We start from the raw sequence: 144,179 nt of genomic DNA, 5'->3' as shown, positions 1-144,179 counted from the left end.
CCCCATGAGGTGTTTTCGGAGATGAACTTCCGAAAACACCTCATGGGGGGTTTCGAAAATACACTTCCGAATTATGCAGAAACAGACTTTTTTTTTTTATGTTTTTGTTAACAATTTCGTATTTTTAATTAAAAGAAACCGGTAAAAAAAATAAACGCCATGTAAAGGTGAAGATGCTAATATGATAAAAAAAAGTAATATATACAAGCTCAAGCAAATCCAAATAATAATAATAGTAATGTGCTAAAGATACAATCCAAAAACAAAAAATAAATAAACCCGACCACTACTGGGTGTGCCTAAACCTCTCGCCCTGAGACCTCCTCTGCCGCCTGTATGTCGCCGCACGGCCCGCATCAGTGACGATCATCTCCATCATGGCGACTGCCTCTGGACCGCCCTGCTCCACGATACCTCGATCCAACGCGTCCCGCCCAAGCATCTCTATCCGCTGGCAGATCGGCATGAGATCAATGGCGTGATCATCCTCGGCCTGCTGGTTCTCCAGGATCTCCTCGTGTGCTGGCCTAGGAGCGCCGGGAATGTCGGGTCTCAGAAGAGGATGTGACACCCGGTAGAACCATGTAACGTATCCCTCCTCACTATGCCAGTCCTGGGTGACCCGAGTGAGACGGTACTCCTGCGGTACCACATGATGCTCCCAATGCTCCCATATGGCAGTGAGCTGCACTCGGGTCATAGTGTCGGGAGCAGCCTCAAAGGGTGACCTGGGTATCCGCTGCACGAATCCGAACTGACGCAAGCACCGCTCAGGGAGATATCGAACCATGATGTCGGTCCCGCAAGCCAACCAGCCTGAATAAAGTGCAATGCCGTCAAAGGGGACAATCTGAGCGTAGTCGCTGAACGGCCTCCATGTGACGTCGTCATGCAGAGTGCGGTCCAAGTACAGACAGTATGGTCCCACCGCATCGTTCCCCCTCTGGAGATCGTATCTGGCGGCCCTGGGCATGGGGTCCACGTACGCAGGATCGATGTGGTAGCCGTGGATGCGGGAGAAGTAGGAGATGATCCAGCTCTGAAACAGAAACAAGATAATGTATTAAAATTAAATACGAAACATAAATAAATAAATAAATACGATAATGTATTAAAATAAAACGTACCGTAAGCAGTATGCAGGATCCGACCAACTGCCTCGTCCTCCAGTTGGAGGCCTCATTCAGCTTCTGGTAGAGATATGCCAGAGAAGCTGACCCCCAGTTCCACTGGTGAACGGTATCCAGGTCCATGAAATAGCGGATGTAGGTCACGTCGACGTACCTTGCACTCGTGTCCACAAAGCAAGCAGCGCCTACCACATGCATGTACCAGCACCGGAGAGCGCATGCACGGTGATACTCCCTGAATAGGTCGTTACCCTCCTGCTCGGCCTCGGCCGCCGCGTCCAGGTGGAACTCGAAATAACAGCTCAGTGTGGTGAACCGGATATGAGTCCCAGAAGTCGTGACGCACTCGAAGTGAGCAACCTCGTGCTCCATGCCCAAATAGTGCATCATCCACTCAATGGCCTCGACCCTCTGGATCCTGGAGTGGTGCAACAGCGGCCCCCTGATGGGCAGGTGGAGAAGACACTGGACGTCATGCAAGGTGATCGTCATCTCCCCCACCGGCAAGTGGAAAGAAGACGTCTCCTTGTGCCAGCGCTCCACAAATGCCCCCTGCATGCCGGTGCTGATGGTGGTGTACCCGGTCATGCAGAGCCCGCTAAGCCCTGAACCTCGCACATGGTCGTTAAACCACTGAGCTGCTGGTTTAAACAGACTAAAAATCTTCCTGGCGTGGTTCACCATTTTCAGTGGGTCTCTCTCCTGTTACAAAAAAAACAAATAAAAGCATATGTTAAATATACCGTTAAGAAAATATCGAAGAAACGTCTAAATTATAAACGGTTAAATTATAAAAAATACCTCTCCCTCCCAGATACGCCGAGCGACGTGATCGTGGTAGTGAATCAGCACAGAGGTGTCAAAGGGCCCTCCCGGATAGCCCTCCTCCTGCTCATCCTCCTCCCCGACTGGAGGGTCAACTTTCGGTACCCCCTTCGGCTCGTGGTATGGCACTGGCACCTCCTCTTCCTCATCATCCTCCTCTCGCTGGCGGGAAGAAGATACCCGAGCCAGCCTACTCCTAGAGCCTAAAGCAGATGTACTTTCTCCCACGTCCACAGGAACTCGCACACGGCGTCCCCGGCCCCGCCCCTGTGTTGACGCCAGCTGCGCCGCCGCCCGCTCGCGCCTAGTCGACGCAGTCTGGGACTCTCTTCCCTGTCTGATGCGTGCTGGTTGGTTGCCTGACATGTTCCTGTAAACAATCGAAATCGATTAATATGCGAGGCAAATGAAAAAACAAAAAAAAAATGAACTTCTGGTACAGTTCGGAAGTTCATTTCCGAAAACTGGGATGGAGGTGTTTTCGGAAATGAACTTCCGAAACACCCCAGCGCAGAGCTTCTCTGCAACCTCCAATGGCAGACCCCAAAATCAAACTTTAAAACAACTAAAATTGCTTCTAAACAACCTAAATACTACTAACAACCTACCCATATATTATTTATGCAATTGAAAACCCTAAATAACATGCATTTGATTAATAGATCTAACAAATTCAAAACTTACAAATTGAAGTGATTGAGTAGCTTTTGAATGTAGTAGAGCAAGTAGAATCAGCCTTTGGTGTTGCCTTGAAACTTGGTTTTGCAAAAATTCTCTTTGAGGAAGTGTTATGGTGATTTAGGGTAAATGAATGGGGGAGGGGGAGTGTTTTACTAAATCTGCAAAACGCGCAGCATTTCAGAAATGAACTTCCGAAATGCTGTTTTCGGAAATGAACTTCCGAAATAAGACAATTTTTTCAAAAAAAAAAGGCGCTTTCGGAGATGCATCTCCGAAAACACCTTTTTTAAGAAAAAAAGTACAGTTTTGGAAATGAACTTCCGAAACAAGGGGTATTGTGGTAAATTCACCAGGGATGGGCAAGAAGGTTAGGAGGTGGGTGAAGAAATTTCCTTAAAAAAAATCCAAATCCTCAGCTCCGCCCACCAAATTACCAAAATTACATACTTCACCTCCTTTAAAAGCAAGATTTGTGTTAACAAAAGAAGCATTTTCTTATTGGCCAGAAGAAAGTTTGTGGGCTAATGACTTTGCAAATGTTGTTAGGAATTAATCAAGTGTATGTCCCTCACAAATGTGCTTAGAAAGTTTGTCAAGTATTTAACCTTTATAAACTATTTGCATTTACCTATTTTCCGAGGTCTTTTTACCCTAACAAATCTTTAAGGGTCATGGATACAAAATATATTTCTGAGAACTTAAAGTTGGAAATAAAAATACTTATGTTTGTTAGAAGGAAATAAAAAAAATATTCCTAGAAAAAAACTATACCCAACAAAGAATTTTTCCCATGTTTAATGGCTTTCTAATTCTCTTTCATAAGTGTGAGAATCTTTTATATTTAAAAATAAATTTTTTTAGACTTTTTAAAATACTTCCCAAACACTTTTTATAAAAATTTATTCCTTAGAATATTATGTTTGAGAAAATTATTCCTGAAATTATTTTTTATACCGTGAAACAAGCGGCTGATACAGTGTTTCACTGTTTTGGTTGCTGTCGGATGACCGCGTGTGTTCTCCGTTTCTTCGTGTTTTAGTGAGCTTCGCAAGGCTTCGTTTCCTTATGGTCCGGCAAATAGATTCGATAGAGTTATGTCTACAATTTGGAAAGTGGAAGTACCCCTTAAAGTCAAGGCTTTTGGTTGAAGATGTTTCTTAAATAGGATCCCTTCAAAAGACTCTCTTTTGTTAAGAGGTATCCTTAACTCTTCTTCTAATCTCTCCTGTGTTTTTTGTAATGAAGTAGGTGAATCTTTGTCCCATTCTTTTCTATCTTGTCGTTTTACGGTTGATGTTTGAAAAGAAATGGCGGAATGGATAGGTATGACTTTAAAAGTTGTGCTCGATTTCAAAGAGAGCTTTTGGGATTGGAGTTCTTATTGTCACCATAAGAAAGTCAATCAAAGAAAGGAAGGTGTTGTGTGGTTGGCTATAGTGTGGAGTCTTTGGTTGTGCCGAAACGATGTTATATTCAAAAACTCTAATTGGAACAAGAGAGATGTGGTGTGGAGTTGTAAAGAGCTCGTTTGGAGATGGTCGTACATAGGGAAAATTACTCAACCCAATTGTAATTTTTACGAGTTTAGCAAAAACCCATTGTTTTACTTGAATAAGTTCTATTTGATTGGGTAATTTTCTTTTGTTAGGATGGTTGTTTTCCTTTCTTTTGGGATGGTTTAGCTCTTTGTCCCTTGTAATCGAGTCCTTTAGAACTTTGGTTCTTTATTAATAATACTTGCTTACCAAAAAAAATGAAAATTATCATTACAAGATTTTGGGATGAGGGTTTAGCTTCTTGCTAATCATAGTTATATCTACAAAGATTGTTTTTACATTCTTATCATAAATTTTTAATTGAAAATATTAGATGAATAACAAAAAAAAAAAGGAAATTTCTTCACCCACCTCCTAACCTTCTTGGCCACCTCTGGTGAATTTACCACAATACCCCTATTTTCGGAAGTTCATTTCCGAAACTGTACTTTTTTTCTTAAAAAAGGTGTTTTCGGAAATGTATCTCCGAAAAAGTGTTTTTTTTAATATAAAATATTGATTTCGGAGATGCATCTCCGAAATAAAGTTATTTTTCAGAAAATGTGGTGTTCTCGGAAGTTCATCTCCGAATTCACCCCCTTGGAGGAATTCGGAAATGCACTTCCGAAAAAAGGTCTGGACAGAAGAAAAATAACAAACAAGAACGATTCGCTTTATTAAATCGGATGAAGACGATGGAGGAGACGCTGCAACAGGTTAGAAAGTCCTGATCCTCTAGAAATCCATACCACATTGTAACTTACCAGCATAATAAACAACAACAAAAAACTTATGAGCAAACTATACTTACATCATAGTGGTGTAGATCCTTATTAGCCACTCGCAACTGAAAATGATTAGCACGAACTTGAATTTTCCTTCCCAATTGACCGTAACCAGGTCGGTTAGGGAACCTAACCGCCTTCTGAGACGACAGAGCCGACTCTAGAGTAGCCTTCTGTTTAACTTCGGCAGTCAGGCTCTCGATGGAGATCAGAGCCGAACTCAAGGAAGCAACCGGCGCTGCGACAGATGGAACAAACGGCGCTGAAACAGATGGACGAACAACCGGAGCTGCAACAACAGATGGAGGAGAGGTAACCGGGGCCGGAACATATGACGGAGGAGGTGGATGTCCGGAGTAAGAAGAACCGGAGGTACGTCCACCGCGAGAACATATTACATATTGATCCAAGAATCTAACAAAACAAAAACACGTTATTCTGCCCGACGAGCGTTACAAAATACACATCAAACAAAACAAAAGCATGTTAATCTTCCCGACGAGCGAACTCTTCCGAATGAAGATAATTATACCAATCCTCATCCCACTCAGTATCAGAACCATCAGCGTTGATGACGCCTGAAGACTGAGCCTGCACGTCCGAGCCATGGACCCCCAGGGGACGAGAAGCAGAACCAGTCAAAACCTTCTTCTTCTCCTTCACCTCCTTCTTTGAAGAACCCTTTCTTCCCTTAGCGCCACCCATTCCTGCGTAAAAATGAAGAAAGAAAGTCAGAACGCATGCACACAAACTTCAAAGAAACAGGCACAATAAACAAAGGCGTTAAAAATAAAGTTCTTGCAAATTAAAACGGACACTCCCTACCCTCTCTAGAAGACGCAGCCTTGGTCTCCCTTCCCTCTCTGATGCGTGCTGGTTGGTTGTTTGACATGTTCCTGTAAACAATTGAAATCGATTAATATGCAAGACAAAATAAAAAACAAAAAAAATTGAACTTCTGATACATTTCGGAGGTTCATTTCTGAAAACTGGGATGGAGGTGTTTTCGGAAATGAACTTCTGAAACACCCCTGCGATGGGGTTTTCTGCAACTTCCATGGCAGACCCCTAAACCAAACTTCAAACCAAATCAAAATGCTTCTAAACAACCTAAATACTACTAACAACCTAACCATATATCATTTATGCAATTAAAACCCTAAATAACATGCATTTGAATAATGAATCTAAAAATTTCAAAACTTACAAAGTGTTAGGATTGAGGGCTTTTGAATGTTGTTTAGCAGTGTGATTGGAGCCTTGATGCAGCTTTGGAATTCTGTTTGCACAAATTTTCGCCTTTGCCACTTTTTGTTTTGATTTAGGGTAAATGATTGGGAGAGGGGGAGTGTTTTGATAAATCTGCAGAAATCGCAGTATTTCGGAAGTGCACTTCCGAAATGATGTTTTCGGAAATGAACTTCCGAAATAAGACAATTTTATAAAAAAAGACGCTTTCGGAAATGAACTTCCGAAGCAGGGGTATTTTGGGATTTTCGCTGGGGGTGACCCCCATAGGGAGGTGGCTAAAGAAATTTTCAAAAAAAAAACAGAGAGACCTCTCTCTCTCCCTCTCACGTGAACCACCATATCCATCTCCTCAATTTCTCAGTACTCTTGTTTCCACCACCATATGCAACATTTCCACAAAAATTCAAAATCTCTCCACTACCCTTTCCACTATCTATTACTATTAGTACCTCATAAAAGACAAAACGGACACCTTTCAAAACCCTAAAAGTTTTGTCATTATAAAAGGACTAGTAATGAACATTACAAAAACATCTTCATACTTCCATCACAATCTTCAAACACTATCTTTCAACAACAAATCATCATTCAACATCAACAACCATTAGCAATAGCAATGTCTCTTCAACAATACACCGAGGAAGGTGACCGTGAAATGTTCATGAAAATGATTTACACAACAATGAGGTTATTTAATGTACACATAGCTTTTGTTGTTGTGGAGCTCTTGCCAAATCTTGGCATGATTACCAACTTCGTTGCGAATCACAATGTTTTCATGAGAATGTCACTTATAGTTACAGAATCGCTGTTTCTTCGTTCAAAAAATATATTCCCTAAAACTTACCCAAAACATAACAGAGTGTCTACTCTGATGCCAATTGAAATTCTAATATGCATATATCAAATGTCGAATTAGATGTCAAAAATCTAATATCAAATCAGTCACAACAACAAGAACAACCATGCATGTAAGGTAAACTGCAGAAAGTAAATATCTTATATAATTGTTATCCTAGTTCCTGGCAACATCATCTACTCTTTAGGCATCCAAGTCAAACTTGATGAATGAGAGGCTAAATTTAAGTACCCTAGAAAAACTTGATAAAATTGGTATTTTCTAAACACCACAAGAAGCAGCCAGTTAGAGTAGGTCATACATTTCCTCTAAAAGTCGCCCTTCCATAATGCCAGTCCGCTTATGCATTACAAATAAGTATGAAATCTACTGATGATGATTTTGGTAGTATGAAATCTAGTCAAATTCTTTTTTGAATGAAGCGTTGTTGAATGGTTTTAATTCCTCTTCTCTTTTTCGTTTTCTCGCTGGTTTTAATGAGTATTTTTATGTTGATGAATTTTAATATAGTATAGTATAAAATAATTTTATTTTGAATTCAAAATTTTCAAATGATTGTTTTAAAGTGAGTACACTCATTTCATTAATATATTTTATTAAGATTAAGATATACTTAAATTTAAATTTAGATAAAATAACATTAAAACTAGTTAAAATTATAATTAAAATAAAGGTTGATAAAAAATTCAAAGATAAAAATTTAAATAAAAAACAATAAATCCAAATATAGAGTACAACAGAAAAAGAGAGATACTATTAATTAATTAGATTATTTTAAAAAAACTAGATTCAATTTGACCTAAAAAAAAGGGAGGACGTTCTAAAAGATAGGAAAAACTACACATCAATTCTTCTTAAATACTCATTTGAAAGAGTCTTTCAATATGCAACATAAATTTTCCATTCATCTCTATTATCTTTTTCCCTAAACTCTATAATATCAATCATGCCTCTTAAATGTGAAATGCTTAGTGGATTGTTCTATAACACAACAATACTCTTTTGTGTACTCATGGGTTTTGTTGGTATGGAGATGTTTCCAATTCTTGGTAAGACCAACTTTATAATAAATCACAATGTTTCTAAGAGAGTGTTACTTATCATGATACAATCATTTTTTATCATGTCCATGCTTGACGCAATCTTAGTGGTTTTTGTATAATGTTAGTACTTATGATATCTACTATTGTTGCAATCGTTACTGACTTCTTGTGGAGTATTACTATATTAATTGTTGTCGTCAAAAAAAGAATGACATTCTTAAGCAGACGAGGGAAATAATTTCTTCAAGAGCAAGAGCTTGTGGATACACAAGTTTTCTTAGAGTTGCCAATTTAATCTTTTTACTATGTTTAATGTTACTCTTGTGGATACACAAGTTTTATTAGAGTTGCCAGTTTAATCTTTTTACTACGTTTAATGTTACTCTATGGCTGGATTATGTATTAAATTTTTTTCTTATAATTTCTCACGTTCTTATGAATTTTAACTTTCAATTTCAGATTGCTATTTCTTTATATTTTATTTTTATGTAACAACTAAATATATGTATGAGCTATCGCATGTGTTTGTCGTATACAACGTTTTTAAATGTTAGGAAAAATATAAGATGAATAAATTGATTATGAGTAAATTTACTCCTTCTTTTTTTAGAGATAAAGCTTGAATTACTCCACTCCCTTGTGTGAAAATAAATATTGTATTACTAAAATTAACTTTTGCAAATTTTGAATTGAATTTGATTTTATGTTTTAATATTTGTCTCTTGTTTTTGAATTTTTCACCCTTCTACCACTCATTTCTAACTAAAATACATTTATTTCTAACTAAAATACCATACTGCCACTCTTTCCATCTTTTATATCAAAATAATATAGGAGATGATGCCCCCCCTCAAAATCATTCATCTATCCATCAAAGCCACCAGCAGAGAAAAAGTTACACTTAACAAATTACACTTCATGCCAGGTACATAAAGTACATCTTTGATCATAGCCTTTTCTCTATTTCTCCTTTGAAAAACAATGATTCCAATACCTTATACTTGCAACGAGCTATTATCATCAAGTTTGACCTTGCTCTTCTTCGACTCGTCGAAATCTTCCAACCATTCCTTTCGACCAATCATGTGATTCGAGTACCCTGAGTCGAGGAACCAGATCTTGAATTCATATATTAATAATGAACTGAATTCATTATTACGAAATAATGAAATGACTAGATAGATAAACCTTCAATGGCAACTTTGATGTGCCTATATGTCTTCCTAAGTTTTTTGGTATATGCCATTTCCAGTGTTTCGAGGCGCATTTCCCTTCTTTAAGGCATCTTCTTTGACTAGGTTGGGTGCCGAGTTACCCCACTCTGTATCTCCCCGCCGGTGTATAGTTGGATGGTCAGCTTCTTTGAAATCATAGTTTAAGGATGACTGTTTGGGGTCTTAGGACCTCATGGTTGCCTTTGTTAAATGTCTCAACTTCCTTCTTACTCTAGAGTGAGTATCTACCTCAACTGGTGTACAGACGGTTGACGATTTGCCTGTGGATGATCTGATTTGGCGGTTATATGAAGATGTTGTTCCATGGGAGACGTGGCTCTTTGACCTATGTGGCAGGAGGTTAGATGACCCTACTCTTTTAGTCTTTCCTTTAAGACATCGATGTCGACGAGGAGTCTAGGATTACGGTCAATCGGTCTCCTGGAAATAAAAGTTTGAGCTCATAATTGGCGAGCCGCCTCCATTTTTCTATCCTAACCATGCTTGGGCCCGAAGGGATATGTTGGATAAGAATATGTATTAGAGAAATAGTTTAGAGGGGTGAATAAAGTTTGTGTTGCAGAGAAAGCGATTTGACAAAAATAGAGAATTTATACTTGTATTGGAAATTAATAATACAATTTACTCAGTTTAGAACAATATAAGAAACCATGTCCAAATAATTACAAGCCAAAAGAATTGATAAATTATAAATTACATTAGATGTGTTCTTTATAAATTTAAATGGCTAGAGATTTCTAACAACACGGTGTATAGAATTTAATCAGCACTAAATCACAAATAGATTTAGATTCTAACACAATTTAAACTTATGTAATAAATCTCTACCAATAGCAATTAATGATAAACTACCCTAAATCTCTACCATGCTTGGTTTGGTCTAGATTAGAGTGGATCCTTTATTTGGTCGGGATATCTAACTAATCGGTTATGGGTATCAAATGAATTTTAAAATTGATTGGTTGAAAAATCAAAATAAAATTAATCAACTTTTGATACTCTGATACATATATAGTAATTATGAATAAACCATCAAACCAATTAATTTGAGCATCCATAAACATCCTTAATGAGCTAAAAAATCATTTAAGCTAATTAGTTTAAGTCCACACCACTCTTTTATGCAATAAAGAACACATCTAACCAAAAAGAGCAATGCACCCAGCAACGAAACATTGACCAACGTAGCCTCAAACCATCTATTGCATGAACCAACCAATTTTGTCATTTTCTGCTTCAAGTTTTCAATATTTATATTTGATGTTTCATTCACTCTAAACATGCGAAACCAAGCTTCCTCTCAATGGCTCTTCAACAATACTCTCAAGCCAGTGACTGGGAAATGCTTTTCAAAGTGATTAACACCACATCACGATTAGTTATGGTAAAATTTGTTCAACATTTACAAAAACTAATTAAAAATAAAAAAATATATAACACAAAATAGAGACCTTTAATTTCTCTCTCACGTGAACCACCATCCATCCCCTCAATTTCTCAGTACTCTTGTTTCCACCACCATATGCAACATTTCCACAAAAATTCAAAATCTTTCCACTACCCTTTCCACTATCTATTAGTACCTCATAAAAGACAAAACGGACACCTTTCAAAACCCTAAAAATTTTGTCATTATATAAGGACTAGTAATGAACATTACAAAAACATATACTTCCATCACTATCTTTCAACAACAAATCATCATTCAACATCAACAACCATTAGCAATAGCAATGTCTCTTCAACAATACACCGAGGAAGGTGACCGTGAAATGTTCATGAAAATGATTTACACAACAATAAGGTTATTTAATGTACACATCGCTTTTGTTGCTGTGGAGATCTTGCCAAATCTTGGCATGATTACCAACTTCGTTGCGAATCACAATGTTTTCATGAGAATGTTACTTATAGTTGCAGAATCGCTGTTTCTTCGTTCCATGCTTAGCAACATCCTCTACCTTCCTGCTAGTCGTCGTATTATTCATGTTATGGTGAGTATGGTTCTTGCGTCTGTTATTTGTGTCTTGCTTGTGGTTTTGATATCGCCAATCACTGCAATAATTATCGGCATCTTGTGGTTTATTACACTCTCCATTATCGTCGCGCAAAGATGGTGGAACATTGTAAGTCAGATGAAAGCACTGAGGGCTTCTGTGGTAAACATGTTGAACTGATCGAAGAAACTATTTCTTAAGATGGATGCATGATTTTACTATTGTTGTTTGTAAAGTTAGTGTTTAGTTTTTGTGTCAATTGTTATGAACATTTTCTTTTATGATTTCTATGTAAGATTTGGTGTTTGTTATGATTTTATATTTGAACGGTAATGTGGTTTATCATCTTCGTATGATTTCTTTGGTTTTTCATTTTTGTTTCTGTTGCTCAACATCCTTACTTTATCTCTTAGGTCTTGTTTATTTAATTTAATAGTATTCATTTATCTTTAGTGCTAACACATCTCATATTTGAAATTCTATAAAAAGTTGCATAGTTAAAAAAACCATAAGTTACATAAAAAGATTTTTACATAAGCAAGTGTTTGAGGCTCAATATGTTTTAATAAATAAAAAATTTAAGAGTATAAGGAATATTTTATTCCACTACAAAGTTGAGAAAGGAGTAAACAACAAAATACAACTAAAAGAAATATATCAAGTAAAAAGCATGTCCTTCACAAAATGCTCCTTCGTGTGTCCTCTCCAAAGATGAGAGGTCCACCCATTTGATGCACTTTTCCTTTCAACGCTTGTTATTGGGTCTTGTGAGCTTTGCGGTCGGTCCATGTCATTAACAATTGGTGCGGATAGATTAAATTGTAATTTCTACGAAGGGTGTAAATTTCCGTTGGATTTTCTTTGATGATTTTATTAGCTTACCATTCTATTTGGGTTTGAGTACCCCTAGTACTCATTGTTGAATACAACGTTAATTATCAAAAAAAAAAAAAAAACAATTGTCTTAATTGTGTTTTTACATATTTTCAATTAATAAAATTTTTATTAAATTTTTTTACTATTCAATTATCCGCATATTGATTAAATAATATTTTAATAAATATTTACTATTGAAAACTATCTAATAATGTCTTTAAGACAAGACAATCATTAGTAATTCCTTAAAAAAAAGACATATCTCTATTAATCCTTTTACAACGAGTAACACACAAAAATTAATATAGAGCTTTGCTATCTATACACTATTTTTTGTACACCGTATTTTACACTTTTAATGTTAACAAAGGATAATACTATTGCACAAAGATCAAGACAGGAAAAATTATTTAAAAAGAAGAATGTATGCAATGTGTGTATAGATATATGGTGTAGGTGTACAAAAGAGGTGTAAGCTTATCATTTCCCATTAATATAAAACAAAAAGTTTACAACAGACAAATACCAAAAAGAGAGTGATACATACAATTTTTAAAATACATTCAACAAAAATTGGAAAGAACAACAATTAGTTGTAACGTTTGAATGAATTTTCCAATTCCAGCATAGTCAAATTATTCTTTCTTTCTCTGTATCTGTTTATTTATTTTGGATGATAAATTAGTGTAACAAAAAACATAATACATGCAGGTACAAGCTGCTGCTTCTCTATATTGAGAACATGTCAGAGGAAACTTTTTGTGGTATCATAGTATAATATCCTTAATCAGAAATATCTATGGACTGCAACATTGACCAGAATAGTCTTAGACCATTGCACTCAAATTTGTCCTTTTATGCTTCTTGTTTTCAATATAAAATATCTGAGGTACCGGTTTCATTCATACTATACTCTCTAAACCAAAATCAATCTTCTGGAAAATGTATCTGAGACTGTTTTACACCATAAACCGTTTGATTTGGATACACATGGCATTTCTTGCTGTGGAGATTCTACCGAATCTTGGTATGATTACCAACTTTGTTGTGAATCACAACATTTTCATGAGAATGTCCCTTATCGTTATAGAGTCATTGTTTCTTATATCCATGCTTAAAACCATCCTACAGGACCTACACCCTCCTGCTACTCGCCAAATACTTGAAGCTGTAATGCTTATGGTTCATGCATCTGTAATTAGTGTCTTGTTTGTGGTTTTGATATCGCGAATCACTGCAATAATTATTGGCATCTTGTGGTTGATTACTCTCTCCGTCATTGTTGCGCAAAGATGGAGGAACATTGTAAGTCAGATTAAAGCACTAAGGGCTGCTGTGGTGAACAGGTTGAACTGATCGTAGAAACTATTTGTTTGAGATGGATGCATGAGTTTATTGTTGTTGTTTAGTTAATGTTTAGTTTATTGTAGCGTTTTGTGTTCGTATTGGTAATTTGTTGTATCAGTTGTTATGAACAATTTCTTTTATGATTTATATGTAAGAATTGTTGGTTGTTATGATTTTATATTTGAATGGCAATCTTGCTTATCATGCTAGAATGATTGCTTGATTTTTCATTTTGTGTTTGTCCTATTATTACACTTGTTGAAACATTGCGTTGAAATTGATCTCTGAAGATTACACGTTAAAACACACGAGAAATAACATAATAGTATTAAGTTAGATATGTTTATAACCCCATATCATAATACGTTAAAACGTGTAAACGTGTAATCTTCAATGATCGTTATTTTTCCGTGTTTTAACATGTAATCTTCAAAGATCAATTTCAACACAATGTTTCAACATATATGATAGATCATGTAAAAAAAATACTACAACCTACATATTTCTCACTAACTATATAAGAAGCGACTATGCACGATCCTGATAACAACAAAACGCGACCGGTCTGAAACACGAGTATTCTACTAGTTTCATAAGTGTGAGAATGTGCACAATTAATAAAAAGTCATATAAAATTAACCGAAAATAAGCTGAAAATCAAATCCTAATTTGCATTTGAATTAACAAATCATATCTAAAATAACTCTAACCTCATAAATCCAAAATGCTACAAAGAAAATAAAACTCCTAATGCTTATCACACTATGGATTTAACAATAAAAACTATGATTAAGATCCAAATAATTGCTAGCAATTTCCGGATTCCTTGTGAAAACACTATATCTTCAGAATAGATCACGTCCGAGTGAGTTAAGAGAAGCATAAAAAATAACACGCCCCAACCGATCAACGTAAAGTGCGCAGCTTTCGACAAAACTAGATTCACTTCTATGAATGATACAACACATGTAAGCAGATATATCACTAGGACATCATAAATGCTGTTGTTAAACGCGTGTGCTGCCCCCGTTATGAACATTAATGCTACTTGAAAAGATGTAACAAGAGTGAGGATCAATATGAACATGACATTATCGTTGACACCAATGCTTTCTTTAGTACAATGAAGATGATCAGTAGCAAGCATAACAGCACTGAAGCCGCGATTACATGCAACAATCTCATTCCGTCGCTCCTCGTGCATTCGCTATATTTTCATATATGTGGATGAAATTAAAGAATACATTAGTTTAAGATTTCTTATATTTGAAATCCAAGAAAGTAAAATCTTCAATTTAAGTACCATGGTGGTTGATATGGAGCAGAGTCAGACGGTTGAACTGGTTGTTGTACCATAATGTCCACCATGTTTTTATTAGCAACCCTATAAAAAAAATGTGTATGTGTTAATGAGATATTTAGATGCATATATTTGAGCATAGATTTCTAGAACTATGAGAAATAAAAATAGTAAAAGAATAGACTAGATTAGAGCCACAGTTTTAAAAAACTGTCCGCGACGTGAAAATGGCCGCGACAAAACGGTTTTGGCAGATGCCGATATCACCGTTTTCTATATCGAAGAAGAATTTATCGTTAATTCACACCGCGACGACCACATTCAGCCGATTTCTATATTGAAGAAGAATTTCTCATTAATTAATTAACACCGCGACGACCACATTCAGTGTTGCGGAACCTGTATCTATCAAAATCGCGTACGCTACTTCGACCCTTTTTAAAACCCAGATTAGAGCTATAAAGTACCTTCCGTTGATATTGTTCCGTTCCACTCACTTGTTTTGACTTTTGATTGCTATGCTAGGGTAGTGAGAGTTTAGGGCTTAAATAAAAATAACAAAGGGTAGAGAAAGCCTAGGGTTTAAGTAAATATAGCAGGAGTAGTTTGTTATTAATCGATGCATTTGACTTAGTTTTGGTAATTTGAAAATATTAATGGATGATTTATTTCTTTTGATATTAAATATTTCATTAAAAATCAATTACAATACTAAATGGATTAAATAAACTAAAACTTGATGGTCTTTATTATTATTTTTTTCAGAGGCTTCATGTTTTGAAGAACTTGGGTTCTCTTGTTTAATATATTCCTTGCTTATTGAAAAAAAAAAAAAAAAAAAAAAAGAGGCTTCATGTTTTGAAGTTTTTTTTTTTGTAAGCAATATACTGTATAAAAGAACTAAGGGTTCTCAATTTTATTTTACACAAAAATGGGGTAAATCCGCCAACAAAAAAAGAGAATTACACACCAACTAGCATTACGATATAAATAACAAAGGACCTTTGTTAAATTCGTAAAAATTACAAATGGGATGTGTAATTTCACCGATAAAAGACCATCTCCAAACCAACTCTTTTATACTCCACACCGCATTAATTATTCACATTTCAAATCTCATTACGAAAACATATCCCATTTCGATATAACCAAAGTGATCATAAGATAGCTAACCACACTATTCCTAATTTTTTTTTCTCCTTCACCTTCATTTTACAAAAAGCAAACCAATCCATGAAGCACGCCAAACAATCTTCTTCCAAATCTCCAACCGGCTTTCCGATCCAAATAGCTATCTCCCTCCAAACCACCTCCTTTATATTTAAAGAAAGAATGATCCATACTTTCCGGATCAATACCACAAAAAACGCACTTAGTATTTTCCATAGACAAAGTTATCCGCCTATATACAAGTAAATTCTTAGTCGGGAGTCTATTCACAAAAAGCCTCCACCCGAAAGCTTTGATTATGAATGGAACTTCTAACTTCCAAATCAAAACTAAAGCTCTATCATATTTGTTCAAAGGACCAAACGGGCTACGCTTTTCGGCATAATGCACATAACACGAAGAAACGGAAAAAAAACTCATCCTTTAAAATGGTCCACAAAACATCGTCATTCGTCTCCCTTACTACCTCACATCCGTTGAGCCAATCACGAAAAGAAACACAATCCGCCCCATTGCCCGAGTTGGATGCAAGATTCGGTATAATACCACAACAACCCCACTTCCACACACCGTTCTCCCACCCTCCCATACTCGCTATCGACACCTTTTTCAAAAAAGAAACCACATATAAATTCGGAAACTTCTCTTTCAAAGAAAAATCTCCCTTCCATCCCGCTTCCCAAAAAGGAATTTTGAATCCGTTACCAACCTTGAAACGACAATGGAACACAATAGGATCCTCTACCTCCCTACAATCCACCGAAAACAAGTCTTTCCACCAAAGAGAAGAAGGAGGAGAAGAAAAAGGAGAAGATGAAGAAGAAGAGAGAGAGAGTCGAAAGGAAACATACCTCCACAAAAGCTTTTCATGGATAAATCACCATATCGGTCTTTTAACAAGCTATACCAAATCGAGTCGGAACCTTTAAGAATTCTCCATCTCCATTTGTTAAGAAGAGCTAGCCTATGTTTTTTATGCTGAGCTCTCCTTTATCAAACGGATCCGACTCACCTAATGAATCCTTCTCTTATTATCCTCCACCCTCCCACCCCAAAGGAAGTTACTTTGCATTCTAGTAAATTATTTGGTAACCTTAACCGGCATCTTATAAAAATACATAGTGAAAATAGAAATCGAACTTAGGATGGATTTCAAAAGAGTGATCCTACCACCCAAGCTAAGAAACCTATTCTTCCAACTCTCAACACGCTTCTTCATCTTCGATAAAAGCAGTAACCAAGAGGAATATCTCCTTGGATTGCAACCAATCATAATCCCAAGAAAAGAAAATTTACATTCTCCCACACTACAAGAAAGCACATAAGAGGCGGCTTCCAAGAAATTATTATTCACATTAATCCCAATCAATTTACTCTTGTGATAATTGATTCCAAGACCTGAGACTAACTCGAAGGCTTTCAACACCATTTTAAACGCCTACACTTGTCTCCAAGAACCTTCACCCACTAATAATGTATCATCCGCAAATTGAAGTATGTCAACATTACTACCACCATTAATACCAACCCCTCTAAACTCACCATTCTCATTAGACTTCCGCACTAAACCCGCCAACCCCTCGGCTACCACCATGAAAAGAAAAAGGGATAAAGGATCACCTTGCCTTAAACCTTTATCTACATCAAACTCCTTCGTAGGACTACCGTTAACCATAACGAACATTTTACTCTGAAAAACCAACATTTCCATCCATCTCCTCCACTTCGCCCCAAAACCCATCCTACGCAACAAAAATCTAAGAAATTCCCAAGATACTTTATCATAAGTCTTCTCAAAATCTACTTTGAAAAGAAGACAACCCCTCCTCTTTTTCTTAGCAAAATCCACAATCTCATTAGCCACCAAAACCCCATCAAGAAGTTGTCTACCCGGAACAAAAGTCGTTTGACTCGGGGAGATAATCTTGTGAAGAAACTTTTTCAACCTTCCCGCCAAAATTTTGGAAATAACCTTATACATACATCCCTCCAAATAAATTGGCCTATAATCATACAAAGAAATCGGATTCGAAGACTTAGGAACCAAAGTCAAGAACGAAGAAGTTATAGCCTTTAAATTCCTCCACCAGAAAAGAAATAACTGAGTTATCTCACAAAATCTTCCTCTATGATACTCCAATACTTTTTTATAAAGAAAAAAGTAAAATTATCCAGATCCGGACTTTTTGAACTCCCACAATTCCTAATAGCTTCCTTAATCTCTTCAATTTGAAAAGGACTTTCAAGAACTAAATTATCTTCGGATGAGAGATTCTTAAAAGCGCAATACCTTTTAATCGTAATCTATCTGAGTCCCTCTCTATAAATTTGTTAACAAAGTGCTTTCTTACTTCCCAGCTCCCTAACCTCCTTCACCTTTTCCACATCCCCCCTAGAGTATTTATCGGACCCAAGTGATTAAGCCTTCTTCTTTCCTTTACCACCTTGTGAAAAAACTACTATTAGAATCTCATTCGTTAAGCCATTTAAGTCTAGATTTTTGCACAAGCAGATTTTCCTTAATCCTCAAGTTTAACCAAAACCTCTTATTGGCTTCACTCCTACTATTAAGAGAATCGCCAAAAGAATCCTCCGCCAAATCTTATTTCGCATTCTAGCTAATCTTTTCACTTAAAGATGATTGAAGAACTGATTCATTTTCGCTGTCAAAATAATTCGTTATTAATTGTTAGGTGGACTATCATTCATTTGCACTTATTTGTAATGTTGAAAATTCCATTGAAATACTTCGTGAAGTGACACGAAACACAATTAGTGAGATCAACAAAAGAAATCAAACATAAATATTACTCACAGTGTGCATTTGAGTACAATTCCATTATACAAAGAGTCAATAAACCCGTGCGAACACATAGGTATTTAACTAGAAGGTTTATTATTATAGTTGTTTAATTGTTCTACTTTATAAAGTTATGAAATTGATAGATCAATGTTAAGTTTATATTTTTGTGATTGATAATAAGATCATTATTGTTATTGTTGTTTGAGTTTGAAATTGATATTGAGATTGTGTTTTTGTGATTCTTTGGGAAGCTCTTATCGCATTCCATGTAACATGTCAAGAAGACATTATTGTGACAGAAAGTACAATTGAGTTTATTATATGTAATGCTGATTGTTTGTTTCACTAACGCCTCTTTAAACATATAATCTTTTAGATTGACTTGAAAATAATAATATAAAAAATTATGTTATATTTGAAACACGTCTTTAGCCTAATTAATGTTTTTATATCATTTTATAACTCATTATTCATTTCATGTTATTTTATGGTTAAAATCTCCTTTGTTCAACTTTCTTCCATACTTGTTATTTTGTAAAGCATTAAATTTTGTGATTTCAAATATAAATTAATAAAAAAAAAAGTGTTGAATAAAGATCTTGAAACATTGAAAAGATTCTAACCATTAAAAAATATGAGATAAAACAAAAACACAAGTCCAAATTATTTGGATAACTCAAAATGTAAAACCTAACCAACATATGCTCTAGAAAACCTCAATCGACCAAATTATACATCATCCCTTTGAAATCAAACACTCTCACCATGTTCTCTTAACAAAATCAACATTTTTATTAGTGTTACACTGTCTACTAAATGTTTACCTGTAAAGGAAGCCATCAAGGAGGGCAATGTTAATGTGAATACTTACATACATTGACATCTTAATATTAGTTTAATAAATTTACAATAATCAACAAATTTTTAAAACAACTCTTAGAAATGCAATTTAATTAATTAACATTATTCAAACATTTTGAATTAACTGGATCCATTACCCATACACAACATTACTACTAAATTATAAAATCATCTCAAGAACTAATTGTTAAATCAAAAAGAAAAAGAATAGTGAAAAAATTGAAAGTAAAAATTCATAGCAATTAAGAAAGGAAATTACAAAAACAGTAAAATTAAACTTAGTAAGGAATAATTAAACTTGGCAACTATGATGAAACTTGTGTGTGTATCTACAAGGTCTTGTTTTTGAAGAAATCGTTTCAACGATCATGCAAAATATGTTAGCCACATCAGTCATTATAGTTCTCATATGTAAAATAATGTCATTCCTTCTTTTGACGACAATGAGGGATATAGTAATAATCCACAATAGGCAAGTAATTATTGCAGCGATGGTAGATATTTTAAGCACAAGTTTGACACATGTTTCACATACAATAACCATAATCACCAGCAAAGCTTCCAATATATAACAACCACTAACAGGAGGTTGTAGTAAGATGGTGTCAAGCATGGACATCAGAAACAATGATTGTGTAACGATAAGGAACATTCTCATGGAAAATGTGTGACTCACAACAAAGTTTGCAATATCAGTATTTGATATGAATTCTACACAAACAAAAGCTATAACTGCCAAAAGTAGTTGGAGCATGGTGGGGAGGACTTCGTCAAGCATTTTCAGGTCCCTGACATGGATGTTTTGTTGAAGAGACATTGTTGTTCCTGAGGGAGCTTGATTTTGCTTCATAGAGTTGAGAAAAAAAGTTACTAAAGATGGCTGGAATTTATGTTGGTTATTGAAAACCCTATCAGATGATTATTGAGTAAGACTTGGTGTGGAGTTTACTTTGCAGATTTTTCCTCTCTTTTAGAAGGTCCTCCCTTTTTATAGGTGAAATTGAATCTTTCTTTCTTTTTTTTCTTTTTCAATTGAACTAATTAATAGTAACTCTCTCTTTTTTGCTTTTTGCTTCTCTAAAAAAAAAATTCTCTCTCTCCCTTCCTCCTTATGATGATGTCTAAAAAAAATAATTCAAATCTATTAATAATAAAATAAAGAACACTCATAAATATTTATTTCCATAAAAATTAGTCTCAATTTTAGAACGTCCTATCTCAAGGATATAGATACGATGTTTAAAGAATTTTAAGGAAATCCCCGCAGAAGATGGATGAAGAGACATCCAAGCAAGACATTTTCCAATGAAAATTAAACTCAGTTAGGGGTTTATCCTACCCAGAGATGGATGAAGAAGCTAAAAAAAAAGTCTTCCCATGAAAAAAAAAATTCATTGGGAAATACAAGGATATAGGTCTTTTTGCCTAAAGTTGACGCTTTAATGGAGGGAGCAAAGACATCACTTGGGGGATAAGTCTGACCAAATATGTGGTTTCCTACGTATCAAGAGAATACAAATGTGCATGTATAGAGAAAATATGAATGGATGAATGAATGTTATGCATATGCTAACAAAAACAGACACGTAAATTAATATACGTGACAACACCATGTATGATACAATAACACCAGAGTACATCCAATCACTTATCCAATCATCAGAAGAATCTTCTGTAAAGGTCTAAACCTTATTGAGGGAGAGAGCACTCTGAAATCAATCTTCAATATCAATTGAATTCATTCTGAGAAGAAAACTCGTTGAAAAGGTACATTGCAAGAAGAAAACTCGTACTTAGCCAGAGAAGCTCGTATTAGGACTTAGCTTCTCCACAGGTGATACCACTCATCAATGCTTGGTTTCAAGTTTCAAGGTTTAACTCTCCTTGGGATAAAAGTCAACATTTCCTCTTATATTCATGAATCTAAGAAAACATCTTGTCATTTTTTATTTTGAAAGTATGATATTAACTTTGTTTCAGACATTAATTTAAAAGTAATCTTGCAGGATAGAATAATGAGATAAGAATTCCAACAATTGAATAAGGCTCAAATTTTATAGATAGAATGGTAGTTCGCGAATGGTGTGACTCCATGGAGTATTATAAAGTCATAAAATGGTAACTTAAAAGGGAAATGTTACATTAAGATACAATGATCACTTTTCTCCCTAACAACTTTTAATATCGGATGCATACTATCGTTGGTTGAAAGTCTTCGGAAGGCATTTCTTCAAGATGATTAGGTCATACCAGATTTGGTTTGCTTTCCATAATCCCCAACTTTTGCATAGAATGCCTTTGCTGGTTTTCAATCTATTAGGATGATAACTTTCTTTTCATGTCTCAATTTTTTTTTGAACCGCCCTTTCAGGTTTTCAATCCATCGAGATGCTCATTTTTTTACTTAGTCTCCCTTTCGGGTTTTCAAATTTTTGAGCTTTTCTTTTTATTTTAGGCGAAGTATTTCTTGACCATCCATAGTTATAAGAGTCATAGCACCACCAGAGAAGGCTCTCTTAACAACATACGAGCCTTCGTAATGGGGAGTCCATATGTCCCTGGGATCTAGTTGGAAAGATAGTATCTTTTAGAGCACGAGATCACCTTCTTCGAATCTTAGAGGTCTAACCTTTTTGTCAAAACGCTCTTTTCATTCTTTCTTGGTATAGCTGACCATGACACAAAGCGGTCATTCTCTTTTCTTCTATTAGATTCGGATGGTCATATCTGGTCTAACACCATTCAACCTCTAATAAATTGGCTTCTATTAAAATTCTCAGGGAGGGAATCTCAACCTCTAAAGGGAGCACAACTTCCATGCCATATATCAAGGAGAAGGAAGTTTCCCAGGTTGAAGTGCGAACTGAAGTACGGTACCTATGCAAATAAAATGGGAGCATTTCGTGTCAGTCCTTATAAGTCACAACCATCTTCTGAACAATCTTCTTGATATTACGCGCGTTTGAATGACGAGAAACGCCGATTCATCTGGCGCGACCGTGCATAATTTTGTGAGCACCGCTCAAAGAATTCGTTAAAACTCCATCTTCGGCTCAAAATCTGAACAAGCATGTGTGACAAAGAATCGAAGCTAACGAAATTTCCGAGAAAATGCCACTGGAATGGACTTTATACGATAAAAATTGAAGAAGTTATGAATTTTTAATCATGATTCAACTGGGGAGAAGACATTCCACCGGGGAATAAGGCTTCTGAAACACGGAAATGGCATTAAGATGCGCTCTGGTGAGAAGATGAGGATCTTGGGACGAAGAAAATCTCATCTGGATGTACTCAGCTGGGGAATGAGAATCTCTCACTTGGCTAGATCCGCCAATACGCTGATATGATGCACTTGAAAGGATGTACCTGCAAAGTAAACCGATGAAAATGCCCCAAGACATAGCATAACATCTCTGCTTGCCATCGTAGTTACACAAAACTTCGAAGTAAATTCAAAGGTTTTATCATTTCTAATGATGTATTGTAAAAGCAATGCAGTTTTTATATGCAAAGTTTAAAACAAACTCACGACGTTTTATGCAAACAAAATAGTAAAAGAAAACAACTTTTTAAGATGAAAAGATCTTTATTAATTGATATGAAAATGCCCGAAGAAAGGCGAACACATTTAAGAAGAAATTCCTAGTAAAAGGTAACTGCACGTTGTTGAATACAAGATAAATGGCAATGTGAAACGGATATCCATTGGTTTCGATCCCGCTATCACTTTTATAACCTTGACGCTCTCATCCCCTTGCTTTGGAAGACCGTACTTATTAGGATTGATCACTGCCCGATTTGATGACTAGTTGATGTAACATCACGGAACTTGTGGACCCGACAGGGATTTGTGAGTGCTTTAGGGATTTGAGTTACCAGTAACGCAAACTCAAGAACACAGAGTCTTGCTTATCCCTCGGTATACTAGAAAACAAACCTTTTACCGAAAGATTACGACGATCTTCAAAATGCTGGGAATTTTCAGTGCATAATTGGTCGATGGTCCGAACATATGAAATCTTGGTAATAATGGCACGGAGCTCCAGTTAAATTTTTGAGCGAATCTGACTAGCGGATTATGAGATATGAATTTTCTGAGATCCGAAACCCTATATTCAGTACCTTTTTTCTCTATAAAAATCCAAGTAATTTGCCAATTCGACCACTTTCCTCAAATAACTGGCTTCCGAGCCGAACACGAAAGTTATAGATATTGTCGAAACAGTCGGGCCACGCGAGAATTCAGCTCATATGACTTTCCAAATAGGACTTGCAAATTTTCTCGTATTCCCATTGTTTAAACCATTCTTCACGTCACACTTCCTTAGAACCACAAGAACTCTTTATTGTTTTTTCTTCAATTTTTGAATGACGAAATAAACGTCGTTAATAACTTATAGCTCAAATAAAGAAGGCAAATTTTGGGGTGCAACAGTACCATCTCAATGGACTTGGCTAAAAGTAGTATGTTAAATGAGGAGTTGAGGTGTAAGTCACAAGGTTCTACTTTCCATTCCGAGGTGTTAGTTACTGAATTAAAGGGAAGACATCAAAGTAGAGGTTCAAGCAAACGCGGTACTTCACGTGGTAAATAACAAGGAGGCTCTAATAAATTCTCTCATATTGAGTGTCATCATTGTGGAGAAAAGGGACACATAAAGAGGTATTGTTGTAAGTTGAAAAGGAAAAACAAGAAGAAGAACTACAACAACGAAAAAAAAGGAGGGTAAAAATAATAAAGATGTTGCTATTGTTGATTAATTCTTTATTATTTGTGATAGTTGTGTAAAGAATGTCAATCTATCATGTGATGAGATGGATTGGGTTGTTGATAGTGGTGCTTCTACTCATGCAGCCTCAACACGTGATCTTTTTTCAACTTACGAGATCAGTGACTTTGGGGTTGTTTGTAATGGAAAAAATGGGCAAGCTAATGTCATCAGAAGGGAGATATTTGTGTCAAAACTAGCAATGGGACTACTCTAGTTCTCAAAGGTGTGAAACACATTCCGGAACTTTGATTCAATCTTTTGTCCGTTGGAAAGTTGGATAATGAAGGATATGATAATTATTTTTCGGGCAATGAATGAAAGTTAAAGAAAGGCTCAATGCTGGTTGCTACAGGAAAAAAGGAATTCGAACTTGTATGTCGTCCAACTTGGGGTTTTGAAGTGTTACATCAACACTTGTGACAATGATAGCTCATTTGAATTATGGCATAAGCGTTTGGATCATATGAGTGAAAAAGGTTTAAGTATTTTGGCTAAGAAGAATGTGTTGTATGGTGTTTCCAATGTAAAGTTGATAAAGTGTTCACATTTCTTGACGGGTAAGCAAAAGTGAGTTTCATTTATGTCATCCAAACCAAAGAGGAAATCGAAAGTGTTGGACTTATTACATTCTGATGTGTGTGGTCCAATAAAGACACGATCACTTGGTGATGCATATTACTATTTGACTTTCATTGATGACTATTCTCGGAAAACATGGGCTTATACCTTGAAGGAGAAAGATCAAGTGTTGGATACCTTCAATTCCTTTCAAGCATCGGTTGAAAGAGAAACAAGGAAAAAGCTCAACTGTATTCGAACCGATAATGGTGGAGAGTATATAGGAAATTTTGACAAGTATTGTCAATATGAAGGTATACGTCATCAGAAGTTTCATCCAAAGACACAACAATTGAATGGGTTAGCCGAAAGAATGAATAGAACTTTGGTGGAAAGGGTGAGATGTTTATTTTCTCAATCAAAGTTGCCAAAATACTTTCGGGGAGAAGTATTGAGCGCGATTGTACATCTTTTAAACCTCACTCCATGTGTCTCGTTGAAGTTTGATATTCCAAATCATGTTTGGAGTGGTAAAGATGTTACTTGCGACCATCTTTAGGTGTTTGAGTGCATGGCTTATGTGCATATTACAAAGGATGAGATGTCGAAATTGGATGAGAAGTTAAAGAAATGTGTGTTTGTTGGGTATGGACTTGATGAGTTTGGGTATCGGTCCTTTGATCAGGTTTAAAAGCTTATTTGTAGTCGTGATGTCGTATTTATGGAGGATTATACTATTCAGGACATCGACAAAGTTGAGAATAAAGATCTTATTTTTGAAGACGAAGAAATGGTTGATACGAACTCAACTACTATTGCTCCTACCCCTATCACTTTCGAAGATGTTCCAATTGAAAATCAAGGTATGGATTTGAATGTTGATAATGTTTTAAATCCTAATGATATTGTTGATGTAGGTGCTACGAAAGACGTTGTTGAAAATGAGGTTGATCAATCGGTTGAAAGTGTTTAGCAACCAATGGGTTTATTGGATTAAGCAAGATGAGTGTACATCTCAAAGAAGATACAAGGCTCCTTTGGTGGTAAAAGGTTTTAAACAAGGGGAAGGTGTTGATTTTGGCAAAAATTTTGCTCTAGTTGTGAAAATGCAATCTATTCGAGTGATTCTTGTGCTAGCCGCTAGTCTTGATTTAGAAGTAGAGCAAATGGACGTGAAGACGAATTTCCTTCACGGTGATCTACATGAAGAAATTTACATGGAGCAACCAGATGGATTCCTAGAGAAGGGCAAAGAAGACTATGTTTGCAAATTTGTAAAAAAAGTCTTTATGGTTTGAAACAAGCACCTCACCAATGGTATCAAAAGTTCAACTCAGTGATGATTGAACATGGGTACAAGATGACCAAGGTAGATCATTGTGGGTTTTTCCAAAATTTCTCTGAAGGTGATTTCATTATTATCTTACTTTATGTTGATGATATGCTAATGGTTGGAAAAGATATTTTAAGAATTAAAGAGTTGAAGAATACTTTGAGTGAATTTTTTGCTATGAAGGATTTAGGAGAGGCTTGGAAAATTCTTGGTATTAAAACTGTCCGAGATCGAAATGAGAAGAAGTTGTACTTGTCATAATAAAAATATGGGAGAAATTCCTTCGAAGTTATAGTATGGATAAGGCTAAAGCGGTGAGCATTCGACTTGCTTCTCAATTCAAGCTTAGTCATAAACTATGTCCATCTACGGATGAAGAAAAGTTGAGTATGAAGAATATTCTGTATTCATCGTTCGTTGGGATTTTGATGTATGCTATGGTTTTCACAAGACCCGATATTGCTCATGATGTGGGAATGGTGAGTCGTTATCTCTCAAATCCGGGAAAAGATAATTGGGAGGTCGTGAAGTGGGCGATGAGATATTTGCGTGGCACTTCGAATTTGAGACTAACTTTGGGATGCAAGAAGCCTATGTTGGTTGGATATACAGATTTGGATTTGGCCAGAAGCTTGGATGATCGAAAATATACTTCGGGATATACGTTGATTTTTGCTAGGGAGTCGTGCTTGTCAATCAAAATTGCAAAAACGTGTTGCACTCTCTACTACCAAAGCCGAGTTTATAGTCGTCGTGTAAGCGTCAAAAAAGTTGTTATGATTGAGGAAATTTATAATGGAACTTGGCGTGAAACAATAAAAGTATGTCTTGTTTTGTGATAATCAAAATGTAATTTCACTTATCGAAGAATTCCTCCTTTCACTCGAGGTCGAAGCATATTGATGTTCATTATTATTGGATTCATAATGCATTAGATTCCAAGTTCATGGAGCTTGAGAAATATTCACACCGATGACAATGGTTTGAATATACTGACGAAGGTGCCTAGGGGAAGTTTGAGTTTTGTTGCACGGTAGTCGGATTGGTGTTGCCCTCCAACTAGTCAGTCAGGGGAGTTTGTTAGGCTTTCTCTCCTATTTGGAGAGACCTAATTAGATGTGGGTTAGTGGCTCATGTGTGTGTAAGCCTTTGTTATCACCCAACAAAGAAAATAAGGTTATTCATTCATAGTATGAAAGAAACAACAAGAAAACTTAGAGAAGAGTGAAATTCCGCAGCCCCAATTCTGCACAAATTAGTCCCAGAAATTTGAAGCTTATGCAAAATCCAACGGTCGGTCAGTCATGAAATTTTGACACAACATTCATGACTTATAAGAGCACATTCTGAACGATGGTGATTGGATTCGGAGCTTTCTAAGTCGGTCTGTCGAGTCCATCTTTGAGGTCAAAATATCTAGGTGTTTTTGAGTTGTTTTGTCTCTTTTGATTCTTGTTGTATTCCAAGATTGATTGCAAATCTTGATGATGTTGATATATACCTCTAACTAGTATTAGAGATAACTTTGTTTGTACCCATTGTGATTATAGTGGAGACTTTAAGTGGCTACGGGTTCCGTGGTTTTTTACTCCTAGTTTCCTATCCAATGTGGGACTATTTCCCCACTTACTCACACTTGCATTATTATTCTAACAATTTCAACGGGACACCTCAAGTGTGAGTCCACAATGCTTCTCCTCACACTTGTACCGTCGTTGACACCTTGCAACGGGACACCATTTCCTGGGCTTTTCGATACAAGTGAGTCGGTCCCATTATTATTCTAACAATTTCAACGGGACACCTCGAGTGTGAGTCCACAATGTTTCTCCTCACATTTGTACCGTCGTTGGCACCTTCCAACGGGACATCACTTGTACCGCCGTTGACACCTTGCAATGGAACACCACTTCCTGAGCTTTTTTTCAATACAAGTTAGCTGGTCCCTTTCTCGAACCAAATGCTCATGATACCACTGTTAGAGGCAACAATCGGGGGTCAACGATGGAGCATTTTATATTTGAGACACACGCCACTTGTCCACCTAAAACCTTTAGGTGATAGGTGAGTGAATTCTCGCACTTATAAATGTTCAAGTCTCTAACACTTGCATTATTATTCTAACCGTTTAATGTTTTTTTCGTTGATTGTCTCTAAGTTACATGTGATATTTGAGATTTGGAAGCGTTTGTCTTGTTGAATTTTTTCGTTGAATTTGTGATTTTCTCCAAACATATGTTTCATCCTATATATAATTGTTTATTTGAGAATATCAATGTGGTTGTTGGCCCATCAATATTACACGTTAAATTATCTAATATTTGAGTTTTGAACTTGGAGTGAGCCGTTCATCTCAAGGTACAAGCAAAGAAGCTATTATACCACAAGGATGTAACACTTAAGACAATATCGCCTCTTGGTCTTGGTCTTGGTCTTGGTCTTGAGCAGCTGCGGGTATTTCCTACATGATTTTTTTTTCAAGTTCCTCCGCAACCATGAATGGAAAAACACTCCACATTTTTTAGCATTAACAATTGTTGTAATTTTATGAAAATCATTTTTTTTCCTCATCTGCATATAATCATCGAATAATTGATGAGGTTAAGTTTATAAGACTTGGAAACAGGAATTTGCAAGATTAATGTCTCTTAAATGGAATAAGAGGCACTGTCACCTCTTAAAGATTGACAAAGTTGGAGTTATTTTTTTTCTTACAAGAGGCCTATCATAATTCTTTTCATAAGAAATAAGTTTGTTTCCCAACAGAGATATTGCCTAATCTTACCGGTAAAAAATTGAGCCAAAGTCTTCTAGTGATCTTATATTAGTTTACAAGAAGTTCTTAATTTCAAAGAGTGTGTCATTTGAATGATCTCATTTTTATTAAAATAAGGAGTTAAAAGGTAGTGCACTAGAGAGTGTAAAATAACTTTACACTGTCATCTAATAAAAAATCATTAATATCTCATATCATTAAAAAAATTTAAATAAAAAAACATTTTAATTGAATATATGGTGGTAATTATTTGACAGTATAAAAATATTTTATGCTATCATGATCCATTTTCTCTCAAATAAGATATGCATAGCATGTTAATGTTATAATTTAAAGAAAGATGATCATGGAATAAGTGTAGGAACAGAAAAAAACAAATTCCCTATGTTAAAAGGATGTAGTCAATTATCTATGTTAAAAGTATTGTGATAAATAATTTTTCTAAAAAATAAGTTGATCTTGAAAGTTGAAACACTTGCTTTTCAATAAGTAACTTTTTTTGGGTGAAAAAAAACATCAACCTGGTCAAAAAAACTCTTGCAAAAAAATAAAAGAAAGAAACATCAACATCATTTAATAATTATAATTATATTATCTCATATTATATGATTGCAATTGAAAGTCAACACTCCCACAAATCATTACTTTTTTAATATTTTAAATTTATTTAAATCGTTACATCTCTTTTTCCCTGGTTTGTATAAATAATAAGATATTATATTTTTCAAAATTATTTATTTATTTATAAAAAAATTAAAACAATTAATTTTACAAAAAAAATTATAAATATTAATAATTTTGAAATTATTTTCTACTTAATATTTTGTTATTATTTTCAATTTAATTTTTTTCAGTAAAAACAATGTATTATATAGGAAAATAGCTGTATTTTATCTTTTATATGTTTTTTATTTAATTTCTTGTGAATATTTACCTCTACTTTTTTTTGGAACAAAGAGACTAATAAGTAATTAAAATAAAAAATATACTCTCTTCTTCACAAATTATCACAAATTATTCGAAAGTTGAGTCATGTCACACCAATTAAAATATAACGTAATTTTTTTATAAATAACAATAATTATATAATTTTATTGTATTGTTCTATGGAAGAGAAATTAAGAGAATTGAGGAAAAAAATTTAATAAATAATAGAAATTTAAAGAAAAATATTAATATTGTATTAGAATTTAGGATTGGTAGAGTACATTTTTTTAACTTTGGCTATTCATTTATTAAAAGGTGGTATTGACCAAAAGAAAAGCAAAAGAACATGTGAAATTGTAAATATAATTACCGACATAATAATATATTTCTTCTTTTAAAAAATATAATTATATTTCCTTCATATCCAAATATCCATGTATTTATTTAGTATTAATTTATATTTAATGAATATACTTTTCCTTCTTCATTATTTTATGAAATGATATACATACCTTCTTATTTCTATTTACAAATAAATTTGACCATTGTACTTTATTTAACAATTAATATAGATTAGATATATCATCAATTTGAAAAAACAATTTGAATTATAGTAATTTACAAAATTATACTTTTTTCTAGAAACAACAATTATTTTTTATTATATAAATAAGTATTTATGAGTTTGGATTCAGTTTTTGTTCTTCCAATTTGACCATTTTATTTTATTTAACAATTAATATAGATTAGATACATCATGAATTAAAAAAAAATTATTTATAGTAATTTACAAAATTATACTTTTTTTAGAAACAAAAATTAATTTATTATATAAATAAGTATTTATGAGTTTAACAAACAATGGGCTGATTCAGTTTTTATTCTTCCAATTTTTATTAATTAACTAATTATGGTTTTTTTGAGATCATAAATAAACATTTAGTTAATTAAAAAAAGGTAGATTAATTAACTGATTATTAAAAATTAATGGACTAAAATTAAAATACACCTCACGGGGAAGTTATAATCCAACAAATCATTTTCTGTATACAACTTGTTAATAGAGCTGTTTCTCCATCTTTATCCCTAAAACCCAATTAACTAACATTGACCCTTTCTTTATAATCTTGCTTTCTCTTAATCTAATCATTAGTTAATTTCAAATTGAAATTAACACTCATTCAACAAAAGGACAAAATCTTCTCTTTGAATTCTCCATCATTTTCATATCCTCTAGTTGTTAACACAACACAATCAAAGAAGAAAAAAAAAATTATAAAGCCTAAAACGGTGTCGCATAGAACGCAAAAAACGGTGTCGTATAGAGGAACATAGAAGAGAAATGAGGTGTAAGAAACACTTGCCGGATATTTCCAGCACCGTCGGCGTTTGCGCCTCTTGCCTCCGTGAGCGCCTCCTGAAAATCGTCGAGAGTCAGGCGCAACCGTCGCGTGTCTCTGTCTCGGAACCAAAACTTCCGTCGTTGGAGCCGATTTTTCCAAGGTCGGTTTCTCCGTACGTTGCACACCGGAAATCAGATGATCGCCGGCGGGAGGTTTTGTTTCGTAGTACACCGCAAGGTGATCGTGGATTATCCGCCGCGTGCGACGGAGCAACGACGCAATCTTCGAAGAGGAGGATAAGGAAATTCTGGATTCTGTCAGATTTGTACCGTCCGAGATCTAGTAAGACGGAGAATTCCTCTGGAGAATCGTGTGAACCGTCGTCTTCAGTTTCTCCTCGTTCGTTGACGTGGCTATCGGCGATTCTCCCTGTCCGACGGCAGAACAACCGCGTCAGCGATCAACGGAGGTGCCGTGAAATGAATCGGGGAGCAACACCGGTTGATAAGGAAAATTTCGAAGGACGGGATCAATCGGAATTAGGAACCTCGTTGGAATCTTCGCCGTATAGAAATAAGACGACGGCGGTTACCACACGGCGGTCACGGCTAGGTTACGCCGGAAAAAGCTTAGCGAGCATGGCGTTGTGTTTGAGTCCGATGGTTCGGGCGAGTCCGAACCGGAACTGGAGCAACCATAACCATAAGGGGTTTTCGCAGGAATTGGGTGTGGGTGGGGTGCAGCATATATCCACTGCAGCCTCAATGTGTGCCAATCGATCAAAGAAGCTTGTTGATCTGGGAAAAGTTGCTCATAATCACAAACGTTGATTTTATTTACCTTTGATGGAATTTTACCGTGGTAATTATTTTTTTATTTGCTTGTATGAGTTATTTCAATGTATTGTAATGTACATTCTAAACACAAAAAATTTGAATTTGTATTATAGTAGCATTAACATTGAGGTCCAAATTAATTGTATTAGTATGATTAATGGATAATAATAATAATAATATAAAAAAGTGTTATTGTTACAAATTAATTTCTTGGCTAATAGAGTAGCCTTCCAGAGATAAGTATTTGTGATTATTGATTCGAGATCAAATCGTTTAGATTACACATTTGATTTATCTTATCTCGATTATTGATTTAATTCAATGAGAGCTGTAATAGTGTGTTTCAATGAGATCGGCATGATTGTGATTTCATTAGAATCCTTGAGATGTATGACACTTTTACCTATTAGATTTGAATTCAACTTTATGGTGTTAATCTATGAAATACGAATACTAAAAACATGATGCCGATCCTGAAAACACGATGTCTATACAGACATATCAATATCGATAATAATTTTTAAAAAAAATTCATGATGATGATAATAGGTGTTGATTCATTTACTTTGCTGATTGTTATGGTTTGTTGCAAACATGCAAAAATATGTTTGATAATGTCTTTAAGTTTGTTATCTAATTTTGTTCATTGTTGGAACAGAGAATCAACAATGTGGAATGTTATTGAAAGCTTAATATCACTGTCATGATTTTGCAGCTCTGTGTATTTTTTTCAGATTCTGAAATTGTAACAGGTAATAGTTTGGAGCAAATTACTTGTAACAATATTGTTCATATTGTATCCAGTGGAAAAAGCCTCAATTTTATAAATGTGACGAGTAAATAAACAACATAGTGGAGTAATTAACGGTGCAATTAATTTATCTTAATATATGAATATAAATAAATATTTTTGCTATTAGTGATATATAATTTCATTCAATTGTTTCATTTTAAATTTTATTAAAAAATGATTGTTGTCATTTCATACATGTTTGGATAGAAACAACTTTCATCTTATAAAAAATCGTGTGAGTACTATATTATATATTATAAGATTAAGAGTAAGTGCAGTCTAAATATTAATTCTTAATTTTTTTTATTAATTTAATGATTTTAATTAATTTTTTAAATAAAAAAATATTTTTAAAAATAATTAAATTAAATAATTAATTAAAGTCGTTAAATTAATAAAAATTAATAATTAAAATTTGAAATAACTCTTCTTTATTTATTATTGGAAAAAGAATATCTCTCTTCATATTATAAAACTATTTTCTTTAATTTATATTTTTATGAAATATTTTCATATCATTGAGTATAACTATCAAGTTTTATAATGACTTGAATTTGGAAACCATTACAATTTAAAGCGAATCCAATGTGAACCTCTAAAAATGATCTAAAGATAGAAATTTATCATTTATAATAACTTTTTAATTAAAATTTAATAAAATAGTCATTTCTGTTTGTTGATCTTATCCATATTAGATTATATATACTTTGATTTTTCTTAAGGTAGAAAAAAATATATGTAATTAGTTTTTGCAAAAAAAAAAAACATTTAAAATCAGATAAAAAATTTCCTATAAATATGTTTTGATTTAAATATAAATATATTTTGACTTAAATAATACGTGTTATTAACAAAAACTTGCCATAACATCTATTTCAACGTGCTAAAAGAAGTCTATGAACCATTTTAACGAGATCCAGATACTCTAACATTCACGCAGGAACGTTAGAGTGGCTTTCACTCGTTTTCTATGATGGGATAAATCGCTTCGTTAAAATATAGTAACGTGACCAATTTTATCAACAAAGAAATTAGAAACAGAAACGTAACGACAAAAACACAACTCAAAAATTCTTTAACCATCATCAACTTGTCACTATGGTCAACTTGCCTCTGCCTATTAAACTGAAGAGGAAGATGAAGAAGTGTTTTTCGAAAGAAAGATAAAGGTGAAGCAAAGAAGAAAAAGAAGTAGAAATAGAGAAAATGTTTGTTTGTTGCTTCTTCTTCTTCTTTGAAAATTCCATTGATTTTGTTTTCAATTGTGTTCGGTATAAAATTGAAATTTTCTTATTTTGTATTCCGCTCAAAATTAGGTTTTATTTCCATTCTTATTTGATATTTTATAGTAAATTAGGTTATGCTTTTATTTTGTCTTGATGAATGTTGACAGTAGCAGCAACGACGATCAATAGTGACAACACGACGACGAAGGGGGACAACGAGGCAGAATAAAAAAAAAAAGAAACAAGCTTGTACATAAAACTTGAATGGATTTTGTTCTTTTCTTGGGCTTTAATTTTCTTGATTTGAAAAATTGACTACGGGGCAGTATTCTAACGGTCTGATTTATCACACGGTGGAAATGGATGAAAGTCATTCTAACATTTCAGCGTGAACGTTAGATAATCCAGATCTATTTCAATGATGGAACCACCTTAAATACACTTGTTGTTCACTACTTTTTTAACTGACTCCAAACATTTCTGTTTTAGCTCACACCGTACAACGTCCTGGAGACGGCCAAATCACTCAATGCTTCCCCGACTTATTCAGTGCCTGAAAAAGCTTTGGGACAACTGTTTTGGGTCGGCTAAAGGCACAAATAACTAAGCCTCAAATTCACTCCATTTAATCCAAGATATAAAAGTCAAGATATTCAAGGAAGAATCACTACTACGGAAAACCCAGTTAACAACGGTTCAAAAAGATCTATAACAACGCGGACCCAGGCGTTGTTATGTAAAGTATCGTTGAATATATGATACTTACAATCACATCCCAGTAGCCGTTGTAATAAATTGGAAAGTGTGCCCCGTATCACAACAGTTTTCCAAAACACCGTTGTGATAAATTTAATGGTCCTGGGTTCGATTCTAAGCTATGTTGTTTTGATATTTATATTTTCTGAAAAACGCGCGAGATATTATAATGGTTATGACAACTGTTGTTAAATTATTTGCATAATTAACAAATATTATCATGCTTTTATAATTAATCCTATTTTTTAACTTGTATTATTATTCACCATATCACAACAAAAAATAAAACTCACATTTATGATAAAGTTATCTGAATAATATTAATTGTATCATATCCATAATATCACATAATTGTATCATATTCAATTGTATCATAAGAAACATCCTTCAATTTATAAGAACAAATAATCTATATTTTACACATTACATAACATCACATAATTGTAACTTAGTGTTTTGGTGTCTTGTCTCTTGGTGTCTTGACTCTAGAGACCTATAATTTCAAATAATTATACTTGTTAGTAAAAATACTTGGAAACTATAACATGCATGAATATATTATGAATAAAGAATAAATTGGGTACTTGTTAATTTTCCAAAATGCTTTCTTCATGATCGATTTGAATAGCATGGACAACATCTCCATCGACTTCATCATAATTGTCAGCATCGTTCGATGATCAATTCACCCCAAATCATCTGTATGCAAGCTCCATAGTTGTTTTCTAAGCTAATCTAACTAAAAAATAAGGGTTTGATGATTTGGGACAAAAAATATTCAACCCATAACCTAAAAAATGCTTTTTTTGCCCTTAAAATGTGTTTCTGCCCAGACAGATTCACCCAGCGAATTACACCATAAGCGAGCCTGGCAGCAAACATCAAAATCCAGCACTATTTCGGCCATAACTTGAGAACCGTAACTCCAATTTGTGCACGGTTCAAAGTGTTGGAAAGCTTATTCAATGCTATTTCTAACAATGACAATATCATTTCTTGAATACCTACAAAAATTAGATAAACACAAATAAACTCAATGATATTTACACGATAATGCAATATATATGCTATAACGTAAGCTATACTAAATATACACTAAAGTTGAGGTTTATTGACGAAAAGCAAATGAATTAAGCCGATGAGTGCTAATTATTCACACTTAAATTTACAAAAATTTAGCACTCATCAGATATGGTGTTTACTAAAGATGAAATTGGTGTTCCTCGTAGTCTGTTGAATTTTAGTTATAAACCGTGTATTAGGAAACATGTCCCATACATGGTTCTTCACAATACTACATATTTTAAAGAGCCTGATTTGGATGATGGTGAAGATGTTCTTGAAGTCGCACCCATGCATGGGCTTGTTAAAAGACATCTCATTAAAGTTCTTATCTCGAAATTTAAGGCCTTACATGAAATAGTTGCTACTTCCATTACAATAAAGTGTGTAATTCAAATGTTGAATCCAAAGGCTGCATGTACGTCTTCTTCTCAAGCTATTGTACAAGATGCCGAGAAATATGTTGTGACGTTAGGTGTGTATGAAGACCTGGCAAGTAGTGATAAAGGGATATTTCTGGGTTGTTCCATAAATAGCAGGACATCTAAAGTGTTTAACAAACTCACAAAATCCTTGATGGAATCCATAAAAGTTTTGGTTAATGACGTTCAAACTGAAGTAACTTTCCATGAATCTGAAGATTTTGAATCTCACTGGTCATTATGTTGATCAAGCTGGTAATGAGAACATAGGGAATAATGTACAATTAGTTAAAGTAAACAAAGTTACCCTAAAAAGTGTGGTTATAAGAGAATATGCACCAAGAAGAAATAAGGCTCCTGTAGTAGAATATGTGGATGAAGATGTTAACAATAACTTGAATAATGTAGAGGTGCCCCTGAATAAGAAAAGTAATGAGATTGTTACTAGAAACAAGGCACAATTTATAGCTGAAGACTATGATCAAATCGAAGGGGTTAACTTTAATGAAGCTTTTGCTCCTATTACTTGTCTTAATGTTATCATATTGTTAGTAGGATTATTTTGTCTCATTTCTTTCAAATCTCCCTCTACTTCAAAAATCTCTATAAAAATTGTTTTTGGCCTTTACCTAGTTAATTAAAGACGTGTTCTAACAAATTATAAATGCAAATATCGCTTTCTAATCAATTAGAGCTTGCATATAATCAATTTAGGAGCGAGCTCACCTCAAAATTGGACATGAATCCTATTAATCGATTAGAATACTCTCCTATCTTAAGTATTTACTTTTTTTAGGTCTAATCAAATAGAGCGGCCAAGGCTCATAAATTGTTTCTTTTTTTAATCAATTTTTACCTGTATTAAGGAATCTTGTGCTCACTTAAAATCAAGAATTTTATGATTCAATACTCTTATTTTTCATTTACTCTTTTACCAGAAACAATTTTCATTCTATATATAATGTTTTAGTGTTGAGAGTGTGAATAGATTATATTACGAGTTATGTAATTTTGTTGTGTTACTGAAATTGTAATTCAAGAGCATATTTATCTTGTACCTTTATAATTTACTTTGATTTTGCAAGCTAAACTTGGTAAAACTTAGTGAAAGGAAAATTATTGGATTGATCTTGTTTTAAAAGGTCGGGTTTTTTTAGTGAAAATCTCAAGAGAAAACTCTTAGAAAGTACGTTGTTTAAGGTCAAACCAATATAAGTCCTAGTGTTATCTTCTATCTCTATAATTTATTTTCTCGGATTTTATTTTTCGCTGATTAATCTCTTCTTTTTCTCATTTCTTAAAATCAATATTTTTGCAAAAACATTTCAAAAACCAACAAACACAATTCACCCCTCCCATTTCTATGTTTGAAGTCAACTAGTCAACAAAATATTGTGGTTACTTTTAATTGATTAATGCACGAGTTTGAATATTTAATCTTGGGTTAAATTATGAATTAGTTTGGATCCTCTATTTCCAAGTTGAATCAAGTTAGGATCATAATCAAGAACATATTTATTCTTGTAATGAATTTGCAATTGATATTATCATTCATCATGAATGTCGCAGTCGTTCTATCCACTTATCATCTTATTCCACCTTTTATGTTTTCTTTCTATTTCTAGTTGGTTAATTTCCTCAAGTTTTTCTCAAATTTTCCTTCATTTCTTTCTGTATTGAATACAATTACACTAAGGTCAATGGTCCTTGTACAATGAATCCTCTTAGATTCACATCAAGGTTCTTTGACCTTAGTTCTGAGTAATTCCATGTCACGTGGAAGACCTCTTTAGATTGAGGAAAATGGTGAGAAAATCGAACATGTACCAAGGTCCAGAAGACATATGAAACATCACAATGATGATGAAAGAAGGCGCAATGATAATAGAAGATAAAAAAATTACATCAAAATCGAACATGTACCAAGGTCTAGAAGACATAGGAAACATCACAATGATGATGAAAGAAGGCGCAATGATAACAGAGGATTACATCAAAAATTAAAAACATTGAAACAAGATAAAAAAAATGTAGAAGATTATTACAAATTTACAAAAACTTTAAAACGTTGAGGATTAAATTCAATACAAGGGAAGGGGAGAATGCTACACTAACTAGGTTCTTAAATGGAATAAACTATGAAATTATTCATATGCAGTGGAGTTACAAATTACCAACTTACCACATTATTTTTTACATGTGACCTAATCTACATCATGAGGTATGCGCATGGTTGTCAAGATTTCGGTCTAGATTTTAAAATCTTAACATTTTACGATCTTACTCACCCCCGACGATCTCGATCTTAAGTAGAATCGCATGTTGTAGTCAAATTATAAAAAAAATATCCCTAATGTCTAATAATTGGCTAAATATGTCCCTAATGTCTAACAAATTGTCCATGTGGTAGCAATAACGTAAAAAAACTCAATCATACATGTCTAAAGAATTTGAAAAAAAGTCATTTTCACACTAATACACTTGACTAGTAACATATACTATGTAAAAATACTTAAAATATATACTATTATTTTTTTCATTTTAGTAGGATCTTATGATTTCGGTTGCGATCTTATGTTTTATAGTCATGTTATTCCCTCTCGATCTTACAAAAATAATTGGGTAGGATCTTCTGATCTTAGCTACGATTTTATATTTTACGATCTTGGTATTCTCTCTTGATTTTATGTAAGATCTCAATCTTGACAACCTTGGATATGCATGGTTTTGGATGTCTTATCCAACATGTGTGATTTGAAACCCTTTCCACCTTATCTACTTCTCTATATGCTTTTATTTTAGTCTTCATGTGATTGATTTTTTATAAGAAACATCATCTTGTACGAATAACGGTTAGGGAAAAGATATCTATACACCAATTTTAACAACTACACCGTATAAATATTCATAAAATATACAATTTTCATTTTTTTATTAATTTATATTGTCTAGGTTTTCGTGCAAAACAACACTTTGTTGGGTTAGGCTTAATTATATACATTGAAAATATATGGATTTAATCTATATAAACAAAATATTCAATAAATTTACAAAATAAAATCTTTACTTACATATGAGACCGAAGAGAACTAAAGATTATAGGTTTCCAATTGTAACTGCATTTCACAAAAGATAGATTGTCACCACTTACCACTGTCCACAATTCTCAGTGCAACTAATATATTTGATGTGAGCTACAACAGTGATCCATTCTAGTGTATCAAAACTATCACATCTCAAATATTTCAAGATTAATTAAGAGACATATACAAGAAATCATTTATATTCCAAATGATTAAAATATATTGCAATTAATTAATCAATAGTGAGTTGTGAAGTGCATGATACACTAGAAAGGATCACAATTGCAAAACACATGAATGAATAAAAGAAAAGAGAAACAAAACACTATTATCATTGTTGGATGAAGAATAGAAGAATGGTGTGAGTGAGTGTTGATTTGGTTGGTTATATAGATAGAGGAATGATAGTACATGTTGAATATATACCAGTTGTTTAATTTATTAAACTCGTTGAACATGCAAATTCATTTTCAACCGTTGGATTGCAAGTAGTACATGAGGATGAGATGTGAGGATTAGATAAGAATTTTGAGGTGCAGGGTTCCCGTGCTCAAACTTGTTTCGATATTTTTTAATAATAATGTGAAATTATTTTTGGTTTATAAAAAATATCGAAAAATTTTATTTCAACTTTTTCAATTTGTTTTTCTATATTTGAAAATTTAATATTAAGTTTTTCATATGCTAAAAGAAATTTAATATCAAATTTTTCGATAAGTTTACAAAATAAATTTTTGATAATTTTATTGCAAAATTTGTTATTTTTTTTGTTTTGTTTATGAGATAAAGACCTATCACATGTAAACACTTTAGAACCACACATTAACTTAATACATGAAAAATAGGTGATATATCCTAAGAATGTATCATACGAGAATATGAAGTTAAGAAGGTATCACAAAGTAAATATTAAATTGACTTAGTTTATTATGGAAGGTTTCCGAGACTTCAATAAATGTCTCTAGTGTTCGAAGATGGAATGTCTCTAGTATCGGGTAAGGAGTTGAAAGTAAATCGTAAATTGATGATGTCCACTATAGAGGCATCTGACACTGCGATAGATGTCTCTAGTGGTCGGAGAAGGAATGTCTCTAATGTCTAGTGTGTCGACAAAAATGGGCAAACAAACGCTAGTCTTCCAAAATTATTAAACTTCTGGTTATTCACAGGATCAACTAGATTGATCATAGGACATGTGCTTTATGTTTGATATATTCCGTTTATGATAAATAACACTTTGACACAAACTATGTTCATAGTTTGTTTGATTTACATGAATCCTTAAAGCAACGTAATGACTTGTAAAAAGTAAAGTAAAGTAAAATAGAGGCAATTGTAAAATAAACTGCAAGAACGTAAATGAAAAGAACTTAAAGATTCTTGAAAAAAGGAAATTAAAGTTTGCATAAAATTGTTAAAAAAAATAAAAATGGTGTGTTTATTTTGTACAAAATCTCATTAAATTCACTCAAAGTACCTGTGTGTGAGAAACGAGTCATTTTGAGAATGTGTTGTTTACCGTAAAAATTAGTAAACAAGCGCTGGTCTTTCAAAAATATTAAACTTCTAGTTACTCACGAAATCGACTAGATTGATCCTCGGACATGTGCTTTATGTTTGACATATTTCATTTATGATAAAGAACACTTCGACACAAAGTATATTCATAGTTTGTTTGATTTAAATGAATCCTTAAAGTAACGTAATGAGTTGTAAAAAGTGAAGTAAAGTAAAATAAAGGCAATTGCAAAATAAACTGCAAGAACGTAAATGACAAGAACTTAAAGATTTTGGAAGAAAGGAAATTAAAGTTTGTATAAAACTGTAAACATAATAAAGATGATGTATTTGTGCGTACATTCTCAAAATGACTTGTTTCTCACATAGGTACTTTGAGTGAATTTAATGAGATTTTGTACAAAATGAATACCCCGAATCTATATAGTAAGATCCCTATATATACTAATTCGATGTAACCATTTCTAACGGTCTTTCGACCAGAGCACGCCACGTTGAGTTATGCATGTTTCTCCCTCGTCTTGAAGCTTCGCATGTCTTTAAGTACAACAGATCAGGACAAATAACAGTTATACTTTCGCTCCAACTTAACTTCTCCGTCAAAGTAATCTCTTTCGTTAAACTAAATAGTTATCTTAGAAAATATTTCTAAGTCCATGTCTACCATCTTTCCTTACAAAGGCGACTTCGACAAATACTGAAGAGACATGTTAAACTGTGTCGAAGGTTTACGACTTTCTCAACCTCTTTTCATTAATAACAACGTGGTGTCGAATTTACCAGTTAACAGGAGACGAGGTCGTTCTTTGATTCAATGTGGACTTCTAGGGAGTACACTCTTATTCACCAACTTAAAAAGATACGGTCGTTGGATTGTGCCTCTGAGTTGGGTTGGTCTTACCAGAACTTTTGACTAACTTAAAAAAATTGCCTCCAAGTGTTTGTTATCAAACATGAAGTTAAGATTTATGTCATGGAAGTGCTAAGACTAGTTGAAAGGGATTTCCATTGTAAGAACACCTTTGTTGGGAAAGTTTTAAAGAGAGAATGTGTCCCTTAAAGGGTTGAGTGGAAGTGGTCTCGATAACACGCATATTAAATGATTGTCTTATCATTGAGGGAATGCACTAATAGTCTATATATAGACTTATATGATTAAAAAAAATTAAAATTTTGGCATCCGACACCATCCACTTGCAGGAATCCTAAATTCACCTTGAAAAGAGTACACTCTCAAGATCTAAGTCTCAACCACTAAATCAACTCATGAAATTACTAATATGATAAAATGATAATAGTTTTAAAACTACATACTTATAATACATTTTATTTTTGAAGACTATCTTAGAGAAAGATTTATAATTCAATGATCAAATTAATTATTTTCGTTTCAAATAATTTGGTTGCAGCATCAATGATCAAATTACTCGAAGAAAAAAGTGTAAAAAATTATGATTAAAATTTATTTTCAGACTAATGAGAATGATATTATAGTAAATTAGCGTTCAGACGAACATGCCTATGTTTGTTTTTTTTTTTTTAATTTATCTCTAATTTCTAATCCAAATTTTACCTCTTAAAAACAAATATATGTTTATATATTTCACATATTTTTATACAACTATAAACTGATTTAATGAATATTTATTTTTAACAGGACTTTGATAATAAATATTCAATATTAAATCACTTTGTAAGAAATAAATGATATATTAATCCCAGCAATCCGACAAAACAAGAAAAAGTTTGCTATCAACCCAGAAACAACAAAACAGGAAACCCAACACACATCCATTCTACAATCAAAATTTAAATCATAAAACAACTTTCCACCAAAAACAAAATAGTCAGATGCATTATTATAAAAGTTAAAACATAAAAAAACGACATCACACCAACATCACACCAGTGGCGGAGTCAGAAATTTTAAGGAGCCTGGGCAAAAATTTTACACATTGTTTTTACTAATTTTACACCTTGTTTCTACTAATTTTACCCTTAATTTTGTCTAAAAATTTTGCCCTTGATTTTGTCCAAAAATTTTACAATATATTTTTGCTAATTTTACCTTTAATTTTGTCTAAAAATTACTAATTTTGCCCCCTGATGTTGTCTAAAAATTAACCATTAAGTGGAAAATATACAACGAAAAGAGGAGTTGAGCCGGGCACGTGCCCGGGCTCGCTGGGCTTTAGCTCCGCCCCTGCATCACACCTTACCTTAAACTTTTTTGTCAACTCACTTTCACATACAGAAAAATAATTGTATTGTTACACTATCAGTTAGTGTTAATAAAACCACAATAGTAAGTTAGTGTTAATAAAGCTACAATAGTAAGAATAAGATGAAGAACATGAACACAGAGAATATTATTTAGGCAGTTCGAATCAAAGTTCGAATCAAACTAATGACTTTGGTAGTGAGTGAGAAATATTGTGTATTTAATCTAGAAAGTGCTCTGAGAAACGTGGATTATTGACTTTAGATGATTTTATTATGTTTAGGTTGGTGGTTTTTGATTTGTTTATTTAGGTGATGAAAAAGTATGTGTTATTATTGGAATGAGTTAAATTAAAATTGCTATGGATAAAGATGGCATGTGAATATTGAATTGAATGATGTCATATATATTTACAAAATTGAGGAAAAAATTGATTTTCCAAGTACTTATAGGCAAATATTTCTCCTATAAGTTTGATAGAGATATAGACATTATCAAAGTCGATAACGGTGCATAGATAGATATGAGAGAAAAAAGGGTTACATATGACATATACAAAGTAATATTAGAGATAACATATACAAACGGTTACATATGACATATACAAAGTAATATTAGAGATAACATATACAAACTATAGGGGAGTAATTTGTCTTAGTCATTTTAGTGAATGCATGATGACAAACTTCATAAAGGGGTCTATTCAAATGTGTTAGCAATTATAAAATGGGTTAGTACAAGTGTATATTTAATACTTAGGAAACAATGCCATGTTTGGCTTAAGACTAGAAAACAAGAGAAATGAAATCCATTTTAATATGTGGTCTTGGTAGAGGTGTTAGCTTCAAGGTATATTTTGGAAGCTCTCAATCATTTAGAGATAAATTGTTGTTGTTGAGTTGGGAAAAGAAAGGAGGAGCAGGCGGAAAGGGAGAGGTACTTGGAGGAGGAGAGGGAGAGATTGTTGTAGACGGTGCAAGAGAAGTTTTTGGAGGAGGAGAGGGAGAAGTTGTTGCAGACGATGTAGGAGAAGTTCTTGGAGGAGGAGAGGGAGAAGTTGTTGAAAATGGTGCGGGAGAGTGTCCAGAAGGAGTAAGAGGAGCAAGAGAGAGGATGAATGAGGAGAAGATGTCCAGAAGTGTACCCGCAATGTTCTTGAGGCATAAGTTGTATGTGTTGTTATTATTGTCTGCGTATTTCAATTTTGGATTGTATTTATGTTGTTTTTATGATGCAGAAATTGAGTTTGTTGGGTATATTCAGCCACACAAATTCAAATCAGTTGAAAATTCGAGAGAATGTGTTTGAGAAAGTTACGGGTGGTACAAATGCGGCACATAGTTTTTCTGCCAACCAGGGCAGTGTTGAACCCTCACTACCAAATCAAAATAACATTCAGAAACTATAGACGATGATGGCGAGTATTAATGAAGACTTAATCTTGGGTATTCCATTAAGCCATGATCCATAGTAGATATGTGTACTTTCTAAGGTCTCTGTACATGAATTTTTGAAGGGGGTGAGTGGCTAGACAATTCCGTATTACAATTGTGGTGCTCGTAAGTACAATTTTTACGTTGATTTTTATTTATATTCATACTTTCTTGTACTTTAACATAAAGATTTGTCCTTGCAGGCACATCCATGAGTTTTGTGCTTAAAGGAAGCTTCTAAACAAGTATTGTATCTTGGATGTTGCGAAGATTGCTCTTACTCACGATTCTCCATGACACGAAATAAAAAATTACTTGCAATACAGGTTGATGGAGAAAAGAAACACCAAAGATTGTTATTTGGCCTCGTTTTACCATGAGTAAGTATATATTAATTTATGTTTTCATTTATAAATCAATCTTATCCATATTATTAATGATTATGAATGTTTATGCAGACGACGTTGACAACTACTAGTCATATGCCCAAAGAAAAATACTATAGTTGTGTTATACTCGTTGCACTCTAGACTGCCCGAAGTTGTGATTAACGCTTTGAATGAGTAAGTGGTAGTATTTTCAATACTCATATTTAACTTTAGACTTAAATAGTTTTTATTCATGTTTAGTTATAACCGACATGTGTAGAGCGATGGAGGAATTTAATGCACACAAAAGGAATCTTATTGATCAAAAGGCTATATTACACCAAAAGTAAGTATATTACTTGTTGTTTTTTAAATTATATTATTTGTGTGTATTAGTGTGACATAAATAAATAAAAATTATTTGTAGTGGCGAAAACAATCCGATAGTTATTCTTGCGGATACTATGTTATGAGATTTATGCTCCATATTGTCTCCGGATGCATTACAAATGGATGAATGAAGAATAATGTATTAGCTTAATCCATATATATATATATATATATATATATATATATATATATATATATATATATATATATATATATATATATATATATATATATATATATTTTGTCTTGATAATGATAACTTGTAAATTTGTACATTTTGTTTAAAATGATATGATATATTCCAATTCTGTTACATATTTTGTAGTTTATGTGTAAAAAATTATTCATGCAGGTTAATAGATTTATAATGACAAGATACAGGCCAGTGAAAAATAATCAGACAACAAAAATACACGCCGATGAAATTGGTACAAATACGGAAAAAGAAATGAGATTAAACCCATCGGTTATCACATAAAACCGACGTAAAACAATAACTTATTACCTCAGATTTTAAATAAAAGTGAAAGGTTTATGACGCATGCAACAAAATTTAGAAAATAAAAATATGCACTTCTTTTGGATCGAACTCATGACCTTTTAACACTTTAACCTCGGTGTTTAAAACATCGAGGTTTTAAGTGTTAGCTTTTCATGGCGCCCTTCGTTACCTCACCTAGGTAGCCGAGGTTAAACGCATTTTGCGATCGATGTTACAAGCGTTATTTGTAGTAGTGCAACTTGTTTTAGGAGAATGATTTCTATCATTTCTCTAACAAGTATGATACAAATTGGTATTGACCGGCCTCATAGATGATACTTCCATATAAGTACATATACAATTGCTTAACATTGCGCTAAATTATCCAAAAACGGATTATTTATCATCATTACTATAATAACACTATTATTGTGCCAACTTTCCTTTTATGCACTTTACTGCACTTTAAATTCTTGCTCTTTATTTAATGCAATTTATCTTTGAGCATTACATTTTATATTATTGCTTATTGTTTATGTTTATGTTTATATTTATGCTTCTTTTTCCTTTGTCCACTTAGACATTTTCTTTTGCTTTTAAGACATTAATAAAGGAAAAACCCTAAAAAAAACTTGGTTCTCTAATCTTGGACTATGGTTATTATCCCTTCTTTTGAATGTGGACTTTTGATCATTGGACTTTGGTTACCTTTTTCCCTAAGAAATGAATTTCATCTGCAACCTTGAAATTCATGTAATACATTTGTGTTCTTAAGTTTCATCTGAAGCTATGATTCATTTGAGACACCTTGGTTCATCTGATACATGTGGCTTATCTTGATATTTTGAACTTATATGATGCTTGAAGATTCATCTGATGTTTGGATTTTATTTGAAACTTTGAATGTTCATCTGATGCTTTCAGTTTATATGAAACTCTAGACTTTCATCTGTTTATGGTTTGGTTTGATCTGATGCTTTACTTGTGGCTTAATCCAAAAGAAAGGGAATGCTCATTTTGACTTATTGTCGAATGCTTGCTTCTTATGTGGTTAGATATTTTTATTACTTATCTTTAACTTTATGCTTCAGGATAGTCCCTTCATCCCCTTCCCTTCTTTAATTTTCAAAATCTTCTTCCTTTTTTAAAACCTTCTTATTTTCAACTTTAAATCTTTCATAATAAACCTTGACTCTGTCAAGTGATCATCAAATTTTTTCTTAAATAAATGCTAAAACATCCTAAGCATATCAAAACTCTTTGAAAAACATAAAAGATACAAACATCACCAAACTTCTTTTTTGTACATTTGTGCACTTTTTCCTTTAATACCTTTTCTCAAAAGATTATTAGTCTTGTCTTAGAAGTGTTTGCAAACCTTCTTACTTCCACAAATATGGCAAAGTGATTGACATTTTCTACTTATATGTTGAGATATGTTTGTTGTTGTTATCCAAGCTGTAAATTCTCCATATTAAAGATGATGCAAATTCTCACTTTCCCATAATTGTAGAGAGTACGTCGTGTTTTCCACTTAGATATGATGACATATCTCTTCATTTAAATCAATCAACAAATTTTCGTTATTTCTTTTTAAGCGGAACTACAAATGCTCTAACTTCCCAATTGCACATAAGGGGTATGTAGGCACAAGATGTGACGTCTTGCCGAGCATAATAAAAATAAACATTTCTTTTCTCATCCCATCAATATTTTTGAAAACTTTAACCGCTTAGCCTAAAAACACAAATTTGCAAGAGGTTCCCATGGAGTACCATGGATGTGAGGAGTGTTAACACCTTCCCCTTGCATAACCAACTCATGTACTCTTATTTCTTTGTTTTATTAGTTTTGTTTTAAAACTATTGTGAGTTTTATTCGTTCATTTCTCATTCCTATGAAAATAATAAAGATCGGTGGCAACTCTTACTTATTTGCGAGTTAAGTTAGTCAATAGCTTAATCCCAAATTTCCTGTCGCGACAGCATTAACATATCACCACAGTTGTTACTACGAACCATAGTGATATGACTTTTTAGTAGTGAACACACAATCTTGAAAGATTTCCTAACTAATTAAAAAATCTTAAATATTTTTCTATCTTGATATCCATATGAGAAAATTGTGTTTGCGAATTTGGGACGGCAGCTTATGAGTTATCTTATGAAAAAATATAATAAATGAATGCTTTTATAAATAAAACAGAATAATATTTTCTCTTGATTGGTATACTAACCGAAGAAATATATGACTAAATATTTAGATATAAAATAAAATTAAAATAATGATATTACTATAAAAGAAATTAAAATATACATAGTAGTTATTGTGATTCGAAGCGTAGTTCTTACTTAGTTTTTTGACAAAATATATATTTTAGTCCCTTAATTATAATTTTGGGTTTAAATTGATCCCTTAATTTTTTTTTCGTGTCACCTTGGTTCATTAACTTTCAAAATGTTGCATTTTAGTTCTTTTTATCTAACTAACAACGAAAAAACTTTGAAATCATTCGCTAAAATATATTGATTTTGTTTAAATATATAATGATAAATTATATCCTAAACCATGAATGAAAAATAATAATCAGAGTGTACCATCTACTTTAACATATTGAGCATGTTAACAATTGAAAGTGCTATAGCAGAAAGTTGAAAAACATTTTTGTTTCTCTTAGTCAATGGTGAAATCACATCATTCCTTTGCTTGAATCCATCTTCACAAGTAGTTGATGCATCAATGATTGAGCTAAGCTTGAAATTACAATCTTCATAACGCTTTGCCTTATAATCTCTAATGGCTTCTCTAAAAGTTGTGATGGCATCAGAATATACTTCAAGACAATCCTCCAAGCATTCTTTAATAAATGGATCACTACTTTTCTTCTTCAAAAGCCTTTTGATGTAATCACTAGTATTTGTCACATTGTGCCTTGATATTTTGATAGCTATGAGGCCTAATTCTTCAAGGTTTTGGGCACATTGACTCCTATGATCTGATTGAAATGATGTTGTGCAAAACTTGTAGCTTATGTTGGGATCATTTTTTGAACAATTCTTGCATGTTTGTTGGATGAGATTGTTGGCATCAACAAATGGATTGAAAGAACACAAGAAAATTGTGAGGGAGAGGAATAAGAAAGAGGAAGGACTCATTTTTCTTTGTTTTGGTAATTTGTGTATAGGACTTTTCTTATACTAATCAAAGTAGCACTTTATAGATCTAAAAAATGGGGGTGTAGTGATAGGAAAGATTGTACTTTTTCTCAATTTTTATGGAGTGGAGAAGCAATGCAAGTTGCCGTCTAATTAAACAAAAAGGAATTAGAAGCTAAGTTAATTTGGCAATCATTAAAGGTGGAAGAATTATGGCCAAAAGATAGAAAGAATTGAGTAGGGTAATAATTTGGTTACGTGAAGATTGAAGAAATTGGAAGGATAGGGTCTAGCACAAAAGAGTGGGAGAGAAGAGAGATATGGGAAATGATAGTTACTACTTCAATAAGCTTTATTAAATTAACTTGCCTTTTAAACTATTAGTAACAATGATTAAAGGATAAATCACATTTCATATATATTTATCTACAACAATTTGTTAAATGTATTAATTTTTTTGAAAATTTTTTTTAATACGATTTTTTTCGTTTTAAGGGAATACTAATCCCTACAGCCATGCGCAGAAAATATTTTATTTATACATAAAATTTAAAATATAAATTTAAAAGAGTTTTTTTTTTAGTGATGGTATATACATATTCAATTTTTATATGTTTTTACAATTTTAATCATGTTAAAAAAATCTAATAAAATCAATGTATTCCTATACGTAAGTACTTTGGTTAGTGGTGAGTCATAGTGACAAACTTGATTTGATTGTTCATCAAGTTTAATGAGACAGGAATATTAATTGCAATTAAAACCAAATGGAAAAGATAATTTATTAGGAAAATACCTTGTCTTTTAACATAACCGATCACGTAGAGTTACAATTATTTCTTTGACTAGATTGCTAAAATATGGCCATTCCTTGCATGTGCCTAACCGTCATGGTCATTTATGCTTGGAGTACTAATTTAGTATTGCTTTCTTTTGAACCATTTAGAGTTGGTTTGTGTTAGGGTGGGTGAGAGTCATGATAAAATCCTAAAAAAATAAAAGAATATGAAATTTAAAATCAATTATGAAACAATATAAACATTGTAGTTTTATACAAAGTTTGTTATTATGTCATAACAAATTTGGTTGAAATAGTGGAGGTGATAGGATTTAAAGATGAAAAAATTATTTCCATCTCACACCAAATCTCTTTTCCATTTTGGTTGAAACAAATATTCCATTGGTTTTTAAGAGTAGTTTTGTAGAGGTTAGACTTCATGGTTTAATAATGTAGGGCAAGACAACAAAACAACCATGGCGAAATGATATTTCACTGTTGTCTACCAAGTATTTGTTAAAATTCTTCAACAATACATCTTTTGTATTGAATAGGAGAGAAGCACAATTTTATATTGGTCAATAGTTTCTCCTCAAATATGAGGTTTACATTGTCCATTTCGAGGACTCCATTGTTGTCCTAAAAGTTATTAACAATGGAACAAGACTAAGGAAAGATGAAGTTGATGAACAGTGCCAAAATATCTCACAATCACTCTAAAGATACGAGGTGTTAGTCAAGAGTTTTAGATGAATGTGAATGAAAAACACGAACACAAGGTTCTCTGCAAGTTTCTAGAAGAATGGGTCTTGGTTTTGATTGTTATCAAAATATTGATTAATCATGAACAACACATCAACATTAATCAATTCCCCCATCTAATTCACTCAAACACAACAACAAATTTGTACAAGAACAAGACGTAACAAAAAAAGGAATAATGAATTTGACATTAACTCATAATCAAGATGTTGTTTTAGTGAAAAAGATAAAGAATCATGGTGATAGGTATAGAATCACTAAGAATAGGAGACAAAATCACCCTTTGTCTCTATGGGTTGCTCCATAGGTTTTACTCGTCTATTTCTTTCATCAAAGAAGAATTATTTTTAAAAAAAGGATGAAAAATGAGTCTTGATGCTTTGATTTAAATCAAGTAAAAACTGTGATTCAAAAAAATGTTAGTAGAGTCAAAATAAAGCTTTGGGATTATAATTAATTCAAATCAATTTTTGTACTTGATTCGGATCACAAGATGTCGTGATTCGAATCATTTTCAATTTGTGATTCGAATCATTTTCAATTTGTGATTCGAATCAAATGCTCTAGAGCCAAATCTCATTTTTCACACAACTTCAGATTCGAATCATGAATTAAACTTGCCTTAATTCAAATCAAATGACTGAAAATTCGTATTTAAGAGCTTTAACTTGCGATTCAAGTTACGCGTGATGGAACAACAAAGTAGTAAATATCTAGGGTAAAAAATACATACACCCATGGATCAAACATTCTTATTAATTGAGTAAGGAGGGTTCTTAGTGCTTAAACAATACACTAGCCGAAGCGATTACAAATGAAGTATAAAACGAATAAGCGATAATATGCAAGTACTAAGTATCTATATCAAATTGAAGAAAAAAACATCAAAACACATAAGCGATATCATGACTATTACTTGCAAAGAGAATAACCCGAATGTAAAAAGCAATCCTTTGTCAGGACTCGATGGCCTGACCATCAATGCGATTGATGAAGACTTAAGCCATCTCGTGATACGAGAGGCAGAAGAAGTGAAAACTCCTTTAGCAACATTCCTTGCAAGATTGGTGGAATCATGCTTGATCAAAGAGAAACACGATTGTGCTGAGTGTACTACCCATCAGGGAGAATATGAGATTTTAAGGAGGAATATCCAGAAATTGATGAATCGGGGTATTTTGCAAATTAGTCGTGCTAAAGGTGACAAAGATACCTCAACTTTTGGGTAGGGAAAGATCAATGAAACATGAATTAAGCATGAGAAGTTACCTCCTAAAGTCATTGGATCAGACATGAAAGCTTATCCTCGATGCTGGTAATATTTTTCGTTATTTTCATTTCTTTGTTTGTTAAGTGTTATTTGCTTTTAAACTTGTCGCTTTTTGAATAGTAATATTAATAAAATGAACATGGACTTTTTGAATTAATCATGTCGTGTTACTCGTTTTTTCTTTCTATTTTATCGCATGAAAAAAAGAGAGAGAAAAGAAAATATAATATTAATATTTCTACACCTCACTTTCCTTTATATTTTTTTGTTTAAGCAAAGATTCAGTGGATGGTGATGTAAAACAAATGTTCAGAATTGCTAATAGTATGTTTTTTAATAAAATTTTGTTGATGTTGTAAGACATTGATTTAATTCTTAAACACTAAGAAGGTTTAATCCCTAATCAATTCTTTTTTTCCTAAACTAAAAACCTCTTAATCTTAACCACGAGCAAGCAAATTTTTCAATTAATTTGAATATGCATTCAAATTTAAAATAAAAAAAATAAAATTCATTTAAGGTTCAACCTCATCTTCTCACCCGCACTCATCAAAAATGTCGAAGAAGTCGTAAAAAACCAAAAACTTATAATGGTTATTCCTAGGGCTATTATCGGTCCGATCCGGTCCGGGTATTTGCTATCTCGAGAGCCGAACCGAAATAATATCGGATAAATTCGGACCGGACCGAAACAGTGATGGACTAATTTTTTGGACCGAAACCAACCAGTTACTTCGGATATCCAACAATAGTATCCAATAAATATCCATTTTTAGTATCGGATAAAAAAATTATCCATTCTCAGACCGAGTAATTGGTCGGTCTATTGGTCCGGTTCCACCGATCCGATTTCCGGTCCGGTTCTCGAATCCAGATGTCCAATAACAGTCTTAATTGTTCCTCAATAACTAATATTATTAAAATTTGAATTTGACAATAATAAATTAATTATCACATGTATTACAATTTCTATTGTGTATATGTTAATGGTTATTATCGATGTATAAAAAAAAACTGAGTTTATTATTCTCTTTTTTTTTCTTAAATAGAACAAAGTAAATTTTTTAGCCGTTAAATATATAAAAAAAAAAAAATGAAAAGGGATGAAAACTAACAAAATTCACTCCAAAAAAAAGTTACGAACATTTTTGTTTATGGATAAGCAACAGAGAAGTTAAACCCCAACATAACAGATAAAACAAAAACCCTTTCACTCCATCGTTGTTCCTCTTGTTGCTGTGTCTCTCACACATCAATGGCTAAGCTTCGAACAGCCATTGATTCATCATTCTGGGATTTGAACATTTCGTCTCCTCAAACCTTTGACGGTTGGGCCAAACATGTTCCTGGTAGCCCAATTCCTCTTGATGCTTCTGTCTCCAGCAGACTCTTTCGCCATCAACAATTGTCGGAACTCAACTATCGTGTTCCTCTTGTTATTTTGCCTTCATTGGCTCCTTCAACTCGGAAGGAACTTGGGTCCTTTTCACTTCAGTCTCTTCTGCTTGACCTTGCTGGCAATAATTGGTAAGTTTCTCACTGCCCATTTTGTTGTTGATTTTTGTATTGAATTTGAATGTATTTGAAAATGATGGTAATTGGAATTTCATTCATGGGTATGTCTTTAAATTATCTGTTTTCTCATGCTTCTTTGAAAATTGGGTTATTGAATGACTTAAGGAGGGAACATGGTTTTAAATTGCGGTTGCGTGTGTTGGGATTGCCGTCATTGTGATTGTTGTGATGTGCATTGCGGTTGCGGGTGTTGGGACTGCAGTTGTTGAAGTGTGGTTTTTAATTGGGAGGTTATTGAAATACACCGTTTAAAAACACTTTATATTAATGTTTTTCATTACATATGAAGTAGACTGGGTTTTGGGGTCTAAAATTTTGAGTGTTGCTGAAGATACTTGTAGAAATGGATGAAATTGTCTGATGCAGTTTCTAATGGAAGCTAGACACATAATTTTAATTCACATTGCAATTGTGGTTGTGGGCTGCAATTTAGGGAGGGACAACAGAGGTTTCAATTTCTAATGGGATATTTTTGAAGCATTTGAGAAAGATGTTTGTTTTTGCTTTATCTTAAAACATTGTTTGTTATTGAATGGGAGAAAACATTGTTTGATTTGCTCTTGATGACCTATTTAATATGTTTATAATTGAATGGGTGAAAATGAACCATAAACCAAAAAGAGGATACAAAATTTTGTACATTTTTCTAGCTATAATGTCAATAGCATGCTATAGCACCGTTGTAGCAGAATAGCATAGTGATTGTAGGTTTGGGCGCGGTGCTACTCTCCGCACTTAGAGATTTATGGAGAAATTCCTGAAGGGTATAAATTTTATTATGAATCCGTTGAAGAGGAATGTTATGTTCTTGTTCACAAATAATCGTTCTGTTCTTCTTCCGACTTTTAGTTCAGTGCTATTGTATTCTTCTTCTGGTTTTAAGTCTTTGCAATAGCGGTTGTCCTGCTATCAGCTATACTGCTATAGCAATCCGAGATTAACAATGCAATCCGAGATTAACAACATAGATTTCTAACACTTTTGCTCAATTCTATACTTAAGTTGTTGTGTTACTGTCATTCGGTATGAATTGATTATGTTTATATATAACATCATGATGAATGTCAATTCTTCACTGTTCTCATTCGACTTTATTATGATCGATATAGGTGGCTTGCAGCGACTGGACAATTCCGTCCAAGGAAACTGATAGTTGATATAAAAAATGAGATTTCTAATGCTGTTGAATTCAATCTCTCCACGGTTAAGAGTGTTGCAAAGCATTTCATTGACAAGTCTCTTTATTCATATGGGTTAAACTCTCAGTTAGCCATTTCTCCTTCAACGTCAGTGCTATTTGCTTTAGAAGGCCATGGTGAGAAAGAACGGCGCCGCAAAAAAGTCACGGTTTTTCACGAGGCACGAACTTAAACTCTTAAAATGTTAAGTATGATTTGTATGTTATTTTTTATTTATGAATTGTTTTCATTGTTTCTGAAATTGAAAACTATATTGCAACCGAAATTATGTTCCATGCAGTTTTCGGATCACGATCTTACAGTGGAGGCGGCATGGCCTCAATTATTTGTTGACCACAAAGGAAGATATTGGGATGTTCCTGAGTCTGTGTCTGTTGATTTATCGTCCCTTGGGTCTAGTTCTGGATTGCGATACCACTTTGGGATACATAAGAACGGCGGAAATCCCCAGGCGTTTAACGCAACTGATAGCGACCCGCCACTGTCTCTACTGCCAGGGTTATGTGCCAAAGCTTCCGCTACTTATGATAAAATCAAGTACTTATGGAAGAAAACAGATCTCGAGTTTGATAAGGACTACGACAAAGATTTAACTCCTCCATATGATGTGCAACTTACGAAACCTCATGCAGCAATATCTGGAATTATCGGTAAACTCTCTTGATTAATGTTGTTATGTTATCGTCGCATATTTTTCATCGTTGCTAACTATTAAGACATTATATGATTATTTTTGTTATGTTTCATAATATACTTAGGTAGCTCCTGTGCTTCTTGGCTTTGGAACGGGAAGAAATTTTCTAGTATCGGTTCGGGAGATGATCAAGCAGTGACAAAGAGAAAGAAGAGATCTCGATTTAATGCCGATTTGTTTGGTTCAGTTTGCTTTACTTTTCAGCATGGAAGATTCATGAAGGAATACCGGGATTTTACCAGGGTAGATGCTCGTCTCGATATATCTTCAGCTTCAGGACTTGCAAAGAAGATTTTCAGTGGTGTCAAGAGTTCTAGTGATGACATTAACGATGAACCGTCAGCGTCGCCCCGGCTTAACTTAATATTTCAACAGCAGGTACATGTTTTCATTGATAAGAGCAGAACAAGTCTTAAGTAACGGTAAAGAATTTTAACCTTTTTTTTTAATTGTCGAATTGTAGATTGCGGGGCCGATTGTGTTTCGAGCAGACTCGCGAATTGCACTGGAGTCTTTCACAAGGAAACACGGTGTGTTCGTTGAAGATTTCATTTGCAGCTTGAATTACTCCTTGCCGTCTCTAGAGTCGGGAAAGATTGTTGCTTGGTATTCACCGAAAAGGAAAGAAGGGATGGTTGAATTGCGGTTGTACGAGTTTTAACTGTCGGAAATCTTCGCCATTTTTGTAACTTTCATGCATGACACTTAGAAGGCCACACATGTTTTGTTGTTAAAATTGCATTTGTTTATCCTTTGCATTATTGCATTTTAGTGTGCCAAAAAAGATTAGTTAGTTGCTTCTTGTTGTATCAATTTAAGAGTTGTTCAAATATTCAATGGCAACTATACTATTGTTATTCTTTACTGTCATACAAATTCAAAACGAATCAAAATTTTGAAATGTTAATTTGCAAACAAAAACCATATTTTGGTTATTTTGCAGTACACCAAATTGAATGTCTATGTTAAGCACCAATTTCAATCTTCCCTGACTACAGAAAATGTTTCAGCATTACAGAATGTGTATAATTTTTAGACCAATATTGCCAATAAAATGAGTTAAAAATGAATTGGTTAGGATGACTCAAATTTAAATTCTGTTGGAAATGATAATTTTACTGAATCTGCTAAATCATAATTTATTTTATTATTCCAAGGTCCTTCTCCTTTTAACAAGTTGTCGGCGACGAGGAATTGAGACACCGTTGCCATAGTAGAATGTGTAAATTAGATATAACTTATCTCTACAAAACCAATTTATATATATATATATATATATATATATATATATATATATATATATATATATATATATATATATATATATATATGATGATGATAAGTGCATAATAAAGATGAAGTTGTTGTGAAGATTGATCATTGGAAATCAAGAGAAAAATTAGAATGGTTAGCAAATTTAAATGTACACATTATAAATTATTCAATATTACTTTGATTGTTCAAAAATATTTCTCAAACTTCATCAATAAACTTCATAAAACAGAATACATGAAAATTAGTAAAGCTAAGCTGGAAATTGTTGAATTTTTTGAGAAAACTGCTGTGGTAATCGGTTCTAGGGTTGTGGTAATCAATTACTTAGAAAATTCAAAAATTTTAAACATTGAATATGTGGCAATCAATTATACCCTTATGGTAATCGATTATACCCTTATGGTAATCGATTACCACATGCATTTTTTCATCAAACAACATCATTATTTTGAATGGTAAAATTTTATGGAACATTTTCAAACATATGCATCCACTCATAGAGATTTCTAAGAGTGTATGTAAAGCACTATACATCAGAAAACGAATTTATCTCTTTCAATTTTCATGCAATTCAAACATTCTTTTAAAGTGTTTACTCATAATTCAAAACTTTCGAAATTTTGCATCTTTCAAATCTTAAAAGTTTCAATAAAAATTTGAACACTCAAGATATATAAAGTTTGAATTGTAATACAAGAAAGTGAAGTCCAATATTATAAGTGTTAATTTGAAAAATTAAAAATAACAAAATAAAATACAACATAATGAATAAGATTTGAGTCACATAAACCAATCCTAAGGAAAGAGAAGAAGGCAATAAAAAATAACACTGTCAAATAAAAAGGAAAATAAGTTAGACTTCAACCTCTAAGAAACACCATCAACAAAAAACAAACGCTTCCGACACCAAGATCACTCCACTAAAAGAGTTGGTTGAAGACTCTCAAACTGTTATTATCTCGAAAAGAGAATATGATTCTTTAGTCAATCAGAGAGAGCATGAGAGATAGTCACATGCCTACTTAGGTACCATTTACAAATAGGAAGATGTTCTTATCTTCCACCTCATCGACATAAATACACATATCTATAATGACATATGTGATTTTCATAGCAAACACGCTACTTTACTTGAGGTCAAATCATTAAGAAGTCACCTCTAACCCTTGAAACATCACTCAAGAAAATGTCAAGCTTAAGAGACATCTTTAGACAGAACCAACAACCATCCTAACCATTTTAAGATCTTATGCCACAAGAAGACGATAGATCTTTAGGCAGAACCAACAACCACCCTAACCATTTAAAAATCTTATAGCACAAGAAGACTGCCAACTCACAAGTTACAAGTAGATGCAAAACCTTCTCATTCGCCACCTATACACATATACACAAGACACCCTACACCCTTGAACACTTAAATGTCAGCCCTATTGAAAATGTATCATGCAGGAATTGTCAAGAGAACACAACAATTTTAGGAGTTTGGCTCCCTTAAATGAGTGTAAAATCAAATTCACTCCACTAGAAGAGGAGGTAGAGGGAGGATCCACTCTACAAAAAAGTTTGCCTTATCTAACCATGTAACTAACCATATGCTTAGCATCTTCAGCCTAACTTGCTGAGAGAACATGTCAGGTTGGCCAGTCGCATGTGTTTTAGAATTAAATCATTTTCTGTTCACCGCTTTTTGCCAACCAAAGAAACAGCAATGACAGCATGATGAATCTTCATATATTTTTGGTGGAAGTAAAATAGCATTTGCAGTATTGGAAGATGATTGTTGAATCATAAATGTAGGAATGACATTTCCCCCTTTTTAGAATTAATATGTTCTCTTAGAAGATGTGAATGTTTCCATATATCTTTCTTTTTGTGCTTATAAGTCTATCATCATATTCAATTGAGAAATTCCACATAGTTTGATTCCTTGGACATCAAGCAATGAATACCAAACTGAAATAATGACATGAAGAGAAAAATTTAACACCAATGATTGAAAATAGTTCACTCTACTCCTAATACATTCGCCATTAATATATCATATCAAAAAGATCATTCTTCTGTTTCATTCGCGTGGCCAGCCCTACTCAACCACGGCCAACAAGTCACTTGATTTACAGAAGCAGTGCTTCGCCTCAGTTCCCAAATCCACCTGAAAAAACAGTTACACCAAAACTTATTCATTAATGATGAAAACCGCGATTGACTTATAATGCCATTAGAATGCTATCAATTTTCCTTTCTCAAGAAAACAATATTTCCTCCAAAAATTGTTCTTTCAATGTAAATATTTCTTTAGCAAATTGATTAATTCATTTAAAAATTGCATCCAAACTTAATGCTACAACTTAATATACACCAACTTAATATACACCCAGATATAAAACACCTATACATGAGCAAATATTTTAAAGTAACTTACCTCATAAGCACTTACGTCATTGAATAGTACCTGCAAAAGAATGATTATAATTTTAGTTTAAATTTGAAATGAAATACAGCAAATTCCTATGAAGCGCAGACACGCCATTTAGAAGGCGTGTCGCCGTGTCGGACACAGATACTCGAACGACATGCGTACGACACGTATCTGACATGTTTTTGCAGTGTCCAACGAAAAAAATATAATTTAATTGCAGCGGACACGGATACGACACTTTGTTTCAAATAAAGGACACACCCAACTAAAAAAAATTTAAATTTTTTTCGAAAAAAAAAAGGCCCAACTCTATAATTATCAGATTTTTATTTATAAAAATAATAGTTTTTATCTTTCATATTTTACTTCTCCACTATAAAAATAACACAATTAGGATTCCTTATTTTTTTCTTATTCCACAGTTTAGAAGTTGATTTTATCAATATGGAGTGACTATGATATGATTTGTATTATTTTATTTTGATGGATTTATGTCTTCTTTTTTTATTGGAAGTACTAAGTTTAAATATATATAAATTCTGCTTCACGTTTAAAACTTTTTATAAATTATGCTCATACATTACATTATTATATTAATCAAAAAATATATATAGTCGTGTCCGTGTCCTATGTTTTCTATATTAGCGGGGTCCTCGTGCCCGTGTCGTGTCCCGTGTCCAGACTTCATAGGAAAATTCAATTGATTAAAAAAACCAATAAACTTCGTTTTCCTTTATTTTGATATTTGAACCAAAAGTAATACTGAGTTACCCTGCACATTACTACTCTCGTGGCAAGAAAAGTGAATCTCTAACTCCCTCCATTTTATCAAATTAAGACACATTCAACAAAACCAGAATAGACTTCAATGTCATTTGACTAATGAACAAACATGATATAAGTGTAAACACAATGTGGTTTTTAGAAATTCTACTTCTTTTGTTTTAGTCCCTGGGAGTTTTTGTCTACACATATTGGTCCCCTAAGGGATGAGCTTATGAGCAAGTTCATTGCTTGGGATTATGAAGCTCGGACACCGGAAACACGACACAAACACTAACACGTCGACACCAGTAATAACTTGAAAAAATGAATAAATGAAACGTAATCACAGGTGTTGGTGTTGGTTTCGAACACCGACACGGACACGGACACACCTTCAGAAGTGTCGGTGCTATTGGGAAAGGTGAACTCATGACTCATGAACAAGTTAACAACTACAGGAACCAGATAACCAGATAGATACCGTACGAATATTATAACCAAACATAAGCTCAAATTAGCACAAATTTAAAACAAATATGGAAAACCGGAAATCTGAAGACATTTTATCAAACTTTCAGGAACTATCTTATATCAATGAGATTTGTGTATTTTTGTGTTATATTTTAAGTCACAAAATTAGGTGGCTTGCCATGGTAGATTAAGTGTCCCTTGAGAATCTGAGACACCTATACAAAGTATACTATGATACTATTACTCTTTTGATCTTTTCCATTTCTACTTCACCTTTTTTCACAGTAACTAAATAACATACCTTGGCACCGGCCTTTACATTTTCAGCCTCGGCACCAACACTTAGGACCTGAAACGATTATGAAAAATTATCAAATAGTAAAAATACACAATAACTTGTTTCAAATTAACGAATCTTCGGATCTAAAACACCATAAGGCATACTATTTAATATGTATACTTACTTCGCCGGTGAGATATCGCTCAAATTTAACAGCTGACTTTGGCAACAAAATTCCACCAGCGGTTGTCTGCCCCAAAAAAATTACATTCGCAAATCAGCTATGCAATCATGCACTATCAAATTTATAATTGTCAATTGCACAATTTCTTATTCTGACGTTATAACAAATCCAAACTAAACACAACAAAACAAAATGAGGCCACCATCAAGTTAAATCACCAGTAAAGCATATATAACAATAAGTCGTCTGTATATCTGTAAGAAGTTCAAAACCAAGATTTCTAGTCTATAGCCTATACCTTCTTACAAATGTGTAATTCAAGAAACATATCATGATGCGGTTAAATCGCAATTATCTCGCTAACAATGGAACAAGGGTGTTTCTGTTTTCATTGACAAATCAGAAAACCAAGTAGGCAGCACTGAATGAGGATATATCAGATTTCATGTTTTATAACTTGCTTCACCGCAAACCAGGGACCCCAAACACATCAAATCACATTATGGCACATATTCAAACAACAAGTTCGATAAACAAAGAAGCCCCACAAACAAATCCAACATTCAGCCAATAGTTTGAACTTATCCTAGTAATAATCATTTCAAGACTGCAAGCACCAAACACTGGAACAACAACAACAACAATATCAAATGAAACAATAATTTTCTATAGTCTACTCTTCATAGTTCAAGCACACTAAAAATAAACAATATCCCAAATTATTATAAAAAAATTGGATAAGTTTGTAGCATACTTGTGATAGTTCCTCGAGACGAATAAGAACCCTATCAGCCTGAGGCACAACCTGAAATCCAAAAATCATCAAAATTCAGATGCAAACAAAAAAATTAAACTTCCAAAAAACACAAAAATTGAAAAATTAAAGAAGAATTAAAATAAAAAACCTTAGTTGGTTCCCATTGCTTGGAAATTGCGTTAATCTTCAAAGAGTTCCTCTTCAAAACTGAAAGATACCCAGATGAGAAAAGGTTAAAACTTTGTGTAAAATGAAGAAAAGGGTGAACAAAAATATGAAAATAAGTATGAATAGAAGAACAATACGTGAGAGTTTTGAGTTGGAGAAAGAAGCGGCGGTTGATTTGTGAAGGAAAGGAGTTGGTAAGGTGAGAAATGTGGAAGCCATGGAAATGGATAAGAGAGGTAAGCACAGAGAAGAATGGATTGAAGAGTTAAACCCTTGTTAGGTTTATTATCCACAAACTCACACAAGTTAGTACAAAATGTCAAAGAGTGAAGACAAAGAGAAAGAGGCTACTAGTAACTTCTTTTTTTATTGTATATTTTGTTGTAATATGATAACAATATTTTGACAATTATAATTTTTTTAAAATATAAGTTTTTTTATTATAATTAAACTATAACTATTATCATCTATCTTACAATAATACTAGAGTGTGAAAATAAGATTTTTAATAATGTCAATTTAGAAAATAATTTTACATATATAAAGAGTTTGATATTAAAAAAATATATCAAATTTAACTAATTGAATAATCATAAGTTTTAGTAAATAATTATATTTTCAGAGTTATGAAAGAGAGGAAGTCTGAACACTCACCTGGTTGTGTGTGTATGACAAATGTCAGGTAAAGAAACAGGGTTATTTCTAGAAATACTATGGCAAAACAGGCACGCTAAAAATTCTTGAGAAGCCACTCATACTTTATTCAAACCTCTTGAAAATGTTTTTGAGGCCTATTCAAACTGATTAGGGGAGTGTCTGATTGATTGAAAGACTTTTTCCAACTGGATGATTAGACCTAGTGACCTAATGATTATTTTTACTAAGTTGAGTCTAAAATCTATTGGGACAATCTCTTAATGATTGGTAACAATTAAATATCAAAACCTTCCATATTTAGCTTGAGCAATTAATTAATGGAGGTCAATAATCAACTAACATAATTGATTATGACATTGATTTGGTCTATGGATTATTTCTAAATTTATTCCAGAACTTGCCCTATAAATAAAGAGATTTTCTATCACTTTTTACATCCAAAATACGAGCTTTGATCTCACTTTTATTTTTGTCATCATTTTTTATTAAACCTCTCGTTTTTCTCACATATTTATCCATAGTGTTTTGAGATTATTCTTCAGTCTAAGTGAGGATTTTTGTTCTGGTGAGAGCTTAATTATAATTTATCAAGAGTATATTGTCTCTCGAGTAAATATTTCTTCTATAAAAAGTTATTTTGGTTGAGACCTAAACTAGTTAAAAGTTCTTGTTTGATTTGAGGATTGTCTTATGAAGTCTCTATTTAGTTTGTGAGTTTCACCAAGAACAAAAAGCCCTCTTTTGGATCTAAAGATAAACCACTAAAATCTCTACACAGGTTCTTAAGCTCAACCTAGTTAAAAGCTCTACCAGTTCAAGATTAGTCTGGTTAAAATCTTATTTGGTTCTTCAGTTCAACTTAGAAAAAACTCAATTGGTTCGATATCATTCCGTGGAAAATCTCAACTCAGTTTGTGGTTAGCCTATGCAAAACTCTGATTTAAGTTAGAGAATAGCCAACTCAAAACTCCATCTTGGTTCAATATTAGCCCATAGAAAATCTATGTTTGGTTTAGAGAATAACTACTACAAGCATTTTTTGTTGTTTGATTAGAATTTAGCCTTAAAACTTCATTTCTTTGTATGTAGAGGTTCGTGGGCATATCTTTTAAAAAGATCTCAAGTTTATTAGATAGTGTCGTGGCACAAAAATACCCTAGCGTACGAAACGTGAAGGTGAAAAAAACACAAGAATGAGGGGTTGAATTGTGTTAGTTTTTTCTTCCTCTCTTATTAGATTCTGAACCAATAGTATAGAAATTGATACAAAAGTGATTGTTTGCACCGTATATGATAAGATCAGAGTTAGAGAGTCAAGGAAAGAAAGACACAACGATATATCCTTGTTCCTCCTACAAATTAGGAGTAGTCCAGTCCCCTTGCACTTCCAAGAGATTTTACTATAATCAAATTTGATTACAAATGCTTAAGGACACAAGTAAAAGTCTTCCAATGCTCAAATCCTCGAGTAAGTGACTTCTAATGCTCAATCATACAGGCAAGAGATTTCCAAATGCTCAAGCACACATGCAAAAGACTTTAGATGCTCAAGCATGCAAACAAGAGGCTTCTTAAAATCTAACTTAGATGCGAGAGATTATTTAAGAGGTGTAAACAAGATACAACATAAAAGACTCTCAAGACTTAAGAATTTCTAAGAGTGTACAATTGTTATGAAATTTTAAGTTGAACTTGTGCTTTTGATTTGATAGAGTAACAACTTTTTGTTTTGTCAATAGTTCATTGTATACTTCTTCCTGTCTTCAGCTCCTTATATAGAGAAACATAAAAGAGACGTTGGAGAAGACTTCTTGCACATGTGAGTCTTGAAGAAGCTTTGATCAGAGATGTTGGGATGTTTCTTCAAATGGTTAATGTATGGCAAAATACTTTAGAAAATCCTTAGCTTTAAAAGGAATTATTTGTTCCATCCCTGTTGTCTCTGCAAATTTTTTGCTTTTGTTTTACACGAGATCAGAAGAAGACAAAAAAACCTCCGAGTCTGATAGTGACCTTTCAGAGTCTTCTTGATCATTATGTTTGACCAGCTTCAAAGCCTGAGTCTTCGGAGTCTGGATCTTCAGAGGTTGATCTTCTTTAGAGTCTGGATCTTCAAATATTGATCTTCTTCAGAGTCTGAATCTTTAGAAATTGACCTCTTTCAGAGTCTGATGCTTAGGTTCTGATCCTTCATATTCAGATCTTCAAGCTTCTCTTAAAATGTTCAACTTCAATGTCAGAACTTAACTTGTATCACAAATTTTTAGTATATGGTCCTGCAGACTTGAACATAAGTTAGTATACTCAATTGTTCTTTAAATACTTTGTTATCATTAAAACCTTAGGGACATGGTACAAATTAATTTTATTCCAACAATCCCCTTTTTTTATGATGACAAAAACAAGTATTTAAGAACAATGATTGTTGATTTAATTAACAAGTTGACTCTAGAGTCTAAGGTTTGTAAGCTCCCCCTGAATCTGATAATTCTAAGGGTGAGGTTTGTAAACCCCCCTAAGTTCTATCATGTTAATTAAATTGAACTTTAAAGCACAATACATATAAATATTCAGAATTTAAGCAATATTATAACTATCAGATCAGAGCTGAAATATTTATTATCTTACTCTTCATTTTGTCATCAACAAAAATATAAAGAAGGATATAAGAAAAGAGACTGAAGAGAAATATCATAACCTCGAAAGATTATTATCAGAAGCATAAAAATCTTATAAACAAATCTAAATGTTTGGGATTTTATCACATTTGAATAATAATGAATGAAAATCATATTCATTGATTTTCTCTTATCATAAAAAAGAAATTATAAATCTTTTGAAAAATGATTTTATCAAAACATTTGGAAAATTGTACTTGGCTAGAATGGTTGGGAATAACTTCCAATTCTTGAGATGGTCCAGTCTCGTTCTAATAACTGAGCACTTAAGAGAATCACAAGCAGTCAAAACTGGGGAGATGTGCTTGAAGACTAAGGATATACCTCTCTCTTATGTCTATTGGTGCACACTAACCAAAGCTAATTTTTCTATTTGGACTAACATGGTTAAGTTGGATATGATGGACTACTTTTTCACTAGTAATATTAAGGAGTGGAAGGATACTAATTTACGTTTGAATTTTGGTATTAGTGGAGATCCTTCATGAATGGAACTTTGGGCAACCTCTTGCCATAAATTTTAGATGCGGAGGAATAAGGAACACCGTGATGAGATTTTTTTAGACCTATAATTCTGTGGCGACATGTTACTATAGTTTGCTTATGAATATTTTTTTGGCAACAGAGTTGCATGGTAGTAAGATGAAGTTGGCTCGAGAGGTTAAGCAAATAAAGTGGACTCTTTCTCCTTCAAGTTGGTGAGATTGAACATAGATGAAGCCAGTAAAGATGACTTGATAGTTGGATGTGAAAGTTGTCCGAGTGAATGGCTGGAGCTTCACAAGATATTTAGATTCTTGTATGCATATATTGATGAACTTTTAGCGTGTGCTAGAAGCATTATTATTAATAAAAGAGTTTGGCTTTAAAAAATATTTTAAATTCTAAAGATCGTAGATCGTAGTATAGTTGAATACACTTGCCAACACGATGTATGACTTAGGTCTTAATTTGATTTTTTTTTTAGTGAATTTTGACTCGAAATTTTCTTCTTTTATGAGTTGATTGTATTAAAATCTCTACTCTTTAGAAGAAAAATAGACCCATCATTTTAAAACAATAATGTATCAGTTATATTTAAAACAAACAGAATATAGTAATATTAATCATCTACTCCTATAAAGTTGTTACAGTCACGCATAGATATTAATTAGTATTCTCAGATACCGAGGTTTGAAAAAAAACTTGAAATTTAGCTAGCCGAAAATCTTTGCCTCCAATCAATCTTCACAATATTCCATGAAAACAGGTCCCGTTCATTTGTATTAATTAACTTAATCAAAAAAGTCATTTTTGTTAAGCCATTCTAAAAAGTACTTTTTGTTAAAAAAACAAAAATATTACTAGAATATGAAAGACAGAGATGATAACGGCTACATAGGGACCACATTGGTCGGTCCCATGCTTTTTGTACTGTAAGTGTAAACACATCACATCCCCATATTCACTACACTCATCAAAACCCTTTTTCTTCTTCATCTTTGTCTTTGTTGAAACAAAAACTCATTCTTCTTAACATCATGAAAAACAACTTCACCTTCATTGTGCTTCACTTTCTCTTTTCTCTCTTGTTGCCACCTCTTGTCTTCTCCCATACACATGGTAAAGTTACCTTCTTTTTTCCTTTCTATTTTTTTCTTCTTGCTCCTTTGTTATATTATTATATACATTATATATATACTTGTGTTGAATATTTTCTGAATTCTGATAGTGTTGAGTTAATATTCTTGAAAGGGCTTTGAAAGTTTTTTTTTTTTTTTTTGGATCTCTACATTTTTAGTATGTTACTTTCTTTCTACTATTTGGTGGTATGCAGAAAAAATAAAGAGCTTTAAGAGTGAAGCTTAAAATTAGATCCCCAAAACTTTAGAGCATTCTCAATATATTGTAGCTTTTGGAAATTGGAAGTTTTATGTTTGTGCTATCTATTGAAGTTTTAGAGCATTAGTCTACATTATGTTTAAGAGATATTTATGAAAACAACTTATGACAAATCAATAAGTTTATTTATATTTATGCAATAATATTTTGTTGATATTTCAACAATTTAAAAAAAAAGGTATATTTTCGGCTTAAATTGTATAGGTCTTCTATAGTTAGTTGTTAAAGACTCTTACATTAGACAAAACAAATGTTAATAAGTGAGAGCAATCATAATTTTATAAATCGGTTTTGTAAAGTTGAGTTAGGAACCATCCACGATTTATATCTACGCTTTAGATGGCCAGTACTGAGCGTTAGAACTTATTTGATAAACACTAAATAGTAGGACAATATATATTTTTAATTCCTTGATCAAGTCTAAAAGCAACAATTTTATATGTACAATTTTGTTCTAAGATACTTTGTAACTTACAAGGAAGGAATATAGTATGATGAACCAATTTTTAGCCCTTTGTTGTTTCATTTGTTTAAGCAAGATATCTTAAAACTTGCTATAACAAAATTTGTTCATTCACTTCCAACAGAACTTAACTTTTTTGGTTGAAAACTGTGCCTAACTAACCCTGTAACATTAGTTTGAGAGAATTTGACAGGCTATGAACTCCGAAAACTCCAATTGGTCCTCAATTCTGTCGTTGAAATAGTGATCGAATTTCATTCATGTATATATCTCTGATACCAGCTGGTTCTGTGTTTTTCTATCCTACAGGAAACCCTGCAAGTGAAATCGTCGACATTATAAACAAGAATAGAACAGATCAAAAGCTTCCTAACTTGAATGACACTCCTGGTTTAGGGTGCATGGCTTTACGATATATCGAATTATGCAAAGGAAACTGCACCGACAACAACGTCGTAAACTGCAAACCTCCCGAAGACGATTTCACCGAAGTCTTTGCTCCTAATTGCGGCGTAGAGTTACCTACTTTCGGTACCATAACCGGACACATTGTTGGCTGTCAAAAAAAGTACCTTGAACCATCACTAGTATTTTCTCAAATTCTCATTAAAGATAAGAAATCTCTGTCTCTTCTGAGAAACAAATCACATTCTGAGGTAGGAGTTGGTCTTGTTGGAGTTCATAAAGGACCTTTCTTTTGGTGTGTTTTGTTTGGTAATGGAACAGCTAACTCTACATTTGTGCTTGAAAATCGCGGGTGCCGGGATTAAACAGAAAAAAGGGTGTTATAGTGGAAGCAATACTCCATGCAGTGAAGGGAAGAAACATGATGTTCCTGCATTTTTCAACTTTTTGTTTATGTTTTATGTGTTTACTCTGCTATTTAAACTTTTGTGATCAATTTATACTAATTCAAAATCTTCACTTGACAATTCATGAATTGTATTATTTTGTTTATTTTTGGTGTTATTCCTCAACCTATTAAATGAAAAATATATTAATATTGATACAAGATTATTTGCATATTTTTCTACTTGGTATATCATTCCAAAATTTCCCTTTTACCGTTCTTATTCACATACGAAGATACATATTCGGACACACTTTTTACACATATAAAGATGCATCTGTAGATTAAATTTTAACGTAAAAGGGGTGTCTCTTCAATTTGGTATGAGAAATAGTTAAAATAGATGCGTGCGGGAATACATCTCGAAACACTAGAGACATGATATATTTTAATGAGATTTTGTCCCACATATACTCCTACTTGTGATGGTTTGCACATTCATGATAAGGATATTTTAACTCAAACATCTACAACCACACACATAATAAGGAAAATTCATTATCTTCATCAATATGTAAGATAGAAATGTCGTATTCAATAAGGATGAATGATAGAAACAACTAATCATCAGAAGGTTTCATCTTCTAGTTCCAGAAAAGATAGAGAAAATGGGAACCACTGATACAACCAAGCCTAACCTTGATTCAACGTTGAATGAGCGCAAAGCATTTGAAGAAACAAAAGCTGGTGTCAAAGGACTTGTTGATGCAGGTATTAATAACATCCCAAGCTTATTCCATCATCAACCTGACAAATATCAGAAATCCAACACCACAAACCATGCTATTCCTGTCATAGACCTTTCAGATATTCACCAAGGGACTGTTGACAGAATCAAGGAAGCATGTGAAACTTGGGGTTTTTTTCAGGTTGTTAATCATGGAATTCCTTTGACTGTTCTTGAAGAATTGAAAGATGGTGTTAAGAGGTTTCATGAGATGGATGCACAAGTCAAAAAAGATTTGTATTCAAGAGATCAAGATAGATCGTTTATTTATAATAGCAATTATGCTATTTATAGCTCACCAGCACTCAATTGGATTGATACTTTTAAGTGTTACTTAGCTCCTGAAACTCCAAAACCACAAGATTTTCCTATAGTATGCAGGTATGTTGTATGCATTTCTATAAAAAATTTGTGTTACTTAATCCTCATTTTATCATTCTAATCGGCTACTTATTGATGCGTTGTAGGGATATACTGCTAGAATATGGGAAACACATGATGAACCTTGGGACTTTATTGTTTGAATTGTTGTCACAAGCTTTAGGACTGAATCCAAACCATCTAGAAGATATGGATTGTGCTGAAGGACTAATTGCACTTTGTCACTACTATCCTCCATGTCCTCAACCAGAATTGGCTATGGGATTAACCAAGCATTCTGACAATGATTTTCTCACAGTGCTTCTACAGGATCATATCGGTGGCCTTCAAGTTCTTCATCAAGATAAATGGATTGATATAAAACCTGTCCCCGGGGCTCTCATAGTTAATGTCGGAGATCTTTTGCAGGCATGTTTTATGCTCTCTTTTGTGTTTATTTTTGAACGAGGCATACTCGAAACTAATTATATGTTTGTTTGAATTGTAGCTTATAACAAATGACAGATTCAAGAGTGTTGAACATAGAGTACTTGCCAATCGTGTCGGTCCAAGAATATCTGTTGCATGCTTTTTCTCCACAGGGCAGAGGTCATCCTCAAAGCTGTATGGACCTATGAAGGAGCTTTTATCAGAAGAGAATCCTCCCAAATATAGAGAAACCACAGTTGCTGAATATGTAGCCTACTTTGAAGCAAAGGGACTTGATGGTACTTCTGCTCTTACACATTACAGAATTTGAGTTTTGAGCTAGGCAATGTGAAAAAATATTAGTACTCATAGAAATAATTGAATAAAAGAGTTGATGATGGTGTAGTTTTCAACATTAATTAATCATATGCATAGTGATTATTTAGATCTTATAGTATAGTATATATAATGTGTTAATTTTCAATAAAAAGGTGTGATCTAAGTGCTACTTTCATGGATCAAATTCCATTCATATTTAAATATGATGAGTATTTCATTTGATGACAGTTATTGTTTGCTATTTCATGGACAATCCAAAAGAGATAAAAGAAGAAACATGTGTTGGTTTTACAAGTCAGCCTAAAGAATCATATCATCCTAGTATCTCAGACACGAAAATACTATGATTATTGGATTTGAGCCATTTTAGAAAAGAGGAAAAACATAAGAATTGATATAGTTAATAGTTGATCACATTATTATTTTTTGAACTTTAATAACAATAAATTTGAGTACAAAGCACAGAGACACTATATTACATTTTTTTAAATAAGAAACCATTTATTGATTAGGAAAAATATCCATTTGAGACACTATAAAATTTCAGTATGTTTCCGGTAGTATAAAAAAAATTATATATTTTTTTTGGTAAATGCCCTACTAGGTTTTAAAAAGATTCCGGTAATGTTTTCAAAAATTTTGGAAAAATTAGGTATTTTCTTGAAATTTCCGGTAAATACGAAAAACATTGGGATCTCTCAGTATACGTGTGGAGGTGGTAGGTTAATTTCTCGTATAAGGGATATTGTTGACCCAAATCATATTGGGTTTACTAATGGCTAGTTGGGCCAAGGCATGGACCATTTGATTATTCACTTTATGGGGTAAAGGCAATTTTTGTACACTCAAAGACTTTAGGATTTTTTTTTCCAATGGGGATTGCTCTTCTGACTCTATGCGTTCATCATCCACTAGAGTGAAAATTCAATAAAATTCTTAAATTTCAGATTTTATTTTCTAGACACACCTAAAATGCAAAAAACACACTGAATTGAGATGTAAAGGCTAAAAAAATTCAAATATTGGAATCTGGACCCCCCACCACACTCATATGATAGAGCCAAACCAAAACAACGCAAAAATAATCTAGATTTTAGTCTTTACTTATGCTGCATTCAAGCCCAAGACACCACAAACCTCTATTGCGCTCCATTTAATCGTGTTTTCTCATTTTTTAAGCTTTCTCACAATTTGGTAAAATTTTCATTTTCTTACTTTTTATTTGTGATGCATGTATTGCCTAATTAGGTTGTTTATGGTACATTAGATTGTAGTTAAAAGCATAATAGATTGATTTGTGATGTATGCATTTATGTATTTTTTTTTCAAGTTTAGAGGTTAGGGCATACCATGTTTTGTTTATGCGTTTTCTACTTATTTGTTTCTCTAGTTTAGTCCAGTCTAGTGATTAAAATTCAGACCTTGTGTCTGCATAACAAAATTCAAATTTACTTGTTTTGCTTAGTTTGTTTTATTTTGCCTGTTATGTCCTCTGGGTTTTACTTCTTTGATTATGATATGATTTTTCTAGTGTAATTATAGATAAAATGTTTGACAACTAAGAAAGATTGAGGCATGGTAGAGTGACCAAACATGCTTCCGTCCAGATGAAAGCTTGTGATCGCTGAGATGTCCATCACACTTGATGATGTGTCTTCCCTTCTATATCTTCTGATCACGGGGAGATAAACTACTCCAAAACTGTTAGACTTGAGGCATTTGACATGATGGTGACCTATTTGGGACCTGACCCAGGGGATGCCCAAAAGAGATAGATGACACTAGAGAATGTCATGTCAAATTTTCATTTCTAGAGATGCTCTATAGAGACCATTTGGCCGTGATAGCTGAGGTTGGTTGTGATGAGGCACAAGTTATGTATCATAAATGATGTGCATTAAGGGTAAAACTCATGGTTTTGATTTGCATGTCCATATTTTTGGATAAAAGTGAAACCTATGTTGATGTCATCTATCTTAGGTACTTCATTGACTTGGATAAGAGGCATGATAGCTGAGACACGACATGCCTTGTTGTACAAGAGGCAAAGGAGGAATCAGGGGGTCAAATATACCTAATAGTTGACTTTTTCTTTGTATTTTGGTAATAGCATTTTAATAATTTGTATTATGATTTGTATTTTGTGAGCAGTGATGTTTGATTATTTGATAACAAATGATGAATGGTGGTAACATCGTTACCACCATTTTGACTTAACATATGGTATTTTATTTGAATGACAAATGTGTATGGTTTAATTAAATAACATTTATGAATACTTTGTATATAAGATTTATTAGAAAATGTCAAATTTTGAAAAAAATGATTTCCAAATAACTTATTGTCCTAAAGGTTAGTATGAACTTTAAAATCCAGATTCATCTATGAGTTATGAAATAAACACACTTGTATGAGTTAAAAACTATTTAGAGGTGGGTCTGGATTTTGTAATCCAAACTCACAGTTGGATTTATTTGGAGATTAATATTTGGATGAATTTTGGGAAGAATGGGGTGCCTCTCTTATGAAGTGATTTTTGTTTTTAAATAGGTGCGTTTGAATTCTAATCTCTAGACGTTGTGAAGGGCATTTTGAGATTTCTTAAGGGTGGGTGATAACCCGATAGGATTGGAAGAGCAAACTCTTTCTCAATTATACAAATCGTACAACCATTGCATGTTCTATCAGGAAACTTGGTACTCAAGCTACTAACCACCTATTTGCAGTCAATTTCAATTCAACTTTTCTCATCTTTAACATGATCGCTCTGTCTAGGGCCTCTGATATAGCTGGGCATTCTGCCACCATTGGGTTGTTGAAACCTTTTTGTTTTCATGTTGGTGCAACAATGATCTCTCCTTCCTCATTTATGTTGGACAATTGACTTCAAACACAAGAGGGTGAGTGAATTATGGTATTCAAAATTCGCGATTACTTTTGTGGTTTTCTCAAATGTACTTAGAATTGTGTTAGTAGTTTATTAAAGATAGAGTTTAACAGCGGGAAGTAAATAACAATAAGTAAATAGCATAAATTAAAGAGGATAATAAGGGTTATAGAGATTGCACCAGAGATTTATTCAGGTTCGGCCAAACGTTGGCCTACTCCTATCCCTAAGAGATCTTCTCAATATTTTGACTATAAATTTTGTGCTTTTACAGGTCACTTTCACGAACTTAAATACAATCTGATCTTGAGATTTTACAAGTTTATCCCCAACCAAAAATAGTATTTACCACATGCACTAAGCTAACAAACTATTTTAGAGATTTTTAGGCTTATCTCAATAACCAAACAGAGCTTTTTTCTTTAAAATCAATGTCATCAAAGATGTGTCTGCAATATAATGATAGTAGACACCAAGCGTTTGGACTCGAGTGGCAAACGAGTCTCTGCAAAAGGTGATATTTGGGAAATACCAAGTTTGATTCCTGACAGAAACAACGTTTGGCCAGTGCATGTGCTTCCGTAGCACGAGCCGAATTAATCGATCTATTATGTAAGTCGGAAACAGGTGCGAAAGCCTAAAAAAACATATAATGATAATAGAAAATATAATATTTTTTTAACAAATTCCTCATATTATGTACTGGTGTAGCTACATTTACCATTAATGCAAATTAGAATATATCCACAGCTATTATGCAACAAATTTTGTTGACCAATGAATCAATCATTTTAATAGAGAGTAATAAAAAATAAAAAAATATATATAATTTTTTAATAAAATAATATTTTAAGTTTTAAAATGTCTTCCCTCCAAATTAGTTTCACGCATGAAAACAATGTTAGCCCGGCGCTGTTCAGTGGTAAATTATGGAACACTTCATTAAGAAAATGTCAAAAGAAAAATTATACAATAATAAATATTTTGTATCCTAGCCAATACTATTACTTTTTGTTTTTTTGTATCTGTAAAACATTCATTCTTTAATATTAAAACAGTTGTCCACTTCAAAATTTCAGTACCATACAAATAGTGTTAACTAAATTCTGGCCATATAGTCATAGTGGTTCATACTCTGAACCAGAAAATTCATAGTTTATAGAGCATGCCAAGATTATGAAGAAAGCAAAATGAAGCACGCTCTCATGATGTATATAGTACAGAAAAGAATGTGAATAATACTATATTCTAAAAAGTACTCACAAACATTACATGAAATCGAAGCTAGCATCATCCAATTAATAATTGAACAACTAGATAATGTCACATTAAGGTTACATTATAGAACTATTATGGAATGTATTTGTTGCCTTGTTTCTTGGGTTTGCACGTTTCCAAACACCTGTACCATTCTGTTTTAATTCTATTAGCATATAAATAATTATATAATATACTAATAATTATTCATATTTAATTCAAAAGTTCTATATGATGAATACATATTTTAGAAAAATACTGACTATATGAAACATTATAATGATTGGGATTATCTTGAAGTAATTGCATAATTGCACGATCTGAGGATGATGTTGCCTTAAACTTTTTTCAAACCTGTTAATTTGACTTTTATTCTTTAAAGAAATTCCTCCCTTGTTAGTTAATTAAGGGTACCCTAAAAGCTGTCCCCATCCATTTCATTTGTTTCTGAAGTTAATTAAGCAAAGATTAACGAGTCAAAGTTCTTATGTAAATATATAATCATATATTAATATATATCCTCACTCACAATCATAGTTGAATGTGGCACTGTTGCATATTGATCAAAGATTCATAGTAAATTATGAGTGTTGAATTATATTGATCAAAGATTCATAGTAAATTATTCTACCGATAGTAATTTACTAAAGAGTTAAAAGGTAGTGCACTGACAGTGTAAAATAATTTTACACTGTCATCCAATAGAAAATCATAAATGTGCCATGTCATTAAGTTTTTTTTTTAATAAAAAAATAGTTTAATTGGATACATGGGTGGTGATTGGTTGACAGTGTAAAAATATTTTACACTGTCAGTGCATCACCCATTTTCTCTTTACTAAATCTAGTTTATAAAAATCATATGATTTTTTTTATGATAACGCTAACTTGTTTAAGAAATTTATTTATAGAAGTTTAGTTTTGAAAAAAGCAATAAAAGAATTAATTTTATATTTTCATTAAAATTAGTGTATAATTTTCAAGATATTTTTTCTTCAATTAGTTTTTAACTTGTGTCCTAGGGACACAAGTTAGCATTACCCTTTTTTTAAGTATGAGGTAACTGCTAGGGTATACATTCTACATATTGTAGAATGTTCTATCTTAGCAGATAAGTTTCATGTATATATCAATGCGAAGTACATGTGACTGTCTAACAGCCTTGAGCATTGCAGCTGGGTATGAGAGTGTGTTGCATTGACAGTTTCATATGTTGTCCCGACAGAGGTGATTGTTTTTTAGACCAGACAATTTGTTGATTATATGAGTTTATTTCAAGTATAACTAAGTTATTATGTCTTATTATGTTAGTTCTATTTATGATATTATTTCTGGTTATCCGAGTCTTTGTTATTGTGCAGTGCTTGATATATGAGCATTTCCAGTCCATTTGTGAGGGGCAAGCTATTGCTACCACTGATGGGTTCCCACAAACCAAGAGATGGAGGGGCATGCACACTCGAGGGTGTTATGGAGTACATGAGGAGGATTGATGTGCTGACTGTAGGCATCTGGACACCCTACACATGCTATAGAGTGGATGAGGAGTTCAATGACACTACACTTTTTCTGGTTATCTACGATGGGAGGAATCATTGGCTAAACACAGTTGGGTGAGAATATGGTGTAAGAAAACAGTCTAGAGGGGGGGGGGGGGGGGGGGGGGGGGGGTTGAATAGACTTTTCAAATTAAATCAACCAATTTTTCGGAAACAAAATAATGGAAGTTTTTCAAAGTATGCGCACAAAAGTTTTAGAGCGAAATATAGTGAATTATACCTAAATAGAAATTGCAAGAAAACTCGTATTCAATGTACAACAAATAAAAATTGAATCAATGATGATACACTAGATATTCAATCGATACCACAATATAATTCATGAGAGATGATTATACAATAATGCAATTCGCGAATTCTAAACTCAACAAGTTTCTCAAGTTTTAATCAACACTAAAGCTCAATTAGGTCCTAATTCCAACAAAATTTAATCTTAAGCAATAAATCGCTATCAATGCAATAAACGATAAACTCCTCTATGAATGAAAAACCACGGATATCCATTTGACAGATACCCACATAAATATGACCAGATACGAATATCGTATTTACTATAAGGTAGGCATTGCTATAAAGAAACTGAAAAGTACTGGTGTCAATCCACTAACACCCTGGACCAATCGATTAGTTCTATTAAAATTGGTGAAAAAGGATGAACATAAGCAAAATGTCAATCGATTGGTCCTTAACAATAATAAATTGGTTCTTATGTATTTTGCGCAAAACCATTTGTTTGATTATTCTAAACAATCTTAGGAGTTCTATCACTTATAACATAGTGTGTATGCATTGAATTACCAATAATTGATCAAATTCTATGAGAATGATTAAGTTTTAACCTAGAATATTGTGATCAAGTTTTCGGAGTACTAAATAGAGTAGGGGACTAGTACCCGTACCCATGGTAAACATTGCTATATCTACATGTGCGTAGTCTGATTGTACATTCATAGGACCATCTCAAAGAAAAAAACAAATATTTGTCATTGATTACTATAAACAAAATTTGTCAAAGAAATTATTTATCAATTAATTATGTTATTTATTATTAAAAACACGGATAAGTATTTGTCAATGATACATTAAAAAGTGTGGAAAACATATTTCTTACTAATTAAATATATTAGGAAAGCTATATTTCTAAAATCAAATTATAATGTACATAATTATTTCAAATAAATTGCATTAGAAATGTCTAACTATTGTGTAAATAAAATATTAGTATTAGTTTTCTTATCAAAAAATATATTCATTAATTATGTTGTTTAATTTCAATTATAATAAAATCTTATATTTATAATTCTATAATTAAATATATTAGGAAGACTATATTTCTAAAATCAACCGGATTAATTAATACTTATACCGAAAAAAGACTATTATTCAGTAAAAGCACATAAAATAAAAGTTAAATCATTAAATGAAAAGATAAAAAATTATATATAATTAATATATAATTAATTTGTGTACGTATGACAATGACACATTGTCATGTTATTCAATTTGACCTTAAATTGAAAAGAGAGTTAAAATTTCGAAAAAAATGAAATAGAGGGAGTTGAAAAATCAGATTTAAAATAAAGGATCAAAATTAAAATTAATTTTTATAAATAAATTACTTGACAAAATTTGTCAAGAAAAATATTCATCAATTAATTGTATTTAAGAACACGGATAAATATTTGTTAATAATACATAAAAAAAACTGTGGAAAAAAGATTTGTTACTAATTGATATAAAAAATATTAACAAATTTTTTCCAATTATACACACATATTATTGCTTGTAACTTAAAAAAAAATATAACCAATATTATGTATTAATTAATATAAAAAAGTGTGATAAATTTTTTATTAATAATTATATAAAAACATATTATAAATATTTGTTAAAGATCTATTTTAAGAGTCCGTTTGAAGTGTAGGATATGATATACACATGATAGAATATAAAACAGGATAAATATTAGATATCATATATATACAAAATGTTCTGGACTGGGCCGAGCAGGCCCAGCTCTTCCTTCTAGCCGAGCAGGCCCAAAGCAATTGGGCCCATTTACTTGGTAGCCCGTTACGGATTGTCCAAGTGCGAAGACCACGCGTCACGCTTCAGCGAAGGATCCGGTCAACCTCTTCCGAATCCTACGCCACGCTCATCCAGGACGTGGGTCACCTGCTGACTCAACCCTAGCACAGGGGTGTTCTGGCAGTTTCCTAGCACGTGGGCCTCCAACTGGATTTGGCCCAATTAGGAAACCTTGACCCAGCGGGGGGCTATAAATACCCTCTTTCACTAGAGGGTCAGGTATCATATTCTTCACTCTCTAAACCTTCATTCTCTGATAGCTACTGACTTTAGCATCGGAGGACCTTGCAGGTACCCCATCTTACTCTTCAAGCCAGATTCTGCCGCCTTGACGATTCTTCTGATCAGATACGATCACAAAATAATAATAAAATTTATTCTATCATGTCTTTCGTCCATAAATTATACAAAATATAATAGCATTATATATATATATATATACAAAATATATGTCTTTCGACCATTAAATTTTGATTTTGTTGATTTTAATGGACTTGATTGGTTTCTCTTTCTATGTTGATTTAAAATAAATATTAAGTATCCTTGAGTCGTCCCCTATATATATATATATATATATATATATATATATATATATATATATATATATATATATATATATATATATATATATATATATATATATATATATATATATATATATATATATATATACCCTTCTAAAACAATACATTTTTCCTAAATTATTTTGTAAAATTTTTTAAAATTCATAAATTGATAAAAAAAATATTATATAATTAAAAAAAACCATTGACACGACAAAATAAACAACTTCAGTTTTTTTTTTTTTTTGAAAAAATCAGATATTCTATTATAGGTTAGATTCTATTATATATGTTAAATAAACAAAATAAAATCATATATATATATATATATATATATATATATATATATATATATATATATATATATATATATATATATATATATATATATATATATATATAATAAGTAAATGACAAAACTATCTTTGCAAAATTTTTTAATTTAATAAAAAATTAAATTAATATTCAACTTTTTAAAAATTTAATAATTAATTTTAAAATTCTCCATTTTATTAGGTTTTAATTTTTTATATTATATAAAGTTCACAATTTTCCTTATGTCAATATCTTATATATTTTTAAAAATTATTTATTAATATTTTGTAATTTAGTATCAAATTAATTTTTATTTATAATTTTTTCTATTTAATTTTTCATTTTAAATTATATTTTATAGAAAAAGATTAATAAATTATACTTTTATCCAAAATATGATAAATTACAAAATTAATTTATTGTGTCATCAACATTTAATTAAGATTGAATATGACACAAGTATCTTATTATGTGTCTTATTTATGCACCAAACAATATTTCTAAAATGAACATGGCCTAATTATGATTAATGAAACAAAAATTAAAATTAGAAAATAGTTATACCGATTAAATTGTGATATCATCCAACAAAGGAATTAAGTGATACTTATACCGAGAAAATGAGTATGATTATGGATAAAGTAAAAGCAAAATTGAACCAATCGTTAGTTGGTCCAGTGGTGATTGGCGCTGGACTTGGTAGGAAGAACCACGGTTCGATCCCCACAGCTGCGATCGGGAGGGGGCTTGACCCACTTGATGCCAGAGCTGATCCCCCGAACCGGACTATACCGGTGGTGATAAACCAAAAAAAAAAAAAAAAAAAAAAAAAGCAAAATTGTCAAAAATAACGCAGAGAAAGACCTGAACGCATTTACTTCAATCAAATCGTTTCCATTTCCCAACTCAATCCATTCATCACTGCCACCATTAACATTCAATTCATTCATTAACCTTGCACCAGTTTCGCTCTCACGTGCCACTCACGTGTCCTCTCTATCTTCGCACCTTCTCTAAATAAAACACAACTATTTTCATATATAACGCAAAAATTCACACACACTTGACACTCCTCCACTCTTAACGTCGTCGTTTCAAACATTATGGATACAGTTACACCACCGTCAGTTACACCTCCGTCACTTCACCGTTCTTCTCCGTTACAGAATATCAGTCCCAGCATTCTCATTATCGTTACGATTCTCGCCATCACAGTTATCGTTTCCGTTGCTATCTTTTTCCTTCTCCGCCACCTCAACTGCAACCGTCTCCGCCGTGTCGCCTCCGATCGATATCCTACCACATACACTGTATCGCATCCAAGCCACTGGATCTCTCCGGAGCTACGTCCTTCAGTCATTGACGCCTTGCCGCTGTTCCCGTACTCCTCAGTATCTCGCCGATCTTCCACTGTCACCGCCGCTGACTGCGCCGTATGCTTATCGAAGTTCCGAAACAGCGACCTCCTCCGTTCTCTACCTCTCTGTTTGCACGCATTCCATGCTGAATGTATAGACACGTGGCTCAGTTCGAATCTATCCTGTCCGCTCTGTCGCTCTTCCATTTTTACTTCCGATTCCGACCTCAACAAGATTCTCCGATCAACTTCCTCCGATAGTTTTCCTATTGAAATAGGAAATATAAGCCGGCGAAGACCGGAATCCGTCTCCGTCTCCGTCATCGAAATAGATACAAATGCGGAATCCGTCGGCGACGGAAGATCGTACTCCATTGGATCATTTGAGTATTATGTAGAGGAGCCATCGGAAGTTCTTTTCACTCAAGATCACCGGAGAAGTATCTCCGATCAGAAAGATATTCACATTCCAGTACTCCCTGCGAATCCTCCAATATCACATGAAACGTTAGAGACCGTCACTGGAAATACCGGAAGTGGATACTGGCTGAAGGAGTACATGGACAGGCTTTCGGCTTCTATATCATCGCGAACGGCGTCGTTTCGTAGCTCCGGTAGGTTCTTCGGTGGTGGCGGAAGTAGTCGGAGAATTGAGCCGGTGGATTATGACGTGGAAGGTAACAGAATTGGTGAAGAGATTACCGAAATGTTTAGTTGGCTTTCGTCAGGGGTATGATTGTTAATTCACATTAATATTTAGGTTTTATTTTCATTTTTATAGTTTTTACTTTATATATTTTCCCTTTCATTTTCCTTCGATGCTTTAGAGCAAATTTAGATTAATATAGTGGATGGATGATTATATATGGTTATCTCTTTTCAACGAGTAAAGGTTTTCTGATTTTGATTGGTATTTACTGTGATTGGAAACTTATTAAAATAGACACGTGTCCAAAGCTTATTTGTCTGGATATTTTTGTTAACTTGTTAATTTTTTACACACACAAAAAAGTAGGAACAAAAATCAGAGTTCCTTTTAAACTTGTTAGAATATTGTTACACCAGTTGAGTAAAAGGATATTTTTGGAATTTAAAAGAAACGTGTGTTCGACATACTACGAATGAACATATACTTACCTTATTATAGTGGCATGCCTTGTTCGGTGATTGATGCTGCGTTTCGATGAGGATATAAATAAGAGTAAAGTATAGGGGTCTTATGTAGGTGAGTGAATAAGCCATGGAATTGAATTAATGGTAGGTCATTTAATGTATAATACCAACCATTTTAATGGGAAAGGACCTACTTCTGAATCAATTTTAAGTCTTTTGTGACGATTATTAATGTTTATAGTAAATGAAAGGGAACAAGTTATTAATGATCACGTATAACCTGATGTTGAGAGTTTTTTTGCAATGGTACTACTACTTATCTATAGAAATTAAATATAAACTTGTTTTGAAAATTGTATATAAAATTTTCTTGAAATTTAAAATATTTTTTCGAGTACAAATTTTCTAGTTTTGATTTTCTTAGCATGGACCCTTGCACCAAATCTATCAACCTAAATATAATAAATGTACTATGTAATTTGTTTTTTTTCCTTACACTGCATGTTATTTATTCAATACATTACATTTTATTAGAATTTTTTAAAGATGTATACATAAGTTATACCAGAAATGCTATTGTTACACCACACTTACACCGTAGTATACTTTGTACAAGTCATTTTTTTTCCTTATTTTTATTAGTTTTGTGTGCATTGGAATTTGAGCCTCATTATAAATCATGTTTACGGCTACTATGTAGAATGGATACGGTGTCAAAATCTAAAATCTTGTGTAACAATAGCAAGCCTCGTAAAGAAAATACACATGTTAAAATTGAATACAAGAGATATTTCAGCCTAATTACAAGAGCTAAAACACAACTTGAACTTAACTTGATATCAATTTCAGGATAAGCGCTTAATACACTTTGCAATGCAACTTGAAACCAATCTCAGAATAAGCGCTTATTATTTTATAAGCAAATTGAATTATAATGAATAAGAGATATTTTACCCTAATTACAAAGAAACAAAAAAAAGCAAATTCACATATATGAAATATATGAAGAAAGCCATTTCGATCAACCAAGGAGCAGATGACATGCCAACAAAGAGAGTCTTTTTTGGAGGTAACCGGAGGATCAGACGAGAGAATCTTCAACTTCAAATCTTCATTTACTTGAAAAATAAGAAATCAAGGCAAATTGAATTTTCGTCTTTTAGGATGCACCAGTGCCACTTGCTCGGCAATGCCAAATTGAATCTTCCGCTATCCTTCAATTCTAACCCATTATCTTTATTCGAATTGCAAATAGTCAGCCATCTATTCAATTAACTTTACACTTGTTCTTGAAGCCTCTCCATAAAAATATCAATGTATCTTCGTAATCTCCTTCAACACCACTATTGGAGCCTGGTAGAACGAGAAATAGTACATATGCATACTAATCAAAAACAACATTGATCAAAACGATTCTTCCACCCATAGACAAATTAAAATTAAAATTAAATAGAATTATTACAAGAAAAATTAAAATAAAATATTAAATTCTCTTCTTCATGCTATTAATTGGTCCTCATCATTTTCTCATTTTAAGAAGTCTTACTTCAAGCTTCCAAGTATGATCAATGTGATGTTTCGATAAATTCACTAAAAAAAGACATAATTTAAATCTCTTTCTAGATAATCAGAAAACATCATATAATAAAGTTAGTTTAAGTTATTAACCTAAAAACAATATTAACATTTTTAGTGTAACAATATGTCATACTAAAAAGAAATCCAATGCAAATATTGTTGTAAGCTTTGACCATTTTGAGCTTTATTGTTTTAGCAAAATGAAAGATTTAAAGTGGTCAATCTAATGACTTGAGCAACCTTAAATCTATTAACATTAGACATGGCAATAGAACTCGTACCCGCGGGTGTCCATCTGAACCCGTCCTAAAGTTGATGGGAAAAACTCACTTTAACTGAGTTTGAGTTTTTTCCGATTACAACATATAGAGATGAGTCGGGTAATGGGGACACTAGTACCCATTAAATATGTATTTATTATTTAAAACATTTGAAATGTATGTATGAAATTGAAAATTAAATATTTTGATTAAAAAATTAATTTCACTAAATAGATGGTGGCGGAGCGGGGATACCCGAATCCATTTGGGACGGGTCTGAGTTTTAATACTCCATCCCCGTTTGGATTTAGGGCGGGAAACAGAGATTGTTTTGGGATTTGGGGGAGGTAAAAACCGTCTCCGCTCCGCCCCGTTACCATGTTTAATTAAACACTAAAGGAACCTATAAAACATGAGTACTAGAGATCAAAAGTTAAATTGTGATGGAGATATGTTTGGTGGCCCGAACATAAAATATGATACTGATTGTTCAAATCATAGGATTGAAGATATAAATATTTTTTCGTAATTTATTCTACGAAAGGAGAAATTTCTTCTCATAGTAACAACAAAGGTATAATTGCCAGTTCATGAACTATTAGTAAAAGCGATAAACCTACTGTGGATTTTTATTAGAATAGCAAGTTTATAATATGATTTACTAGTATCGAGTAAATTGTGTGATAAAGGTAATATAGTATCTTGTAATTTTTTTATAAGCACGGTCTTTAAATTAAAATTTATCCCTTGTTATACATTTTTTTCCTCAAAAAGATCATGACTATAGAAGAATTCATACACGTCATCTTTGTTGAACTTGCCTCATATGTGTGGTAAAGTAGACGCAGTTGATTGTGCATGTATCTTGGAGAAAACATTTTCAGAAGCGAAAGATAAAAATAAATACCAAGAGATATATCAAAATAAAGATCAAGGTAAAGACCAATATCAAGTAAAAAAATAAATATTTTATTTTAATTTGGCTTATAATAATTTATTTTTTTAATTTGGAATATTAATAACTTTAATATAGAATTAGTTAATGTGTGTTATCTTACATCATATTTTTTCCAAAATAAATGTAAAGTGGCAAACATCAACTAATTCTAAATTAAAACTAGTATAATTTCAAATTAAAACATTATTCCCACCAAGAATTGAATTCGGTATTTTCTGAGTGTTATCTTTTGTAAGAACTCCTTTACCACTGGAGCACAAGTGCTTGATTTAGAAAGAAATAACTTGAATCTTCTTTTAGATAATCAAAGAGCATCATATAATAAAACTAATTTAGATTAATAACCTAAAAACAATTCTAAAATTTCTAGTAACATATATCATTCTAAAAGAAATTCAATCACACTGTTTATAAATGTAAATATTATTGTAAACTAGACCATTTTGAAAATTTTTTTTATCAATTTTTTTTTATCAAAATGAAAGATTTAAAGAGATTAAACAAATTGAAATCTAATGACTTGAAAAACCTTAAGGACTCTAAAATAATTGGGTACTATATAGAGATAAAAAAAAAAGTTAAATTGTGGTGGAGATATGCTTGACGGATCAAACGCTTTCTTGAACGATTACAACCAAAAAGAAATTTATTTATGTTAATCAACCTCTCAGTTTTATAAATCCTTCTTTTCTTAATCATGTATTCAAACTCAAAAATGTTCTATGCGATCTAAAACAAGCTCCTATAATCAAGTATGAATGTTTGAGCAAGTTTTTATTTAAAAATAGTTTTTAAAGAGAGAAGGTTGATATAACTCCGTTTTTATTAAGAAAACCGAGCATGCTATTTTTGTTGCCCATATGTTTTTGGATTCAATGCTACTAATGAATCCTTGAACATGGACTTTTTTGAAATGATACATATTAAAATCGAAAGATCTATGATGCGAGAGTTTTTGTTCTCCTGTGTTACAAATTCATCATTCGACTACTTTAAATAGATTGACCTAAGAAACAAGAAATTCAAAAAGAAATCTAAACTCTACTTTAACAAAGATGAAGAAGGATAAATTTTTTTTTCTTAAGAAGAAATGATTTCACGTTTGAAGAATCATTTTTGAAAATGAATCTCAACAAGAAAGAAATAGATTCTATAATTGTCTCTCTATGAAGAAAACAAGTTTATGAAGAAAACAGTGATCTAGCATAAGAAAATCACCTTTGTTTTTAATAAGTGAATGTTCATATGCTTTGTAATTCATCCATGGCATGAAATAGATACCACATCATTTTTCTAATTCATGTCACAATCATGTGGAATTCATGACTAACTACACCATCATAATAAACTGACCAAGTTTATTCAATTATTTGTATGAGCTAATCTCTTTTCTTCCATAGTGCCTAGTTCAAATTCTGTAATGTGTAAGAGCAGAAGTACCATCTAATCCTTTTGCATTAAAGTAGGCTACATAATCAGCAATTGTAGTTTCTCTGTACTTGGGAGGATTCTCTTCTGATAAAAGCTCCTTCATAGGTCCATACAGCTTTGAGGATGACCTAACACCTGTGGAGAAAAAGCATGCAACCGATATTCTTGGACCGACACGGTTGGCAAGTACTCTATGTTCTACACTCTTGAATCTGTCATTTGTTATAAGCTACATTTCAAACAAACATATAATTAGTTTTGAGTATGCCTCGTTAGAAAATAAACATAAAAGAGAGCATAAAACATGCCTGCAAAAGATCTCCAACATTAACTATGAGAGCCCCAGGGACAGGTTTAACATCAATCCATTTTTCTTCATGAAGAACTTGAAGACCACCAATATGATCTTGAAAAGCACAGTGAGAAAATCATTGTCGGAATGCTTGGTTGTTCCCATAGTCAATTCCGGTTCAGGGCACCGTGGATAATAATGGCAAAGAGCAAGTAGTCCTTCAGCACAACCCATGTCTTTTAAATGGTTTGGATTCAGTCCTAAAGCTTGTGACAATAATTCAAACAGTAAAGTCCCTAAATTCACCATCCGTTTCCCATATTCTAGCAATATATCTCTGCAAGAATAAGTAGGTAATTAGAAGAAAACTGAATATGACCACATGTTTTGGTGGCTATGTCGACATTCGACAACACTAGACACACATTCGATCTAAAGTGTCAGTGCTAAAAAACCGATAAAAAATTAACCAAAATTTAAGAAGCACATAAATTTCATAGACATCCATACAACATACCTGCATGCTATAGGAAAATCTTGTGGATTGGGAGTATCTGGAGCCAAGTAACACATAAAAGTATCTCTCCAATTGAGTGCTGGTGAGCTATAAATATCAAAATTGCTATTATAAATAAATGATCTATCTTGATCTCTTGTATATAAACCTTTTTTGACTTCTGCATCCATCTCATAAAACCTCTTAACTCCATCTTTCAACTCCTCAAGAACACTCAATGGAATTCCATGATTAACAATCTGAAAAAAACCCCAAGTTTCACATGCTTCCTTGAGTCTGTCAACAGTCCCTTGGTGAATATCTACAAGGTCTATGACAGGAATAGCATGGTTTGTGTTGTTGGATTTCTGATATTTGTCAGGTTGGTGATGGAATAAGCTTGGGATGTTGTTAATACCTCCATCAACAAGACCTTTGACACCAGCTTTTGTTTCATCAAATGCTTTGCGCTCATTCAACGTTGAATCAAGGTTAGGCTTGGTTGTATCAATGGTTCCCATTTTCTCTATCTTTTCTGTAGCTAGAAGAGATAACTAGAAGATACAACAAGTCAAAATATGGAGTGGAAGACAGACACGACACGTCTTTATCTTTTGAAGTGATTGTAGATTTTTGAGCAAAAATTCCTTATCGTGAATATGCAAGCATCACATGTAGTAGGAGTATTTGTAGGACAAAAACTCATTAATAGTTAAATTTAGAAAACTTTACTCCATGCCCCATTCATATAATTTTTAAAATATTTTTATTTTATCTTTTAATCTACTAAATAATTTACTATTTAATTCTTATCATTTCATTTTACTTTTCCCTTTAATAGATAACTTGCTCCTTTGTGGAGTGATCATCCATCGGTATGTCGTCATCCCTATGAACTCGACTTCTATATCAAAATATGTCTCTTCAAAAGATGTTTTAAAAGATGCTGAAATGCGACGATACCGGATCGAGGAAATGTGGATGTATATTCAAGTTACTTGAGTACTATGTATCTTCAAATGTTTGAAGTTTTACCGTTGATGAGTGGACTACTCAATCTTGACTTGGATTGAAAGTTAAAAATCCTACTAATGGTGATCAATTAACTTTTGAAGAGAAAAAAGTTGTTGTTAATGAGGAGAAATCCCAAATGAAAATCCAAATGCTCAGTATTAATATGATAAAGTATGTTGAAAAGTCCTAAGATTAATGTTAACTCAGGTAGTTCAACTCAAAATATAGTAAATACATGGAATTCACTTTTTGTAACTGGAATGGAATTATACTAACATGCTAAGAAAAAGAAAACTTCTGTGAGTATTATAAAAAGTTACAGAACATTCCGCAATTCGTTTTTTACAAGCTGCACATTCTGTGATTCAAATCTTGTAATGTGTAAGAGCAGAAACACCATCTAGTCCTTTTGTATCATAGTATGCTGCATAGTCAGCAACTGTGGTCTCTCTGTATTTGGGAGGATTGTCTTCTGATAAAAGCTCCTTAATAGGTCCATAGACTTTTGAGGATGACCTATAACCTGTTTGGAAAAAACATGCAACAGATACTCTTGGACCAACACGATTCGCAAGTACTCTATGTTCAACACTCTTGAATCTGTCATTTGTTATAAGCTACAATTCAAACAAATGCATAGTTAGTATTGAGTATACCTCATTTGGAGATAAACACAAAAGTATGTAGAAAACTTGCCTGCATAAGATCTCCAATATTAACTATGAGAGCTCCGGGCACAGGTTTAACATCAATCCAGTTATCTTGATAAAGAACTTGCAGGCCACCAATATGGTCTTGTAGCAGCACTGTGAAAAAATCATTATCAGAATGTTTTGGTGTTCCAATAGTTAATTCTGGTTGAGGACATGGAGGATAGTAATGGCAAAGAGCAATTATTCCTTTAGCACATTCCATATCATTCAGATGGCTTGGATTTAAGCCTAAACCCTCTGATAATAGTTCAAACAGTAGAGTCCCTAAATTCATCATGTGCTTCCCATATTCAAGTAGTATATCTCTGCAATGCAAGAATAAGTACGCAATTAGAAGAAAATAATTCGTGCCTTTAAATACGCGTCTTTAAATACGCGACAAAATATTGTAAGTAGTAGATTAACTTCACACTGCAGGAAAGTGTGGCATACAAACATACCTGCAGACTACAGGCAAATCTTGTGGATTGGGAGTATCAGGAGCCAAGTAACACTTAAAAGTATCTCTCCAATTGAGTGCTGGTGAACTATAGATATCAAAGTTGCTATTATAAATAAATGATTTATTCTGATCTCTTGTATAGAAACCTTTTTTGACTTCAATATCTTGCTCATGAAACCTCTTAACACCATCTTTCATTTCTTCAAGAACAGTCAAAGGAATTCCATGATTAACAACCTGGAAAAAACCACTAGTTTCACATGCTTCTTTGATTCTGTCAACAATACCTTGGTGAATAGTTGGATCTTTATCAACATCTGCAAGGTCTATGACAGGAATAACATGGTTTTTGTTGTTGGATTTCTCATATTTGTCAGGTTTGTGATGGAATAGGCTTGGGATCTTGTTAATACCTGTATCAACAAGTCCTTTGACACCAGCTTTGGTTTCATCAAATGATTTGCGATCATTCAATGAATCAAGGTTAGGCTTGGTTGTAAAAGTGGTTCCCATTTTTGTGTCTGTTGTGGTTTCTGGAGCTAGAAGAGTTGGTAGAAAAAGCAAGAATTAATGAGCAGCCATTAAAGTCATAGTGAATGAAATGAGTATTGGCACGGATCTCAAGGTGGCAAAAATGTATTTACTAGAGAACCAACCGACCATATTTTATCTATAAAATTGATATTTTCGGATGACTCTTATATGGATAATTGAGGAAATATGTGAACAATTTTTCTTTTTCAATGTCATTTTATATATATAACTTGGTTACATATTTTTGAATGGTTGGAGTTTGTAGGTATGTTCCTGGATTAATCCATTTCCACTACTTTTGGCAGGTCTTTTAAAGCATAAGAGGTTTCACTAATCTAATCTAGATATCAATCGATTATCTTGGAACTTCTAATATAGTTGATTCTCTTTAATATAGAAGATTTTAAGAGAAAAAAAAAAAAAAAAAGAGAATGAATACGATCAAATTTTGTTAACGCAATTCGGTCAGTGATATCTATCTTTGCGATTATAGAGCATTTATAATTCTCTTTTAGTTATGTTAAAATTAGAATTACATTGTTACGAGAAAATATAAACTGTTATACAAAAGTGGCGGTAGCTATCTAATAAAATAAAGATTTTTTCATTTGATTTTTGACAATTCTAAATTTCTCATTGAGAATACATATATAGAGGTAGTAATGAATAATAGAGTAAAAGACCCAAACATCTAAATAATCCAACTAAACAATAATAACCTAACTAATTAAGATAAATTCAACTTCTATCTTAAATATTTAAATTGCCTCATTTTAGACCATCTTGAATTGATGATAACTTCACCACCACCTCAATTATTTGTATTATGAGTTGAATAGTTCTTGTATTGAGAGTTATATGGATTATAGTACCTTTTGTATTCCATTAATAAAAAATTTGTTTATCAAAAAAATAAACATGAAGGCTTGCAACTTTGCTTCCATTATTTTACCAACCCAATTGAAATATATACAGTGCATTAACAGAATCAAAATAATATACCCAACCCCACCAAGTTCATTCTATTATTTGCATTATATGAACTATAACATTTTTATCTTACACATTATTTAGTTCAAATCTTGTAATGTGTAAGAGCTGAAGTACCATCTAATCCTTTTGCTGCAAAGTAGGCTATATAATCAGCAATTGTAGTTTCTCTATACTTGGGAGGATTCTCTTCTGATAAAAGTTCCTTCATAGGTCCATACAGTTTTGATGATGACCTATAATCTGAGCAGAAAAAACATGCAACAGATATTCTTGGACCGACACGGTTGGCAAGTACTCTATGTTCAACACTCTTGAATCTGTCATTTGTTATAAGCTACATTTCAAACAAACATATAATTAGTGCCGAGTATGCATCATTTGGAAATAAACACATAAAAGAATACAGAAAACATGCCTGCAAAAGATCTCCGACATTAACTATGAGAGCCCCGGGGACAGGTTTGACATCAATCCATTTTTCTTGATGAAGAACTTGAAGACCACCAATATGATCTTGTAGAAGTACTGTGAGAAAATCATTGTCGGAATGTTTGGTTGTTCCCAAAGTCAACTCTGGTTGAGGACATGGAGGATAGTAGTGACAAAGTGCAATTAGTCCTTCAGCACACTCCATGTCTCTTAGATGGTTTGGATTTAGTCCTAATGCTTGTGACAACAATTCAAACAGTAAAGTCCCAAGATTCATCATGTGTTTCCCATATTCTAGCAATATATCCCTATAACTCAACAATAAGTAGCCAATTAGAATGGTAAAATGAAGATCAAGTAACACGAAAATCTTATACACATAAATACATATATACCTGCATACTATAGGAAAATCTTGTGGCTTGGGAGTTTCAGGAGCCAAGTAACATGAAAAAGTATCTCTCCAATTGAGTGCTGGTGAGCTATAAATATCAAAATTGCTATTATAAATAAATGATCTATCTTGATCTCTTGTATACAAACCTTTTTTGACTTCTGCATCCATCTCATAAAACCTCTTAACACCTTCTTTCAACTCCTCAAGAACAGTCAAAGGAATTCCATGATTAACAACCTGAAAAAAACCCCAAGTTTCACATGCTTCCTTGATTCTGTCAACAGTCCCTTGGTGAATAGTTGGATCTTCTTTGTTATCAATAATATCTAAAAGATCTATGACAGGAATAGCATGGCTAGTGTTGTTGGCTTTCTGATATTTGTCAGGTTGATGATGGAATAAGCTTGGGATCTTGTTAATACCTGCATCAACAAGTCCTTTGACACCAGCTTTTGTTTCATCAAATTTTTTGCGTTCATTCAATATTGAATTAAGGTTAGGCTTGGATGTATCAGTTGTTCCCATTTTCTTTGTGTTTGTAGTGGTCGGTAACTAGAAGAGTTAGTAGAAGAATAAAGAATTTATATTGTGTGACACATAAGAGTTACGTATATAAAAAGTTAACTGGACCCAAAATAACTAGTGTGATATTCAATCATATGATTGTATTTGTTCTGGTATGTGTCAAGGTCCAACCAAACCATATGATTTCAACTGTACATGACTTGGAATTATATTACTTAAAACGAAATTGCTTAAGACATCCTAAGTATTGCTTCCCCAACCTAGTGAAAAATCAAAATTATCTTTAAAATTCGAAAAGAATCTCCGAACGCACCTTAATCACATTCGTTTTTGAGCCAGATTCTAAGGCTAAGTAAAAAAAAATTACGGAAATACATCTCCGTGTAACTTACGGATATGTATCTCTAGACGCTATTTTAATCAAATGCGCACGAGAGTCTCTTCTCCTTCCTCACTTCTCAAAATATTCTGAAACTCTCCAAGCCCTCAAAACCTCTCAACTCTCAAACTCTCTCATCACACAAACCCTCAAACTCATTCAACACACTTTCAAGTTTCCTCCATCAACATCCAATCGATCAAAGAGCTCAACATCAATCTCACATTTGATAAGTTTTTATTTCTTTATAGTTTTTTTATTTCAATATACATTTGTAGAAATTGAACATTAGATTAAGTTATAGGTTGTTTAGATATGCTAATTTGATGAATAATGTGTTTGATAGATAGTTTAAAGGGTATATACATTACTTTTTATGTTTGATTGGACTGCACTGCTACCAGTTTTCATTCTTTTGAGTTGCAGAACAATCCGGATGCATCTTCGTATTTTTTTAACGTTTTGATTTCCAGAATTCGGAGATGCATTTCTGGATTTTTTTCTCTCTGCATTGTTTGACTCCATTCAATTATGTTTCACCTGTATAATTCTTGTGTGATTTAACTATAGGTATTATGGCTGATAACCAAGATAGATTGAGACACGACAAAGTTGCGTATCATGCATCGCTTAGGAGGGAAAGAGTCTGATTATCGCAGGCACCAGTCGGTTCTACTTTGGTTGATTGGGAGGTGTCAACTTTTGAGGCTCATGCATCTCCTCCTTTGTCTTCCCGTAAAAGACATGTGTCATCTCTTGATGCCCAGAAGCTCCACCAATACATGTTTAGGCACGCCAAGCACGCCAAGCACCCTAGGGATTTAGAGGAGGCCCGTCTGACTTATTGCTACTGCCTTTATATCCATAACGTGCTGCTAGGCATGTGTGGAAAGAGAGGTAAATATTTGAAAGTCCCAATTATATTCATTATTTGAAACACATTTGTTATGATATTTGAAATTTCTAATGATGATTTATTATGTTTAAGACTATGATGCTTTAAAAATACAATCATACATATAGATGACATATGTCTTGTAACACCCTAATCCCAAAAACACATTAAAAGGTCTTGCAAATTAATTCACACCATCCTCGTAAAAACATCCTTTTCAATTATGATTAAGCAGCGGAAACCAAAACTTCATCAATGCAACATAAAAATATCATACTTTTATAAAATAACATAGTCCCCACTATAAAGAAATAAATTCAACAATCTTTTAGAAATCATCCACCAAACGAAAAACTCATCCCAATGTTACACTGTCATAGAGGAATACGTAAATACTAAGTAAAACCCAAAAACGATAAAATGAAGTCGCATCTACGCCAATCCTTCCACACAGCAGCTACTAATGGTCCTCTACGTGGGTATATGTACCATCAGCACAACGAGCCACACAAGCAAACAAAAAGGGGTGAGAAATATTTTCATAATGTTAATGGTGTATGTAAGCATATCATTACACCCTAAGAATAGCGCTTAGCCAGATCATAACTCACACTGATCACACCCCTCGAAAACTTATACCTAAGCATATCATTCAGCCATAGAGCCTCTCACCTCACGTGAGCAGGACTCCCAAAACCAACGTAAAACACCATCATACAGGGCTTCTCGCCGCCGTGGACAAGCCCTAACCACCATACAACGAAATATACCTACTAAGGCGTCTGAGTTCCCCTATCCTTACAGAAGGAACACGCACACCTGTATTTTTTGACCAGTACAATTTTCAAGAAAGTTTGTACAGACTTCCTAAAACGGAAAACTTTCATTATTAGTATAAATTTTTCCCTAAACTAGAGGTTTGCAATCTTATTAACTATATACAACTCTTTCAATTATGTAAAGATGATAAACAAGCTTTGTTGTGTGTGTTTGTGTTAATCAGAAATTTCAAATCCTGAAATATGGCAAAGGAGAAGTTCCATCAAGGCCTCTTGCCATGGAGAAGACAACATAATCATGAACTGTAGTTTCCTTGTACTTTGGAGGATTAACTTCTGATACTAATTCCTTTATAGGACCATAAAGCTTTGTTGATGGTTGAAAACTTGTGCTAAAAAAGCTTGCAACTGATACTCTTGGACCGACATGGTTTGCCAATACTCTATGCTCAACACTCTTGAATTTGTCATTTGTTATAAGCTGTCATAACAATGTAAATTAGTATAAGTATAACACTAACAGTGCATCAAAATTATGAAAGCTACCTGTAGAAGATCGCCAATATTGATGACGAGAGCACCTGGCATAGGTGATACATCAACCCAACAACTTTCATGAAGAACTTGTAGGCCACCAATATGATCTTGTAGAAGCACAGTGATAAAGTCGTTATCAGTATGTTTGGTTGTTCCCAAAGTCAATTCTGGTTGCGGACAAGAAGGATAGTAATGGCAAACGTTTGCAAGTCCCTCATTGCATCTCATGTCATTTAAATAATTTGGATTCAGTCCAAGTGCTTCTGATAATAACTCAAACAATACATTTCCTAGTTTCATAACTTGCTTTGAATATTCCAACAGTATATCTCTGCAACCACATATGCACAAAAATGCTTTAATCTCAACTATTATCAAATTCAAACACTAAGATTTTCACTAAGGAGATCGATAGCCATGATAAACGGACATCTAGGTGTGTCATAGTGTCTGACACGCGTCGTGTTTCAGTGTCTGTGAGAGAGTCCGTGCTTCTTAGATCCATAGTGCGAGGGCATCATAATTTAAAGGCTAATGGTTTAGTTAAGATTATATCTAATATATACCTGCAAACTGATGGCAAATCTTCTGGTTTAGGTGAATGAGGAGCCATTAAACAGTAAAAGGTATCCCTCCAATTAGCTGCTGGTGAAGTGTAAAGATCAAAGTTACTATTATAAATCAAAGGCTTAACAGCATCACGTGAGTAGAATTCTCTTTTCACCTCAGGATCTTGCTCAAAGAATCTCACAACTCCGTTCTTCATCTCGTCCAAAACACTTACTTCAATTCCATGATTAACAACTTGAAAGAAACCCCATGTCTCAGATGCTTCTCTAATTTTCTCAACAACTGTTTTTCTTCTTGTTGGATCTAGATGAATATCAACAAGATCAACAGAAGGAACAACAAGTTTGGTGGTTCTACTTGAAGATGCAGCTGAGTCTATATCAAATTCATGATGGAACATGCGAGGGATGTTTGTGATAGAAGCATCAGCAAGTCCTTTAACACCATCTTTTGTTTCATCAAAAGCTTTCAGCTCACTTGCTCTATCATACTCAAGTTTTGTTTCAACCGAAACTTCACTCGTTTTAGAGATTTCCATTTTTGTCTGTCAAATTTTTTGGATGTAGTTTTTCTATACAACAAGTAGGAGTCTTGAAGAGATAAAACTGTATTAATTGGGCTGTGGCTAAAATGGTCCACACATAGTAGACAACAACTTTGACCAAAAAATATCTTTTTTTATACACATAAATGATAATTATTACAAAATAAAAGTCTTTTTCTTTTTTTCAATACCAACAATAAATAACCAGAATGTTATCTTTATTTACAGATTCCATGAGCTGAACTATTGGCATAAATATCTGTATTTATATTTTACCTTTCTTTTATCTCTTTCACTCTTTGTTTCAATCTTGAATATACTATTTTCTCTATCACACAAAAATTCTCCATGGAGAAATCAATTCATATTGCAGTTGTTCCTGGTGTTGGATATAGCCATTTATTCCCACTTCTTCAATTCTCCAAACTACTTGTTCACCTTCATCCATATTTTCATGTCACATGTTTAGTTCCCTCGCTAGGATCACCTCCATCTGATTCTAAATCAATCCTTCAAACTCTTCCGTCGAACATCAACTGTACTTTTCTTCCATCTGTGGACTCCAAAGATCTTCCACAAGGAATTCCCTTAGAAATTCAACTTCAACTCACACTGGCTCATTCATTGCCATCAATCCACGAGGCCTTGAAGTCCTTATCTTTAAGGACACCCCTTGTGGCCTTACTGGTTGATTCATTTGCAGTTAAAGCATTGGATTTGGCTAAGGAATTCAACATGTTGTCTTATGTTTACTTTCCTTCTGCAGCTACCACTTTGTCTTCGTACTATCATTTGCTTAAATTGGATAAGGTAACATCATGTGAGTATAGAGATCTTCCAGAGGCTATTCAATTACCAGGGTTTGTACCGATTCACGGCCGTGATCTTGTTGATCAAGCTCAAGATAGATCAAGTCAAACTTATAAACTCTTACTCGAGCGAGTTGAGAGAATCCGTCTTGTTGATGGGATTCTTATTAATAGCTTCCTTGAAATTGAAAGAGGATCTATAGAAGCACTGACAGAAGAAGGAAGTGGTAACCCTCCTGTGTATGTTGTTGGACCTATTATCCAAAAGGGAACAAAATCTGATGATGATGTTAAGAGGTTGGAGTGTCTGTCATGGTTGGATAAACAACCACCGTGTTCGGTTTTGTATGTTTCGTTTGGGAGTGGTGGCACACTTTCACAAGAACAAATTGATGAGTTGGCTTTTGGTTTGGAATTGAGTGATCAGAAGTTCTTATGGGTGTTAAGAGCACCGAGTAGTTCAGCGAATTCAGCATATCTTTCACAAAATGATGTTGATCCTTTGGAGTTTTTACCATCGGGGTTTTTGGAGAGAACTAAGGAAAAAGGTTTGGTTATTCCATCATGGGCACCCCAGATTCAAATCTTGAGTCACAGTTCAGTTGGAGGGTTCTTGACTCATTGTGGTTGGAATTCAACTCTTGAGAGTATGGTCCATGGTGTGCCACTGATCACATGGCCTTTGTTTGCGGAGCAGAGAACGAATGCGGTTATGCTGAGTGAGGGCTTAAAAGTTGGACTGAGGCCAAGACTTAATGAGAATGGAATTGTCGAAAGAGTACAAATTGCTGAGTTGATCAAGCGTCTCTTGGAAGGAGAAGAAGGTGAGAAACTGCGTAATAATATGAAGGAGTTGAAAGAAGCTGCTAATGGTGCAGTTAAAGAAGATGGTTCTTCTACAAAGACTCTTTCTCAATTGGCACTCAAACAGTGGCGGATCCAGAAATTTTTGTTGGTGGGGGCAAAAAGTAGTGTAACTATTTTGACTAAAAAAATATTACAAATTTTAAAATAATTATAATAACATATAAATTCAAATTATATAAAAATTTATATAAATTATATTTATTTCTTATGAATTTCTTTGTTCCAAAAAATTTTAATGACTCTTTACTATTAATATTATCAAATCTGACGCTATAAATATGACACTTTATTATACATAAAATTGTATAACCGTTCAATCGCTTATCCTTCATATATGAGTGCATATTTTATTCTCTTTAAAATTTATGGTCGAAAAAAATTTTATTTTTTAACAAAACTAACTACACATCTGCGTTCAAAAAAACTACACATCTAACACTTTTTAAATAAAATGTCAAATTAAAGACAAACTATTTTTATAAAGAGTGGAAGAATTTATAATAAGAATTTAAAAAACAACAATTAAAATAGTTGAAGTTAAAAGATAAAATTATGACGTGTAATTAAGTATAAATTAATGTGATGTGACTACTTAAAATTTATGGGGGCTCTAAATAATATATAAGTTAATGGCATTAAAAAAAAATTGTTCTTGTGGGGGCTTAAGCCCCCAATACCATGAACCTGCATCCGCCCCTGCACTCAAATGGAGAAATTTGGTATAGAAAACCAAGCTTTTTGGAAAAAATATGCACTCTTAAGATCTCATTATTTGACATTATTTTTCACTGTTTACTTTAGTTTATCTTATCTTCAATAAGTGTTGTACACCCAATATTGGATGTTGCGTAATTCTCAGTACTTTCTATGCACATTGGATGGTTAGAAGCAATTGACTAGTTTCTAGATCTAGTGGTCCCTGCATGTTGAAGTTTAAACTTACATTATCTTGAAGAGACAAACATGGTATGGTGTATATTATATACATACATAGCTTAAATCCTTTATTAAGTTGATAGACACAGTTTTATCTCTATTTTTTCCTTAGTCCTGCATATACACACTGGCACAAGATTTAAGTTGTTTGAAGGCGTTTGGTTGTCATTTTATGCATCCGATTTTCTCACTGATAGGCACAAGTTTGATCCTAGAGCAAGAAAAGGCACTTTCTTACTATACAAACAAGAAATGAAATGTTATGTAGTTCTTGAAATCAATAGCAGAGAAACTGTAGTATCTATAGATGTCCATTTTATGATCTGGAATTTTTTGTCTTACAACATTTCTATGCCTCAACCTATATCTCACACTTCCATCACTGGAGCCAATATAACAGACAATACTAACCTAGAAGACTAGAATTAACCAATTCAATGCCTTGTTCGTCACTTAGCTACTAGTCTGCTCGCGTAGGTAGATTATATCATTCTGCTGCGACTTTCCTTGACGCAGCTGCTTGCTGATGACTTGTTGGCCGTCTTCGTTATTTGACAACTACCCGGCCTAAAATCGGGTATGCATCACAACAACTTGGTCAGTATATGGCATGTCCTACTGAAACTCATTACAAGGCTGGTCTCCAAGGAAATGGATAGCATCATGGCCAATAATAACATTATTAATTGGTATTATATTTCACAGTTATCTTCAATATGTGTTGTTGGATATTGCATTACTTCTTAGTACTTTCTATTGGTAAGTGGTGACTATATCTCTAAGTACTGTCATGATTTAGCAGATCAAAATCTCTTAGTACTTTATTACAAATGTTGAAAATTTGGAAAGAATGTAAATACAATTTACTTTGACAGTAAAAACAAAAAAAAAGAGCTGTTGTATTTTTCTCCAGCTTCAATCCTTTTCAAGTACACCAGACCTATGCTGCTGTCCCAACCTAACCTCCAACAAACCTTTCATAAATGCTGTCCAAAACAGTCCAAAGATTACACAAAAATGGCATAACAAAAAACTGCATCAAAAAGCAATGAGACAGTATACCAAACCTATTCAATTGCTGTCCAAAATCCACCTCAATACCTCTATAAAAAAAAACTCTGTTTCTAGATAACAGAACACGTTAACTCTGTTTTTTTCTTCTTCTTATTTTACTATATATATTCTTCTTCTCTCACTCTACTCTTGTCTTACATCTCTATTTTAAACTTTTTTACTCTACACTGTTTTTTTTTTTTTTCCACTTAATTTCTGTTTTATTTATAGATAGATAATGGGAATGACATCAAAACATTATAGAAAAACTCTTAAACAAATTCAAATAAGTTTGAATTTTAAGATGTGATATTTTGGATTTGTGTAAGAGTTTTTCTATGATGTTTTGAATCTTTATTAAGCATTGATATTTGGCATTTGATTTTATAAATCTTTTAGGAGTGTTAGTGTTATTAGTTTTGTTGTATAGACCCAAATTCCATGTATAAATTGTAAAAACGAAATGAATGAAGTAGAGGTCCATCTTGTCTCAACAAGAGGAAGGACCGACTTACTTTCCTTGGAGTTATTGATTCAATTTTTTTTTATCACTTCGAGTTACTGGAAATTACACCTTTTAAAATTTGATATACAACAACCCTGTTCTATTTGTCCAAACTAAATTGATTTAGTCAATCAAACTTTTAGACAGTGGGCAAATGAAATTTTGTAAAAGGAAGATTTTACTTAATGATTGTTTGATGGGTGTTTCATGAGTGGTTGAAATGTGTCAAGTGCTGAGAACTTGGTAAGTTCCACCATGAGGTCAAATTTACTGTGAGATTTTGCCTCATGTTAGATCTTACTCAAGTATTCAGCATTTGACACATTTCACCACTTGGCAGATTTCATCACCCGTAAGTAAAAGTCTCATTTTATAAAAAAATCTTTTCACTCCAGTCTAAAAATATTTGAACGGCTAAATCAACCATGGTAAGGAACAAGTCGGTTCTAGCTTGGACTATTACATCATGTTCAATTGGTGGAAATTGAGCATTGTTGTCGTAATATATTATTCCAGGAACCATGTGGTCTTCATTCAAATCAAATTTCAAAAAAATCTGGATCAATAAATAGTCTCCAAGGAAACTCAGTAGTTCCTTTCTCCTGTTGACCCCATGATGTACCTTTACTTCATTCATCTTACTTGTTTACCGTTTTCACAACTTAGTACACTAAGTTCATAGTGTTTGTAAAGAAGCAACGTCAGACGTGTCAGCAACGGCGAAGTCACACGTGCATCAGTGAATTAGGCACTCTCCTATTTCCTATTCTTTAATCTTTAGTGCTTGATCTTGTCTTAGTTCTTCTTCTTTTTTCTTCTGTTAGGTTTAGGAAATTTAGGGTTTTATGTTCGTTGTGAGGTGTTGAGAGATGAAGCTCAGTGAAATTGGTGATGTGGTTTGAAGATTAAGTGTTAGGGTTTAGAGGTCGATTAAGGCTACTAAGGGAGGCAGGTTCAAAATCACGGGGGGAAGCTTTGATTGTAGGTGAAAATGGATGAGTGGTTGGAAGAGTTTTGTGCAGAAGGTGGATACTAGAAGTCTTAAGGGAAATTGATGAAGGGGAGAGTTGAAGTTTATATAGATTAAGGAGGGAAAAGTTAGTTAAAAATAAAGGATGGAGATTCGTTGCTTTGGTGATCCGTGTGCATTGGTTAAGGGTGGGATTGAATTGTTAATTAGTTAGGATTTGTGTTCCTCTAATGTGAGTTTGAAAAGTTTTTGTATTAGTTCGAAGCTGTTAGAGGTTGTTATAGCAGTTAGAGTGTGATTGGAGGGATTTGGGAGTGATTTAGAGCCCTTGGGTTATTAAGTTGCTATCAGTAAGTTAGTTAACTGTACTAGGTTCGTTAGACGTGAATGAATCGGGGCCATTAGATAGTGATCCGTGTGAGGAGTTTTAAGAGTAACTGAGATGAATCGAAATTGCATTTGTGTTTTCTCTAACTGGGAATTTGTTGTGTATTTGTGTTTGTTTGACATCCTCATTTGGGTTGAATTTAACTGGTAGGATGCAGTTAGGAGATTCAGTTAGTTGTAAGTTGGTTTGGAAGTTAAGTTAGTTAGAATATCTTACCTTGAATGTTGCACTAATTTTTTTGAATGAATGATATTGATTTTGATTGAATATTTGTAATATTGGTTTATTGCATTTTCATTGTTTCAGCATGAATGAATGTGTGGCTGTAGGATTTATTTGGATTTAGCTTTATACATTGGGATTGTTCTAAATTCTTCCCTTGTGCATTTTGATGGCATTGAATGTATGCATTTGATTGAAGTGGTTGCCTAGTTTAGCACTTAATAACTTTGATTGGGCATAATGCATAGTGGAAGGTTTGATTCATAGTGTATAGTTTGAAGCAAAGCAGAGTTATTTTATTTGGTTTTTGAAGTATAATGCTAGGAAGCAAGGAATTAGATATGCCCAACTACAATGGTTGAAGCTTGGAGTGCTAAGTAGATCAAGAGATTTGAAGAATAAGGAAGCACAAGACTTTTGATCAACAATGTTGACCAAAAAGTCAACTTGTCTGTTTTTGTATTTTTTCATGTAATTGAATTATAACATAATGTGTAATCTTATTATTAAATGCAACAAATATTCAAGAGTAATGCTATTCTTACACCCAATATTTACACCAAACATTGTTCACCGTATTTATACGGTGAACAGTGTTTTTTTAAAATCAAATAATAATATTTATTTTGTATTTTTACTTAATTACGGACGACAACATTGTTCATGTACGGACGTGCATTAACCAACTTCATTACTGCATTAACCAAGTTTTTACACTGCATAATCAAATTTGGTGACTGCTAAAAATTATTTTTAATACCTGGATGTTGCATAACCAAGTTTTTACACTGTATTAACCAAATTTGAGTAATGATATTCTTACACCCATGAACAGTACTTTACAGTAGTCATCAAATTTGGTTAATGCAATGTAAAAACTTGGTTAATGCAGTAAAAAAGTTGGTTAGTGCAATATCCAGGTATTAAAAATAATTTTTAGCAGTTATCAAACTTGGTTAATGCAGTAATGAAGTTGGTTAATGCATGTCCGTACATGAACAGTGTCGTCCTTAATTTTAAAAATAAAAATAAATATTATTATTTTATTTAAAAAAATATTGTTCACCGTATAAATACGGTAATTAGTGTTTAGCGTAAGTATTAATGTAAATGTTGGGGGTAAGAATAACATTACTCAATATTCAATACCATTAATTAAAAAAAATCAGTGCAAGCAATTTCAAGTCTATGGTAGTTGTAACATTCTGACTGCCAATATTCAAGATACATAATTTTGAATGTACAGAGTTGAAAAAAATTTCGTTATCCTAAATGAATAATTCGAAAATTTAGATCTCAATTCTCATTTATTTTATTAAAAAATTTTTTTTTTCTACTACATCCAATAATATATAGTAAACATATCCCCTCTCTAATATTACTATATAATGGTTGCATTCATTTTAGTATATTTGTCTAATAGTCCATCAATTTTTTATGTAAATTGTTGGAGATTATTTATTAAATTCAAAGAGGAATTTTAATTTTAATTTTAATTTTAGACCTCTTTTCACATGTTTTTAAATCACTAGTCACCGTCACTGTATTCATGGGTCAGGAATGTCTGCCATTGTGGATATGCTTACCATCTTGTTAGTCTGCATCACCGAAAAAAAAGCCATAATACTAACAACCCAACAAGCACGGCTACTAATCAATCACAATAATCGTGTTTTTGTTACTATTAATTAATTGTCACAACTCACAAGTCACAACACTAAATTAAGTGTGAAATGATGAATAATGTCGCAATACAATTACGGCTAATTGATTATAATTATTAATAAAGAAAATTATTGATTCCATCCACCAGCCAAATTGCTTATTTAGTTGTGTTATTTCAACACACAATTTTTGACATTGTAACTTTAACCTTGTATATTATTGAGGGATATTGGTTGTTAGGAATAGGTTGGTCTGAGCTAACCTTTCTCAAGTCCGAGTCTGATCTTCTAAAGTATCAAAGTCTAAGTATAGTTTTTGGCTTATCATGAATAGTCTGATCTTTTTGAATGTCTGGTTGGACTGTTAGTCTACTTAAAAGTCTATTTTATTTTAACATATATAAATAAGCAATTCAATTAATATTTTTTAGACCAAAAACTAAAATATCAATGGTATTAAAGTTTGTTTGCATTGACTTATATGAACTTACCTATTAACGTAAGTATTCTGAGACTATCTGTCTAAGAAAACTTATGAAAATAATTTATGACAAAGTTTATAAGATGTTTTCAGTCTATTCTAATAAGTTCTTCAAGATAATCGATTTTTTTTCTGTATTTTAATTCAAAGTACAAAGTAAAATATCATTATAATAATGAAATTATTCATATTTATTTATATAAGCCTGACTACTAGGTTTAAAAGGCTTTCTTGGTGGCCTGAGACCTAACATTTTTAACTAAATAGACTTATTGAAAAAACCTAGTCTTTTTCTATTTAATAAAAAGCCTGATCTGATCTGAACCTGAATACGTTAGGCTGTAGGTTCATGTTAGTTGGACTGGTCTATTCCTACCCCTAATTAGGAGAGAGAAAAATTAAAACTCGAAACTTAAAAAAAAAAACTTGCAGATTAATTTGTGTAAACTAACATTACTAAAAAAAATTTATAGATTAATTGGTGTAAAAGAACCTAAAAACACCACTAAGCACTAAAGCCCGTGTAACATGTAATTCTTCATTATCCAAAAACGCAAATTTCTCCCTCCAAACACGCACCACCGTTTAAATAGATCTAACGACTATTGGCACAACGTGCCTCGTTTCATGCGAACAATTTTAAAAAGAAAAATGTGTCATTTCAAATATTCAAATCTAATCTCACCATCGCATTACTTTTCATTTTCTCATTGAGTTAAACATTAATGATGTTAATCTTGAAGGTCAACTCTCTCTTTATCATAACAAAAACTTACTCTATTAAATAAAAATCTCATTCCACCATTCTATTATTCTGGTTCTATAACATTACAATCTTCGATACACTCCACCCTATGACATTCACAAATGATTCAAACATCCACAATTATTTTGCATATTTAAATCATTTTATATTGTGTGAAATCTCTATCATAAATTTCATAACATGGGCCCGCCCCTAATAAAGTGAGCCCCATATATTTAAATTTTAAATCTTTGAAATCATTCTTGAAACAAGACAAGCTATATACATATCTTTTCCAAAACAAAGGTGATTGGTCTAGTTAAAGCTGGAAGGCATCTTTGTGTTGGGTACAGTACAGTATCCATATTTAGTATTAAATATATACTAACTCATTTGTTTTCATATTAAGGCATATAGTTCTCACAAGTTTTCTTTGGATGGAAAATGTATGGGAAACGTGGCTTTCTTCTTTGGTAATGAGACACACGCATGAGTTTCATTATTCAATTCTCTACTATATTCATATATCATTAATTTCTACATATAATATGATTTTTTTTCTCTTTCTTTTACATGTTATAGGAAATGGATGATCGCTCATTGGATGAAGACAAGTTTGCTATAGAGAATGTGCAACAACCAAGTTTCTCTTTTGAGGATTTTAATAATGCCAAGTCTTCAATTCATGACAACTTGATCAAGAATAGTAATAGCTCAAATTCTCTCATTTCTTCACAACAAACACCATCTCAATACCTTCTCTCTTTTGAAAACTCATCTTTGGAACCTTCTCCTAATAACATCATGGACCCTAAAACAATAACATTGAATAACAATGAGAGTGGTGAGTTACCAAAAGTAATTAAGAAAACAAACAAGAATCGTAGAAGTTCATCTGGGAGACAAGATCATATCATGGCTGAGAGAAAAAGAAGACAAGTTATTGGTGAGAGGTTCATAGCACTTTCTGCCACCATTCCTGGATTGAAGAAGGTTAGTTTATTTCTTATACCACCTACAATATCATTGGTAAATCATATATTCATAATTAATCAAGTGTTCAGAAATTTATTTCTTATATATAATTAATTAGTTATGTTATTCTAAAATTTTAATTCCTTTGAATTAATATTACAAATTTTATTTTTGACTTGTATTTGTGAAATACAATGAGAAGGATAACAATGTTTATGTGATCACAAGAGAGTGCATATGATCTGATTAAGTGGAATTAGTGAATGATTCTTCTCAACCCTAAATGTTAGAATATATATACATATATAGATGGTTTTTTGAGCTAGATAAGTGGAAAGAAACTATTTTCTCTACTTTTCGAATGAATGCAAGGGAGTAGGGGAATGACCAAATCTTCCTCCTAATTTGGAGGGGGTATTTTCCTCCTTTCACCGAAAGATTCAAAATCAACTTCTCCTAAACACCTCATCTGCCTCTTATTGACATGATGAGTTAGAAAATATACATGATTCTAAATCAGGCGGCCTATGTTACACTTCGACGACTCAAGATCACACTAGCCTAATCATTTCAATGGTCTTTTCACAACTTCTTTAAATTGCTTCATGATTTTTAAATCTGAAAAATAAAAAATATATATCTTTTAGTAGAGACTTCATAAGTTTATTTAACCCTTTAATTTTTTATAAATATATTAGACAAAGACTAACCTTTATGATTAATCACTGCATACGATTTTAAATATTCATAAATTTCAACAAAATTGAACTACAAAAAATGCAAAATAATAAATTAAGAGTTTAATGGTAGTGCACTGGTAGGGTCACCATTGATGTAAGAACTTCTTAATAGATAATCTATAAATCCTTATGTAAGCGGCTTGTTGAACCTATTTTTTTTTTTTTAAATCCAACTTATCTTACACTAATTTTTATCTTAAATAAATAACTCATAAAATATCCACAAATATAATTAATATTAATAAACAGAACATTTTCATAATACTTCATAAAACAACTCACTCATCATGTGAAATTTAATCTATTTCTTTTAAAGGGCACGTGACATTTACTTGTCTCTTAATATTACACCCTCTACAAATTTATAGTTATATCTAGTAATTTTTAAAAAATATATTTCTTATTAATATTATTATACTTTGGAATATATAAAATCAGAACTAAATGTATTTATATATAAAAGATAATTTAATAAGATTCGCACAAGTTATACTACTACTTTTCTTGATATCTATAAAAATATAGATTAAAGGGTCTTATAAATAATTAGAAAGAGGGAGCATACATTGTTTTATATGCAAAGCTTAAGAATTAGATAAAGGAATTGAAAAATAGTTTTAAAAGTAATGTTATAGTGTCAAAAAAAGATATAAAAAGTGAAACTCGATTTTAATAAAGATACATTTTCATGCACAAAGACACAAAAAATAAAAACACCTCATGTTCTGAAAAGGTCGACAGTATCTACTTTCCCTTGCACATTGTTATCATTCTGCTAAATTGCAAAATTGCCATGTGCACATTTCCTTTTTGAATTTTATATAGTATGCTTTAAAAATTGAATGATTGATGTAATGATAGCAATCTTCTTTAAAATGGGTCTTAAAAATTATTTGTTTAGAATGTAGTATTTATTAATAAAATAATATATATTTAAATTTTAAGTTTATATTAATTTTTAATAGAATAAATAATTTTTTATGCAACTTTAGCTATATTAATTTGGTTAATATATTTTTTTTAATGTTGTAAATTTACAAGTATCAACAATTAATTTATATTAATAAATTATAAGTGTATATAAAATAGTATTGTTAAAAATCAAACCATGAATAATATAATATATATTTAAATTTTAAGTTTATATTAATTTTTTTATAGAATAAATAATTTTTTATGCAACTTTAGCTATATTAATTCGATTACTTTTTTTTTAAAGTTGTAAATTTACAAGTATCAACAATTTATTTATATTGATATATTATTATTATATATAAAATAATATTGTTAATAATCGAACCATGAATAAACAAATCTTATCCATTAAGTTCAACTAACAAATATCAACTGAGTATCATCCACTATTTATTAACATTGTTGTATCTTCAAAGTAAAATTGTATAAATTTATGTTGGAATTAGACTCTCAAACCTTTGAGTAATTCCTTATCGTTAAAGATGACAATGAAGAAAATAGGAACAAAACTAGGATTAGGGTTTGCGGAAATTAAAAGAGAAGAAGGAAGTATTTTCTGCAGAGTTTCTCTCTGCCCACAAACTGTGGAAATTCTGTTATTCACTTGCAACTGCAACTTCTGTGAATACAAGATTAATGACTTGATTACAAATAATGAGGGTTACTCCCTATTTATAGATTTAGGTTAGTCTTCTCCCTAAGCCAAAGCCCAAAACTATAAAAGCCCAAAATACCTATTTTGGAGCTAAATCAAATCTAATCTATTTTAAATCTAAATCAAATCTATCTAGATTTAAAACAAACTTATGTGTAACAAACTGTTACACACTTCGATACACCTTGTGTTCGAGTAACAACCTGCCTCGACACAAGGAATTACAAATTAACACACCACCTAATTCATTGTGTCTAAGCTATCAACATTCATCATAGCTCTTAGTCTTCTGAATATTTCGACCAGCACTCCCTTCGTCATGATATCTGCAATCTGATTCTCAGTTCTGCAGTGTTCCAAATTCATCTTCCCTTTAGCTACCTGCTCTCGAAGATAATGGAACCTCATTTCGATGTGCTTGCTTCGACCATGTGCTATCGGGTTCTTCGCAAGATTGATAGTTGACATGCTGTCAATCTTCATGGTAATTGCTCCATGATCTTTACCTGTTATCTCTTCGACCAAGTTCACCATCCATGTTGCTTGACATGCACAAAGAGAAGCAGCTATGTACTCTGCTTCGCATGATGATAGTGCCACTACTGGTTCCTTTCTCGAACTCCAAGCAACTGGTGCACCACCTAGCATAAACACATATCCTGCTGTGGATTTTCGATCCTCAGCATCACTACACCAACTCGAGTCGGTGTAACCCACTAATTTGCATTCTTTTCCCTTATCAGCTGCAGGAAACAGAATGCCATAGTCGAGAGTTCCTTTCAGATACCTCAGTATCCTCTTCGCCGCTGCTAGGTGTGATACCTTTGGCTTCTGCATGAATCTACTTATCATACCTACACTGTATGCTAAGTCAGGCCTTGTGTGACAAAGGTATCTCAATGACCCAATAAGTCTTCTGTATTGGGTTGGGTCAACATCCTCTTCATCTGGGTTCTTCGACAGTTGCAATCTTGTTTCAGCAGGTGTCGAAGTCGAATTGCATTCTTCCATCTCAAATCTCTTGAGAATTTCACTTGCATATCTTCTTTGATGCATCATCAAGCCTCTACTACCCTTGTAGAATTCGATACCAAGGAAGTATGAAATTTCGCCCAAATCTGACATTTCAAATTCCTTGCTGAGATCACCTTTAAAGCCTTCGATCTCTTTCTTGCAGCTACCTGTTATCAACAAGTCATCGACATAGAGACATAGTATAAGCAATTCACTCTTGCTTCTTCTTACATATACCCCATGTTCAGTTGTGCACTTCACAAATTCTTTCTCCCTTAGGAAACTGTCGATCTTCTTATTCCAAGCTCTTGGAGCTTGCTTCAGTCCATACAGGGCTTTATGCAGTCTGTACACTTTTCTCTCTTCGCCGTGTTTCACAAACCCAACTGGTTGTGTAACATAGACTTCTTCGTCCAAGGGTCCATTCAGGAATGCACATTTAACGTCCATCTGACACATGTGCCAATTGTTCATGTTCGCTAGACCAACAACCAACCTGATCGTTTCGATCCTGGCAACAGGTGCAAAGACCTCATCGAAGTCAATTCCTTCCTTCTGAAGAAATCCTTTTGCCACAAGCCTCGCCTTGTATCGAGTCACTTCACCTTTTGGATTACACTTCACCTTGTATACCCACTTCACATCAATTGCCTTCTTGCCTTGAGGCAATTCGACAAGTGACCAAGTATTGTTGTCTTCGATGGACTTCAATTCTTCATTCATAGCTTTCACCCACTTCGAATCCTTCAATGCCTCAGTTGCATTGACAGGTTCGACATCTGCGTAGAAAGCGTAATGTACCAGCTCACCTTCATCATTGACTACATCATCTGATGTAATCACACATTCTTGCAACCTTGCAGGCATGTGTCTTGTTCTCTGAGGTCTGCCTGAGCCTGCATCACCTCTGACTTCTTCTTGTCGAACTTCTTCTCTTTCGACTTCAGTAGCTGGTTCGTCATAAAGAATTCTCACTGAATCCTTCTTGACATTTTCAGTCCAATCCCATTCTTTAAGCTCATCTATGATCACGTCCCTGCTGATCACTACTTGCTTGTTCACTGGGTCGAACAACTTGTATCCTCCAGTCGAATGATATCCTATAAGTATCATTTGACTCGACTTGTCATCAAGTTTTCTTCTCAACTGATCTGGCACATGTCTATGTGCTATAGATCCAAATACCTTCAGATGGCTCAAGCTAGGCTTCACACCAGACCAACATTCTTCTGGAGTAATTCCTTCTAGCTTCTTTGTCGGACATCTGTTTAGAATGTATGTTGCAGTCGACACTGCTTCTCCCCAAAATTCCTTAGGTAAATGCTTTCCTTTCAACATACTTCTCACCATATTCATGATGGTTCTATTCTTCCTTTCTGCAGTTCCATTTTGCTGTGGAGTGTAGGGTGGCACCACCTCATGCATAATCCCTTCTTTCTCACATAACATGTCGAAGTCTTTCGACACATATTCTCCACCACCATCAGTTCTCAAAACCTTGAGCTTTCGACCACTTTGTCTTTCGACCATAGATTTGAACTTGACAAATACCTCGATCACTTCACTTTTCTTCTTGATCAGGTAAGTCCATAGTTTTCGACTGAAATCATCTATGAATGTAACAAAGTATTTGTTACCTCCATTCGAATCCACCTGGATTGGTCCACATACATCAGAGTATATGATTTCGAGAATAGCCTTCGACTTACTTCCTGCATCCTTGCTGAAGCTATTCTTGTGCTGCTTCGCCTGCACACATTCCTCACATACCTCGTTTGGAATGTCGATTTCTGGCAGTCCTGAAACCATATTCTTTCTTTTCAAGTCTCTGATGTCATTGAAGTTGAGATGCCCTAGTCGATAGTGCCATATCCATTCATCTCTGCTAGCTGCAGTTGCAAGGCACTCGTGCTCCATCACATTGAGTTCGATCTTGAAGGTTCTATTCTGTGACATAGGAGCCTTCAAGATTAACCTCCCACTTGCATCGACAACTCTCATCATCTTGTCTTCGATCGAAACTTTGTAATTCTTTTCGACCAACTGCCCAATGCTGAGTAAGTTGCTCTTCATGCCTGGTATGTACAACACATTGGAAATTACTGACCTCTTTCCATCTTTCCTCGTAATCATTACATCACCAATACCTTCAGCTGCTAGAGTATTGTCATTTGCAAATTTCACCATATTTTTCATCGAGGGTCTTATGTTGACAAACCAATCTTTTCTTCCAGACATGTGTGATGAGCATCCTGAATCCAAGTACCATTGGTCCTTGAATTTATGTTCATCTTTTGTTGTGACCATCAACAACATCTCTTCTTCTTCTTGTTTTGCAAACTTTGCATCACTTTCTTGACTTTTATTCTTTTCTGGACAAACTGTCGAATAGTGACCATACTTCTGACAGTTGAAACATTGAATGTGACTCTTGTCAGGCTTTCGACCACCACCTCTTCCTCTACCTGCAGCACCACCTCTTTGGTATCCTTGGTAAGAAGGTTTTCTCTGATTCGACCAATTTCCTTCTTGCTGATTTCGACCAGTCGAATTGTTGTAGCCACCTCTACCTTTATTTCCAGTCCAGCTTCCTTTGCCTTTCTTTTCGTTTGCTGACTGAGCCTGCAGAGCCACTTCGCTCTTCGACTTGCCTGCAGCTCTTTCAGCCATTCTTTGTTCATGAGATTCAAGTGTCCCTTGAAGCTCTTCTTTTGTCAATTTCGACAAGTCCTTCGACTCTTCTATGGCTACCACGATGTGGTCGAACTTAGGAGCCAAAGATCTCAAAATCTTTGAGACAACAGCTCTTGTTGTTAATACTTCTCCACATATCTTGATTTGATTCACTAGTTTCGTAATCCTAGTGAAGAAATCAGTTATGCTTTCGCTATCTTCCATCTGAAGCAATTCATATGTTCTCTTGTGAGTTTGTAACCTCACCTCTTTCACCTTTTCTGCACCTCCAAAAGATTTTTCAAGAATCTCCCAAGCTTCTTTTGAAGATTCTATATCACTAACCTTTTCAAAATTATCTGGACTCAGACATTGATGGATTATAAAGAGAGCTTTATAATCTTTCTTCTTCAATTCTTTATAAGCAGCCTTTTCTTCCTCCTTCGCACCTTCTGCAAGCGGTTCTACCCCTTCTTTTACAAGATCCCAAAGATCTTGACAACAGAATACAACCTTCATCTGCTTGCACCAATTCTCATAGTTATCTCCTTTCAGAATTGGTAGTGTTGCTGGAAAATGCCCATTCGGATGATTCATTGCCATCGCCATTCTTCTTGCCTTGAATCGATTAACCGGAGCTCTAGATACCAGATGTTGGAATTAGACTCTCAAACCTTTGAGTAATTCCTTATCGTTAAAGATGACAATGAAGAAAATAGGAACAAAACTAGGATTAGGGTTTGCGGAAATTAAAAGAGAAGAAGGAAGTATTTTCTGCAGAGTTTCTCTCTGCCCACAAACTGTGGAAATTCTGTTATTCACTTGCAACTGCAACTTCTGTGAATACAAGATTAATGACTTGATTACAAATAATGAGGGTTACTCCCTATTTATAGATTTAGGTTAGTCTTCTCCCTAAGCCAAAGCCCAAAACTATAAAAGCCCAAAATACCTATTTTGGAGCTAAATCAAATCTAATCTATTTTAAATCTAAATCAAATCTATCTAGATTTAAAACAAACTTATGTGTAACAAACTGTTACACACTTCGATACACCTTGTGTTCGAGTAACAACCTGCCTCGACACAAGGAATTACAAATTAACAATTTATACAATATAAAAGGTATTTGAATCACTTTTTTATTAGTTTTATTATTTCAATTTAAATACATGAACTTCAATAAACAAATGCATCACAAAAAATTAAATTCAAGTCAAATTAATTACGGAGGCAAAATTAATTTTATTTTAAAAAAAAATCAAACACAAAAAATTAATTACACATGTCAAGAATCATTTTTGTTTTCCAAAATGAAATTAAAAATACACTACATTTTAAATTCCTACCACTTACAATTATTAAAAATATTATCAACTTTTAAAAATTTAATTTTTATAATATTAAACCACATAAAAAATATGAAATCCATTTACAATATTTATTGATTTTTTAGTAAATAAATTAATCAATATAGTTTATAATAAAAAAATCTAATATATGTAATTTTTATAAAATTATTATCATGAATTAAAATATGAGGCAGAGTAAATATTAAGATATTCGTACTTATATTTGTCTATTTAAGTGGATATTTATTTGTGTCTATTTGACATTTTTTACCATATTTTTGGGATTAGTATGAGTTTGATTGTCGTGTGGTATTGTTTCTTTATATATAATTTAAATAATATATGTTTTTTCTTCTTATAGACAGATAAAATGTACATACTTGAACAAGCTATCAATTATGTGAAGCAACTTCAAGAGAAAGTAAAAGAGCTGGATAATGAAAACAAAATGAAAAACAAATATTCAGAAATATTGATAAAAGAATCTCAAGCTTGCAAAAAAAAGGATGATATTGATGAGGATAAATATTACTCCAATAAAGAACTACCTAAAGTTAAAGCAAGAGTGATAGATAAGGAAATTATGATTGGAATCCATTGTGAGAAACAAGAGAATATTGTGGTGAAAATAATGGGTTTGCTTCAAAATCTTCATCTATCACTTGCTAGTAGTAGCATATTACCATTTGGAAATTCCACTCTTAAAGTTACAATCATTGCTAAGGTAATTATTATTTTACTTTTTCAATTCAATCAAATTATATTTTGAGAGTGAGTAACAAAATGTTAAAGAAAAACATTAATTTTAAAAGTGGTTTCAAATTATTTTGCAGATGAATGATAAGTACTGCATGAACGTGACTGATCTAGTTGAAAACCTGAGGCATTATCTCTCAGAATTACCAGACAATCAGAATAACATTTGTTGAAAGTTGTGTTTGGTTTTATTTTCCGCACTGTATTTTGTTATTATGAACATACTTGATGTACGAGTATGAGAAACTTTTTACTCATGTAATCTCGTATACTATTTTATTATGTTTCAGTACCAGTATTAACAGTTTAAACGTGATAATTCTAGACATATCCCGTTTAGATTGTTACAATTACTGTCATCAAATAAGAGACATTGACAATACTCCAGAGAGGACATAAGCCTTCACCACTATCGTCAATCTTCAAACATTTTACCTTTATATTTTTTTTGGATCGCACAGCCGTTTGGATTTCATCCTAAGTAATAGTACATTCCTTCCCATAAAGAAGAACATTCTTAACGACTTTCTGATTTTCAGCAATTTCAAAATATATTTTCTTTTCTCATTATCGCTTAACGTGTTAAAACACACTTCAACCATTTTGTTAGGATTTATGTAAAGGGACTAACAAGATCTTTGCATGAATATCAACTACATGCAAGTTCTATCAATTATTTAAACATATCAAACAAGCTTTGTTGTGTGTGACTGAATTAATCAGAAATTTCAAGTCTTGAAATATGGCAAATGAGATGTTCCATAAGAGTTTCTTGTCATGCAGAATTCAACATAATCACGAACCGTAGTTTCCCTATACTTTGGAGGATTGTCTTCTGATACTAATTCTTTTATAGGACCATAAAGTTTTGTTGCTGGTTGAAGACTTGTGCTAAAAAGGCTTGCAACTGATATTCTTGGACCAACATAGTTTGACACTACTCTATGCTCAACACTCTTGAATTTGTCATTTGTTATAAGCTGTTTCCAACAAATTTGTGAATTAACAAAAGCAAAACCAATATGGTGTAAATTAGTTTAACACTAGCATGCATCAAAATTAATCTCAATGAAAAACTACCTGTAGAAGATCGCCAATGCTGATGATTAAAGCACCGGGTATAGGTGATACATCAACCCAATTATTTTCACGAAGAAGTTGTAATCCACCAATATGATCTTGTAGAAGCACGGTGAGAAAGTCGTTGTCAGTATGTTTGATTGCTCCCAAAGTTAATTCCGGTTGTGGACAGGAAGGATAGTAATGGTAAACAACTGCAAGTCCCTCGTTGCATCCAATATCATTTAAATAGTTTGGATTCAGTCCGAGAGCTTCTGATAATAACTCAAACAATACACTTCCTAGTTTCATAACTTGCTTCGAATATTCCAACATTATATCTCTGCAACCATATGCACAAAAATGCTTTAATCTCAACTATCATCAAATTCAAATGCTAAGATTATCACTAAGGAGATCAATAGCTACGATGCACGGACGCCTCTAGGAGATCAATAGTTTGTCACAGTGTCTCATACGCATCATATTTCAGTGTCTATGTCGAAGTATGTGCTTCATAGATAGATCTATAGTGCAAGAGCATCAAAATTTAAGATTATATGTAACATATACCTGCAAACTGATGGCAAATCTTCTGGTTTAGGAGAATGAGGAGCCATGAAACAGTGAAAGGTATCCCTCCAACTAGCAGCTGGTGAACTATAAAGATCAATGTTACTATTATAAACCAAAGGTTTCGTAACATCGCGTGAGTATAGTTCTCTTTTCACCTCAGAATCTTGCTCAAAGAATCTAATAACTCCGTTCTTCATCTCATCCAAAACACTAACTTCTATTCCATGATTAACAACTTGAAAGAAACCCCATGTCTCAGATGCTTCCCTAATTTTCTCAACTACTGCTTTTCTTTTTGTTGGATCTAGATGAATATCAACAAGATCAATGGATGGAACAACAAGTTTGGTGGTACTTGAAGATGAATAAGTTGAGTCTTTATCAAAGTCATGATGGAATATGCGCGGGATCGTTGTGATAGAAGCATCAACAAGTCCTTTAACGCCATCTTTTGTTTCATCAAAAGCTTTCAGCTCACTTGCTCTATCATACTCAAGTTCTGTTGCCATTGAAATTTCACTGGTTTTAGAGATTTTTATTTTTGTCTGTAGTTTTTCAAGACATGTCTTTATATATATGCAACAAGTGGGTGTCTTGAAGAGACAAAATTGCATTAATTAAGAAGTTGGAATCAAGCATTTGGGAATCTACAGCTTGGAATTTTGTCATTTTGGATGTAGTTTTTCACATTAATTATTTTCCTAATTCAGAATATACTTAATTGCTGCTGTTTTGGTTCTGTTTAATATTGCAGTGATTATGTCATAGTGTTATTTGTTTTTCTGTGCAGATTCCATGAACTGGATATAAAGATCCATGTGGTTTGTGTTTTGTCCTAATGCAGCTGTTGCTTCATTATTGGCATAACTATATTTATATTTTACCCTAATATTCTATACTTAAGAAGATAAGAACTAACTAATAAAATTAAACATCATTTCATTCATGATAATTCTAATGTCTCAATGAGACTACATTACATAAAGTCCTTAATGGATAATAAATTTAAAAGTCCAAATACTTATAAGTTATAAGAGCCTAACTAAATAACCATACAAATAAAACTTTTAAATAAACTTAAATATATAAATCGACTAAATAACCATACAAATAAAAAATTTAAATAAACTTAAATATATACATCTATAGGAAAATGTAATTCTTGAATGTGCTCCGAAATACTGGATCTCCACGTTGATTTCAGACTCAACCACAGGTAAGTTTTTGACATAGCCAAATAATAGTATTGATTATGATAATACATACATATAAGTTCAATTGTTGAAATTATAACTCAGTTCCTTGATCATCTATGCAAGCAGAAGTTCACAATGCATGAATATAAAATACTCTATCTATAGCTACCTCTCTAGAGTGATTTTTTGAGAGAAAGAAGCTACTATCTCGGCTGCATTATTCTCCTCCTTCCCAAGAGCAATCACGGCTTTCTTCAAGATGGATTCTGTTGGTTGGTGAGAGTTCTCTAGTGCCTTTGAGATGGCTTGCCATTTCTCGCCGTGTTTTGGTCCAGCAGCAACACATCTCTTCAATACATCCTTCTGGTTCTCCTCACTTCCATGCTGCAATTCAAATTTGTAGCGAAGAGCCCAAAAATCACCAATGTCAGGAGCAAGTGTGACAGCCCTATTCAGCAAATTCCTGGCTGTGTCCAGCTTGTTATCAATCCAGAATAATTTTCCCACCACGGCTATAACATGGGGATCACGGTTACAAAACTTTAGGGCATCCATACCCTTGCTTTTTTTTTTGCTTGCGACGAGGAGCCATCTCAATTGATGATGCCCATAGAATGCCAGAATAGGGACACTCCTGCAATGCTTTTGCCATCAAAATATCAGCTTCTTTCTTATACCCATGCTTTAGTTCTGCTCTAACAGCGGCTAGCCAGAGTTGATGGTTTTGAGGATTCTCATCTCGAGCCATTGTAAGAACTGCTCGAGCTTTACCAATCCCGCTCATCTCCTCTTCAAGATTCGAAAGAGAAAGCCAGAGCGGTACCGAATTAGGACAAGCTTTCAGTCCACAATCATACACCTTGTAAGCTTCCATTTTATGAGCATGCTGCTTCTCAGGCTGTTGCTGCTGCTTTGCAGTCTCGGCAAGGCATTCCTCGAGCTGGCCAAGCATTAACCACAATTTATAAAATGAAGGGAATTGGTTCAGTCCTTCATGTAACAGTTTCCTTTCCTCTTCAACGTTCCCGAGTTGTCTCTCTAGGATAGCTGATTTCATCCAGACTCTCGCTGTACCCACTATTTCTCGCGCTTTAGCCAACAACATTCTAGCTCTTTCGTGTTGGTGATTTTCAAATTCTAGCTAGGTTAAATGCTGCGAGCCATATTTCCTCCGAATCGGTTAATATTTCTCTTGCCTTAATGAGAATCTTGTTAGCATTGTCATAAGTTTCCCTCCTAGCAAGCTGAAGCCAGTACTCGACATGCAATGGACAATATTCCACAGCTCTATATAGCAAAGTTACAGCATCTTGTTGATCATTTGCAAGGTTCACAAGAGCTGACCAGAGCGTAACTGAATCGGGATTATGTTCGAGACCCCGAGTAATCACAGCCTTTGCATTAAGGGGATCTGCCAGCCTACAAGCCTCGAGCCAAATACGTTCATTGTTGGGACATTCTTGACACCCCTTCTGTATCAACTGCCTAGCAGCCAGAAGGTTGCCTGCCGACTCCTCCCACCTCGCAGCAGCAGCCCAAGAAGGAGCATCTTTCGGATTTGTCTGAAGAGTTATCATCAGCTCCTGCACCAACCTATCCTTGACAAGAAGGAGGCGAGCCGGCGGTTCAGTGCCACCATAAAAGGGAACATGTAGGGTTAGGGTTGAGTAATTTCCAACGCCTAGGTTAGAGATCAAGACAGAATCATTATCACCAATAGTTAAAACTTCTTCACACTCTTTCTTATGGAACCATCCAATTCTACATGCAATTTTCACCGATATCATTAAAAGCATTATACCTCCTAGTGATACTTCATCACTATTTTTATGATGGATAAGTTTCATCAACATGGACAGTTTATTTCCTATTTGCGGAGTTTCACCAATGACGAGTGCATGATCAATCTCTCGAGAGAGGAAGAAGCATAAGTTAAAAAATTCAATAGGGTCGCTTTGGTTGCCTGGTTCAAAATGTGAGGCCAAACGATTAATGGAAATCTATTCAAATGAACTCAAGATAGTTTCCAGAAAAAATATTCTTCCTCAAAATGCTAACACGTGACATAACCACATAAAGGAAGTCTTTTTAGGATCATTCTTCAAAATAGACAGAGCAACTAGACATTTACTACGAGAAAACCTTGCTCCAACCATATATATATATATATATATATATATATATATATATATATATATATATATATATATATATATATATATATATATATATATATATATATATCGCTTACATGAGATTTAAAGTATACATATTTTCTTCATATTTTACTGAACCTTCTTTTCTTGAACTCGATTAGTGACTTGTGTGTTGGAGTGTTAATTTTATACGACCACTCATATGTTGCCTCTCCAGAGATTTGCACAATTGTATCAGAAGTCCACCACCTTAATCCATCTGCAATTCTTAATCTAGAATGGGACAGTGGTGTCGTTTATGGAAATCAACATCTAACTCTTGTGAAATTCAACAATAAAATCTCGTTTAGTTCTAAATCGAAATCTTCAAAGAATTCTTTCAAATCATCGAACTAGTATCTTCTCCAATCTATGTTGTTGGTTAGGTTAGAACCTCAGACACAGAACTCCCCCTTATCGACGATGCAGAACGAGAAACGAAAAAAGCAACAAACTGATGTTAAGGTTTCGAGAACATAAGAAGATATGTGAAATCTTTAATGCAACATTCTTAATGGTCGTAACCACTGCCATAATGAAGCATATGGTATCAAACCTTATGGTTGGCAACAAAAGCTCTTGGGGTTCGATACACTTCAGAGCATTCATGTAGTTAGAGTTATGAAGTTGATGACAATTTATCAAGTGTACTTAACGCATTGAAGTATTAAATTTATAATTTTGTATCCATAAGAATTATTTTATTTTAGTAAAGTGATTCAAGTGCTATAATAAGTAAAATGGGGGATTTTCAGTTTTTTTAGATAAATTAAAAGCGTAAATAAAATTGATGCAAAAATTGATCAGATTAACGATGATGAGGTTTTATTTGAATCCTCTAATTAGCATGGTTGATGATTGTGTTTATTCGTCTAAAATTGATTTCATTGAGTTACGACGAATTAACAAGGCCGTTATACCCAAATCCTTGGTGTATAACTTCCTAATTTAAGTTACAACTCCCTAATCCCTTAGATCAGTTGGATAGCCAATGACAAACACCTATTGTTGTTGAGTTATCACTTCAATATGGTAAACACTTATTCACATACAATTGACATCAAACAAATGAATTTGCAAGACTTATAAAATTTATCACATTTTATTGGAAAACACGCTTTTGAGGTCTTTCACAGGTTGTAACTTAGCATATGTCAAGGAGGACTATATTTTGCCAGTAGGTTTAACTTCTCATAGTTAAGTACTTGCAACCTTATTATTTTTAAACCATCCTTACATGTCATTAGTTAGAGCCTTTAAAAAGCGCTCTAGAATAGAACGTCTGCTAAACTTTCAAAGTCGATTAGGACTCTCTTCACATCTCAATTATCATATTTTACTCTGATGACCATGGGGTCATTGTTGTGGGGGAGGACATCAACATAATCCTTAATGGATAAGGAGATTTTGGACTCCCCTCCTGTCCCTGTGGATTTAGAGATGCTATTAGATGTGATGTTTGTGGTCAACACTTGTCGGGCGTACATCCTCCAATAGGAGGTGGACTCTCCTTCACCAACAAAGCCGCTGGCGATGGTGTTGATGATGGTATCAAGGTTTTTCTTAATCATCTTTGTGGGAAGATGGTGAAAGTAACGATGGTAGTTGTGGCCCAACTTAGTTTTACCGAGGTCCATGGTAGGCACCAATTATACATGTTAAAAAGTACAAATGTGTGATAACTCTAGTGAGTAAGGGCTATTAGAGGCTTTTATGGTCTTGTGGTGTTAGAGCTAACTCACAAGAGAAAGTGAGAAGCCTTATTTATAATTTGTTTGTGTATTAAGGATTGGATCCCTTCTCAACCCTAAAACTTATGTATTAATAGAGGTTATTGGGTTTGGATTGTAGGTCTCCTAGTAAATAGCAACCATTCCACCTTGGTCGTGAAAACAGATGATTGATTGTCGATTTCCTTAGAGAACATAGTTACCTTCCCCACGACTCTTTCTTCGTACTACTTGGGAGGTTTTTAGACACGTTCCTCTTCACGGACGTACTTGTCATCCAAGAGACGGGCGTCCTCTCAGATGAATTGGCGTCTCAAAGGGGGCACTCAAATCTCCAAATGGGCGACCTATTGGGCATCGCTTGCACTCCACGCCTCCCCTTTCAGAGCCTCATGAGAATATACTAATACAAAAATTAGTTTAATAACTCAATTTCTTACTCAAAATCATCCAATCGTTTTAGTCTTGTTGAGACCCCACAAATAAATACCACACACATGCTATGTTAATTCTGGACATCATTGACATGTTACATGAAAATAAACAATTTAAAGTTACTCACACTTTACGAAAAGATAATCAATGTATTGATATCATGGTAAATTTCGACGTCTTTTCTAGCACCGATTACTTATTGATATGATTTTTTTTATCGTGCTCAACCACGTCTCGCAAGCAATGTTGCAAACACTAGAAGTTTTCTTTTTCTTTTATTTCCTTTTTTACTTTAGCACTTAACTTAAGAAAAAAAAACTATACCTATAAGTTAATAACTAGTTATAATTTCTTGAAATCTATAATACATTCTTTCAACAATTTGTTTAAAGTTTGTTATACAAGTACAAAACGCATTTAAAATCCCACCTACAAATTTACATTTTCCCCGCAACATAAGCATGTGATGGTAAATCACAATTTGACCACGAGAAAAATCCTTTACCAGAAAAACACTAGAAAACAAAAATGAAAAAGAAAGTTTGAAAATAGAAAAAAAGAAAACAAAAATGAAAAAGAAAGTTTAAAAAAAGAAAAAAGAAAACAAAAATGAAAATAGAAATGAACGTGTAATGCAAGCTTCTTCTTAAACCACTCTCAAATCTCAATTTCTCAAATTCATTCAAACACAAAGGTAAGAAAATCACAATCATCTTCTTCCCATTTTGCATTCCACGCTTTACATTTTTCTCATTTATTGAATCAGTTATTTCTCGTTCTACTATGTTACTGTTTTTGTATATTTTGATTGTAACTTTGGGGTTTCGTGTGAACTTGAAAATCACTCTGAAGTGTGTGATTTAGCTTGTTTGTATTGTTTGTGTTTCAATTTTTCTACTTTCTTAGCATGATTGTGTTTTTTTCTTCAAAAATTCTCTGGCTTTTTGTCACGGAAGCAAAATATGTGTATGATTTAGGTTACTTGAATGCCGAGAAAATGAAGAAAAAATTTTGGGAATGAAGTTGAGTGGGAGAAAGTGTTGGTTTTGATGAGTATGTTGAGCTGAGAATAGGGTCTGGAGAGTAATAGGTGACACACTTCAACGGTTGTTTTCTGCTTTTTTTATTTTATTTTCTTTTTAGAGTTCCAGTTAAGGATGAATCGTTCGGAAATACAAGAGTTTGAATTTAGGTTGAAATATCCTTGACCAGACTTTACTTACCACCCGAATTTAAGTTCAAACGGTTCTGTAGATTTTGTATTTTTTTTGGGTTTTGACACTATCACGAACACACATTTTTTTCAGAGGTGTCAGTGCTACATAGGAGACTAGCGGTTTTTCAATTACTTTAATAAATGGAAATATATTGGTATTGTTCATTTCTTATGACAGAGGTATTGTTAGTTTATAGTAAGTTGAATAACATGAAATATTTGCCTTTTCAAAAAAGTATATAACATGGAATGTTAATCTTATTAATAAGCTTTTCCGTATACTAGTACTTTACCCCGTGCGATGCACGTGTTTAGGCGGGATTTTGGTCTAAAGTTGGCGCCTAAACATGTATTCTGTTTTAATATATTAAAGATAACATGGAATGCTCATCTTATCATGAGCACTTCACCTATGTTAGTTCAGTTCAGCTTTTGTACATGATTAGAAACAGAAATGTGATGCATCTTCATACTTCTCTTACAATGCATGAAGTCCATGCGACGTTTGTTTCTCGGTAAATTTATAAGGAATGCATGATTGAAAGTGGTTGAATATTAAACTTATATATTTCAAATTACACAGATTTTCTGAACATAGTTTTGAGCATCTAATGGCATCATCAGATGAAGAGGGTGAAATTCTGCCAGATTCTGTTGACGATTATTGGTTTGAAAATGATAAGGCAGAATTCGTTTCACTTTTTAGTTTGACATTATTGTGGAGCGTTGACGAGGTCAATTGTGACTCGGAAACAAAAGTGTTTTTACACGGTACTTCAGATAATGGCATCCAGAAAATTCACAAGCAGATTACAGGATGGAGATTTGAACTGTCATGCGAGCAGCCTGAGATTTCAGTTCTTTTGAGGGAGAAATACTGGATAGCTCTTCTAAAACCAAAAAAATGCTTTGAAAATACTATTAGGTCAGTCTTGGTCACAGTTTCTTGGTTGCATTTTGTGAAATGGAATCCAGAGGAATCAAGAATGTTTATTTGGGACAAAGTTTTGAAGGAATTTAGGTGAACATTTTCTTTTATCCTTTGTAGATTTCTTTTATTGGTGTATTCCAATCAAATTCATCAATGAAATGTCTGTTTTGCAGCTCATTTGATATTGCACCTTCTGAGGATGATGTTCTAAGTCATATGACATTGATTACAGAGGCTGCTAATAGAGACACAGAATTAACGAAATCCAAGGTTCATAGTTCTATTTTAATTTTGTACATGTATGTATGTTTGGATTTGCAGTTATATTCATACTCAGAAACATATCATTCAACTTCCTCCTTCACAGTGAGTAGATTTCATTTCCTTTTTTTTCCGTAATTAACATCTATTAGGATTTAGGATTCATGTACAATAGTCTACGCTTTAGAGCCAGTAACTTGTAACTCATCAAAATGGTCTTTCAAGTTGGAATTGGGCCCTCTAATCCGGGAGACTTTGCTTCCACTTCAAAACCCCAGCCATCTTCATTGTCGCCACTTTAGACTTCCTCCATTCAATGCTGCCTCCAGCACGTTCACTACGCCCTTGAGCTACTTTTTGACCAATAATTAGGCTAGCTTAAAAATTGATGAATTAAGTACAAGTTCATTTGAGCTGTCATGTCCCTCTGTTTTTAGTAAAATCAATGGAGTCCCTGAGCCAAGTATAATAGAATTCATGGTAACTGTGGCATTTTTCCTAATTGTTTGTTTATTTTATTGGACAGTATTTGCTTAATTTTATAGGAAAGACATGTTCAAATGAAGACGTCGATGAGGTTAGCATTATTCTCTTTTCCTTTTTACTATGTAATATTTCATGTTCTTCTTATTCATTATCTAGTTGGTTATATAGCAGGATGATCACACGACAAAGAAATTAAAGTTTATAGTTGAATCAGAAGAGGAGGAGGAGGAGGAGGATGACAAATCTGAAGGTGAAGGCGAACTCAATGTAAATGGAGAGCAAAGTATCGGATACGATACTGTTTGTGCAATTTGTGATAATGGTGGTGAAATACTTCCGTATGTAATCACCATACTAGTCTCTTACTATAAAGACTTACTATTTTCCTTTACTTGCCGTCTTTTATTGAGAAGTAAATCATCTTTCTCTTCTCTTTTTTACTTAACTGCTTGCTTTTTGTTTTAATGATTCAGTTGTGAAGGAAGGTGTCTGAGATCCTTCCATGCAACTATAGAGGATGGTAGAGATACATTATGCGAATCTCTTGGCTACACTAGTACTCAAGTTAACGTAAGTTGTGTCTCCCGTCTTTACTATAATTTTTAATAAATTTCCAAACTCACAGTTAGCATTATTTTCCTTTGATTCCAAGTGCGTTTAATAAAACCAAATCTCAACTTTGCAGGCCTTTCCAAACTTCTATTGTGAAAATTGTAGATATAAGAAGCATCAATGCTTTGCATGTGGCAGACTGGGTTCATCTGATGAATCATCTAATCCAGAGGTACATTTCAGATAAAGCTTAGCTTTCTCATACAATGCATCTGGCTTTTCTCATCCTTCGTAAAATTTCATATGAAATATTTCGAAGGATAATATTGTTGGTGTCCAGAAGAGGTTCTTTATTATTCTATACATTAATCCGGGTGTTAAATATGTATAGAACCTTTTGTTTTATTTGATTTCTGGCCTTTTGGTTTTGGACTTTAATCCAAAACTCCTCATTTTATTTAGCATGCCATTATTCTAACCATAACTAACTGCTGCGTAATTAAATTCTTGACCTTTTCATTTAATGATGTAAGTAAATTTAAATATAGCCAATTATTGATGGTATAATCAAACCTTTTTTTATGTTTCTTAGGTATTTCCTTGTGTTACTGCAAATTGTGGTCACTATTACCATCCTGATTGTGTTGCAAGACTACTCAACCCTGGAATTGACGCTAAACAAGAGGGAATGAGACAGAAAATTGCCATCGAAAAAACATTTGTCTGTCCTCTTCATATATGTTCTCTATGTAGAAAAGGTGAAAATAGGAATGTTCATGATTTGCAATTTGCGATGTGCAGACGCTGCCCCAAGGCTTACCACAGGAAATGCCTACCCAAGTAGGTTTTTCTTGTTTTTATGTCTTGAAATTTTTTCTTTTGTTTGCAGATATTCACTTCAAAAACCTTCAGCAATTTTATGTTCCTGTGTTGAATACCTTTCTATTTCTATATCTCTTGTTTGTCCATCGTGCATACTATGTCTCATTATCTCTAATTCTATACTTGCTTCAGGGAAATTTCCTTCGTATTTGATTATTATATGGGCTTTGAGCAAAGGGCTTGGGACAATCTCCTTGACAAACGAATTTTGATGTATTGCTTGTAAGTTGTTAGTATTTAGTAATTGGATATTAAAATGTGATTTGATGCATTGTCCTCAAAGTAGTCACATGGCTTATGAGGCCTTACATTGTTATTTACATCTGATTGTTGTTTAGGAATCATGAGATAGTTCCGGAACTAGGAACTCCGGCTAGAAACCATCTGATATTTCCAGATAAGGATATCGAAAGGAAGAAAATCAGTTTCAAATTATTAAACAAAGAGAAGGTTGCTATAACATCAAAGAAAAGTTTTGAAGAACTTCTTCTCAATAAGTCATTGGCGCAAAAACTAACTTTAACGGAAAGGTCTGTCCTTCAAGGTGGAAATTCTTCCAACGCTATGGAGAAAATATACTCTAAGCCAGATACACATTTGTCATTTGAACAGCCGAAAAAATATTTGAAGGTTGAAACAATGTCTGCGTCAAATAGGTGCTTACCGAATTTTGATGGCAAAGTGCCTTTGAAAAGTGATAACTTCACTTGTAGTCCAAGGCTGCATGAACCTACATCACAACAGCAAAGATCTGTTGGTAGAATTGAAGAAACAAGCTTGAAGAAGCCTCTGGTTAAAAAAGTCAAAACTTCACTTGAAGCTAGAAAAGCAGATATGGAAAACCGGTATTTTATGTACTATCATATGATTGTTTTTTTAATTGAGTTAATTGAAGGAAACTATTGATTTGTAAACTCACCTGTTTACATTTGGAAATTATGCAAAGCAGAATTTTGGCTTTAATGGAAGAAGCCACCTCTAAATTGAACATGGAAAAATTTAAAAAGGAACAGCAAGTCTCCGATTCAAGTTCAAGTTCATCAGAAACTGTATTTCATAAGAACGTTACTCAAGGAAAAGTTGAAGGTTCTATTAAGGTCTGTATTCTTTATACCACTTCAATAAAGCTGTCAGCATTGATGCCAAGTAGAATCTGAGCAAGTTAAGTCCTAATGGTTAATCATTCATTTTACTCATATAGTAGAATCTCCGACTCTTTTGCAGGCTATTCAAATAGCTTTACAGAAGTTAGATGAAGGATGTAGTATTGAGGAAGCAAAAGCTATTTGTGAGCCAGAAATTGTTCGTCAGCTTTTTATTTGGCAGGTTTAAACAAGTTGTCATAAGTTATTTTTCATAGTTCGTTAGATATAGAGGTGTAATATACATACATTAATGTCATAATCTATATAACTCACTTGCAGAAGCAGCTCAAGGTCTACCTTGCACCTTTTCTTCATGGAATGCGATATACTTCATATGGTCGCCATTTCACTAAAATAGACAAGTTGAAGCAGGTAAATATGTCCTTTTAAAATATAATATTTTCAAGCATTGGTTGTCAATAAGCCGAACTTATATTATATTTATCAGGATTTATGCTTGTATGAGTTGTCTTGATGAAAATGAGAGCTACATAATAGTCAAAACTATTCTATATAGTTACTTTCTTACTATATAAGCTTGATATTGTTCATATTTATCTACACAAGTTTGGTTTGTACATCCCTAAATTAGATGCCTGTATTTTCTTGAATTCTTGCTCATTACTATGGCTAATGTAGAGCTTTCTAATGCAGATTGTTGATAGGCTTCATTGGTATGTGCAAAATGGTGACACGGTATGTTGTGGTACTTCGAAGCCTTGTAAATTCTTGTAACATATTGGAATCAAAACTTTCTAACACTTAATTCTTATGGAACTTCCCACATTGAGAATATTGACCTGAAGGATGACAAATTCTTATATGAATGATTCCTTTCGAAAGTTTCAACTAACTTGCATCCTCAATATTTATGTGGTACCTTTGCCAGGTTTTGGACTTCTGTTGTGGTGCGAATGATTTCAGCTGTCTAATGAAATCAAAGCTTGATCAGACTGGGAAGTCATGTTCATTTAAGAACTATGATTTATTTCAAGCTAAGGTATATTACTTGGATATATCAAATCCATTAACGATGCATACCTATGATCTTGTTTTCTTTTCACACTCCTAATGAATCGTTCTACCTGTAGAATGATTTCAACTTCGAAAAAAGAGATTGGATGACTGTCCAGCCTGAGGAATTGCCAGATGGTTCTCAGCTTGTAAGGCCATAAAGCTTTTGCTTCATTTGGTTTACTTTCATTTCAATACTGTATAGTTAATATGTTTTTCTTTCACTTGACTAGATCATAGGGCTAAATCCTCCTTTTGGGGTCAAGGGTTTTCTTGCTAACAAATTTATTAACAAGGCATTAACGTTTAAGCCGAAACTCCTTATACTTATTGTGCCGAAAATAACAAAAAGGTTAGTATTGTTTCTTTTTCAGTACCAAAAAGAACTACTACCAATTTTTGAATAATTCCACGTTTAAACTAATTTATATTCTGCTTGACAGACTTGACAGAAAGAAAGGTGGATACGATTTAATTTGGGAGGATGAGGAAATATGTTCAGGAAAGGTGAGTTGGTAATGGTAAAATTAGCATGATTTTTATCTAATATTGTGACTAATTCAAGGGCTTATATATGTTCTGCATTTGTGTATTCCTCCAGTCATTTTATCTACCGGGTTCTGTCGATACTCAAAACAAGCAATTGGAAGACTGGAATCTGAAGCCGCCTCCTCTTTACCTTTGGAGTCGCCCTGACTGGACTCGTAGACACATTGAAATTGCTCAAATTCATTGCCACATCAAACATGATGCGTATAATAATAAAGTACAAGAAATGACAAATTATCTCATGGAGGAGAATCTTGATTGTTATATGAATTACCCTGGGTTGCATGCACCTGGTAATTTCTTAAGCATATTTGACGGTGTTCCAGATGATAATGGCATTCCACTAGAGGATGCTCCAACTTGCTTTCCTTGAAGGAGACTATTTTAAGTTTGAGGAAGAAAATTAGAATGGAATGATGAATTATCATCTCATGCATGGTTCTATAGTATAGAAAAGTTAGTAGCATGTAATCCTTCTAAGATCTGAACCAGTAACTAAATTACTTAATATATTTATAGTTCTAACATTGCATGCTATTCAGATTGATCCTTTCGGAGACATGCATAGTTGCATTTCGGAAGTTTGTTTTGTGTTCTTTCGTTTTATTAAAAACAACTCTTCCGATTCTTAATCAATTTTGCATTGTTTGAAATTATAGAGAAATGACAGGTGAACAAGAATCATTAAGGCAAGATAGAGTATCCATGCATGTATATATACATGCACAGAGAAAAAAAAGGCAGTTGTCGTGGGTCCAACATACACAGTTTGAGGTATGGTAGCCATTTGGCGCCAAGGGTTTTGAGCATGAGTCGGGAATGTAATTTCAGATTCATAGTTCTTGGTCTCAGGGCAGGTCTAGTGCCCATGGTCATCCACAAGCATTTGCTCATGCTCCGGCTCCTGAAATATATCATGAGGGTCCATCAAACATATCACTACTACCACTCTATTTCGGAGCATGTAGATCCTCACATGTGTTAAACAATTTGATGAATTCTTGATGAGCTCAAAATATATCTTGAACAAGTTTTCCATCACCATACATTCTATACCTATAAAAATAATTATATTAATCCCATAGTTTTAACAATTGCTGCATTTTCTTAATGATTTATACACTATTGAATCTTTTTCTTTTTGTAGTGTTAAACATTATAAACTTGCGTAATGATTTTTACACTATTGAATCTTTTTCTTTTTAAACTCATGAGTATGTTTTTGGGCAGAACCTTTTGACAATCAAATGACCTCCTAATTCATTATTGTCACTACAAAAAAATACTCATTAGTGACTTGAAAATCACGCCACAAAGTGAAAAAAACACATCACAAACCAACATTTGCGACGTGAAATATTATGCCGCAGGAGACAAGGTAGTAACTCGGTAGTGACGTGATTCTCACTTCACTATTTAGTGAAGTGAAAATCACGTCGCTAAATTTGGACCAGATATTCACACATCTTCAGTTAGCGCAGGCGTGGCAGGTTTGGTGCAGGAAAAGCATCTTCAGTTTAAAGATGCGACGTGATTTTCATGTCACCAATTAGTGACATGTAAAGCACGTCACTAAAAACAACTATTATTCAATATATATTCTGATTGATATTTAGGGTCTGTTTGGTAAAAATAGTGGTTGACTGATAAGTTAACTGATAGCTTATAGCTTATGACTGATGGCTGATGACTGATGACTTATAGCTTATAGCGGATGGTTGAGACTGATAGCTTATAAGGTCATTGAAGTGTTTGGTAAAATTAGCGGTTCAATTAACTTATAAATGTAAAATGACATAAAAGATATTTAATATATAATTATTTTATTTTAAATTAAAATAAATTATAAGGGTTAAAAATGGATTTTAATTGAAATAATAAGGATAAAAAAGGAAGAAAAGTAATAAGCTATAAGACATAAGCTAAAACACTATTTGAAATAGCGTCTGGAAAATAAGCTATAAGCTCATGATGAAAAGACCGTTACCAAACGAGTCTAAATTATTATATGAGCTTATAAGACATAAGACATAAGACATAAGCTATAAGCTCGAAAACATGTCTTACCAAACAGAGCCTTACAAGTTGTGACGTGATTTCTATTTTTTTTAAATTTAAAACCAAATTATATATATATATATATATATATATATATATATATATATATATATATATATATATATATAAAATTAAAATAATAAACTAAATATATTAAAATTGTAAATTAAATTAGTTAACTAAATATGTTAAAATATATAAATTAAATTAATAAACTAAATATACTAAAATATATAATAACTATAAAATATAATATATATATATATATATATATATATATATATATTTATTTATATTATTTTATAGATATATTTATAAATATATAATAACTATATTATTTTATAGTTATTATATTTTATATATATATATATATAATATAAATTAAATTAATAAACTAAATATACTAAAATATATAATAACTATAAAATATAAAATATAACTACTTCACACTATTTTGTTCATAACTATAAAATATAATTCTTGTTCACAAAAATGGACATGTCAACCAAATACAACAGGTATGCTCTCAGAGCATATATTCTATGCAGCGCAACCTGGTCGTCATCACCAGTAGCTTGTTCTACATCATGCAGCTATTGTGTATACACCATCATCAAGAATCGAAACCTAGCATGAGCCCCTCGGGTGGCTTCTAACTCCTTTAGGGTATCCCCTGAGTCAACTTCCAAATAGTCTACCATCATCTCCAGTGCATTATCTCTGTTAATCTTCTTGTCACTACTAAAAAAATTAAATTTAGAGAGGGTAATATTCCATCACTAATGCATGAAAATTCCGTCACAAACACTTTTCATGACGGATTTAGTGACGAGCGAATATCCGTACCGAATTTCAATGTCGCAAATTGTTTATGAGGGAATTCAAATAGATACGGACCACGCCGTCACTAAATTAAACTTTCGTCACTGAAAATTAAAAGAAAATCCGTCCATAATTAGTGAGGGATTATTAAATACCTCAGTAATTATGGTAGTGATGTTTCTAATCCGTCACTAAATACTGAAGATTAATGAATAGATATTCGTTTTATGACAAATATTTTTCGTCACTAAATTAAATAAATAAATTTAGTGACATTTATATTTCATCACTAAATTAGATAAACATTATTTAGTGACCTACATGATGATGCTGAAAATCTAAATTTCCTGACAAATTTAATTAATATTGTAACTGAAAATTTACTTTATCATCATAATTAAAATAAATCAGTCATAATATAAAACACTACAAGCTGTTTTTGTGAATATATCATAAATATTCTCCAAATAAAAACTAATAGTGCTAAAAACTTGTTCTCAAAACTAAATATTAAAACCATAGTTTTTTTCTTGTTGGCAGTAGATATTACAACTAAAATAGTCCAAGCAAAGCTCTTAAAATTATGAAATTACAACAAAAATACTACTATCATCGTCCTTGAAAATTAGGAGATGACAAACAAAAATGTATTCACTACAATTTAGTAAATGTTTTTCAAGAAGTGGGCGAAGATGGAGTTTGATTCGGACGTGGAGGTAGATGACCTGCATAAAAAGTTTCCATAAATTAGAATAATTGTTCTCTAAGCAAACGTGAGTCTTCCTGTGATGCACGAATCAAATCCTCGTGAGTCTTAAGTTTATCTTTAAGAGTTTTGTTTTCAACAGACAAATCAGAAATAACAGTCCTCATTTGTTCATACTCAGATGAAGAGATACCGTCAGATGTGAAAGATTTAGACGGCTTGTACTTTGCTGCTTCTGGTCCCAAACCATATATACGACCCTTCTTATCCACACCTCCAACAACATCTAAGAAGATGAGGTTGTCAGATTGATGACTAGAAACATCATCTCCGGGTGCCTCTTGTGAATCCCTCTCAATAATCCTTTTTTCATACTCATTCTAAAATAATAATTTAGTAAAGAAGCAGAATATAATCAGCCAAAACACAAAATAACATAATATTAATAATTCATAAGAACTTGCACATTCCTGAATTTGCACTAATTCATAAGACCCATGCATAGCACATGCATTAACGCATCCATATATAGTACACGCATTTTAGTAGATAAAAGCATTAAAACAACATCCATATGAACATAGTACAACCACATAACGCACCATTATAACATCATTATTACAAACATTACTCCATGCATTGATACAACATATTATAACCACATCTAGTACAAACATTTTAGCATATAAGATATTAATATATCATTAGAACATCATCGATATGAACATTTAGTTGGGATGGGTTTCGTATGCTGTTTTCTGTGTTTTAGGGGTTTCTGAAATCGCCAGTTCGCGCCGCGAACCCCTGTGCGCGCCGCGAACCTCTTGGCAGAAACTTGGGGAAAATTGGATCTGCTCAGTTCGCGCCGCGACCCCTTGTTGGCGCCGCGAACTGCTTGGCAGAAAGTTGGGGATTTTTGGATTCGCTCAGTCGCGCCGCGAACCCTGTTTTGCAGAATTTTTCCAAACTTTGAAATGACGTAACTTTTGAACCGTAACTCCTTTTTAAGTGTCGTTTGAACCTGTGTGAAGCTATAATTGAAACCTTTCTGATGAGTATGATCTAAGAATGCTTGTAAACCTTTTTGAATCCTTCTTTGAATGTATTTGTTTGATGTTATGATTTGTGTGGTGAAGTGATGTGTTGTTGTATGATGATGCAACGTAGCGACGTGATTGGAAGTGGTGAACTACTACAAAAGTAATGATGTTTAGTCAGTATTTGTGATGTATTTGTGAATGTCGTGTTTGTATGGATGTTGCATCTAGTGAGTCACATCCATTGCATAAAGAGACGGTGGCCTTAATGGTAAAAAGTGACGGTGGCCTTAATGGCAATTAGCGACGGTGTGCCCAATGGCAAATCTTGAGACGTGGGAGTTTTACTCCAAATGGTACCACATGCATTTGCATAAGTCGAGTCACATGTGAGTTGCATTCGAGTCTTACTTGATTTTGATGAGGTGACTTGATGATGAGATATTTGTTGTGATTGTATGGAATTTCACTTGCGAATTGTATTTATTGTCATAGTTGAATTGATGATATTGTTTGTCGTTTCTTATTTGATTATGTGATGTGAAATCGTTGTATTGAGTATTGTGGTGAGAGGTGGTGACCAATGTATGATCTTTTCCCTTGCTTGGAATATTATCATACGTTTCTTTATAATGAATGATATCCCACCCCTTATGTTTGAATGTTACCCTCTGTTGGTAACGTGCAGGTAACGACGTGGAGTAGCCGTGTACCTTATATCTCGAGTCGGTGTGTCAATGCTCTGATACGTAGCACTCGGGGGGATGTTGCGATACTTGCTTGTGTCTTGTTTTATGTTGTTTATCTTTTCTTGAACTTTGATGTTATGTTGTGTGGACATGTTTTGGGCCTATTGTGCCATGTTCACAAGAATATAAGATTTGGATATTGTGTTGTTATTTGGATTCCGCTGTAATATTATGAAGTTGTTTGGATTTAAATGATTGATGAATTATGAGTTTCCTCCGATATAAGTGTTATGTATCTATGTACTTTGAGCATGAATTGTAGTTAGTTTAAGTCGAATATGTGATGCCTCAAATTTGTTGCTTGTTCCGATGTTTTATACTCTGATTTCTCTTATTAATTGTGGGGTAGATTTGGGGTGTTACATTCCTCATGTTCAGGTAACCACTTGTACTTTCTCTACAATATAGACAATATAAGTTAGTAGAAAAAAATTATTTGAATACCATAATCCAGATGATTCTATATTCAATAACTAATTAAGTTCTTACAAATAATCCCTTGGAGTAATTCTACAAATTAAAACTCAAATAAGTTAAAGTAACTATGATGCAATTTAGAGTTAATACGTATTTATTAGTAACTATAGTAATTGAATACCATAGAACAAGTTACAGTAACTATGATACAAAAACACGTACGAGCTGTAAATATCTTATGCTTTCCAAACACACAAGGTGTAAATATCTTATGCAATTTAAGATAATACTTACGGTAAATATCTTATGCTAACTAAACTAAAACAATTTATGATTTCCAAACACACAAGCTGTAAGTTAAGATATGATAAATAATATTTACACAGAATGTGTGACATATTTTCTTGAAAGTATCCAACACCAAATAAAGAATGAAAAAAATACTAGAGTAGAACAACACCAATACCTATCAAATAAAGAAAAACAAAAACTAAACCAAAACCAAAACTAATAAACCTCATTTCAACCAAATTCAACACACACAACATTAATTTCTTCTACTTTCACGGTCTATAAAAATGAGAAAAAATGAGATTGGATTGCATACCTTGAAAAGGTGAATCTTTAGAGTTTCTGGGTTTTTTTCTTTTGACTTCTTTCCCTAACAAACCTTCTTTATTGATAGCTTGAGAGAGAAACCATGAAAGAGAGATATCTACTTGTTGTTGCTCTGCCGTTTTTCGATTAGGGCTTCTGCGTTTCTCGATTGGGGATTAGTTATCTAGTTGTTGCTCTGCCGTTTTGCTTACTCTGCTTCTAAGTGAAATAGGGTTTAACATTTCTGAGTTTTGGTATTTTAAAATATTAATAAATTAAAATTAGAATTAGTTTATAAATGAAAGAGAGATATGAGAGGGAAATGAAACTTAGTTTAGAGGGAAATGAAACTTAGTTTTAGTTTAGAGGGAAATTGAAAAACAAATGAAATTAACTTTTTCTTTCCTCAAATGAAATATATTTCTAACTGAGTGAATATGTAAACAAAATAATCGTTTTAGATTTATATTTCATATCATTGAAGTTTGTTGTCATTTTTGGTTAATTCTTATTTTAACTATATAAAATTTTGATCTATCAATTTTTTATCTTTCTTTTTTAACTATTTATATGCATATATATAAAATAATAAAACTATATGTATTATCATCAATATTTTTATTATTGAATAAATTCATATTTATATCTATTAAATATTTTATTTAAGTTAATATCTATATGTTTATTAAATAAGAAATATTTTATAAATATAACTATAACTTAGTCAATATTTATTTTATTTATTTAATATTTAAATTTGAAATATAGATACCAAATTATTTTTAATAAAAAATAATTATTTACTTATTTTAAAAAACACCTTAAGAGTTATCATAATGAATTTAATATTTAATATAACAATAAACAAATTTAAAATAATTCCCTCACAAAATTTGTCACTAATAACATGTTACATGTTTATGAGGGAATTTGTGATGGAATAATTAGAGAAGAATAAAATTCATCTCAAAATCCCTCCCTAAATTTACTCTTACCAATTTTGTGAGGGAATTTATGAGGAATTTTTTATGACGGAATAAATTTATCACAAATATTTTCGCTTATTTTTGTTCACAGGGTTTCACCTATGTGTACCACTTTCCCTCACAAAATCCCTCGGAATTAGTGAGGGATTTACTTCCCTCACTAATTTCCTTCACTAAATTGCATTTTTTTTAGTAGTGGTGGTCTAAAAGTTTATCCCCGATCAGAAGATGTAACAGGTACGAGACATCGTTTAGTGTCGAAAATAAAGACCCTTTAAACATCTAAAATAATGCATTAATCATCCAGTACCTATCAAATACGTTTCTCATTTAAATAACATGTATAAACCACCTATTACGCAACCTAATCCTCAATTTCTACAAATATATATAGAAAATCAAAAAAGAAAAAAATAATAACAAGTTGTGAGTTTAGTTTGGTGTTAAGCGAGCTCTTTGATCGACTTGATGTTGATGGAAGACGCTTTGAAGTTGGTTAAATGATTTTGATATAATGTAAGTTAAGAGACTTTGAGCAACTTAAAAGGTTTGGAGAGAGTGTATTTTTAAAAGTGAGAAAGGAGAATGGTCTGGCGCCATTTTTTATTAAACATTGTTCATAGATACATCTATGAATTTTACACAAAGATGCATTTTTGTTATTTTGTTTACAAAGCCTTAGGCCTCATTCAAGAAGGTATGTGTTTGGAGTGGCGACCAAAAAATACACCTCTAAATTCTAGAGATATATTAGATTTTCACGTTAGTAATCTTTAAAGTGCGTTAAGAGATTCTCTACGATTAAACTCCACAAATTATTGGTTGTGCCATTTTGTAAGACTATATGTTGATTTATTATTTTATATAAGTAAAAAATGATAGATCCTCTTTTTCTATCATGAGTATGTCTATTTCTTTTTGTATTTCACTCTTTCTTTTTAATCTATTTATGGACTTAGTGACTTCTTAGTTGCTAGACCTTTTAATAAAAAGGAATTTTAAAAAGATGGTCAAAGATAGATACTTATTATTTTTAATAAAAATAAAATTTATAATAATAACTAATGAAAAAATAAATAAAATATTTCATTATAATTTATTTAAAATAATAATAAGATTTACATAAAATTTATAGATGATTGAAGAATGCTAATGAGTGCTCTAGAAACATTTGTTAAGAGTTTAAAAAGGTAAACAATACTTATATTTAATGTTTAAGAAATAAAAATATCTGATTTTTTAAAAAATAATAAAGTTTGTTTTATTAAAATTATTTATATTCAATATATTAAAAATTGAAATAAATAATTTATTCAAGAAATTTCTTTTATATGAAATATTTAAAGAGTATCTTAGACTGAGGGAGAGTCGTTAGCATAACCATATATGATTTACTATTAAGACCCATCATCATTAATTATATTTATTTAAGAAACCATAAATTTCTTGATATTTATCTCTTTCTAAATAGATTCATCGATATTTTGAAAAAAAAAAAAACACAAATGATTCTAGCCCACATTAATTAGATCGGATTTATATATTAGTCAAAATTATTCTATTTTGGTTCAAATTCATTTAAAATTAGTTTAATATTGATTTAGAAAGTTAGGGCAAACAGTTGCGACAGAAATAACAGGATGTCGATTCATCTTTTATGTCACCTTTTCACGTTGTCATCTGACAAATAAACCACTTCTGTTGCTGAGAAAAGATTTATTAATCACGTTTTATTTATAGAGATGATTATTTATAGCTATATAAAGGATTAAGAAGTTAAGTGTAATCCCGTCAACAAAAAAGAAGAAGTTAAGTTTGATAATATTATATATATTAAGCGTGTCGATATATTATTAGCTGAACACAGGTTGGGACATAATGAAGTGAACTAATATGGACCCGCACTTATTAATAATAAAAATAAAAATATTTTATTATTATTATTATTATTATTATTATTATTATTATTATTATTATTATTATTATTGAAGATGGATAAGAAGAAAAATTGAATTCAACACAAGTGTCAATCAAATCATTTACTTATTTGAAAAACCATATTTCAACAATATTCACCATTTTAAAAACATAAAATGCAAACTTCATCTATATGCAAATTTGTGCCATCGTTTTGTTATTGTCAAGAATGTGATTTCTTGTATCAAAGCAGGTTGTTCGACATAAATAAAAATAACCTATTGAGCGTTGAATTTGTTTATTGTCGAAATGTTGAATCAGGTGATCCTCGATAGACATTTTGACATAGGCTTAGTTTTGTAGTGTTAGTTTGGCCTTTTGCATTTTGGGCTTGGCTTAGGGAGCAAACAAACTCAAATTCTATAAATAGGGAGTAATCTCTAATATTGTAGACTTACTTACTTGCAGTTGCTAAGAATAAAATCACAATTTGTGAGTTGAGAGAAACTCTGCATAAATTCTTCTTCCCTTTATTTTGTTCAAACACTAATTCCATTTCTTCTCAATTCATCTTTCCTTTCTTCTTCCATTAACAATGTGCAGCGAAATCATCTTGCAATTAAGGTTGGTTGATTCACTCGAGTGAAGAATCAAGAGGGAATTTAATCAGTGTGATTGAATCTTGTTCGTCGAGATTGATTCGGAATTCTCCATAAGTTTGGAGCAATTCCAATTTCTGGTATCTAGAGAACTAACTAAGCAATTCGTGGGAAACAAAAACACGATGGCAATGAATCATTCGAATGGGTATTTTCTAGCGAGTCTCTCAAATATAAAGGGTTGGAACTATGAGAATTGGTGCAAGCAAATGAAGATTGTTTTCTATTATCAAGATCTTTGGTATCTTGTGAAAGAAGGAGTAACACCGTTTAAAGAAAACGCGACAGATGAAGAAAAGGCTGCACACAAAGAATTGAAGAAGAAGAATGATAAAGGTCTCTTTATAAGTCATCAATGCGTTGATCCAAATAATTTTGAAAATCTGAGTGATGTTGAATCATCGAAAGAAGCATGCGAAATTCAGGAAAAATCATTTGGAGGCGCAAAAAAGATTAAAGAGGTGAGGTTACAAACTCACAAAAGTATGTATGAATTGCTTCAGATGGAAGAGAATGAAAGCATAACTGATTTCTTTTATAGGGTTATAAAACTGGTGAATTAAATCAAGGTATATGGAGAAGTGTTGACAACAAGATCAGTTATTGCAAAGATCTTGAGGTCATTAGCTCCAAAGTTTGACCACATCGTAGTTTCCATATAAGGGTCGAAAGATTGTGAAAATTGACAAAGGAAGAGCTTCAAGGGACGCTTGAATCTTATGAACAAAGAATGACTGAAAGAGCTACACGTAAGTCAAAGAGTGATGTGGCTTTGCAGGCTCAATCAGGAAAAGAAAAGAAAGACCAAGGAAGTTGGAATGGAAACAAAGGTAGAGGAGGTTGTAATAATTCGACTGGTCGAAATCAGAAAGAAGGAAGTTGGTCGAATTAGAGAAAATCCTCATACCAAAGCAACCAAAGAAATGGTGTTGCAGGTAGAAGAAGAGATGGTGGTAAAAAACCTAACAAAATTCAGATTCAGTGTTTCAATTGTCAGAAGTATGGTCATTATTCTAGTGATTGTCCAAAAAAAACAGAAGAATCAAGAAAGTGATGCAAAGTTTGCAAAACACGAAGAAGAAGAAGAAGAAGAAGAAGAAGAAGAAGAAGAAATGATGTTGATAGTCACAACAAGAGATGAAGAGATATTCAAGGACCAATGGTACTTGGAGTCATGATGCTCATTACACATGTCTGGAAGGAAAGATTGGTTTTTTAGCATAAAGCCCTCGATGAAGAACTTGGTGAAATTTGCAAATGACAATACTCTATCCTCTGAAGGTATTGGTGATGTTCTGATTATGAGGGAAAATGGAAAAAGGTCGGTAATTTCCAATGTGTTGTACATACCATCCGTGAAAAGAAATTTGCTCAGCATAGAGCAGTTGGTCGAAAAAGAACTACAAGGTGTCGATTAAAGACAAGATGAAGAGAGTTGTCGACTTAAGTGAAAGATTATTCTTAAAGGCTTCTATGTCTCATAATAGAACCTTCAAGATTGAACTTAATGTGATGGAGCACAAGTGCCTTGCGACTGCAGGTGACAGAGATGAAAGTATATAGCACTATTGACTTGGTCATCTCAACTTCAAAGACATCAGATACTTGAAAAGAAGATATATGGTTTTAGAGTTACCAGAAATTGACATTCCAAATGAAGTCTGGGAGGAATGTGTGACGAAGAAGCTTGAAAGAATCACGGCCGAAGAATGCTTGCTTGGTATCAAACCTAAATTGAGTCACCTAAAGATATTTGGATCTATAGCACATAGACATGTGCCAGATTAGTTCAGAAGAAAACTTGATGACAAGTCAAGTCAAATGATCCTAATCGGGTATCATTCAATTTGAGGATACAAGTTGTTCAAATCAATGAACAATCAAGTTATGATGAGTAGGGACGTGATCATATATGAGCTTAAGGAATGAGATTGGATTGAAAGTGTAAAGAAGGATTCAGTGAGAATCTTATGTGAAGAACAAGCTAGTGAGGTCGAAAGAGAAGTTCTACAAGAAGAATTCAGAGGTCAAGCATGCCCAAGATGACCTCAAAGAACAAGACATATGCTTGCAAGAATGTGTGATTACTTCAGATGATGTGGTCGATGATGAAGGTGATCCGATACATTATGCTTTCTATACATATGTCGAACTAGTCAATACAATTGAGGCATTGTAAGATTTGAAGTGGATGAAAGAAATGAATGAGGAACTAAGTCCATCGAAGTCAACAATAATTGATCACTTCTCGAATTGCCTCAAGGAAAGAAGGAAATATATGTGAAGTGGGTATACAAGGTGAAGTGTAATCCCAAAGGCGAAGTAACTCAACACAAGGGAAAACTTATGGTGAAAGGATTTCTCCATAAAGAAAGAATCGACTTTGATGAAGTTTTACAACTGTTGCTAGAATCGAAATAATCAGGTTGATTGTTGATCTAGAAAACATAAACAATTGGAACATATGTCAGATGGATGTGACATGTGCAATCCTTAATGGCCCCTTAGATGAAAAAGTTTAAATTGTACAAGCTGCATAAAGCCATGTATGGACTCAAACAAGCTCCAAGAGCTTGCAATAAGAAGAAAATAAAATTTCCTAAGAGAGAAGGAATTTGTGAAGTGCACAAATCGGCATAGAGTATATGTAAGAAAAAGCAAGAGTGAATATCTTATACTGTGTCTCTAAGTCGATGACTTGTTGATATTAGGTAGCTGTGAGAAAAAGATCAAAGACTTCAAAGGTGATCTTAGTAAGGAATTCGAAATGTTTGATTTGGGAGAACTTTCATATTTTCTTGGCATCTAATTCTACAAGAATAGTAGAGGCTTGATGATGCATCTCGACTTTGACACCTATTGAACCAAGACTGCACCGGTCAAAAGACTCAAATGAAGATGATGTCGACCCAACACAGTGCATAAGACTCATTGGGTCTTTTAAGGTACTTTTGTCACACAAGGCACGATTTAGCATATAATGTAGGTATGGTAAGTAGATTCAACAAAAGGCAAAGGTATCACATCTAGCAGCGACAAAGAGGATACTAAGGTATCTCAAAAGAAATCTCGACTATGGCATTCTATTTCCTGCAGATGATGAAGGAAAAGAATGCAAGCTAGTAGGTTACACCGACTCAAGTTGGTGTAATGATGCTAAGGATAGAAAATCCACAAGTGGATATGTGTTTATGCAAGATGGTGCACCCGTTGCTTGGAGTTCGAGAAAAGAGCCAGTAGTAGCATTGTCATCGTGTGAAGTAGAATACACTGCTGCTTCTCTCTATGCATGTCAAACAACGTGGATATTTATTAAATTTTAAAATATTTAATTAATGTTTAAGTGAACAAGAAATTTATGTAATATGTATTTAAAATATAAGATAAATTTGAGCGATTAATTCAAATTCAATTATTGTTATTAAAAAATCTCAGTTCTCATTATAGCCAAAGTTTTCATTAATGCGTATATATATATATATATATATATATATATATATATATATATATATATATATATATATATATATATATATGACCTTCCCATATAATTTATTTAAAAATAGCTAAAAATCTTACTTGAGTTGGTAAAAAGAACAATTTATTATTTGCAAAAGTAACATTTGATTATTAAATTTGATTAAATCGCAATCATAAAAGATTTAGTATAAGTGTCTTCATGCTAATTAGTATGGTCAATCAAATTGTGTATTTTGTATTTTAGATTTGTTTTTCTTAGTTTTAAAATCATTCATTTAAAAAGTTATTTGGTGCATGAGTGAATATGTTGTACTTTTTTAAATATATATTAGAATTTATATTTATTTGATTTAAAATTAAATATTTAGCATGAATATGATATTTGAATTTATTATTATTAAGTTTTCTACAATAATTTTTTTTTTTAATTTTAAATCATGCAATGTGGATAAGTTAAAAAAATTTATGTTTTATTGTGGTTTGTTTTCATATTGAGTACTTTTAAAAAATCTCATGATTATCGAATGACATCATAAATAAATATGACATATATTTGTGGGTAGGGCATGTCATACTTCAATTTTGCCCCACTTTTTTTATTTTATTTTCAAATTTTCATCTGAATAGGTTATGTATTTAACATACCATCAATCACATGTTGCATAACACAGTTATCAATTCAAGGTTTGGTGATGTCGGTTTTAATTGGTTCAAAGTGAATTTTTGAGGCATATGTCATTTGATGATTATTCGAATTTATTTCTCATATTTATTCATGATGCAAATGAATCTCTTTATTTGAGATTCATGGTTGTCATAATTATTACTTAATTTGGAAATCAATTGAATTTGAAGAAAATGGTAAAATTGGAATTAAAGAAAATATTTCATTAAACAGAAGTTCAAAGGTACATCATGAATCACCTGGGATAGAAGTCATAAGAGTGAACTACGAGGAAACAATGGAAAAAGTTATAATTTTTGGTAGTATTGACTTTTCAGTCAATCAATTGACTTTTTGATAAACTGTTGACTTTCAGTCAATTTCCACCATCTGCTCGATTTTTATACCTGATTTTTTTAGACTTACTCCACAATGATTCAACACAAGTTTGATCACAATTCATGAGATGATGACTCATTACATGTTTATGTTACATGAAGAATTTCCAACAAAAAATAACTTCTATCAAGCCTTTTTGCCATGCCTCTATCTCCACTTTTCGACATAAGTTCGAACCCACGTTCTTTCGCCATGATGTTCACCTTGCTCCAAGGAAGAAGACATGTCAAATAATTGGCAAAAATCATGAATCAAAGTCATCCAAAAATTACTCGTCAAATAATTGGCAAAAATCATGAATCAAAGTCATCCAAAAATTACTCGAAAAGTCAAGGAAAAATTATGCAATTTACACTTAGAAAAATTTGGCATGGTAAGGTTTATTTTCGTAACATTCCATAATTTTTTCTCTAGTAAAAAATTAGAATTTGATCACCAACAAAAGCACTTATTTCCAACAAAATAATTTATCAAAGAAGAACATTCAAGGGAATGGTTTAATTCACAAAAGTTCAAAGTAAAAGTGGTGAAATTCAATGGGAAATACTAAGAAAAATTCAACTTTATTTCAAGTGATATTTCAAGTTACCATTAGTCTTACATTGAGACTTGATACTTATGTTAAACCCCAACATGTATTGCCTCTAACTTCCTCTAACTACCTATTTATTCCCAAATCCATGCATTTAGACATTTACCCTTAACCTCCCTAACGAACTTCAACTTCCTTAAAATTTTCAAACTAACACAAAATCAAACAAATTTTCTACCAATATCTCATCAAACCTCCACCATTGATAACACTTGATTCAAATGTCTAAAACTGTGATCTATAACTAATTCCCAAATCAATTCCTAATCATAGATAAAGAGCTTACTTGAATCAAAATCCAAGGATCCATAATCACCTACAAACACTATAAAAACCCTCAATTTCCACAATTTTGGGGAACATAAGCATTTTTTTACCATTTCCATAATCACCTGGTAATGACAGTGAGGGAGAAACTACTAACAATGTGACGGCTTATTCTGGTAGATTTTAGTATGAAGGTGAGTTCAATTGTGAAGACCTGACTGAAGAAGAACTTGATGTATCATTCAGGCTTCTAAACACTATGTGGGAAGAAGCGTGCTTAACAATAGACAACCAGAAGAAAATCATATATGTTCTTCAAAAGGAAACAAAAGAGTTTCCCTTAACCATCACAGGTGTGGAAAAAGAAGTTTCTTCATTAAATTCCAAAATAGAAAACTTGATACATACTGAAATTAATTTGAAAAATAGTTCAAATTTACTTGATGGAATGATGGATTTTTGAGAGGTGGCCAAAGATGTGAAGAGAATAGGATTTTTAACAAGCACAAAAGAGATGGAGATTCCCTCAGAGAAGGTTATTCTAAGTAAAAAGAAGACTGAGATACTAAGGTTGGATCACATGTCATAGCATCGCGCTCAACATGTGTCACCTCATCACAATAGTAACAAGAAAAAACCTCTAAAATGTCACCAGTATGGTAAATTTGGACATATAAGACCTCATTTTTACGAACTGCTAAAGTTGAAGATCTTAGGACGCTTGAAAGTATATTCTAAGAAGAAGTTAAAACCAATGCTACATCAACTTGCTCCATAGCTCATACAGAAAACGGAGGTTCCTCAAGTAAAGTTTGGTATTGTAATAGTGGGGGTACCAAACACATGGCTAGAGATAAGACGGATCATGGAAATAGAGTAAAGGGAAAAATCAAGGGCTCAAGGAAATTGGTTAGTCCTGGTGAAGAAAAGGTAAAGACGTTTTTATAAAAAAAGATAATGTCTGAGCAACACATCAGGAGTTTTAAAAACCGCAAGATTGATAAAGCTATTATGTATGAAGAGGAAAGTCCAACCAAGATGTCAGTACATATGTTCCAGCTATTGGAACAAAATTCTTCACACCCTTTGGATTTTGATGTTAACAAAGTACTTATAGAACAACAGGGGTATACTAACACATGTTGAAGTGTGTAGGATCATAAGCTTCAAAGTTAACTTGGTTCTGACCTTGTCTCCAAAGCAGATCTATTATGTCAAAGTCAAACTATGGAGAAAGTCAATTAGATTTTCTTAGCGCAACACTCAAGGGGAGTTGACATGACTTCTTAAGTCTGCCCCAACATCCTGGTAGATACCTAGTATGAGAAATACACTTTTTATAAAGTTATTACACAAAGGTTGAAAATCTTAAAAGGATCAACTTTCAACGTCTCTTTTAAAAGTACTTCTCAACAAAAATCACTTGTGCAAGTTATCTTCCAATGTCTCTTTTCTACCTCTATATAAAAGAAAATGAAGATTTGAAGGAAGAAAAAACAAACTAAGACGAACAACACAGAACACAACACTGAGTCAACGTTATCATAATTGTTTTATTGCACAAGTGTTTGAGATTCCTTATCTTTATATATCTTAGATGTCTTTGCGTGTGTTGTATCACTTCTACATTTTTTTATTATATCAAGTGTAGTTGTTATTTATTCTTCTAAACTATTTGTTTAGAACATTATCTTGAATATCATAATTTTTAATCTTAATATTTTTGCTACTAAAATATATCATAATTCTATATTTGTGAAATAAAAGTTGCAATTCATAT

The 144,179-nt window shown here is 32.9% G+C and overlaps 13 protein-coding genes and 3 pseudogenes across 15 annotated transcripts; 8 read left to right on the top strand and 8 right to left on the bottom strand.

The window, feature by feature from the left end:
• Nucleotides 1-31,150: 31,150 nt before the first annotated feature.
• LOC131618005 (uncharacterized) lies at nt 31,151-33,100 on the top strand. Its single transcript, XM_058889276.1, has 2 exons — nt 31,151-32,271; nt 32,905-33,100. Exon 1 carries the CDS (start codon nt 31,410-31,412, stop codon nt 32,238-32,240), a length of 831 nt encoding a protein of 276 aa, XP_058745259.1. The 5' UTR covers nt 31,151-31,409; the 3' UTR covers nt 32,241-32,271; nt 32,905-33,100.
• Nucleotides 33,101-48,572: 15,472 nt separating this feature from the next.
• Nucleotides 48,573-49,462, bottom strand: LOC131618004 (putative invertase inhibitor). The gene has a single exon (XM_058889275.1). It carries the CDS (start codon nt 49,152-49,154, stop codon nt 48,600-48,602), a length of 555 nt encoding a protein of 184 aa, XP_058745258.1. The 5' UTR covers nt 49,155-49,462; the 3' UTR covers nt 48,573-48,599.
• A 3,649-nt stretch (nt 49,463-53,111) lies between these two features.
• On the top strand, nt 53,112-56,296 carry LOC131618002 (protein TRIGALACTOSYLDIACYLGLYCEROL 4, chloroplastic-like). Its single transcript, XM_058889274.1, has 5 exons — nt 53,112-53,491; nt 54,649-54,898; nt 55,019-55,388; nt 55,497-55,810; nt 55,896-56,296. The coding sequence occupies exons 1-5, from the start codon at nt 53,220-53,222 to the stop codon at nt 56,091-56,093; spliced, it is 1,404 nt and encodes a 467-aa protein (XP_058745257.1). The 5' UTR covers nt 53,112-53,219; the 3' UTR covers nt 56,094-56,296.
• A 2,273-nt stretch (nt 56,297-58,569) lies between these two features.
• On the bottom strand, nt 58,570-62,090 carry LOC131616130 (10 kDa chaperonin 1, chloroplastic-like). The gene is made up of 7 exons (XM_058887382.1): nt 61,892-62,090; nt 61,735-61,793; nt 61,584-61,634; nt 60,830-60,895; nt 60,667-60,714; nt 59,133-59,162; nt 58,570-58,862 (listed from the first exon to the last, which is right to left on the bottom strand). The coding sequence occupies exons 1-7, from the start codon at nt 61,971-61,973 to the stop codon at nt 58,794-58,796; spliced, it is 405 nt and encodes a 134-aa protein (XP_058743365.1). The 5' UTR covers nt 61,974-62,090; the 3' UTR covers nt 58,570-58,793.
• A 4,457-nt stretch (nt 62,091-66,547) lies between these two features.
• LOC131616129 (uncharacterized) lies at nt 66,548-68,453 on the top strand (annotated as a pseudogene).
• A 294-nt stretch (nt 68,454-68,747) lies between these two features.
• On the top strand, nt 68,748-70,360 carry LOC131616128 (1-aminocyclopropane-1-carboxylate oxidase homolog 12-like). Its single transcript, XM_058887381.1, has 3 exons — nt 68,748-69,391; nt 69,478-69,799; nt 69,879-70,360. The coding sequence occupies exons 1-3, from the start codon at nt 68,892-68,894 to the stop codon at nt 70,128-70,130; spliced, it is 1,074 nt and encodes a 357-aa protein (XP_058743364.1). The 5' UTR covers nt 68,748-68,891; the 3' UTR covers nt 70,131-70,360.
• Nucleotides 70,361-79,699: 9,339 nt separating this feature from the next.
• Nucleotides 79,700-81,072, top strand: LOC131618001 (E3 ubiquitin-protein ligase ATL4-like). The gene has a single exon (XM_058889273.1). It carries the CDS (start codon nt 79,910-79,912, stop codon nt 80,897-80,899), a length of 990 nt encoding a protein of 329 aa, XP_058745256.1. The 5' UTR covers nt 79,700-79,909; the 3' UTR covers nt 80,900-81,072.
• Nucleotides 81,073-85,252: 4,180 nt separating this feature from the next.
• On the bottom strand, nt 85,253-87,462 carry LOC131616127 (1-aminocyclopropane-1-carboxylate oxidase homolog 1-like; annotated as a pseudogene).
• Nucleotides 87,463-87,585: 123 nt separating this feature from the next.
• On the bottom strand, nt 87,586-89,163 carry LOC131616126 (1-aminocyclopropane-1-carboxylate oxidase homolog 12-like). The gene is made up of 3 exons (XM_058887379.1): nt 88,459-89,163; nt 88,002-88,323; nt 87,586-87,922 (listed from the first exon to the last, which is right to left on the bottom strand). Exons 1-3 carry the CDS (start codon nt 88,971-88,973, stop codon nt 87,671-87,673), a joined length of 1,089 nt encoding a protein of 362 aa, XP_058743362.1. The 5' UTR covers nt 88,974-89,163; the 3' UTR covers nt 87,586-87,670.
• Nucleotides 89,164-89,907: 744 nt separating this feature from the next.
• On the bottom strand, nt 89,908-91,538 carry LOC131616125 (1-aminocyclopropane-1-carboxylate oxidase homolog 1-like). The gene is made up of 3 exons (XM_058887378.1): nt 90,812-91,538; nt 90,403-90,724; nt 89,908-90,321 (listed from the first exon to the last, which is right to left on the bottom strand). Exons 1-3 carry the CDS (start codon nt 91,336-91,338, stop codon nt 90,070-90,072), a joined length of 1,101 nt encoding a protein of 366 aa, XP_058743361.1. The 5' UTR covers nt 91,339-91,538; the 3' UTR covers nt 89,908-90,069.
• A 1,330-nt stretch (nt 91,539-92,868) lies between these two features.
• LOC131616124 (1-aminocyclopropane-1-carboxylate oxidase homolog 12-like) lies at nt 92,869-95,135 on the bottom strand. Its single transcript, XM_058887377.1, has 3 exons — nt 94,495-95,135; nt 93,938-94,259; nt 92,869-93,872 (listed from the first exon to the last, which is right to left on the bottom strand). Exons 1-3 carry the CDS (start codon nt 95,034-95,036, stop codon nt 93,621-93,623), a joined length of 1,116 nt encoding a protein of 371 aa, XP_058743360.1. The 5' UTR covers nt 95,037-95,135; the 3' UTR covers nt 92,869-93,620.
• Nucleotides 95,136-95,272: 137 nt separating this feature from the next.
• LOC131616123 (hydroquinone glucosyltransferase-like) lies at nt 95,273-96,970 on the top strand. The gene has a single exon (XM_058887376.1). The coding sequence runs from the start codon at nt 95,391-95,393 to the stop codon at nt 96,864-96,866; it is 1,476 nt and encodes a 491-aa protein (XP_058743359.1). The 5' UTR covers nt 95,273-95,390; the 3' UTR covers nt 96,867-96,970.
• A 7,134-nt stretch (nt 96,971-104,104) lies between these two features.
• On the top strand, nt 104,105-113,304 carry LOC131616122 (transcription factor bHLH18-like). The gene is made up of 4 exons (XM_058887375.1): nt 104,105-104,155; nt 104,265-104,675; nt 112,428-112,790; nt 112,900-113,304. The coding sequence occupies exons 1-4, from the start codon at nt 104,120-104,122 to the stop codon at nt 112,993-112,995; spliced, it is 906 nt and encodes a 301-aa protein (XP_058743358.1). The 5' UTR covers nt 104,105-104,119; the 3' UTR covers nt 112,996-113,304.
• Nucleotides 113,305-113,362: 58 nt separating this feature from the next.
• On the bottom strand, nt 113,363-114,995 carry LOC131616121 (1-aminocyclopropane-1-carboxylate oxidase homolog 12-like). The gene is made up of 3 exons (XM_058887374.1): nt 114,455-114,995; nt 113,903-114,224; nt 113,363-113,802 (listed from the first exon to the last, which is right to left on the bottom strand). Exons 1-3 carry the CDS (start codon nt 114,964-114,966, stop codon nt 113,551-113,553), a joined length of 1,086 nt encoding a protein of 361 aa, XP_058743357.1. The 5' UTR covers nt 114,967-114,995; the 3' UTR covers nt 113,363-113,550.
• A 620-nt stretch (nt 114,996-115,615) lies between these two features.
• Nucleotides 115,616-117,598, bottom strand: LOC131618000 (protein STABILIZED1-like; annotated as a pseudogene).
• Nucleotides 117,599-120,585: 2,987 nt separating this feature from the next.
• On the top strand, nt 120,586-127,702 carry LOC131616119 (protein ENHANCED DOWNY MILDEW 2-like). 3 transcript variants are annotated; one of them, XM_058887371.1, is made up of 19 exons: nt 120,586-120,707; nt 121,813-122,250; nt 122,334-122,430; nt 122,948-122,998; nt 123,076-123,245; nt 123,381-123,477; nt 123,593-123,691; nt 124,052-124,299; nt 124,474-124,563; nt 124,680-125,186; nt 125,291-125,438; nt 125,566-125,667; nt 125,766-125,858; nt 126,141-126,182; nt 126,376-126,486; nt 126,578-126,649; nt 126,734-126,852; nt 126,944-127,007; nt 127,102-127,702. In XM_058887371.1, exons 2-19 carry the CDS (start codon nt 121,841-121,843, stop codon nt 127,420-127,422), a joined length of 2,841 nt encoding a protein of 946 aa, XP_058743354.1. In that variant the 5' UTR covers nt 120,586-120,707; nt 121,813-121,840; the 3' UTR covers nt 127,423-127,702. The 3 variants fall into 3 exon arrangements, with proteins under 3 accessions (XP_058743354.1, XP_058743353.1, XP_058743355.1); XM_058887370.1 differs by lacking the exon at nt 120,586-120,707 and adding an exon at nt 120,785-121,103; XM_058887372.1 differs by lacking the exon at nt 120,586-120,707 and adding an exon at nt 120,786-121,103 and having other exon boundaries at nt 123,079-123,245.
• The last annotated feature ends 16,477 nt before the right edge of the window (nt 127,703-144,179 follow it).

The sequence above is a fragment of the Vicia villosa genome, linkage group LG7, assembly GCF_029867415.1.
Source record: "Vicia villosa cultivar HV-30 ecotype Madison, WI linkage group LG7, Vvil1.0, whole genome shotgun sequence".
In the NCBI taxonomy this organism is placed as follows: domain Eukaryota; kingdom Viridiplantae; phylum Streptophyta; class Magnoliopsida; order Fabales; family Fabaceae; genus Vicia; species Vicia villosa.
This window is presented reverse-complemented; position numbering and strand designations above follow the sequence as displayed.

Excerpts from the sequence above, each read along its gene's own strand:
- LOC131618005 (XM_058889276.1), top strand. The coding sequence starts at position 31,410 with ATGAGGTGTAAGAAACACTTGCCGGATATTTCCAGCACCGTCGGCGTT.
- LOC131618004 (XM_058889275.1), bottom strand. The coding sequence starts at position 49,154 with ATGAGTCCTTCCTCTTTCTTATTCCTCTCCCTCACAATTTTCTTGTGT.
- LOC131618002 (XM_058889274.1), top strand. The coding sequence starts at position 53,220 with ATGGCTAAGCTTCGAACAGCCATTGATTCATCATTCTGGGATTTGAAC. Across the intron at positions 53,492-54,648 it reads GACCTTGCTGGCAATAATTG|GTGGCTTGCAGCGACTGGAC; the intron begins GTAAGTTTCTCA and ends TGATCGATATAG. Across the intron at positions 55,811-55,895 it reads ACTTAATATTTCAACAGCAG|ATTGCGGGGCCGATTGTGTT; the intron begins GTACATGTTTTC and ends GTCGAATTGTAG.
- LOC131616130 (XM_058887382.1), bottom strand. The coding sequence starts at position 61,973 with ATGGCTTCCACATTTCTCACCTTACCAACTCCTTTCCTTCACAAATCA. Across the intron at positions 61,794-61,891 it reads CTCCAACTCAAAACTCTCAC|TTTTGAAGAGGAACTCTTTG; the intron begins GTATTGTTCTTC and ends GGTATCTTTCAG. Across the intron at positions 58,863-59,132 it reads ATGACGTAAGTGCTTATGAG|GTGGATTTGGGAACTGAGGC; the intron begins GTAAGTTACTTT and ends CTGTTTTTTCAG.
- LOC131616128 (XM_058887381.1), top strand. The coding sequence starts at position 68,892 with ATGGGAACCACTGATACAACCAAGCCTAACCTTGATTCAACGTTGAAT. Across the intron at positions 69,392-69,477 it reads GATTTTCCTATAGTATGCAG|GGATATACTGCTAGAATATG; the intron begins GTATGTTGTATG and ends GATGCGTTGTAG. Across the intron at positions 69,800-69,878 it reads ATGTCGGAGATCTTTTGCAG|CTTATAACAAATGACAGATT; the intron begins GCATGTTTTATG and ends TTTGAATTGTAG.
- LOC131618001 (XM_058889273.1), top strand. The coding sequence starts at position 79,910 with ATGGATACAGTTACACCACCGTCAGTTACACCTCCGTCACTTCACCGT.
- LOC131616126 (XM_058887379.1), bottom strand. The coding sequence starts at position 88,973 with ATGGGAACCACTTTTACAACCAAGCCTAACCTTGATTCATTGAATGAT. Across the intron at positions 88,324-88,458 it reads GATTTGCCTGTAGTCTGCAG|AGATATACTACTTGAATATG; the intron begins GTATGTTTGTAT and ends CTTGCATTGCAG. Across the intron at positions 87,923-88,001 it reads ATATTGGAGATCTTATGCAG|CTTATAACAAATGACAGATT; the intron begins GCAAGTTTTCTA and ends TTTGAATTGTAG.
- LOC131616125 (XM_058887378.1), bottom strand. The coding sequence starts at position 91,338 with ATGGGAACAACTGATACATCCAAGCCTAACCTTAATTCAATATTGAAT. Across the intron at positions 90,725-90,811 it reads GATTTTCCTATAGTATGCAG|GGATATATTGCTAGAATATG; the intron begins GTATATATGTAT and ends GTTGAGTTATAG. Across the intron at positions 90,322-90,402 it reads ATGTCGGAGATCTTTTGCAG|CTTATAACAAATGACAGATT; the intron begins GCATGTTTTCTG and ends TTTGAAATGTAG.
- LOC131616124 (XM_058887377.1), bottom strand. The coding sequence starts at position 95,036 with ATGGAAATCTCTAAAACGAGTGAAGTTTCGGTTGAAACAAAACTTGAG. Across the intron at positions 94,260-94,494 it reads GATTTGCCATCAGTTTGCAG|AGATATACTGTTGGAATATT; the intron begins GTATATATTAGA and ends ATGTGGTTGCAG. Across the intron at positions 93,873-93,937 it reads ATATTGGCGATCTTCTACAG|CTTATAACAAATGACAAATT; the intron begins GTAGCTTTCATA and ends TTGTTATGACAG.
- LOC131616123 (XM_058887376.1), top strand. The coding sequence starts at position 95,391 with ATGGAGAAATCAATTCATATTGCAGTTGTTCCTGGTGTTGGATATAGC.
- LOC131616122 (XM_058887375.1), top strand. The coding sequence starts at position 104,120 with ATGGAAAATGTATGGGAAACGTGGCTTTCTTCTTTG. Across the intron at positions 104,156-104,264 it reads AAACGTGGCTTTCTTCTTTG|GAAATGGATGATCGCTCATT; the intron begins GTAATGAGACAC and ends TACATGTTATAG. Across the intron at positions 104,676-112,427 it reads CCATTCCTGGATTGAAGAAG|ACAGATAAAATGTACATACT; the intron begins GTTAGTTTATTT and ends TTCTTCTTATAG.
- LOC131616121 (XM_058887374.1), bottom strand. The coding sequence starts at position 114,966 with ATGGCAACAGAACTTGAGTATGATAGAGCAAGTGAGCTGAAAGCTTTT. Across the intron at positions 114,225-114,454 it reads GATTTGCCATCAGTTTGCAG|AGATATAATGTTGGAATATT; the intron begins GTATATGTTACA and ends ATATGGTTGCAG. Across the intron at positions 113,803-113,902 it reads GCATTGGCGATCTTCTACAG|CTTATAACAAATGACAAATT; the intron begins GTAGTTTTTCAT and ends TGTTGGAAACAG.
- LOC131616119 (XM_058887371.1), top strand. The coding sequence starts at position 121,841 with ATGGCATCATCAGATGAAGAGGGTGAAATTCTGCCAGATTCTGTTGAC. Across the intron at positions 125,187-125,290 it reads AAAGCAGATATGGAAAACCG|AATTTTGGCTTTAATGGAAG; the intron begins GTATTTTATGTA and ends TATGCAAAGCAG. Across the intron at positions 125,439-125,565 it reads AAGTTGAAGGTTCTATTAAG|GCTATTCAAATAGCTTTACA; the intron begins GTCTGTATTCTT and ends ACTCTTTTGCAG.